The following is a 144,179-nucleotide window of genomic DNA, read 5'->3' as shown; positions in this document are numbered from 1 at the left end:
TTAAACCTTACTGAAATTAACTAACAAAGCTCGCATCTGCCCTTACAAATTCTACCTGGATAGAGGATGCTTCCCTAGAAAAAATCGCTTTGGCTTGCCATGATGTATTTACTTTTCTTTCTAAATGAAAGCTATTTTCCACGTAGAATATATATATTTTTATGGCATTATAAATTTAAAATAATATATTAGCGTCATAAAATAACACTGGACATCAATTAGAGCTCTGATCAAGGGCATCAATAGCATGTGTTATAATCATATGTACTTAATTACAGGTTATTTGAATTTTGAAGTTCAACCCCCTAATTACCTGTGGTGAGATATTTAATTCAATAATCTAGCCCTCTAATCGAGTCAACCTCACTGTATCTGAGTTGACAATTTATAAAAACCATGATGGCAACTTAGTCGAGGTAATTTAGTCGAGGTAATAATCAAATCATTTTCTAACCTTTTTTATTGAAAGCTATTAGCTTATTAACTAACTTCTATATAGCACCGCGCGTAAAAATTATGTCCGAGACTAAATTATGCTTCTTCTTTTTTTGAAAAAATAAATTAAGCTATTTTGACATATGCATTTTATAACCATTACATCATTCAGTAACTTATATTATAATAGAGCAAATTGTATATTTCAAAAGTTGAGAGTATTATGCACAGAAGTTAAAGCTAAAATAAATCATATATAAACTCTAACCAAATATTAGAAAATAATCAAATATAATATTTAACACTTCTCGCTTCACATGGTAGACTCTAGACATTCAAGGTTCGTTTAGCGTGTATTTAGATTAATTTGTTGCTTATAATCGAAATATTTTAGACAGTTTTTTCTTGATATATTTTTTAATGCAACAAAAAAAGCCAATTCAAACATATATTTAACTTTTATGACTAGTTAACCCAATAAAATTTATTTTTTTTAAAAAAACTTAGCCTTTGATTATTTTACTTTGACACGGGGTTATTTACAAGAATGCGAATGTTAAAGAACTTGCCGCTTCAAATGAACTTAATCTTCCAAAATTAAGAAACATCTGATCTTGCTGTGTATCACATCTAGATTTGTTTTTGGCTGGACTAAGCAGTTGGCCAAGTAATTAGAAAGTGTATTTCTTATATTAATTATTCGGATCTTAACGTTGAACCATTATCTAGAGAAATAATTCATTTAAGAGTTATATTTATATCCTTTAACATGAGATAACCCATCTTCCTACACATACATAACAACGATGGGTCCCACCTCTATTTTTTTTTCTCTCCAATCATTTGTGGGTTCCTCTTATAATTTTATTTCACGAACATAATATAACTCATCTCCAACAACATAAGAAAAAGATTTTCCATCATTTAAATATGAGATTGTTCATTGTCATGGGAAAAAAGAATCTTGCAATCGGTCCACATTGTTTTTAAAAAGAAGAAGAAGAAGGCACATTTATGAATGATCAGCAGGAAACTTGTTTTCCTGTCTAGTAACATAATGTTTATATATTTTTTAAATATATTATCAGAAAAATACTTTTGCAGTTATTGTTCTGCATTTAGTCGTTTTGGGATTGAAAGATTAAAAAAATTATAATTATAATTATAAAGACTATAATAACTCTGAAATAAATCAAAATTACAAAAATACTATGATTTTCTCCCAAAATGGTGTCGTATTGGACTTACTGCAGACAACTTATCTGCAGTGACTGCAGAAAAAACGAATCCATATACTATATATATCATCGTGGTCTCTCTCTATATATGTGTGTGTGGTATGTTATTTATTTATAAAATCTTACAAACTATATTATGTATTTGTTGAAACACATTCCTATCGGATTTATTTCCAGAAATAATAGTTAAGTTTGTAAATAAAAAATTTATAAATAAAAAATTTATAAATATAATCTGACTTAATATTGATTAGTGATTACGCGAAAATTGACCGAAATATATATCATTTTAAATAAAATTCAAACTACTCATAAATTAGAGTTTTAACTTTTATGACAAAACTTACAAGTTTTTGTAATTGTAAATCGCAAAATAGTTCCTTATTCTATAGAAAAAAAATATGATTTGTATATAAAGTAAATATTATAAGAATTTATTAAATATTGATGATCTCGGGAGACTTTGAAGAACAACCAGTCTCATTATTCCCCCACCTCCCCGGCCCCTTGTTTTTTTTTTTTTTTTTTTAAAGAATGCTGAAATACATGGAATGAGGACTATCATGAATAACGTTATATCTCACTAAAATATTGTTTTAATATTAAATAATAAATATAAAAATAAACATATTATAAATATAGCATTTTCAATATAGTTAAGAAGAAGTTTATTATGATTGGTTACGATAACGTATAATTGTAAAGGCTAGAATAGCATTTACAAAGAGAGAAGAAGGTGGTGGTTACCAGTGGCCATGTGGGGACGCAGCACATGACGATAACTGAATCGTCACCATCCTAAAGAAGATAATCATAGTGTTCTGAATGGAAGCAGCGTTTTTGCACTACTCTCTCAACTCTGTAAAGAGAGAGAGGAAGAGAAGAAAACACCACAGCTATATATATATATATGTACAAGAATTAATAAAACTTCATAACAAAACAAAACAGCCCAGGCAGTTGCCGCATATATATATATATACTTGAATTAATGCAGATGGTTTCTCTTCTCACATAGTAATCAATATATACCTCATTTTCCATGTTAGGATTTCATATAAGGTTTCTCTTCCCACGAAAAAGATTCTTCACTGTTTTTTTCCCTAACCAACTCCAACCCTTCTCTCTCTCTCTCTCTCTCTCTCTCTCTTTCTTTCTCTTTGGACTCAACTCAAGCAAGCAACAAGTACAATGTACAAATATCACATTATACAATTACCCCATTGCTTCATGATGATTACGATGATGAACTTGTTACATTATATAATGATATTTTCTGGCACACACAATAAACAACAAAACCAAACCCAAATAAAACCCAAACTACCAAAAAAAATCAAACCCCAAACAACAACAACAAAAGAGAAAAAGAGAGAGAGAAGAAAATAGAAAATAATATAAACCAAATAATAAATGTCACTGCTTATAATAATAATAATAATATTCATAAAGACCTTTGTTCAAGGATATTGTTGATATTAGTCCTTTGGCGTTTAACATTCCCAGAAGCTGTTGAATCCTCACCACCACTCTTCTCCATCACTGCCTTCAGTGCTTCTTGTATTGAACTTATACAACACTGTTCTCCGCTACTGCTACTTGAATCCTCATCCCCAGTGATGAAAAGCACGTTCTTAACACGCCCAGCAAGCGTTGTGATCTCAGCTTTGAGGGTTCTTAACCTTAACGCTTTCAAGGTTTTGATGAGGTCAGTTAAGAGATCTGACCTATCTTCACAGCACAATGAGGCTTTTATCACAAACTTTCCGTCCTCATCAGCTGCATCCACCGTTAGTTCATCGGCCTCAGTAGGCACTGCACTCGTTTCCGCTATCAACGATGTTTGATGCTTCAGTTCCTTCACATGCTGAATCACTTCTGCCAGCAATGAAGCTTTATCTGTCTACAAAATCACAAAAAAAATAACATAAAAAATCATATAATTAGTAATAAAAAAGCTCGGAAATTGTGCATGGTGTGAAAAGAAAATGATGGGGTTCTGTGTATGTTATGAAGTAGATAGGTTATAGCTTGATGATTATGGAATGGAACTAGATAGAATGAATCCTATTTTTGTGTCTATCTCTCTCTTCATTAATAATAATTGAGTCTCACCTATTTAATACATGTAAACACAAAAAAATAGACACATATGTCATGTGAAATTTTATCATTAGAAGATCCACTCCAAAAACTAAGATGGTTTTTTTGAACAGTGGAAGTAGCATGCAGCATCTATAGCTGAGTTGAGATAGGTGTGTATATATATATATATATATATATATATATATAGGGGTAGGATATTCTTACACTGGTGTAAGAGTTAGAAGTCTTACACTCAATCTTGACCATTGATTCACTTGTATCCAATGGCTTACATTACTAAACAATTTGAGCCCTTAGATATAAATGGGATCAGTGGACAATATTAAGAGTGTAACTTACACTGGTGTAAAATGATCCTAACCCATATATATATATATATATATATATATATATATAGATGAGTGTGCGTGACTGCAAAGGATGCTTCTTTGTCTCTCTGACTATTCAATATTATCCGGCAAGAAATTTCCATGTGTAACTTTTCAACTGTTCTTTGGTTCCTCTTTATCGTATCAATACCCTTTTCTTTCATCTTTATTTGCTTTTTCTACCAATAACCTCCTCGGAACTACCACACATAGAGGAAGACTAGTAAAAAAAAAAGAAAAAAGAAAGGTTTGCACCTCATTTTCTTAAGGTTATAAGATTTTGGTTGTGGTTATATCAGACCAATGTAATGTGTAGAATCTTAGCAAGATTTACAAGTACTCGATGAAGAAATGAAAAAAAAAAAAAAAAATGTATACAACAACACATGTTTTAGGCGTGATCATATACTAGATTTTAATTTTTTTTTTCTTACGTTAGCATGACATGATTAATTTTAATATTATAATTTAAATTTGGAATTTGAGTGCTGGGGAAGAATTTAATTAATTTAATTAAACTTACTTTGGTTGTGTTGGGCAACAAGCTACGGAGCTTTGCAAGATGGTTGTTGATTCTCTCTCTGCGTCTTCTTTCAGCTTCACTGTGACTCTTGGAAGCTGCAAGAGCCTTAGCTTCCATGATTTCTTGAGCAGTCATCTTACCCAACTCGGCTTGGAGTCCAAAGGGAGCTGAACCGGGTTGAACCATGGGTCCAAGGGTATCTGATATGATCCTTAGATGTTCAGAAGATGGACCCTCGTACGCAAATTGAAGTGATGGAACCCTTCTGTTGAAATAGCTTGCGTAGGGTGAAGGTTGGGGAGGGACAAGAAACGGGTCATGGTCTCGGACCGGGTTGAAGGAGTGAACCGGAGGCATGGACCATGGTTGCAAGATTGGAGAAACTTCAGGGAACAATAACCCTCTTCCACCTCCAAAGATATTATCACCGTTTTGTTGTTGTTGTTGGTGTTGTTGCATCTGTTGTTGCTGAAGGAATAGCTGCTCTTGATAGCTCTGAATGTTGTTATTGATCTCTTGAGAAGAACACTGCCCTTGAGTTTCTTCCTTTTTCATCTCCCTCTCTCTCTTGTTTTATATGAACTCTGGAGAATTAATCCAAACTCCAAAGCTTTATATTTATATATATGAATATATCTTGAAGTGAAAAGAGAAGGAATTTTGAGGTTCAAATGTCAGAAAGTTGAGGTAGGTTTTCAACCTTTTTTTTTGTCTGATATGACTTAGAAAAAGAACTGAAAAGAAAAATAAAAAAGGTATTGAGAAGAAGTTTGATTTACACTTGCGCAAGGAATAAGAATTGAAATGGACATTAAAGGACCACGTTGTTGAAAAAAGGAAAAAGAAAAAAGACAAAAACCTTCCTTTGATGTGTGAAGCCTGATTATGGTCTTCTAATTCTGTCTTGTATTTCTCTTATGCTAGCTGAGGATCAATCAGTTACTTTCTTTGTTTCTTTCTGTTGGGTGTTGAAAGAAAAGGCCAAGGCCTTGGATCTCTCTCTCTCTCTCTCTCACTCACTGTGCCTCAATCTCAAATCTCTTGGTAGGTTTATTTCTGCCACAACCTTTGTTGAGGGTAAGGCAATGACCCTTTTTATCCTTTGCCTTCAATAGAGCTTTCCTTTTCCTTTATGCTTTGTTGGTCTCTTTTTGGTTTTTTATTTTATTTTTCTCTTTGATCTCTTTTTTCTCTATGCACTCTGAAGCCTTCACCCTCTAAAATATATAGAGCCTGTTTGAGTACTGCTAGTCCCCTTTCCTTTCTTCTTACGGGATTAACTTTATCTACATCATTCCATGTAGCTTTCAGGGTGTCTGTGTGTGGTATCTTCTTTGTACAACAATCTTACATTGAATAATGTTTTTATAAACATCAAATATATAGTATAACCTCATAAAGTAAAATTTGTTTTTGGTTGCTTGTGAATGGTTCAAAGTGAATAATTACATTACACTAGTTGTGTGTTAGAGAGAGATGGGGATGGGAAACAGAAGCAAAGACAGAGTGAACACAACACACAGATTGTCGACCGACCAAGGACCCAAAAAGGCTGATAGTATCATCATGATAAAAAGCTTAGCTTAACTTTTTCTTTCTTTCTTTATATTTTGTTTTTTTTAATAAACTCGTGGTGTCCTTAAGGAATTGATCCTCTCATATGAAAAAGTGATAATGTGGTTATGTTATTTGATCACAATTATTTATTTAAAAATTATATATTTCTCTCTCTCTTATCTTATCATCAATAAGTGGTTGTGATCAAATAACACGACTATATCATCACTTTTACACATGAGAGAATCTATTCTCATATCTTTACCAGGATGAGACTAATTTTTTTGTGATTAGGATAACAATTCTTACCACTGACCCTGAAATGCTTATAGTAAAAATCGACGACATGACTTCATCAAAAGACTCGACCCTTTAGCTACAGTCCACTTACTAACTGAGCTACACCTTGGAGTTATATTTTTAAATTTTTAGTTAGTTCATTTTGTTATTTTTTTTTATATATTTTAAGTTTTTATTTAATCCCTTATTTTGGGTATTATTTTTTGCCTTTGCCATTTCCCTTTTGGCGTTTCCTTTTCCTTCATTCCTCGGTCAAGCCCCCACGTTCTTCCATACTCTTGGCTATGTGACAATGTCCACGCCACCCTTTCTGCTTCCCCAAGACCATGTAATCATTGTGTCTTGGAACACACTCCACCCCCTCTGCACTCCCCTTCATTCTCTCTCCTTGTTTCTCCTCATTAGTCAGAAGTGTCTTGGTTTCAGTTGAAACTAGGGTGTGTGTTTGTGTCTGTGTATGTGTATATACGTATATTCGTGGCTCTTGTTACGCTATCCTTTTGAAGGGTATATAGGAACTACTTATGCATATCTATATTTGACCTATATTTTTCCAGTAGTGGAGGTGGTCCACGGGTAAAGGACAACAGGAACAAAAAAGAAGGTTTAGCTAATGCTTGATTTTTTTCACTTTTGATGTGGAACAATGCAATAGGAGAGAGAGTAGTGGATCAGCATTACCTTCAATATTAATTTTACGTGGACATGCAGTAATGCCTGTCTTTGAAGATAACCCAAGCTTCAAGTTTAATCCAAATTGAGTTTAGGATCAGTGCTTGTCTCTTGCCATTATAATTATAGCAAGTCATCATTTTGCACATAAACTAAGATAGAATGTGGAAGCTTGTTCAATTGGTAAAAAGTTTGTTACTTTTGATCAAGAGTATTGAGTTCGAGTCCTAAAAAAAAAAAGTATTGGGAGAATCATCACTCATAAGTCAAACAAAGCTCAAAATGAATTAAACCGGCTAAAATATCAAAAATGGACTTTTCTGTATTATTTCATTGATTTGATTTACATCCTTGACCCTTCTATTTTCCCAATTTGATAATCATCAATTCACAAACCATTTACCAGAGTGTATATATCACTACTAATAAATTTTCTTTCAAAAGAAAACAAAGAAAGAAAGTTACTAAGATGGGTTTTATAATTCTCATGTTGAAGGAGAATTGAAATCTCATGTTGTAGAGATAAAAAATATGTGGGACCCATGTGTTAGAAAAAATTATATGTAAGACCTATGTCAGCACAGAAATCGAAAGGTGCGTAGGAAAATTATAATTCTCATGTTAAATGAGAATTATAAAACCCTAGTAAGATATATGGAAAATTGACGCATAAGTTTCTATTTGTTGTTATGTGCAAAAAGTAGAAGTAGGATGGATACCTTATGCAAAATGCATATTCTCATAGAATAGACATAAAAAAATGCAGGTCCATAACCATATGACTTTCTTGGCAACTTCCTGTCTGTGTATTTTAATTTATCTGTGTTTACCACATTGACCAAGATGACTTAAAGTTAGGAGATAGCAAGGATAGCAAATAATGAGGTTTTATAATTACGGATGACAATTTTATTTTATTTATTAGAAGAAACAAAAAGATAATCTAAAATTCTGATGAAAGGAATATTAAAGCAAATGTCACTTTGAGATGGTTGGTAAGATATTTTTCCACTAGAATATTAGAACTTGAAAAGGCCTCACAAACACCAGGGAATAATACATGTTTCCAATTACTTTGGACAAGTGGCACGGTTTTCCAATCTCCTCTATCTATCTAGCTATTATAGCATTCTTTGTAGCTCCACCACCTCCTTATCCTTCTCAATGATCCTATTCAGTACTCACTGTTTGCCTTATCTTGTACCAGTACGTAGCTGTTGTTTGCTGCTTCCTGGTTGGTCCAGAAGAGGTTCACGTAGTTGGTTTTGGTTCTAATCTTTTATGACTTGTACATGGTAAAAAAACAAGCAGGGTAATTTAGTAGCTCTGGTTAAAAGTCAAGTCTTAGAGCTCTTCACCGGCAAAGTCTGCAAGCTAAATTACACGGTTCCACAAGCAACTTGGTCATCACAAGTAAAAGCAAATCATTAAAGCCTAGACATATTACATTTCCCTATTCAACATCATAGAGTAGTTATGTCTACAGATAGAGATGAAAAGAGAATGTATTAATTTAATTTATTCTCATTTTTAAGAAGAGAAATTATTCTATTTTGTCAATCGAGTAATTAAGTGTTTTTACGAAAAATTGATATATATTTGAGTTACATATATGACAAAACAAAATAAAGAGACTGTTTGTTATATTGACAATTTTTTTGGAGCCACATGAAAGTATTTGTTTACATTCTTTTGAAATCGCAACAACCGTAATTGTAATGCGACAACAATGGTATTTTAAAACTTTAATTCTTGCTAACCAAAGAAACAATGTTTATAGTAGGATCAAGAAATTCAGAAAAGAAATGTGGCTAAACTTTTAAAAATTAATAACACAAATTTGCATAATTACACATTATTTCTAACCACAAATTTTAGAAAGAAACTTGTATAGACCTTTTTTATTAAAGTTTAGTAAATTGAATCACTCGACAATTGACATATATAGCCTCACTTTTGATATGAAATAATTTTGTTAGATAAGATAGTTATCCATTTTACCCGCAAACAATAAAAAAAAAGTATTTTTGACATATTCTTATTTATAAAATTGAATTTAGACGAACTTTGATATAAAAAAAAATTCGATGGAATGATAAGAAAAAAATTAGGGATAAGTGACTTTAATATAAATAACCGAAGAGATATTTTAACTTTGTACTTACGAATATATATATATATATATATATATGTATATATATATATATATATGTGTGTGTGTGTATATGTGTGTGTGAAAGAAAATTCTTTCGCCCCTTTTTAAAAAGAGAGTTTCTTTGTAAATTACTTTTAAAAACAGAAAACACTTCTACAAATTTTATTCTTAAAAAATCTCTCAACCGTTATACAAGCCAGGATAAAACTTTGGTCTCCTCTAATTTTTTGAATAATCCAAATAAATCTAACTGGATCGATAAAGAGATTGTGAAGATTAAATATTCAGAAATATCATTATTTAAAGTTTCAATTATCACTTTCACTTTTTCTTAGGTCAACTTATCATTTTCACACCAGTTTTATTTCAAACTTTTCAACTATCAACCTACATATTTGGTTCCATATTAAAATCACCTTATTTATTCCTTTGTACACAAATTAATAATTAAATTTTTAAAAATACTAATGCATAAGCTCGATTAACTTATTTATTAGAACCGCAAATTAATGGGTGAGTTCTCTACATTTCTCACTATATTTTATGCCGACGTTTATTTGGGTATTTTTCTTTTTAAAGTTTTTTTTTTTTTTTTGGCTTTTTACTTTATTCAACACTTCAATGTTCAATCGAGTTTGTTTTGGGAAATGGGAAGAACATTACTTCATAAGTAACGTGACGTGGATGAAATTTAACATTTAATTGCAAGTACTTACATGCTCATTACAGTGTCTCCTCTGAGGCATCCTTTCACTGTTTCTTTTGGTACGGAGGGTTATCTTTTTCCTTATTAAGTTCAGTCACTATTACTATATAAGCACTGTTTTGTTCTCTTCCTGCAATGTAACTATTAATATGTTTCAGCATGGAACCGCCTTTAAGTTTATTTCTCAATTATATAATAATTTTTTTGTGGGACAAGGAAGCTTAGAAAGAAAGGGGGTTGTTTTATAGGGCGCATTTGTGGTCACACGCATGTCTGCTTTGGTCCCATTCTTGGCTTTTTATTTTCAATCTTGTATATTATTCCTTCTATAGATATATTTTTTTATTAGTGTTTAGATTTTAATTTTGGAAGAACCCTATTCAAACATTTGATGATAGCTGCACCACCACTACTACCAATATCTTAACCCACGAGAAAGACCCTTTTAGTGGAGTTCATGATGACATCGATCTCACCTTATCATGACGTGTGCTCTCTTCAATCTTAGTGTCCATGGCTTTTCTTCACTTATTTTGCTCTAACATTCACAACCAACTTTTGGAAACATTGGCTTTCCATCAATAAGTGGTCTTTGATCAATTCATTCTCCATTTGCTACCCACACAAGTTTCATGCATTTTTATTTTCGTCTCAAAACAATTCAGAGGCAAGATAAAACAATTTTTGTGTTTTATTTACGCGTTTCAGTATTTGTGGCGTATATTTGTTTATGCTGATTAATCTACAAAGGAAATGATAATTAGATCTTTGGGACTATATAAAGAGATTTAAATCCTCTTATTGTTCTCTATCATGATAACACTTGATTTGATTTTACATATTGAGTATATATGATTATTTGCCTTGCTATACTGTGTGCTAAAAATATTATTATAATATAACTAATTAAAAAAATATTCCATCCATATATATAGTTAATTATATGAAAAGTTTGAACATTCTCTTTGTATTTGATCGAGTTTGATAGCAAAAGAAAAAAAAAATGTTTAAGCACGACCTAAATTTAGGTATTGTACGTAGATAACATTAATTAGTGGACGTTTTATGTTAAGCTAGTCATTCGTTGTAAGAGTGCGTTAGCTCTTCCGTACGACAATTGGGATGTACTCTTTGGTAGTGAAAGGAAAGGATGAATATCTCACATAGCATTCTCTGTCTTGTTTTGTATTTTATATTGCGGACGCAGATACATGAGGATCAATGAAAGATATGTAGCCCTATAAGCCAATATTGGCTTGTTAGATTAATCTTCTGCCTTTTAGTTTTAATATTATCTGTCACTACCCAACATGAAAGAGAAAGATGGAGAATCAAGGCTACCCACCCGAGATACTTAAGCCCTAATAATGTGACAAAAAAAATAAATTAAAATATGCTTGTACCATAATTATAAGCTTAAACAAAATATCACTCACGTTTTTAATTAGTTGAAATATGGAGAAAAAGGGAAATAAAAAAATGAAAGAAATCCTCAAAGGGATGGTGGGTTCGTCCCACATTTCGCATTTCTATAAGTTTTAATATTTTATCAGATTTGATGTGTTTCTAAGTCAATTTTATTTGAGAGGACAATTATATATTTTAATCTTCTTCTTCTTCTTCTTCTTCTCTCTCTATTTGTGATATTTGAATTAAGTGGAATGAGTTACAACTTATAATTATTTGAATTGAAAGAAATAATTAAGTAAAATGGTAATGATATCCTAAAGTGGAGGTTCTAATCCATGTTTGTTTCACCTAGTGGCGCATGTGTGTTATACTCATAGCTTAGAGCATGCCAAATGCAGTTTGTCCCCTACAACACTTAAGATCAATCGATGGGAGCTAGCTATATAAGCATGCTTACTTAATCTCATTTTCTCATCATCAGACGCTTTAGATTTTTACTACTCAAGATAACTTATTGTAGTTATAATCAATATGAAGTCTCCAGTACTCTCCACTTAGCATTGAAAATTGAACTGATCGGTAGATAGGAAAATTGCTGCTTGCTCCTTATACCTCATTTGGCACTGGTTTCCAGACATATATAGTAAACAAGCATGATCTTCTATATGTCGGTTTGGGAGACATCGAAACTATAGAATTCTTCATGATAAGTTGAAGTGTTATGAAATTTCTTTAAATTCTCATTATTAAACTCCGAATTAATTCATAAAATGATATATGATATATGTGAATAATGAATACGTTTACATATTAAATAAATGTTCCAAACACACAAAAGTTATTAACCAAGCCATTAAAGATTCCTCAGGAGTTGTTCCATTTACTAAGCGAATAATCACATTTTCACTCCTTTACTTAAAATCTTAACATATTACATACACGTACTAATCTCTGAATCCAAATGCTAATATTATTCCATTAGCTTTTGAATTTGAATTGCTTTCTTTCATGGTTATCATGTATGATCAGCTTTTGTCATGGATGTATAGAGTTTCCAATAGAATTTAAATAACTAACTTACCGGTGCTTGTGCAAGTGTGGGACCATAGCTTGCAGTAGATTTTTTTTTTATCAAGATGACATGTAAAATTTGAATCAATAAATTCTCTAATAATAAACCCCGATCGTTCATATCATAATGCAATACTTAGGTTCATTTAATATATCTTAGATTCTCTTAACAACATATTTCATTACTATTTATTAGTACCCACTAACCATCTTAACTACTTGAGGAATATCCAGTTTCATACAAACTATTACCTACATAAGGTTTTGTTATTAAGTGAAAAAAATTATAACTTCTCTCTATAGATGCAAGAAATTAACAATTAGACCCTCCCTTGGAGTGAGATAGTAAGGGTATGCATTGATAACATTTTCGGAATCAATTTTTTTTTTTTTAATTTTTGTTCCTGGGAACAAAAATAGATAGAAAACTCGTTTGGTAAAATCGGTTTATTTTTTTGTTCTCGGGATGAACCGGTTTATTTTTTGTGCTGGGAACAGAAAAAAGAATAAAAAAATTTCTGTTTTTTTTATTCTGGGCACAGAATAAGAAACATTTATCTCTCTCAATTACTCTCTAGCACTACCATCATCACCACCGCCACCACCATCCCGACACGACCACCGCTACCATCGTCGTACCACCACCACCACCACCACCACCGTCATTACCACCACCACCACCACTATTACCATTACTGTCACCACCATTATCACCACCACCGCCACCACTACCATTATCATGTCACTGCCACCGCCACAGCCACCATCATGTCATCATCATCACCATCGTCGCAGACATTGCCGTCACCACCACCACCACTATCGCCACCACCACCATGTCGTCACAATCACCACCACCATCGCCACCATTATCATCACCATCGTTGCGGCCATTGCTGTCACCACCTCCATCTCTACGTCACCGCCACCATCTCCACCACCACTACCATCACTGTCACCACCATCGTCGTAGCTACTACCGTCACCACCATCACCACCACCATCGCTGTAGCTACTAGCATCACCACCACCACACCACTACCACCACCATTACCATCGCCGCCGCTGTCACCATTACCACCGTCACCGCTGCTACTACCATGCCATCACCACTATTGCCATCGCCACCACCACCATGTCATCACCTCCATCACCACCACCATGACACCACCGCTACCGCCACCACCACAACAACGCCACTATTACAACCATTGTCGCCGCCGCTGCCACCACCACCACACTATATGAAAAAGAAAGTGATGATCCGAATTTTTTTATGCTTAATAGGAATGATTTTTTATTCTATTATTTGTTGTGTTATCAAACGCAGTTCTCATTCTCGGAATGTAAATAAAACCTGTTATCAAACACATTTTTTTTCTCAGAAATTGTTCAAAAGTACAGAAATAAAAAGAATTGTTTCTTTTCAGAAACAGTGCTAAGAAACAGAATGGTTGTCATGCACACTCTAAATCTTTTTCTATTCAAAATAGGAGAGACGTTATATGAATTTTTTTTGGGTGACATATATGAATTTTATCTCTTCGAATGGATGGATCGGAGGAGGATTGTATTATGTGCGATATCATGAAAACAATTTTTTTAAAAGTAAAAATTGAACAACCATTTTTACTTTATTATCTCTCTCAAAATAAAAAATAACTTTACTTTTTTTTTCTTCCTTCGATTTCTTTTAATTTGTTATCTCCCTCAAAGTTAAAAAAAAAAAAAAAAAAAAATGACATTTTTTTTTCATTCATTTTCTTTCCTTTTTCGCACTATACATTACACACTAGAATTCCAACGCAATGTACGAGAAATTAAAATATCAGGACAGCTACAGCATTCTGAATTTCGTCGAGTTTCACTATAGAGCTATAAAGTATCTTCCATCAAAGATGCACGTGGTCCCTTAAAATGGATGTCCACTTATGTAGCAGCCAACATACTATAGTTCGAAGTAATACAGTTTGTCAGTTTGTATACATATTATATGCTTCTTTACATGGAATTTTCTGTCATATCAAAGAATGTTCAACACCACTTTTTTTATATTCAAAACACACACAGATATATATAGAGAGCTTATTGTTTCTCAAGTTGCTTGAGATAATCTTATCTCCGGCTAGTAAATCATAACCGTACAAAGATGAATAAATGGTAATAAAGGAAGAGAGAGAAAAAAGAAATTATAACCATTCAGAGGTGAATCAATTAATATAAAAAATAAATAAATAAAACGACCTAGTTTTAGGGTAACCGGAAATAAACTTATTTCAAGCTGGTTGAGAAATGTTTTTTTTCATATATATATATCAACTTCCAACCAAGCACCTTTTGATGAATAAAATATTTCGTGAAGTCATTTTCACTTTCTGTTCTTCCGTAAGTTCAACCAAAACTAAACCTCTCCACTTAGATCTTATTAAACTGTTTAAGAAGAACCGACTCACATAAAAATTATTAGTTTAAGAGAATAGTATAGCAGTATCAGCAAATCATTTGAGAGCACAAATTAACCCACTACTAAATTCTGATAAGGTTAATTCCACATATTGAATGAAGTGCATATAACTACAATTAAAAAGAAGAACATAGATGCATTGAATCTTTCACGATCCAGGAATATCCAACATCTTTCAATTGATTGAGTTCATCTTTCTTGTCTTTGGATACAGCTGCAAACCACCTCCGTAGAGAAGAATAAAATTAATGATCTCTGGACTCTAGTATCAGTGTGCTAATTAAGGGTCAACTTGACAACTAAAATCTACGCTATTATTTTGTGATTATCCACTACTAAACAAGGTAGTCAAGTTATGCACGTTTTTTCTTGTTAATGCATGATTCATGGCATAAGCGGGTTTCATCTTAAAAAAAAAAAAGTTCACTATTTTGTAGACCTTACTTATGCCACGAGTTACTAATAGGAGAAAAATTTTCTCTTTTAAAAAAAGAAAATGTTTTCTCAATATATATATATATATATATATATATATATATATATATATATATATATATATATATAAGATTTTATTTCTCTTATATCATATGAGACAAATTTTATCTCCTACTCTCACTTCGATTTTCGTGCTATATTTTTTTCTCTTTTGTTTTTTAAAAAATAAAGAGAGTCCCACCATTTGTTGCTAGAGTAGGAAAGAATATTATCTTATGTGACATTAGAAAAATAAAACTCATATAGTCATATATATATATATATATGGGATAAGAACTTCTGTTGTTGCTGCAGAAGTTCTCTCTCTAACAGCAGCCCAAAAAAATAAAGGAATCCATCACTTTAAATCAATGTTATTAAAATCAGCTCAGTTATTGACTCGATCGAGGTACTGAGTCACTGGTTGAATCGCATGAGCCGGTGATTATATGTAAATTTATAATGTATATTAAAAAATTATAAACATACTCAAATAACTAAAACAAAAATATAAATTCTAAAAATTTTAATATAAAAATAATAAATTATACATTATTGTCAAATAAAGGATCAAACAAACATCTATTGATTGTGATATTGGTATTTCAGGTTCAGTAAACGACATCTCTAACTATAAATCAAATCAAAATTTTCACCATAGTGCATAATTGAAATAATATTAGTATTGTAAATACATAACTTATGTAAGTCAATTAGTAATAGATCGCTCAAATATGTCAATTATGATTTTTTTCGGAAACCTTTTTTTTGGAAATATTAAAAAAAAAAAAAACCGGACCGAGTCACTGATTTTCACCAAAACCAGCCGAGTCGCACCAATTAATCGGGTTCTAGGTTTAGCCGGCCGGTACGGTTCAGTTTTTTTGTGTGTGTGCTTAGAGAGAGAACTTCTGCAGCAATAACAGAAGTTCTTTTTCATATATATCCATAACTTTAAATAAAAAAGAAAAAAAAGGAAATGAAATTTTTTTGTGTGTGTGTGCTGTTAGAAAGAACTTCTGCAGCAACACACACACACACACAAACACACACACACACACACAGGGAGGGGTTATATTGACAAGTTTTTTTCTTACAAACTATTCTAAGTTTGACTAATCAGACTTCAATCGAGAGTGTATGACTAGTCAAACTTAGTGTAGTTTGTAAATTTGTAAGAAAAAAAGTTTGTTAATATAACATTCCCCATATATATATATATATATATATATATATATATATATAAGGGTTGGATTCTTTGACACCTCATATGAGAGCCATTAGATCAAAAAAGATCAACGACTCTGATTTATAAGCATGTGACCATATTGATCTTTTTTTAATCTAACGGCTTTCAGATGAGGTGTCAAACTTCAAATTTGACACTTGTGTCAAAGGATCCTATCTCATATATATATAATATTATATATGTATATATATATATATATATATATATATATATATATATATATATATATGAGATAGGATCCTTTGACACAAGTGTCAAATTTTAAGTTTGACACTTCATCTGAGAGCCTTTGGATCAAAAAAGATCAACGACTCTGATTTGAAAGCATGTGACACCGTTGATCTTTTTTGATCCAAAGGATCTCAGATGTGGTGTCAAATTTTAAATTTGACACTGGTGTCAAAGGATCCTATCTATATATATATATATATATATATATATATATATATATATATATATATATATATGGGAGTTATTAATCTCATGTTGCTTGAGATAGTTCTCTTATGTGTGAGATAAATATGTGGGGTCCACACTTTAAAATAAAAGGAAAAAAAATGAAAAAGTTGGCACAAAATTCGATGAGTGTATAAAATGAGATAGTTATCTCCAACGAAATGAGAAAAGTATTTCCCTATGTATATACATACATACATACATACATACATACACACACATATATATATATAGGGGTGAGATCTTTTAATTTCAATGTAAGATTTAGAAGTCTCATTCCTCATCTCAAATGTTGATTTTCGTATGGTTGCCATTTATTTAAAATTAATAATTAATTAATTGGTATATATAACTCAATAATCTAAACCCTTAAATGGAAGGAAATAAACGATTAAGACCGGGAGTAAGACTTCTAAGTCTTACATCGGACTCAAAAGATATCTCCCCATATATATATATATATATATATATATATATATATATATATATATATATATATATATATATATCATGCCAATAATAAAAGTTGTACCTAAAGATGATTAAACAATTCTTTGATTATATTTATATCTAACGATTCTAAATTTTTAAATATATGAACCATTAGATATAGTTGAATTAATAGTCAAAAATGAGTATATAATTTTTTATTGTATACCGGTATAAAAAATAACATGCAAAATATTAAAAGTGATTGAATTCATGAATTTCTAGTTTTTGGTAGTTCATGTATACATCTCCTAGTGAATAATAAGAAATTGAAGAACAGCCATAGTTGAATATTGGTGAAAAATTAAATTGATACAAACAAATTGAAGAACTGTATTGAAAATTTACATCCAGTTAGTGCCCCCCGCCCCCCCAAAAAAAAAAAAAACAATGGCCATGTTTAATTTGGGCCAGATTCTTTGTTCCAGGGATAATGGGTCTCAGAAGTCAGGAACCTTGTAATATAGAAGGTGTCAATATAAGTGGGACATGTTACATTAACCTACCCCGTTACATTCTCCACTTGAGTCACTATCTTGGAACTCACAATCGGCGAGTACATTATAACTAACTGAACTAGAAGAAACCAATTAAGGAACATAGTGATGGCCGGTGGGGAGTGGCTGAGGACCAGCAAAACTTCCTCACTTGTGTCGGAGAGAAGAAAAAAAAAAACGATGACAAATGTGTCAGTGATTACACTTTATATATCTTCAGACAACCACGCATCGGAATCTAATGAAGAACATGAAAAGGAAGAACCCCGATTAAGTTCCTTAACACAATCCACTGCCACCTCCTCCCCAATACTTTTTACATGACGGATTCGTTCCCTTAAGTTGTAAAGGATGAGTTTACTTGTTCTATTTTACGCGAACACGTGTTATAACTTCACTGTTCAACTTTTGGTTTTATTAAAAAGGTTTTATTAATCTCTGTTAAAGGAGATAAGTTATCTCATGTCATAGAGATAAATTTATGGGCTCCACCACCTGAAAAATAAAAGGAAAAGAAAAGAAAAAAGTGACACAGTTATCAAAGGATGTTTAGGAGAAAAAATTATCACATGTAATATATAAGAGTAATTTTTCCCTTATTAAAATTGCATAAACCCCCACGATTAAAAATAATATAAGCTGTATAAAGTATCGACCCTCGATCAAGGAAATTAGCAAGTGAAGCATGTAAGTAGGGAATATTTTACTAAGCAAGATTACAGTTAGAAGGCTTAAGTTCAATCTTCCCCGCCGTTAGCAATTTCTTTTGATAGACCATATCTATAAGTACTATTGTAAGTGTTTTTTTTGTCTTTTTCCCCTTACTATTGGAAGTTATTGTTTAGACTTATAATATGTTTTAGAGAAAAAGAAGTATTCTTTAAAAAAAACCGAAGCTTGTGTCTTTTAAGTGATTTACACAAAGTCTGACCGGTCAGATTCTGTATAAATTTGAAAAATTACTTTTTTTTCTCTCTCCTATCATATCGCTTACGTGTAAAGTAAAAAAAAGAGTAACTTTTCATATTTACACAAAATCTAACCAATCAGACTTTGTGTAAGTCAATAAAAGAACATAACTTGTATCTTTTTAAAGGACATCCACTTAATTAACCCTATGTTTTAATTTGAAAATGATGTAATCTTTTCTCCTTTAAATTTTACTTACTATTGACAATTGATTAACTTGAGAGTTGAAATTTTTATTTTATTTTTTTAACATTTGAGGTGAAAGGACGTAGGAGAATTAACAGAATTAATTTTTTATATTATATCAAAGGCGAAAATACTTTGATGGAGATAGGAATTTTATTAAATTTCCTCTAGGCCTCCTCCTTCTCTTACGGACCTCTTGTTAAGGGATGTCTCCAAGTCTGTTTCGTTGTCTCTAATTGTTTAGTTTTTGTTTTTGGGGTTGTGCCCCTCTTTATTTACAAAAAAAAAAAAAAAACGAAAATACTTAAATGTCTGGTGGTTATAGTAGTCTATTAGAAAATTTAATTTCTAAAGTAAATATCATGAACAACGTGTACATTAAGTTTTGTTATTAGATGAAAGATGAGACTAATATCCCCTTCGAAAAAAAAAATAGCTTTTTAATCCCCAAGATTTTTTAAAAATTTATTTAATATAGTTTAAATTCCTGATTCAAACAAATTATTGAAAACTAAATTGTGAAGTGGGCTACCTTGGGGTTAGTGACTTTACTGTGTCAATGTAGTATATTCGGCTTAATCAGCTATTTATTAGTGGGCCAATCTAAGTTAAAAAAAATTCCACAAATAAGAAGCTGCTTGTGAATCTGTGATTGCAGCACTCAATACTGCTTCAAGTCGTGGACAGCGACAACTATGCTTTTTGTCTCGTTGTAGGTAAAGGTGTTTTCCTTTTGATTTTGGTAGGAATAAGAACAAAACTATTTATATTTGATTGTATAAAATGTTAAAAGAACAACTCACTTTTGCCACAACTATTTTTAAAGTATCCTTCACTTGGCAATTGGGCCATGGCCTTTAATTTCTTCCACTGAATATGTGTCTTTAAATGAGGAAAGCATAAATGGTAATCATTACAAACTTTAATATGTTTTTTGGTACATTCAACTTAAATTTATTGTCCGTATTTGAATTCTTACCCACCCATAAACCTTAAACAATTCATTAAAAACGTTATTAAGTACAACACCAAAATTATATTTGTTAAATAAATGTCTGATCAAGAATGATTCTCGTTATATATTCGGGCTCTTTGACCGGTTAAGAATTTTTCTCGTTTAAATATACCAATTTGATATTTGATTGAAAGAAAATATTGTTTGGGGTCTTTAAGTGATACTGGGGGATCTAGAGACTCTAAATCTCGCCCACACTACCCTGCGGCACTCATTTAAATTTATAAGTTTTTTATTTTTTGCAACCTAATGTGGCCCCCACCCCCAAACGGCTCTCATTTAAAAAAAAAAAATTGGACATGCAAGTGTCACCCCCCCTACGGAACTCGGATGATGTACGTGACACTTCCCCAGCCTTGTGAACCCCATGTCCTTTTCCCTTTATCCTTCTCTTTCACCGAAATTTTGTTTTTCAGTGACTGTAATCCCCTTCTCTCTTCTCTTTCATTGCCGTCTCTCTCAATGATCTTTTTCACCGGACAAAAAAGTAAGAGCGGGTAATTGCAAGGAAGTGTTTTGTTGTTCCAAAATTTGTGTTGTTTAAGTCCAAGGCGTTATTTTGTCCACCGACCAAGAGGAGCATTTTTTAATTTTCTTGTCTTAAGCACAGCAACCAAAGGAGGTGTCTTTTTCTTCCAAATAATTTTTCACCTAGAGAGAGTAAGCAACAACAATATAGTAAAGGCAAGTGTTTATTTATCTTTTAATATGTTTTTGCTATTTATAAACTACACTTGCAATGTCTTTTATTTTTTTATCATATACTTGTTGTTTATAAACTACAATTGCAATCTGTAACTGATAGAAGCATGGTACTAAAGTCTGTTAGAGAAAGTAAAAAAATAAAATAAAAATATGTTGAAGTTCCTGTGATCTAAATTTAAAAAATGCAATGTTGGTGGGTTAGATTCTCCCACCATTGAGTGCAGCGCAGCATATCCTCCTTCAGTTAGAGTTGAATCTGCCACACACAAAAAAAAATTGTAAAGAGCTCCGCACCTGTGGCGCATGCACTATTTTCTTCATATATCACTCCTTTTTGTGCATTCTGTAACTTTTGGAGTGCTTTTCAAATATCATTTCTTTCAAGCTTTCATTACTATAGAAATCTTCTGGCCCTTAACAATGGAACCAACTTATCTTTTGTTTTCCTTTTTAAGGTGTAGTACATGTAATCAACCTCTTTGAGATGGTAGTGATTTAAAAAGTATTATACATCTGAAATTTTTTAAAAGAAATATTAAATAATCATGTAATCATGTATGTAGTGTTGCCAAAAACTTGTTGCGATTACGGCAAGTATACCGATCGTTCCAAGTAATAAAGTGATGAGAAAATATCGTTCCTACGAGGATTAATGCACAAATCATTATTCTAACTAGTCCCCTTAATTTGGAAAATTTGGTTTAATTGAGACATTGGATTTTGAATTAAATTTAAAGACAGTAATAAGCAAAAGTATTCAAGATTAATCAAGAACGTAAGAGAAGGTATGAGTGATTAAGAGAATGTAGCCAGGATGCACTTCACCTCTGATCCTCCTTTATAATTCTTAATTAATTTTTATAATCAATTAATTCGTTAGCTCAGACAATTCATCTTTCCTATATTAAATAGTTGAACCCTAATATCTTAGCGTATTCAACCATTTAACTCAATTAGAATCCTAGTATCCTAGTGATCCCTCTTGAATCAAACATTAAGCGGATGAATTGAAAAGTCTGCAATCTATGTAAGCCTATGTCTAGATCATGCACAGATTGTTATTCTACCATTGTCAGAATTAAAACCCCAATATTCCTATTATGAGCTCTGACCCTCAAAACCCTATAATAGAGTGATCAATTCTAATAAAGATATGGAAAAATTCATTCAGTTAAAATAAAACTAATTGAATTAAACAACTATCAAAACAATTTAGAAAATATAAAGGATTCATATTGGATCCGTGATCCCAACTACAAAAGAAAATTAGCCATACATATCTGACATAAACAATTCTAAATAAAAAAATTCATGACATGCAAAGAAAAGAAGAAGATGAAGAGAAAGAATCAATTGTCTTCAATCTTCAATTTCTTCGGAATCCTGATCTCCAGCGTGAACTTCCAAGAACTCTCTTAATTTCTTGATATCTCACAACTCCCTCAGCCAAAGATTCTCTTCAAAGGGTTTTTACCCCTTTTTTTAACATTCAGGTCAAATCTGCCTTTATCTCCATCAAATCCTCGCTTAGAATCCCTTTAAGGATACAATTTAATTTTTTTAAAAAAACAATTTCGTGCTTCTGGCGCTGGCAGCGTGGCATCCGCGTTAGAAGCACGGTGAAACAGAAGGATTTTAAGGCTTTGGCGCTGGTAGCGTGGTGCCAGCTGTAATACCCCGTATATATCCGATTTGTTATCATGTCATCGTATTAAGCTGCGCTTAATTTAAAATGCGGAATAACTTTTCTTTTCAATTATGACGTCATTATCAATTACCAACTTGATTACTTAATCATTTTCAAAACATCGCCTGTATGTAAATTGCAAATAGACAACTATCTACACTGTATAACCTTATATATGAATAAGTGAGTATCTAAATCACGGATCTACAACACGTAGTCCGGACAATATCCTCATACATTATACAACTCAAAACTAAAACAACAAGGTCAAATCAATGTGGCATGGACAATCCCTATGCTCACCAAATAAGGCAACAATGCCTAAGAGAGTCTCACATCAACTAACATGGTAATAATATAAAGCATGTCAGTACACAACAGCATATCATCATAAACATCATACATCTAACTCAGCTCTGGCCTCCTGCCGCCCGAGGTCTCAACCCCCGAGTTACCTAAACCTGAAAATGGTGCCCCAAACGTGGGGTGAGATCTCTAAAAAGAAATCTCAGTAAGACAAGGGGTCCTCAAGGATCTTCCACCCCAAGCTCACTTACATGTGCAATATAAGTTCTAAAAACAGATAACAGTATAAGTTCCAAAATCAGTGTAATGCAGCAGATAATCATGTCATGTGTGTTATAACTAATCTACTGGCCAGAGAAATACAGGAATACGTCTATTACCCACACAGTACGCGCCCATGCCGTACCTTCCCGCAGGATCGCATCTCGTCTAGGCGAACACCTCATACATATCATAAGGCATTTGCACTTAACAGCTCAATAGCATTTCAATAAAATAATACATGAAAATATATCATGCATATAAACCATCCCCCCATGGGACATGGTGGAACCAACAATGGCTAAACCGAGGACACGAAAGCTTACCTCGCAAGCTAAACCCTCACTCACGACTCAGTGTCCAAAGGGTCACAAGTAATAACAGTGTCCAACAAGGTCAAAGATCTGTTTTCATAACATTCATACTATCAATAAATATATCATAGCTTTTCTGATTTAAAACGAACATTATTTCTTTTTCGTTTAGCTTACTGCAGGCTCTTTCCGAAGCCACAAGCACTAAACTATCTTTACCATTTTTAAGATTGCAATTTCATCTCTTTATGAAATATTCTAAGAATTTACTATGTTAAACTAGACATCTTAAGGTTTCCAACGATATATTTTATGTCTCAATTGGAGTTGTATAACTCCGGTTATATTTTTTGCAAAGTGACTGCGGCAAACTGAATTTCATGCAATCAAGTCGCGACTTCAAACCAACACTACGACCAAAACACTTATAAAATGGCTATTAAATTTTAAATTATTTTATCTCTATATGTTAGCTTTACATAGGTCCAAACCTCACTCAATTTGGAGCTCTGTAGCTTGAGATATCGCGATTTTACTAAACTAGGTCGTTGCTGTCACAAGGAGGAATCGATTCCCAAACATTGGGAATCCATTCCTGCACTTGGAAATCGATTCCCACGTGTGCAGAACAGAATTCTGCATAACCGAGGTGGGAAAGGTTCTTAATGATCCAAGGTCCGATTTTCTCAAAAACAGAAGTTCTGAAGCATTAAACATGCATAAATTAACCACTTTGAACTTGATTAATCAAAGTTCCCTCATTTAGTGACTTAAACAAGCTAAAATCATGGATTTCAAGAGGAATGATCAAGGTATACCTATGGAGGTCTCAAAACAGCAGAAAACTAGGCTCTTAGAGCTCGCTCTCCAATCTGACCCAAAACTCAGGTTCTACAAAGCCACAAAAATGGTGACCAAAGCTTGGTCTTTTCTCCACCAAAATGGCACCTTGAAGCTTCAAATGGCATGGAGATGGCTACCACACTTCACAACCCCAAAGTCAGAAACTTTCTCCCTCACCACAACTCTCACAACTCAGAAATGGCTGAACTTTTGCCCATCTATGACTAGAGCACACTCTAACAAGCAACTTTGGTGAAGGAACTAAGTGGAAAGGTGCTCTCTTGGAGCTTCAATGGGGAGAGAAGGAGGAGGGAGGTGGCTGCCACCCAAAGGTTCAGAAATCTCACGTAGAAGATGAAGAGCTGACCTAGGATCATGTGCCCTTGGGTATTTATAGGCTTAAGTTTAATCGCACAGTATTAGCGTTAATAGCCACGCTTATCATTTTAATCTCAAACTTCATATCTCAACCTAGCCATTTGTCTAAGATTTGTCATATTTTTATATTAATTTTTCGCAACACTTTTCCGGTACGCATTTTCACGCTGACAGTATTAGTTCTAACACCAGTTCTCATTATTTTGATTTCAAACTTGGTATTCCAGTCCTAAATATTATTCTAGGAATATTCATGCACTCATTAATATTTTCCGGGATACTTCATCGGTACGCAGTGCCCTTGGGTATTTATAGGCTTAAGTTTAATCGCACAGTATTAGCGTTAATAGCTACGCTTATCATTTTAATCTCAAACTTCATATCTCAACCTAGCCATTTGTCTAAGATTTTTCATATTTTTATATTAATTTTTCGCAACACTTTTCCGGTACGCATTTTCACGCTGACAGTATTAGTTCTAACACCAGTTCTCATTATTTTGATTTCAAACTTGGTATTCCAGTCCTAAATATTATTCTAGGAATATTCATGCACTCATTAATATTTTCCGGGATACTTCATCGTTACGCACTTATACCGTGGAGTAGAACCGGTATCTACACTTTTCGTCAGAAAAGTGACTTTCAGCATTCTTAATTACTTTCTATAATTATTTAAATAATTATTAGGGTAAATTATGGAATTATCTCATTAATTTCATAATTATTTAATTACATTCACTAATTTCATATTAAGGCTTTGGCGTTGGTAGCGTGGTGCCAGAGCTGGTGGCGCGGTGGGTTCGAGTTTTCCCGGCGCTCTTGGCGCGATATCCGTGATAGTAGCGCGGTGAAACAGAGTCTCTTCTATGGTTTGGCGTTAGCAGCGCAAGAACCACGCTGCTGGCGCGGTGGATTTGGAGTGTCCTTCATCTTGGGCTTACAATTTGTTGTTCTTTCTCTCTTAATTTTCCTGCAAAACACAAGAATTTCAGTGAGAGTGGATCTGAGCATGAATTATCAACTTTTATGCTAATGAAAGCACTTTCTACCTCAATTAGATCAAAGATTTGCTTATTTAAGCCTAAAAAACATTATATGATGGAGGCATATCACGCAGCATATCCTCCTTCGGTTAGAGTCAAATCTGCCACAAAAAAAATTATTTTGTAAATAGCTCCGCATCTGGGGTGCATGCACTATTTTCTTCATATATCACTCCTTTTTGTGCATTCTGTAACTTTTGGAGTGCTTTTCAAATATCATTTGTTTCAAGCTTTCATTACTATAGAAATCTTCTGGCCTTTAACAATAGAACCAACTTATCTTTTGTTTTCCTTTTTAAGGTGTAGTACAAGTAATCAACCTCTTTGAGATGGTACCGATTTAAAAAGTATTATACATCTGAAAATTTTTTAAAAGAAATATTAAATAAACATGTAATCATGTATGTAGTGTTACCTCTTTGTTAATTAGTGAGCATTGCTGCACATATCTTACTCTTTTTAATTTAATAAACTCTCTAGAAATCTTTAAATGTCAAAATTTATCATTCAGTATTATAGTAAATAAATTCCATGCGGTGTTTCACAATCAATTGGACTTATTTCATTTTCTGTGTTATTTTAATTATATAAAGCATGTATATAAGAATGTTAGTTGCAGTGCACAAGTTGTGTGTGTGGTATGCTATTTTACTATTAAAAGTTTATCTTGCATTATTTATTTAAGAGTTAGTTGTGGAATAAAATGGGTATCAGTGTGAAAGGCATCTGTGCTGTGAGGGAGAGTTTCCTCAATTGAACTCACTTCCTTTTAATTAATGTCTGGCAAGATAAGCCCAAAGGGACAAAACAAACCTCCACCCGTACCACATTTATTTTGATAGCCAATGTTGTCAAAATCGAGTTTTTACATCAAAAAAAGAAGGAAATGATAAAGAGGCAAATCGTAGAAACGACACAAAACGTAAAGTTTCTATTTTTTTTGAAGGAGAACAACTTTGTTTGAAGGAGAAACGTAAAGTTTCTATTACTTAAGGTCAAGATACAAAATTATATGTATATGTATGTAAAAAATATGTCACATAAGTCACTACTCAAAATTCAATGAAAAAATTTATATTTAAAAGATATAAATCTCATAACTATATAAGACATAAGTCCAAAAACACAATAAGAGCTTAACAACTTCTATAATGAAATTCCAAAACATCAAAAGAATAAAGTTTAACAACTCATAAATGAAAATACGACATCCTTTTACAAGGTTTTTTCCAGATAGCTGGAAGAAGACACTGTGCATTTGATTTGGGGGAAATGGAAATAGGAATTTTTTTTTGAAAAAATAAAAATAAAATTAGGTCATGGGTTAAATGTTGACCCGGTTCAGTTTTTTTGTTTAAGTAAAAACGTAAAAACTTGTGTTTCTACCTTTTTACATTTTTACACGTAGTTTGTACCAGTTTTTATCGGTGAGAGTTTTTACTTGCGATTTAACTTGTATCACTTTAGTAAAAACGTAAAAACTTAAGTTTTTACGTTTTTACACTAGTTTTTGACAACAATGTTGATAGCTAAGAAAAAACTTACCCATGGACCTTTGACAACAATAGCTGTAGCTCTAAATAAATGGTAACATGGGGTTGTATCATATATGCCTATTTATAATCATTTACTTTTAGGACACAGAAACTCGGCAATCCAGAGATAGAGTACCAGAAATCTAATTCAACCAAGTTTGTCAACTTAGTCCCACAGGGTGTAAAGTATACATACATGAGTTCTCAGTGCTGTTTAAATAAAGAGCAAATAACGACATTTCAACAACAAAAATTTCAGTGGTCGCTTTTGCAAATGTGGAAAAAAAAGTTGTCACTTTATTTCTTTCATTCATTTATATTTTTAATCAGTGATTTATTTTGATAATAATATCTTATTAGTGGTTTAGATATTTAGATAATGAGATAATATTAATATAATTAAATAATAATGTTTATAATATTAGATAATGCGATAATATTTAAATAATTAGATGTTTTATGATTAATACATAGGATTTATTTTAATTAGTGAATAATTGTTATAATTTTTAAATTAATTAATTTTTCTTATCCTGACATTGACATGTGTTGTGTAATTAATTATATGTAGATATTTAACATAACGCATAGTGTTTAATGAGTATTTTTTAATTAGTGATGGCATATGAGGATTCATTTGAGAGACGTCTTCACCCCGACCCTCGCAACAATTTGGCATTATTCATGCAATCTAGACACTGATCAGAGGTTGTCTGGATGGAGGAATGAGATTATAAATCTCTGAATGTCAGAAGTGGACGACTGGCGGGGTTGGATGTTATTTCAGAGCCTATTGTACCTTATTTACGCCATGCCGATTTTTTTGGCGCTGCTCGGATGGGCCGTATGGAGGTATTTTATATGCTACATATATTAAATAACAAAAAAATTATCAAACAAAATAATTTTTTTGTTTTGATTAATATTTATTGGTTTGAAAATTGATAGTGCATTAGTCACTGCTCTAGTTGAGCGATAGAGACCAGAGACCCATACATTTCATATGCTTCCGGGAGAGGTTACTATGACACTGGAGGATATTACAATGATCACAGGTCTTCCTACGGACGGTGAACCTGATACTGGCATGTCTGAAACACGAGAGTGTAGAGCTTTGGTACCACAACTGCTTGGGAGGACCCCGAGTGCATCTAATTTTAAGGGTAGTACTCTTAATACTTCATGGTTGGATGTAAATTTTGCAAATGTTGAGGAATGGATGGAGGATGAAGAGAATCTTCTCTTATTTACGCGAGCATACGTATTACGCCTTATCAGAGGCTTTTTACTTATGGATCACAATGGTGGTAAGGTACGCCTCCGATATCTACATTTTTTTAGTGACTGGGAGGCATGTGGACGATTTAGCTGGGGATCGACAATGTTGGCTTTCCTTTATCGGGAGTTGTGCATAGCCACCTCACCTGATCGAGTTTAAATATCCGGTGCATTGGTAGTTTTGCAGATGTGGGCTTGAGCTAGATTTTTTTACTATCGCTCTAGAGACTATTCCACTTTTCTCAGAGTTTGACGATAGCACACTTGTTGGTCTAAGGTATGTTAATCTGACATGTCAAAAGACAATTTTATTGTAGATATATTATATTATGTAGATGGACTGGTCATAAGACGATTTTTCACGATGTATCTTGGTATCGAGAGAGGTTTGATAAGATGACCAAGCACCAGGTACTTGCAAAATGTTTACCACTTATTTTGCATTAATGATGTCTATTGTTTTATATTTTTATTTGTATTGTAATTTTTTCAACTATTATTTTTGTGCAGATTATATAGACTCCATATGCAAAGATTGATTTGTCAGATCACATTCAGGAATTGAGTGATCGTTGGAGAGCAATCACGTCAATGATTTGTTTTCAGATTATAGAGTACCATCAACCTGACCGTGTTATGAGGCAATTTAGGATGCTTCAGCATATACCTCAACAATATTTACAACCGCAAGAAGTGAACCACCTTACATTGAGGGGAAAGCCTGACGTGCCCTGGCCTCGTCAAATGCAATAGTTCGTACAACGATGGAGTCAGAGAGATGATTCAATTCAGAATTCTCCACCTCATCCACGTGACCACATATTAGGGCCTAACTTAGATTACATGGTGTGGTATAGAGGAATCACTAGACGATGGATCACCAGGAAGACATGTCACTCGGGTTTATTAGTGAGTTGAGAGATGTTGTTTATTAGATTTATTATTGCCTTATAAGAATGATTACAATCGTTATATAATTATTATCCCTTCTTATATGCAGACAGATCGCCTTCAATGTGTTCATTACATGCTGCAAACACATCAGCCAAATGATCAGATTCAAATAATTGTTAAGCATATGCTCAATAAGCAGGCAGAGTATGATCGCGTATCATATCCTGGTGAGCCAGCATCTGCACCTACGTAGTTATTATCACAGCTCATCGATGTTGGTGATCGAATACCTCACACCTGGAAGGAAAGGAAGGGGCTAGCACTTCATAGACCCCAAATTGAGCATGTTATATAGGAGTTTCCCCGTCTTCCTCCTAGGGGTTATGGTATGTTTTACGTTGAAGCTGCGGGACTGTCACTATCTTATTTTTAATCCTGATGATACATATACATCGGATCATGAGCCACCTTCTCATCATGTGTCACCTTCCTGCCCTCAGGATCTTCTAACCATCAGTCACCAGTCCAGCATCATTCGTCAGCACATCATTCTCCAGTCCTGCATTATTCAATAGCAGATCATCATTCACCATCATTATTGTCTTCTACAGATGATTATCGGTTCGGGTTGGCTCCATCATCTGATCATGTGGTCCCATGGCGTGGAATCGTGATGGAACAAGCATCATTGACCTTCCTGTTTGCATCATTTAACGAGTTTAGTGAGTCGGTCATATCGCCAGAAGCACCAGCAGTCACTGACATGTTACAGTCAGGGACATCAAAAAACTTTATTGTGAGTATGCCTATGGATCAGGACAATGTGAGCATGCCTATGGACCAAGAGTATGTAATACGCAGGCAGCCAGATCGGCGTGCGTGTCATCGATGATTCCCATGCTGTAACATCGGATCACAGGGTTCGTGCCCTATACATGATCATAGTGATGAGACTTTGTGATCACAGGTACTTGCAATGTTGATTTGCTAATAATGATCCATCCTATCAACATAGCTAGAGCTGTCAAATTGGGCTCAAGCCCGTGGGACAGCCTGTTTGGCCCTGCATATAACCCTATTAAATTTCAGCCCCATATCTTGGGGGACTTTTTTCAACCCCAGCCCTATATAGCCCCATCATTTATTGGGTAGGGTTGGGCTAACCCGCGGACAACCCTCAATGAGGCATTCGTTGATCAATTCAGGGTCTTAAGCACCAATTAGGGTTTTTGAACATGATATTCCTTAGTGTTAAATGCGATTCATGAATCTTCCAAATACTATATTCCATCATCACCCATCTGACACATGTATCTATCTTTAACCCTTTGACTTTAACTTTAGGCTTTCGCTCTTCATTCCCCTTCACACAATCTTCACCATTAGGGTTTTTCACTCCAACACAATGTCGTTTTCTTTTGTGTTTTTTCTTTTTTATGATTTTCACAAATTGGAGCTGAGATTATTTCTTTATTCTAAATATTCATAAGTTATGGTAAGATTTTCGCAGTCTGTGTAATTTAATTGGGCACAATATAATGTGTGAACATTGAATTGGAATTCTTGGTAATTTAATTTAATTTTTCGCTTACCATTGAACAAGATTTAGGGTGTTAATTATTTTATTTTCTTTTTTGGCAATTGGACATGAAACCAAGATATCGTGTGTTGTTTGTATTAATTAAGTAAATTTTCTTGGAAATTAAGAACTTCAACCTTTGAGAAAATTATGTTTAACACATTTTATAGCATCTGCAATTGGTTTTCTGAGTTCATATTAATTGTTAGGTCTTTGATATTGGATTTTGTATTGATGTTCTGCCCAGTTTTGTTTAGGAAATAAGTGGGGTTAGGATTTTTTTTTTCAAATTATTGTTATTATTATTTTGATTTTTCAGAGAATTAAGAAGTTAATGGGGGCATAGAGGTTCTAAGGAGGTCGATAGTTGTAGGCATAATTCATCTGTGCAGTGTTCAAGTTTCTTTGCTTCTTATTAGGGGTACTTTCTGTTAGATCTCGGTTTATACTGTTAGATCTCATTGCATATGTAACCAAATGGATTTTATTTTTAATTTTAGATCTCAGGTTATACTGTTAGATCTCATTATACACTCCAAAATTTTCAGGGCATGGTGTTGTGGGCAGGAGATCAATGGAAGTCGAGTTGAGGAAGAAAGTAAGTCATGTTGAATAGGTAGATTTGGGTATTCAAACTATGGCTTTGAGATGTAAAGAATGCCAAAAGCTGCATGTTTTGTACATAGTGCAATATATGTTTCTTATTTGTAAAGTTTGTGTTTTTGCTAGCTGACAGAGTGATTAGGAGTATTGCTAATTGAATTTATTTTGTTTGTGAATCAAATATATGTACTAGTTACCAATGGAGGGTAGTGAAAACAAATATTAACTTTTAGCTTAACAGCGATGGAAATTATTTGTCAGTGTCTAATTGAATTACTGATTTGTAATTCATATTTAAGTATTGAACCATCCACCTTGCCAGTTGTTCAGTTCATTTGAGTGGAAGCATATTATACGTTCAACTGCAACCATCAATCAAAACCTCTTCTTCTTGATGTTTCTTGATGGCTCCTTTATGTTAAAAACCCAAAATCTTATTGAAGGTAACGAACCACGTTGGTGACCTTTTACGTGTACTAATGCATCAGTTTCGAAGACACGCATTTGTTTTACTGATTTTAACCCCACTTCGATCGTTTTCAAAATTCAAATTTTTTTTATTTTCCCCTATGGTTTAATAAATTACTATACTCCTTAAGCCTTTTCTTATTCCATGCTAAAGACAAAAAAACTTCATGAAAACGTTACAACAAATTTTCCAGGGCATGGTGTTGTGAGCTTGCTTGTGCATTTATTTTTTAATTAACTTCTCAAGTCTGGTGAAAGATAGACCATTTATTAGCATGGGATAAGGTTTATTAGCATGTTTATAAGATGCCTAAAAAATGAGAAATATTAGACTACAGAGTCTGTAAGAACCCGCACCGTTAATTAAGGAAGTTAATTAATTAATTATGTGAAATTAGGAAATAATTCCATAATTGACCCTAATAATTATTATGAGGCTTAGATAATTCTAATAAGTGAGTAATAATGCTGAAAGTCACTTTTCGGACGGAAAGTGCAGATACCGGTTTTGCTACTCGATATAAATGCGTACCGATGAAGTATCCCGGAAAATTATAATAAGTGTGGAAATATTACTAGAATAATATATAGGACTTGTAAAACAAGTTTCAAGTTAAAATAATGAGAACTGGTGCCAGAACTGATACTGGCTATAGAAAAGCGCGTACCGGAAAGGTCCTGCGAAAAATAAAATAAAAATTTGACAAATCTTAGAAAAATGAGTAGGTTCAGAATCCTAAGTTTGAGATTAAAATGCTAAGCGTAACATTTAGCGCTAATACAGTGCGATTAAGACTTAAGTGAACTATAAATACAACTTATGCACAGAACCCTGGGCCATAATCTGAGTTCTACGTGGGTTTTGGAGTTGTGGTCAGCCTCCCTTATATTCATGATCTCCTCCCTTTGATAAACCACCAAGTTGTCACCTTTTACTTGATTTCTTCCTCATCTACATTGTAAACACTTGAGTGAATGTAGTGTGAGGTTGAGGTCCAGCTCTTGCTGAGTGGAGGGTGCTGTTAGGGAGTATTATGTGGGCTGACTTGTGGGTTTGGGTGTTGTGGAGTCTTGTTCATGCCATTGGAGGCTTCAAGGAGCAACCTTTGTGAAGAGAGAACCATTGTGGTGTGCCATTTTCGTGCACTTTCAAAGTCAGAACCTTTGAGTCAGTTTGGAGAGTTCCAAGAGCCATTGTTGCTCTGTTTTGAGCTTGGGTAAGTGTTACCAACCTTTGATCATGAGTTTTAATGATTAAAAGAGATGTCTTGGCATGTTTAATGAATTAAGCAAGTTACCACCCAGTATATGAACCTAAAGAAGTGTAAAAATGCATGCTTGGACGTTGGAATGGGTTAAAAACCCAACCTTTGGAAGGATATCTCGCGAAATGCAGAACTACATTCTGTCGCGAAATATCCGGATATTGATATCCGGATATGCCCCCGACAAATATCCGGATATTCTGGGTTTTCGTGAACAGTGAAGGTACTGTTCATACAGAATGCTATTTTGGGTTTGTGGTCCCATGATTGGCTACTGTGGACTTCTGTAATGATTAATGTAAGTCAGAATCTAAGTGATTAAGGGCTTGTGACTTTGTGAGAAGCCTATAGACGTAAAACGTAAAGGAAAGACGTTGTCCTTGTGTCTTATACTTGTTGAGTATGATTTTTATATGATTGTTGGTCCAAAACAGATTGTGATTCTGCTGTGTTTGGGCTTTGAGATTGGTTGAACTCTTGGCTTAGATTGTTAGCTTGCAAGGTAAGCTTTCGTGTCCTCGGTTTAGCCATTATTGGTTCCACCATGTCCCATGGGGGTATGGTTATATGCATGATGTTGTTTTCAAGATATATGATTTGTTGAAATGTTGTTGAGTTGTTATATGTGAATGCCTTTATGATATGCATGTGGTGTTCCACCTATACGGTAAGCCTGAGTATGTGGAGACATACAAGATGGTGAGGCTGTGGGTGAGGTGCAAGCGGTGTTCGTTGTACTTATTGTGGGGTTGTAGACGTACGTCCTGCATTTCTCTGGCCAGTAGAATAGTAAAACACACATGTCATGAATATATGTTGCACTGCATAGTTATGGAACTTATACTGTTAAATGCTTTTGAACTTATAATGCTCGTGTAAGTGAGCTTGGGGTGGAAGATCCTTAAGGACCCCTTGTCTTACTGAGATTTCTTTTTAGAGATCCCACCCAACATTTGGGGCACATATTTCAGGTTCAGGTAATGCGGGGGTTGAGACCTCTAGCGGCAGGAGGCCGGAGCTTAGCTGATTATATGATGTTATGCTACTTATGTTGGATGTTGGATATTGACTGTTGCCTCTTATGCTTTTAGCTTCATGATATTATTGTTGAGACTGTTGTGGGGCATTGTTGCCTTATTTGGGTGAGCATGGGGATTGTCTATGCCACTTTGACTTAACTTTATGCTTAGTTGTTTCTAGTTGTAATTAGTAATGTATCAGGATATTGTCCGGACTACGTGTTGTAGATCCGTGACTTAGATACTCACATCTATGTTATGAGGTATTTCAGTTAGTTGTCTTTTGCAATTTACATACAGACGATGTTTTATGAAATGAATTAAGTAATTCAACTTGGCTAATGATAATGACGTCATAATTGAACAGAAAAAGATATTCCACATTTTTAAATTAAGCGTGGCTTAATACGATGATATGATAACAAACCGGATATATAAGGGGTGTTACAGAGTCGGTTTTGTTAGCTGTGTTTTTTCGGGTTAAAGTTATCATTTATCAAGAAGTGTTGAATTAAATTTTGGGATTCTGAATTTTATAATTATTTTTTTCTAAATTAATTTTTGGCCCGCGGGCTGGCCCTAACCCGTGGGGTTATATGATATTTTGGCCCGTGCGAGCTGTTTAATATGCGAGTGTTTTGGCCCTGTGCGCTTTTTGGCCCTGATCCGTGTGGGCTAGGGCCTAACGGGCCGGGCTGGCCCATTTTGACGGCTCTAGACATAGCCTCCTAATATCTAATATAGTTTTGTTATTTTCTATGCTACATTCCAATATATGTTTGGAGTTGAATTAGGGATTTATAGTAGAAGATGGAACATAAATTTAATGCTTATTTTGTTATGGCATGCTAGCATAGGACGTAACATTTGCTGATATTGCAGAACTCAATTTTATAATTGCCCGTGATATTATGCCATATGAGGGTGGGTTATTGAATAAGGAACGCATAGATCAATCATATTACTGTTTTGAAATGTATTATTTTATAAATCAGATTGTGATATTGTGTACTTGACAACTTATAGTAATGTTTTTGCATTTTTGCTTCTCTTACTTAGAAACTTGTTTGATCCTTTTTCTTTTTATTAATCTATTCATCATTCATATTCATTTTGCTGCTTCTATTTACACCAATTCTTAATGGCTAAGTACTTTTGTTTTCATTTGTATCAGCAACTGAGTGGCCTGGTGTTTTTTCTTGGCTGGTGTGTTTCCCATAAGTTGAATATTATGTTTGTAGAAAAGTAACAAAGTTGCATTTGTTTGTGTTGAGTGCACTAAGCTATCTTATATTTATGGTGCTGTTGTCGAAAGATTAATACAAATTTGGTTCAACTGCAATTTCTAGAAATCATCATGCACTACAGATATTGAAGCTAATTCTGTGTGAATGGATTTCAATTTGATGCTTAAGTTCATTGAGATTCGTTAATAGATTCATATAGCTTTAGTATAAGGACTATTCATATAAATTTTTTTTCTGTTGCTAGTCAATAACTCTATGAAAGAATAGAAGATGAAGCAGAAAGTTCTTTGTCTTTTCAGAGAATTTATTTTGAGGAAATTGTAATATAAATGCAGCATTTGTTGTGCTATTTGACCTCATAATCTCATATGCTCTTTGTCTTAGCAAGATGTTTTTTCTCTAACTTTTTATTTTTTCCCAATGGCTTCTTATATTTTATGTTTATGTTAAGTTTCCATTTTATGCAGGAAACTCTTGTTATTGACACCTTGGTTAAAACCATGGTAGAACCTTAGCGTCATTGTTTCACTTTGCCTGTGGTTGATTTAAGGAAAAAAGGTTGTTGGAGGCATTATATATATTAGAGTGAAGTGCTAAATTATGCAAAAGAATTTTAATGATAGGAGGAATATTTATATGATAGGAGAAATATTTTTCCATAATAAGGTAATGGTATTAAAATTTCAATAACTAAAAAATATACAATTTAAGTTACAATTATTTTTAATTTTTTAGCAAAATAATATAAAAATTATAAGTAGCCCAAAATGCAATATCCGCCTGAGAGGAAGACCTATGCAATGAATTTATGTGTAACCATGATGCTGCCAATTACGCAGGGATGATTGTGTACTCATTCATTGGTTCAACATCATCATAAATAAACATTGCAAATAATATAGCTCTTTATAGGCTCACAGTCGAAACTATTGTAAGCAACAAAACACATGTCAGGCTATAACATAAATCCACAAGTGATTCTTACAAAAATCTTATGGCTTAAACTTTTTATAGAAACTCAATTTTTATTGTTGACAACTTTATCAAATGAGAACTCATGATTGTTAACAACATTAGTAGTTCTTAGTTAAAGTGCTTAACCTTACAAGGAAAGCGTTGCAACTATAGGAAAAATAAATAATCTCTCTCACTAGTTGGATGATGACTCCCATGTAGGACATGTACGCCTTGTGTGACCAACTTGCCTACAAATGCACATTTAACATTACGTCTTTGCGACTTTCGCTCATCCATTTCATTCCTTATACGTGTTAATCTTGGTCTACCTTTCGGACGCATTGATGCAGGGTTAAGACATAAAATGCGACCTTCAGATTGTGGAATAAAATCTTCATCCTTAATCGGGTACCATTCAGCAGAATAAGCATTGAAAATGTTTTGAAGTGAGTACACCGGGTCCACATATTTATAAAAATCAAGCTTTCAAAACCTGCACGCTGCAATAACATGAGAGCTTGGATAGTGGAACACGGTAAACCTTCCACATTGACAATTAGGTGTGGTCAAATCAACTGAAACAACACGACCACCTGTCTGTGTAAAATAATTAAAAGCCTCTTCAACCTCAAACCTGTGTCCATTAGGGTCATAATTGCGCACAATGTGTGTAGACGTAGCCTCTTGGTTATTTTGCATCTCCTCAAAAATAACCTTACAATATTTGTTGCCAGCAGCTATTTCCTGACGAGCATGGCTTGCTCTTATAACAAAGTATTCAACACATCTGTTGTAGGTGAATTTCACAATAGTAGTAATCGACAAACTTCATATACCTTTTAGCACTTTGTTCACAGTCTTTGACAAGTTAGTAGTCATATGCCCATAATGCCTACCCCTTTGGTCATATGCAAGAGCCCATTTCTCCTTTGAGATACCCTCAATCCAAGCAACAATCTCTGGTTTACGATCCCGGAATTTCGTCAATAATCGATCAAAATGTTTCCTGGAAGCTATGCACCCTACACATAAATTACAACAAAGTTAAGTTCTACCGCGACACACATTATGGAATAAGTTATGTAATCATACCTAAATACAATAAGTCCTTCTTCAATTGAACATTATGGAATTTGTGGTTGAAATTGCTAGCAATGTGTCTGATACAGTACACGTGATAGGCATGTGGAGCCCCCCCAAAGTTCAGGATTGTTTGCTACTACTTGTTTTATGCTTATATGACGGTCTGATATAAGACATATACCTTGCATATCATTCATATGACGACGTAGCAGTCGTAGAAACCATGACCAATCACTAAGTGTCTCTGATTCTACAATAGCAAAAGCAAGCGGAAGCACTTGACTGTTACCATCTTGCGTAGTTGCAATCAACATTGCCCCCTTATACTTTCCATAGAGATGAGTGCCATCAATTTGTATAACATGTTTACAATATTTGAAGGCATCACTACATTATTTGAATGTCCAAAAAACACGATGAAACATATCACGAGAATCGTCTATCTCACCGTCCATAATGTACGGAAGTTGATCAATCCCGTAAAATGAACCTCTAGCAAACGAAAACATGTACTTTAACCATCTTTCCAGATAAGCATATGAATCTTCCCAATCACCAAACAACTTAACTATGGCTTTTTGTTTGGCCTTCCAGGCTTATCGATAGGACACTTTATAACCATTAAGTCTAGAAATTCTCTCTTAAATAAGTGCAATGCTAATTGACGGATCCACCTGAACCATGCCTGATAAAAATTATGGAATACAATCGTTAAGTACAAGCACATTATACCATCAATATTTTTCTTACACAAACACATATTTTTTGTAGTCATACCTAGAATACATGAACAAATGAAGTCAGAATCGAGTTGTCTGTGATCCTGCAAAAGATAAAGGTTCACACATGTGTGTTTGCCTCCCAATCTAGTAACAATCCATCGATCTTGCCATCTCGGTAACATTGCTCGCACCCTCCAAGGACATCCTTCAACATGATTAACACATTTCATAAGAAGCTTTTTTTTTTTGCTCTCCTCCACAAAAGCAATGTGATAATTTTTCATACAATAACATTTGATTACCTTCTGTACCGTTTCCTTACTTTCAAATTCTTGATTAACATATAATTCATTCCCCATTTTCCAAGAACCATCATTTCCCCCATCAACAATTTGTTCTTGATCTGGTGTTCCCAATTAATGCAAGAATAGTGCGGACTCACATTCCAAAATGGAGTATTAGATTGACCTACACATACTAACACTCTATCACATTCAAGTAACACATGAATATAACATGTAAAATACAATAATCAAAAAGTTAAATAACTAACCAGTCGGGATGACATTTTCGACGTTATTGGTGTCCACATCACAATCAGAGTCACTACGCCCAGGAGGAACTTCTTCATTTACATCTTCATCAGAGTCACTACCCTCAGGAGGAACTTCTTCATATACATCTTCATCAGAGGTACCCAAATCAACATCCACGTGAGCTGCACCGTCTTCCTCCTCTGTAGCTGTATTTTGCCAGCGATGTGATGGAACATCTAAATGTGGCAAATTTAGATCCAATGACGCAACCGACAATGAAGAACTACCTGCACAAGCAATGTTGGCATACAACTCAAGCATCGTCATTGCAGACTATTGTTGAAAAGACTGTTGTAGAAACAGATTGAACATCACATCAACATCTCCATCATCAGCAATTTCTGGCACAATAAATTTTTCTATTGTACGATACTAGCCGGTTAACCGAGACACAGATTGATTGGGACAAAGCTTTAATTTCTCTGCAATCTTTGATTTTAAGTCATGCAATCCCACCCCACATTGTATTTGTATACCTTTTTTTTTTTGTAATATGTATTTGTATACCTTTGGTTTGCCCCTCAAATGTCCATCCTGTAGCACCTTCTTGTATTCTACCATTGTAATATATGATTGCATAAATTAACCCCATATCTAGAACAAAACAAGAAAAACATTATACAATAAGATGTTTTACAAAAATTAGAAAAAGGATAAACCAAATAAATTATTCTAATTTACATTATTAAAATACTAAACACTACTCATCAATGACTAATTATTATGTCAAATATCTAAATATAAATAATTACACAAAAACATAAAAATATATTTTATTATGTAAAATCTCTATATATTAATTAAGCATGCCTATGTTAGGATAACACAAAATAATTAATTTAAAATTATAACAACTATTACTACTTAAATAACACCCCAAATATTAATAAAATATAAATTATTCTAATTTATATTATTAAAATACTAAACACTACGCATCAATGTCTAATTATTATGTCAAATATGTAAATATAATTAATTACATGTGAGCATAAAAAATAATTATTATGTAACATCTCTTTATATTATTAATTATACATGTTTATGTTATTACGATAGCACAAAAGAATTAATTTAAAATTATAACAACTATTATTAATTAAAAGAAACCCTAAATACTAATAAAAAACTAATTATTCTTAATTACATTATTAAAATACTAAACACAACTCGTCAATGACTAATTATTATGTTAAACATGTAAATATAATTAATTACACATGAATATAAAAAATTAATTATTACGTAAAATCTCTATAAATTATTAATTATGCATGCCTATGTTATTAGGATAGCACAATAGAATTAGTTTAAAAAATTATAAAAAACTATTTCTAATTAAAAGAAACCCTAAATATTTATAAATTAATTATTTTAAATACATTATTACAATATTAAACACTACTTATCAATGACTAATTATTATGACAAATATATAAATATAATTAATTGCACATGTTTGTGTTAGTACAAAAATTAGTGTATTCTAAATATTATGTCAAATATCTAAAATAATTACAAAAAATAAATGATTTTAATTAATTACTAAAAAATATATATGTTAACTTGCCTTTTGATAAAGAGAGTTGTTCTGTTTTGGAAGAGCAAAGACTTTGCTGTAACTGTTTGCCTGCAAATGAAAAAAAAAAGGCAAAGGAGAACAAAATGCTGCTGCAAATGGAAAAAAAACAAAGGAGAAAAGAATGTTGCGAATGGAAAAAGACAGAGCTACAATGTCGAAAAAGATCTGAAATCTTACTATAAATATGAATAAAGACGAGAATGAAAGAGAGAAACATGGAGCTAAATACAAACGGTTCATGTGGGGCTTGGACGGCTGGGGTTGTGCCACTTGGCATGCCGTCGAAGTTACCTAAGGGGGACGACACTCTAAAAAAAATTAAAAATTAAAATGAGTGTCGTAGGCAGATGTGGACTTAAAAAATAAATAAATAAAATTTAAATTGAGTGTCGTAAGGGAGAGGTTCCGGCACTTAAGAAAAAAAAACTAATGAGTGCGTGGGGAAAAACAAAATTACATGAGTGCTGCTGGGGTAACTTCGAGTCGTTGAGTCCCCTCACGACACTAAAAGACCCCAAACGGTAATATCTCTCAACCAGATACGAAATTGATATATTTAAATGGGATATATCCCTAATTGGTCAAAGAGCCTATATATCCGTGCTAAATCTTTTTCATCTTTATGATTAACCACATGAACAATACCATTTCATATTAATCACCTAAAAGTAGCTTTATATCAGTTTTAAAAGGAGCATAAATATACTAACAAAAGCACATATAGTAAATAGCTAGATCATTTAAGTATGTTGTCAAGGATTCGATTCCTGGCCATGTGTATAGAAAAGATTTTATTGGGAGAGGTTGTATCCACGATCGCGTGATCTCTCCACCTCAAATATATTAGTCTTTGACTTTCGAATGGAGAATAATCTTGCAACAATTTCCAAAAAAAAAAGAGAGCATAAAATGTGCTTGTTGCACACAAGAACTCTTGGGCCTTTCTTTTCGGGTTGAAAAGGATAATGGGCTATTGCTTCCCGGCACCCACTATTGTCTTGTGAGTTGACATAGTAGACATCAAGGACTTCACTTTCTCTTGATTTATTTGTTCTGATACCAAACCACAAAATCACCTCTCTCTAGTCTCATTAATCTCGATGCTGCAAATACACCAAGATAAATATCCTCTTGTTTTCTTATATACTACTTAATCTATTACTTGTGTTATTTTGATATTTAAAAGTTTTTGTCTATACAAATTGGTCTTTAAAGTTGTCAGCTTAGCATAAGTTGTTTCTCCTACTAAATTTGTCAATTGTTAACAAGTTAATATAACATATTTTTCCTTAACTAGATTATCTTTGTTAAAATTGATAAAAGTTTTCTCATATGAAATGACACCTCTATTCATTGAAGTTTATCAAAAAAAAAATTATTTGTAATGAAAAGGGTACTGTATATTTTTAAGATTATAAGCATCAAAGAATGTTGTGGTAGTTAGAATAATTCTAATGTCGGTGGAACTAATTCCAATTTTGTTTCAAAATCTAGGAGGAAGCAGAAGAGTAATTTAGCTAACATTAATTTTGTTTTGGTTTATTCTTTCTTTTTTCTTTCTTGTTTTTTGTTTTTTGTTTTTTTTGGGGGTGGGTGGGGGAGTGTTGAATAGAGAATCAAGGTGACATGAATTCAAACCTTTCGACCTCCGAAGAACAGAGGAAATGAGAATGTCTTAAGAAGCTAAGTTATAATTACAGGTAAGAGTTGAAGAATAACTTCATTATGTATGGCAAAATTGCACGTCATAGGAGACCCACAATTTGTATAGGCTGATGGTACAAATTGAATAGCATCCTTTGCATCACTGAGTTAGGGAAAGAACGAACATGCAACATATGGTTGAGTGGTACACGGAATTAGGTAAGTCCATTCATTGAAATGTTTGCCTGACCCAAAAGCTATACAACTGTTGCTGGTCCCCTAGCTATTTCCAAACAAAGTAAACATTTACAGCTATACATGATGACGAAGCATTTAGAGGGACAAGCATTTTATTCATCACTTGCTACTTTTTATCAATGAATTGATCAAAAGTTGAAAGGATTAAAGCATATAAAGTACTATAAATGATGCGTTCATTAACCTACTTTTGTGGGAGATATTACATATATATGAGAGAATATTTTTTATTTGTTTTAATATAATAAAATAACTCGACATAAACAACAATTATATAAGAGAAAAAATTATATTGTACCCTATAAAAAAAATTATAAATAAAACTTGTAATATATTCGACTGAAAGCACGTCAAAATGTATTGCCTTAAAAGGTGACACATATTTTTCATTGCGCCCAGTAATATGAAGTTTTTCCTTCGATCCAGATACTTTAGCAACTTGAGCAATTTTGTGAAGGGAAACTAACTTTTTCTGAAGTGTGAATCGATAATCATTTAATTTTAATTGTTTCTCATCGTTCATTTTATGTTTCAACTGGCTTTCTGCATTCTTTTAAGTTGTCGATCCTTAGTACTCAAAATGTTCTGTAACTATCATTGTATTAAATTTATATTAAGCTTAATAATAAGCGTACGTATAGGAATTGTAAAAATGATTATCCGAGTTACAAGTACAAAATATTTGATTTTTCTTATATGAATTTTAATTATATCAAACACCTTTGTTCCATTATACCATTTATTAAAAAAAAAAAAAAAAAAGTTAACAATTCTAATTGGCAATGATTTGTTCATGCAATGAAAATGGGTTTTATATATGTTGTAGGAAAAATGATTGTGTCATGTTATTAAGATTCGTTTTTCGTGCCTTAGATTTTTTAATTTTTTTTTTGCTTCAAGAAATGCGAGCCCCACAAAAATGTTGTGTGTGTAGAAAATTTTACCATGTGATGTTAAAGGACAAACAAAACCCCCAATGAAAATATAGGTTAACTTAGTTTATATATGGAGTGTCTTATGATAGTAAACTAAGTGCTTGTTTGATATGATGTATAAGGTCTACTAGTATAAGTTTATCTTATATGTCATGGCATTTTTAGTTGTTTGGTGTGACTATCTTATTATTATTTATGTTAGAGACTTTCTCAGTGACATATCATAAATAATAAGATACATAAATAATATTACACATGTTTAATATGCTACTTTATGCATTATTCCTACATTTTGATATCCTTCTTTTTAAAAAATTATATATGTCTCGCCTATTTTTATATCAAAACACAAAGTCACTTTAAAAATAATAAATCAAAGAAAGTAAATATAATTTTCTAAGCAAATTTTTTAATTTAAAGAAAATATATAATAAATCATGGTGTCAGTATAATTAACATTAACTTCAATTAGTTATTGTAATTTTCTGTATTTAAAATGTGATGTTGATGATGGAAGTTCCAACTTCTCCTCTCACCAACCTAGGACCACCAATAGAAACAAAAAGAAAAATGTTAATTTAGTTGTTTGTAATCAAAATTACTCCTAATTGCCTAGAAGGACTTTACATCTATGTTTTGGTAAACTCACTCAGATAATCTTTAATAAAACTCATACGAAGCTATACATGCCTCTTGTTTCGCACATTCTGTGGATACAGTATTATGTAATTAATTAGCATCATTTTCTTATTGATTAAAAAGCGAGACACAGGGCATATTTGGTTCACAATATAAGATAAGGTTGGATAGTATAAGACCTGATTAAATTTTCATATGTTTGGAATGGTATTGTATGAGATAATGTATTGTAGATGATAATATCATACAATATTTAGTAATATATAAGATAAATATCTTATTATTTATGATACGTCACTGAGAAAGTCTCTAATATATTATATCTTTTGGTGATCTCTAATATATTATATCTACCATGACATTGGTGTGCTATTCGCAACAACAATTTCATATATTATACACGCAGCAAAAGGGGTGGAACTACATGTTCATTTGGAGGCCTTTTCAATTTTTTAAAAATTATACTTGTACGAAAAAAAAAAATATAGGTAAGTTTTTCAAATTTTAAAACATACCTTATATGATACAATTTTAGCATATATTTGAGCCCATTGAATGTACTTATATTAGTTCTGTCCCTTCATAGCAACATCAGTTAATAGAAATGATATGGTACTTCAATATTATCGTTAAGTGCGTACATGACATGTTTCGAATTACAAAGGACAAATAGAAGTCCATTCAGAAAATAATCTCTTTAATACTCGCTTATAAGATTTTTTTTGAGTGATACATTTTTATTCTAATGTTTTTTCTCTCTTATGCCCTACTATTAACTTATTTTAATATTTTAACATGTCACCTATAATAGGAGAGTATCCATTATCTATAGGAGTAAAAACATTGAACCCATTCTTTTTACTTTTAATTAAAAACGGTGCTTATTTATTCAATTTAAAAAACTTGTCAAAATAAAATTAATTTTGTTCGCATTGAATCAACATGGTGTTGTTGGATGTATGTGAACTCAGTGTTGTGGAGTTGTCGTGTAGTTGTGGGAATGGGAGTTAGAGACAGGGAAGAGAGCGTGGGGACTGAAGAGAGATCACATGTGAGAAGAGTAAGTGCGCGAAAACATTGACAGCTGGATCTGCTATCGAAGTACATAGCTGCTATCACAAACACTCATATTGCAAATTGTCATTTTTCCCTTTTATTAAAACGAAATACTAATACGAGTTAATTATTTTATGTTATTTCACTTTTAAAATCTTATTTATTTATTTTTATTTTTTAATTGTGGGTCTCACAAGACTTTTTTCTCTAATACGAAAAAAATGAGAATAGCATTCGCTTTTATCAAATCTGTCACAATTTGTGTCTTTCAATAAGCAATAACTCCTTCACCTCGGCATGCTGGGACTTTGACTATATTGTCACCTTTTAGGCAAAAAGTTATCGAATTGTCACGTCAGGAGAAAAAATTGTCAAAATGCCACGTCACAATCTCGTTGGTCTGACAAGCGGAAATGGTCTGGACATGTGTCAGCGTCTGAATGGTCAATCATTTTCACTGGGCTGCTCAGCTAGAATGACAGAATGCTGACACATAGCAAAAATACAAGCATTCTCTGGATGTCTGTACTTTGTCACGTGTCAGTATTCTGTCATTCTAGCTGGGCAGTTCAGCGAGAATGGTTGACCATTCAGACGCTGACACGTGTCCAGACCATTCCCGCTTATCAGACCAGCGAGATTGTAACGTGACATTTTGAAAAAAAAAATTCTAACGTGACAATCCAGTAATTTTTTTATTAAAGGGTGGCAACATGGTCAAATGTCTCCGGCATGCTTTGGAGGCCTCTTTTCCTCTCCCACATGTTCAGCTGATTAATGCATCAAGCAGTTTTAGATTGCTGTGACTTGCATGCTGTGTTCCGAAATTATGGTTTTGTTTGAATTTTTATATGAAATTCATTTTGTTAAGTGGTTTCATGGTTTAGGAAACATAGTTTTGTTACGATTTAGTTTATAACTAGTTTATTGGATTTGAATAATAGATAATGCAGAGTCTCACAAGAAATTCCAATATGTTTTAATTTCATACCATATAAAAAATTATCTTAACCTAAAAGCTTAAATTGTTAGATGAATACCACATTAATAATTTTATTATATTTCTCTAACATCACTTGTTATGTATTATATTTTTTCGAATGGATTTTTGAAAAGTCTGAATTATATATATTTGAGATTAATATTTAAAAAACATTTTTAAGTATATAGAAGTATTTTGACTCTTTTTAAAAAGACAAAAATCTTGACTTTATGAAAAAGTATTATTTTATCTTTTATTTTACTTATGTTTTTTGGGATAAGATAGTCTTACTACCAAATAATATTACTACTAATATTACTATCATATCTTGACTGTTGATTTCCGTCAATCAACGGTTATTATTTTCATAAATCAAACTCATTAATTAATTATTAATTCGCAATAAATGATAACTATTTATTGACGAAAATCAACGGTTATTATTTTCATAAATCAAACTCATTAATTAATTATTAATTCGCAATAAATGATAACTATTGATTGACGAAAATCAACGGTTAAGATATGGTAGTAACATTGATAGTTACATTATTTGGTAATAACAATATCCTATCTCATGTTTTTTTTTTAAAGTATCATCCAAAACACACATTAAAAATGAAAAGCATTTTTATTTTGAAAAAAAAAAGCTTCTTAAAGAAAAAAAATACCATTCTAGTTTCTTCTTTTTTACTAACTTATTTTTTTTTTTTAAAAAAAAGTTGCATTCAAACACACACTTAAAATGAAAAGTACTTTTATTTAAAAATAAAAACAAAAACTGTCCAAACACATAGTTTTTTTTATTAGATTTTATTATTCTCTAACACATGGACTCATATGGGCTCTGCATACTTTTTTGTGTGTAAGAAATATATTTATCTCCTATGAAAACATTTAAACTCTCAGTTTAAAAAAAATAGTTGAATTCTTAAATCAATTAATAAATAATTCCATCATTACACCAATTCAAAAAATGTAATCTTTTTTTCTTTTAGTACAAAAAATGTGATCATTTATAACGCAGTTTTGTTAATTCATAATTCATTTTAATTTATATGATTTTTTATTTTACATAGCTGATATTTGGAATGTTACGAGATAAAACGGTCAATCTTACGAGCTAATATGGTCAATGCAATCATGATTGCAACGATTACTAGAATTGAAATGTCAAAGACCTCATGGCGTTACGTGGTCCACAATTAAAAATCCTGACATCAAGGGTTGGTCCTGTCTTGTTTGGTAATGGGATTCATAATTTAAAACCCTAGCATCTATGGTTGGGTCCTATCTGGTTTGGGTCAATCGTGGACCTTAAAACTATGAGTGTTCATTTCATAGTTATGTCTACGCTTTTTGTTGTATGCATCACATGTCTCTAACTTAATGAAGGCCTAGTGGGTTTTACTTTTATTTTTTGTAGTAGATTAGTGGATTTTACTTTAACAGGCCTTTTTACCGCCAATATTATTAACAGCAATAGTACCTTGATACTTCCAATTCATAATCACACACAGCCTTTAAGACAGACATATATATAAAAGATTATTCACATCAAATTAATTGGCTTAATTTATCATAAACGTACAACCCAATGCATTTTGTTCATTGCTTACGGTACAATGTAACATGTACACGTGATCATTTACTGCGAGTGAATGATTGCATTACATGAGACACATAGAAACACTTCAATTATTTACATCATGTCCCAAAAATTTTCGCGGCTGCAAAGCACAAAAATCAGATAAATAAACCAAAGCGAATTCAAAAAAATACAAACCATTTCAACTTCCTTCTAATGAAGTTGTTCACATTTCATGATAGTAATCCAAACAAACTAAAAAGTCTCCAAAAAATATATATATATATATATATCTAGCAATAATAAATCCGTATTATTTTTCAAAAAAAGAAAAAAAAAAAAGGGTTTGGTTTTAGGGTACGGCGCATCCATGACGCGAGAACCCGAGTCGCGACCTGTCAATGTCGAATTCAAACAAGTAACCTTGTTGCATCAGATTCCCTAACACCGAAAACCCGGAACCCGGTTTCACGGGTTGGATTGCCAGGCACATGACCCGATCCGCCGCCTCAATGAAATAGTTTCGCGCCGGCGGCGACATCACCGATTTTCCGACAAGAGCAATGCTCAGCTTTGGCAGCCTCGGCCTGAACACGCCAGAGACATTCACGCACAGGTCGAATCCCAGAGCGAGGTCCTCCGCTGTCGGAAGACTCACGCGCCGCTGGAACGCCGCCAGGACCTGCCTGTAAGCCGGCTCCGCCAGGAACGTCAGCGTCGTGCCGGAGTCCACGACGGTTCCGCCGTTACCTTGCTCGTCAATTGCCCAAACGGAATGACTTATCGGTAAGTTGGCGCCGTCGACGGTGACGCTGTCGATGCCAATGTAGTAAAATGAGGGAGAGAGAGGGTTATTTAGCAAAGGCGTGTAACTGAACTTGCGAGAAACGACGTCGTTAGCGGAACCGCCGATGGTTAGGTAGCTCTTTGGAGGCGGGGATATGGTGTAGTCGAGTAGACAGTAAGAGAATTTGTTCCCGAACTTGCGACCCAATTGGGAATTGAACGATATGGACCCACGACCCAAGCCCATTACTCCTTGTGCTCCGTTGAAGCTCCCACCGGTCACGCTCGGGCCGGAGATCCGAAACGCGCACCCGAATGAGAGTTTTTTTATTTTCGCTTCCCTACCTGAGCTTGTGTTGAACGTCGTCGTTTCTTTCGAGAAGAACCCGCTTGTTACGGACCCGTCCGCGTAGGAATACTCGTAGCGGCACGGGCTGTGGAGCCGGGTACGGTTGCAGGGTCGGGCGGGTTTCGGGTGTGGAACGAGTCGACACGGCGAGTCGTAGCAGTGGTGGGAAGAGAACGTTTTGGAGTGTCGGGCGAGGAATGTGGATTCGGGTCGGTGGTTGGAGCAGTTTTTGCAGGCTGAGCACTTGACCCATACTAGGTCGCTGCCGGTGTCGGCGACGAGGAGGAGGCGCTGCGGCGGCGACCCGATTCGGAGATCCACGAAGTACTGGCCGGATCCGGTGGAAGCGCCGGATATGAGCGGGGACTTTACAATGCTCCGGCGGCCGGAGAGGCGGTGGGTGTCGGCGGCGAGAAGCTGAGCTGGCGATAAGAGTGGGTTCCTCTGCAGCAACGGTAGCTTCAGGTATTCTGCGGAGTTGCAGAAATGGATGAAGGTGAAGACCAAAAAGAAGAAGAGGGAGGGAGAGGGAAGTGACGCCATTTTTGCAGGTGTTGAAGAACGAAGCAGAGAAAGAATGAAGTGAAAGTGTTGAAACTGAAGAAGTGAAAAATGAAAGAGACGATGATTGAAACTAACTGTTTTGGTGTTGTGGAGGATGTACTTTTATACTTTATAAGCATTTGGTTTTTGGGTGTATTTGTATTGTATTTCGTCGAGTAGGTTTATACGGTTATTATGCATACTTTGCTGTTTTTACCTGTGACCATTTTTCGATGCACGATCATTGTTTATAAGCCCGTTTATCATCCAATAGATTTCTACCACGTTACATTTCCAGCTGTTTTTTACTTCTTTTGACACACTTGCTGAATGTTGTCTTTTTGTTTTGTTTACCTTTAATGATATTATTGTCTTATTGATTAACATTATTATCAACCACGAGGCAAATTTTATTTATTTATTCAGCGTTATGGTAAGGACAGAAACGAAAAAGTGAGAGTCAATCTTATTACTCATCCTAATATGTATTTGCACATATTTGCAGGCAGTGCTTATGTTTATTGTTCACGGGTTATTATTATTATTTGGTAAGTGGTGTTTGTATGCTATTCTGGACAATAGTAGTGTTGTTGTTAAACGGAACGACAAAAGGCATTAAAAAAAGAGAGGAAAAGTTTCCAAGATTTTGTAATGCTTTATTTTATGAACCAAATCTAACTGTAGCATTAATTTATGCTCAGATTTTTAATGAATAAGCTTTTGAATATAATTGTGAACTACATCATAGGCATGGGAGCATGTGAGACAAGCATGTATCTGCGGATCAAAGTTGTTCGAATGCCTGGCTTGCAGTTGCGAGGTACCATAATATAAATCTGAATAAAGTTAAACGCATTAATTAATCAACTAATAACTTCACATTCCGACAATAGTAATAAAATGAAAAGACGATAGATTACCAAAAAAAAAATGAAAAGACGATAAAAACACACGGAGAAGTACTTAAATAAATATTTGCATTTAAGTCCATTTTTCTATCTAGGTTTAATAATAAAATTGAATAACATCATTGAAATTTCAATTAAAATATTATAACTTGTACGTTTGTGATTGCAAGCAGCTCTCGGTTACTAATCATCGATAGGAGGGCATGGAGGATCGACCAAGTGCAAGCCGGTGGCACATGCACCAATTAAAAAAGAGCAGTGAAAACAATATTTTATTAAATATTTTTGTAGGCTACAGAGCACCAAACTATTATTTTCTGAAAAATGATGAACTTGATATCTTTAATTTGTCATTGGATACCCGGGTTCACATGTACCGAGGTGATTAGGACACTATTACTTAAATCTTTGTCTTTATAGCTTGACTGCTTGAGAGCTTTGTCCCTTATGTTATTTGAGTAAAGCTTATGACTAGGATTTGCATGGGGGCATCTTTTGCATATTTTTATGTTTGACCAAAGTCATAATTAGAACCCCCCCGACATCTTTGATTAATGATCTTTGGGAATTTTTGTACGATCTGAAAATCTTAGCAGTTTCTTTAACGGAAATTGTTTTCTTATGCTACATAAGAGTGTTCTCTCCTACTCCTCTCACATTGAAAATTGAGCCCCAACTTTTTTTTTTTTATAAAAAAAAAATTGAAAGCCCACTTTGTTTTGTCTCAGCATAAGATAAAATTTATCACATGTTGCATAAGAAAACTAATACCCTTTCTTTAATATGCAATATGTGGTCATGACTCATGAGGATAAATCACTAATAATATCAGTTATAAATTCTCATTTTTAACTTTTTTAAAGAAAGAAGGGTATTCACATGTACAATTAAAAAACAAATTAATCTGTTTATCAAAAAAAAAAAAACAAATTAATCTCGAATTAATCCTTTAGTTAATTGAGCCAACCGAGTTGATTATTGTAGCAATTTTACTTGAATGAGATTTATACGATTGCTAAGACAATGGTTTAGTTTACTCTATAACAGTAACTTAGGAGGGCAGTTAATTAGGAAATTAATATTAGAGGTTAAAGAAGGGCAGCAGAAGTTAGGGACATTCACCATACTACCACAAAAATATATATAATATATCAAAATGTCACACATTTGAAAAATACACCAAAGTGCCACGGCACCATAGTAGTTGATAAGGGTGTTAATGGGTCACGCCGAGCCGAATTTTGGTCTTAAAAGTTAAGCATGTGTTTAAATGTGTCAGCCTGATCAGGCCTATTACATGTTATGAATATAATTATTAGCATGTGGCCTGACTTATTTACAAAAAATGAAAGCCTGATTTAGCCTGTTTAAAAGAAATAAGACAACAAAAATTTATCCAAACAGAATGTACGATCAACAACATTAGTAATTTCATAAATATTCATAAATTCAATGTATATCCAAACAGTATAATATAGAACAAAATCATTCAAAAAGTCTGTTTAACCAATAAAATGAGGTGAAATGGAATGAGGGGAGACAGAGCTATTAAAACTAGTATAAAATATATAAAAAAAATTAATATACTAGGCCAGCCTGAGAGGCTCTAAGGCCAAGTTTTTGAATTGAAGCCTGGGACCTTTTTATTAAACGAGCTTTTATACAAGTCCAAGCTTGATTCCAACAACCAATTCTAGACATGTAAGCTCAGGCCTTCACGAGCCGAGCCAAAGGCCCCTGAAAGGCCCTTGGTTCGTTTATCGCGATCACCCCTAGTCGCTGAGTTATGTAGCGACTATGGAAGACATGTGTTCGTTTTGCAGAAGCGTAAGAAGCCTGCTTTGGCCTGAGTATACCAAAGTCGCTACTCTATGTAGCGATTGTGGTTGAATTAGCAACTTTACCATAGTAGCTACCATTGTTGTAAAAAATTTACGTTTTTACTAGAGTGGTGCGTGTTAAAACGCAAGTAAAAACGGTCCTTGGTAAAAACTGATAAAAATGCCACGTAAAAACGATAAAATCTTACGTTTTTACCGTTTTGACTGTTTTTACTTAAAACAAAAAAATTGAAAAAAAAGATTTGCAAAAAAAAACAAATTTTTGTTTTCCCCAAATTATATGCACGGTATCTTGATATCTTTTTGTTTGGATATATGTCTTTTATAATTATCTCTTATAATGCTGCAATTCTATTATACGTTATGCTATGAGAATCGTTTTGTGTTTTTGGTCATTGTGTGCATTAAAAAAAGTGGAATTATATCTTAACGAGCGATGATCCAAAATCTACAGAGTGTATGAAACAGTTAGAGCAGATTAGTTATCCATTACTTGTTAGTTATCACTGTTTATAATTTTGATACTTGGTTATCAAAAATAATTTTTCTTTTCAGATAGATAAGTGGCTCAACACACATGTTCATTATGTGATATATTTTTTTACAGCATATATATAATTTTGTATCTTGACCTTAAGTAGTAGAAAGTAGAAACTTTACGTTTCGTGTCGTTTCTACCACCCCTTTTCGTTTTCACGTAGAAACTCGAGTTTAATAACATTGGTAGCTACCCTATGTTGCTACTTTGATTTTGCTAGACAATTCTCCCATAAACGATACCTATTTCAACTACTTTGGTCCACTGTCTAAGTTTAATAATCTAAAAATAAGAAAGAGGGATGTCGGTAATAAATTATTGAACCCTCTATTCTAAATATTTTATCTATTCTTAAATAAAAATTTAATATTGACATCACTAATGGATAGTAAACTCATGTTATTTAATTGAAATCAAACATAAAATTTTACAATAAGAATTTTAAAATGAAAATATCAAAAAATAAATTTTTAACGTTTTATATAAGTAATAACATCTCTACGATCATGGTGTACATTAATGAAAAATAAATAAATACTTATTAATGTTTTAATATATAATTTTTTAATTTTTATATATGTTTTATCATTTTTTGTAAAACATTATAGTTTAAAAAATATAATGTTTTAATATATAATTTAAAAATATTTTTTTAAATTTTTATATATGTTTTAACTCATTTTTTATAAAATATTATTAAAAATGTTTTATAATAATATTTTATAAAAAAATTTAATAATTAAATAATTATACATAAGTTTTTTAATTATATATTAAAACATTATAGTTTATGAACTATAATGTTTTACAAAAAATGAATTAAAAGATATATAAAATTAAAAAATTATATATTAAACAATTAATTTTATAAAATATTATTAATCTATTAAAACATTAATAAATATTTATTTATTTTTCATTAATGTATGCCATGATCGTAGATATGTGTTATTACTTATATAAAAATGTTAATAATTTTTTTTTTTGATATTTTCATTTTAACATTCTTATTGTGAAATTTTATATTTGATTTCCATTAAATAACATGAGTTTACTATCCATTAGTGATGTTAATATTAAATTTTTATTTAAGAATAGATAAAATATTTAAAATAAAGGGTCCAATAATTTATTAACGGCATCCCTCTTTCTTATCTATGGATATTAAACTTCATGAGAAGGAGAAAGGCACTTGACCAAAGTAGTTGAAATAGGTAGCGACTATGGTAGAATTATCCAAAAGAAAACGGGAAAAGCTGTCACAAGGCCAAAGTAGCTACGTAGGGTAGCTACTATGGTAAAGTTTGTCAGCTAATATATATGGGAAAGTAATGGACAGATGTCACAATTCCACCAAAGTCGCTACATAGGGTAACAACTTTGGCATACTCAAGCCAAACCAGGCTTCTTACGTATCTGCATGGCTAACACGTGGCCTTCCATAGTCGCTACATAATTAAGCGACTACGATGCTGTGGAAGTTGGTATATTTTTTCAAACGTGTGGCATTATGATATATTATATATATTTTTGTGGTAGTACGATCAATGTCCCGAGAAGTTACATAATAAAGTTCTGTAGTTAAATAGGTATGTAAAAGAGTGGGGTTATGGGAAAAGAACTTATTGGGAAATATGAGAAGTGTCTCAAAGTGCAAGGGAAAGCCCCTATGTATGGTGTGTTTGTGTTGTATTTATTTTGTGTAATAACTGTGTCATCAATAAGAATTGTTCTCTTTTCTTGATAATCCTTACATATTGTGTATTGTTGTTCATATTCTACTATTTAATTGCTGGAAATGCATCAATTGGTCTGACATGTCGGATTATCATCACCATGGAGATATGGAAAATCCAACACTTCAACAATCCACTATTTCTACAAAGGCATTGTCCAAAACTATAGAAGTGGAATTTGCTACATTCGTAATGATTTTTTCAGCTTTACAAACCGAGGATGCCATTGATGAAACAAAGACAACATTGCCTGAAAGCTGTTTGACAACTTGACAATTGATCAAACAATTCCATTGCAACAACTCTTGCAGAAGTGTGCTTCCATTTTTTCCACCCGTAAGCAGCTTCATCCATGTAGATCAGTTGATCATTGCATTCCATTGAAGGAGGGAACAGATCCAATAAACATTCAGCCATATAAGTATGCTCATATATAGAAGAATGAGATTGAAAAATTAGTAAATGAAATGTTATCAGCAGCAATTATACGCCCCAGTAACAATCCCTACTCTAGCCTGGTAATTTTAGTTAAGAAAAAAGATAGAAGTTGGGGATTTTATATCGACTATAAAGCTCTTAACAAGGCTACCATACCAGACAAGTTTCCAATTCTAGTAATTGAAGAATTGTTGGATGAATTACATGAAGCTTTTTTTTTCTTTCAAAAATTGATCTCAAATTTAGTTATCACCAAATTCGAATGGTAGAGTCTGATATCCCAAAGACAACATTTTGGACTCATAAAGAGCATTAGGAGTTTTTAGTCATGTCTTTCAGTCTCACTAATGAACCAATGACTTTTCAATGTGCAATGAATTCCACTCTCCAGCCTTTCCTAAGACGTTATGCATTGGTCTTTCTCGATAACATCTTGATATACAGTAAGTAATGGGAGGAACTTTTGGACCATATAGCACAATTATTAGAAGTTTGTTTCTTTGCTAATAGGTAAAATGCAGTTTTGGCAAGATAGAAGTGGAGTATCTTGCTCATATTATCTCACATAGCGGAGTAGCAATGGATCCCAAAAAAGTGAGTTGCATGATACAATGGCCAATACCTCAAACAATCAAAGCGTTAAAGGGTTTCTTGGACTTAACAGGTTATTATCGACGATTCGTTCAAACTTATGGAAAGATTTCTCTACCTTTTAACTGATTTGCTTAAAAATGGATGTTTTGTTTGGTCTGAGACAACAACCTTGGCATTTGAAAAATTGAAGACAGCCATGACCTTTGTACCGATTTTAGCTTTACCAGACTTTTCTCTAGAATTCATCATCGAATGTAATATTTGGGCAAAGGTCTAGGTGCTATATTTACACAACAAACATCCAATAGCTCTATCTCCAATAGCAATGTCTAAGTCCGTTTATGAGAAAGAACTAATGGCTTTGGTGCTAGCCATTCAACTTTGGAGACCATATTTGTTGGGAAGAAAAGTTATGATTTTTACCGACCAAAAGAGTTTAAAATATCTTTTGGAATAACGAATCACTACTTAAGATCAACAAAACTAGTTGGCTAGATTGTTAGTTATCAATTTAACATTGTGTATAAGGTGGCGGCTAATAATAAGGTGGCGGATGCACTCTCAAGGAAGGAAAAAGATATGCAGCTACAAGTTATCTCACGACCTTTTTGGCTTGATATCTCTAACATTGATGAGGAGATTATTCACGATCCCTATTTATCTAAGATCGTGGCTGATCTAAAGACTAATCCAGATTCCCATCAACATTACACATTAGAGGGTCAACTTTAGGAATTTCATTCCTCTCCCACAAGTGGTCATGCAGTGGTATTCTGCACATTTAACTGGTTAGCCCAATCTTTGTTTCAGATTGGAATGAAGAGTGCAATGACTAATTTTGTAGCTGCTTGTCAAGTATGTCAACGAAGCAAATATCAGACAACTGTCTCAGTAGATTTGTTACAACCACTTATAATTTCTAATGCTATATGGGACGAACTTAGCATGGATTTTTTTGTGGGATTGCCTAAGTTCAAGGGGTTTGACACTTTATTTGAGATTATTATTGTTTTTTTTATGATATGAGATAACCCTATGATGCAGTGTCGTATTTCAGCACTGATGACTAATAGTTTTAATTGATCTATACTGTTAAGAGGAATCAACAAGTTCCTAACTCTCAACGTGATAATCTTTTAGATTTAAATCAGTTGCTGGGGACAACAACATTTAAATCTGAGAATAGGAAACGCGTAGTTCATCAGTGGGTATTGCTAAATGAACCGGAGAAACTGCATGAGTATACACGGAACATCTGGCTAGTACAGGGAACTATCTCAACCTTTTTCTTTTCCTTAATGCAACATTTTTTTTTAGAAATTGGAATTAATTTTTTTTAGAGTTTTAAGTAATAAAAACCCCAATCCATTGTTTTGTGAAAATCTGAAAGTTTTACTCAGTGCTTTTAAATGGAAGATTGGTAGAAAATTTGATCAGTCATTTGATTTAGAGCATGATTATGCACCTTAATTTTTCATAATAAGCATCAATGTAATGATTTTCATGATTCATTGAATATTCTCTTTAGTGATGAATTTTTTTTTAAGATAAAGAATAGGGGAATTACTGTGCATTCATAGTCGTGGGGTTTTGAGCCTATACAGAAAATTTTTATTGAGTGTGTGTCCCACTGTATGAAAGACTATAGAACTTGCTTTGTTTCTTGCTTGAATTGGTATGTGATATATTCTATGGATATGATTGAGGCATGTTCTTTCTTTAAACTAGATGGCCAAATAGCCAACCATTGCTGACATTCCTTAGTTAAACCCTTTTGAGCCTAGGCTTGTTTATTCTTTGAAAACCTATGAAGATGAATAAGCCACTTCCCATATAAATCCCCATTCCTCATCTTATTTGAGATTAAATTTCATATTTGAGTTGAGGAACAGATGTTAATTGTTGATTATATAAATTGTGATGTATGGGAGGACAGGGAAAAAGGGCAAAAGCCAAGGAAGTAAGGTTGGGTAGAACGAAAAAGAAACAAAGAAAAGGAAGATTACTCAGAAAAAGGAAAAAGAAAAGAATTAAAAAGAAAGAAGTGAATTTTTCTGAGAAAAGAGAACGAAAAAGAGAGAGAAAAGTTCAAAGGAAAAGAGAAAAAGAATGAACTGAAAAGAAAAATAAAGTTTTTTACAAATTGTTAAACGATTACACCTATTCCTCTTTAAATCTAAATTTTAATCTTTGAACTCATTCTCTAAAATTTTCCTCCCTTCAACCAGGCCAAGTTATAACCTTAAGCAAGACCTCTTGATCTGTGAGATATGTCACAATAATTGTGGAGAGCGAGAATATAAGCAAGCCTGTGGTTAGGGATGTGCATGGGTCAAACCAAACCGGACGTTTTGAAAAACCGAACCGAATTGGTTTAAATGGTTCGGTTTGGAAGTGGTTCGGTTCTGTTCAAAATTGGTTCGGTTTTGTTCAAAATTGGTTTGGTTCGGTTGAAAACGATTCGGTTCGGTTCAGAACCGGTTCGGATCAACCCACTTTTGAAAAGAAAAAAATTAAAAATTTAAAAAATAAAGTTATAAAAATCAATTTGGTTCGGTTTGAAAACGGTTCGATTCGGAAACGGTTCGGTTCGGTTCAAAATGGTTCGGTTCATGAACTGGTTCTTTAAAAACCGGTTTGGTTCATGAATTAATTTTTAAAAATCGGTTATTTTAAGAGCGTTTCAGTTCGATTCATGGTTCGGTTCAATTTTTTGGTTATTTAGCACACCCCTACCTATGGTAGTGTTGATTCAGTGGGATACGAGTGAAACACCAACCCTCTAAACAGTTGAGTGTGAGTGAATTGAATTCCTAGTGAGGGAGTGTTTCAGGAAATTTTTCTTATTCTTGATCTGAAGAAATTTTGTTGCGGCTTTTAACTTGAGAATTATGAATTTTGTTGATTGATGTATCATTCCTTAGATTCTGCATGTTCTGTAATCATGTCTCTGATTAAGTCCTTCCTGTCAAATTCCATGCAATTGAGGATTCTTACTCCCTATTTCTTTTGTTTTATCCTGATTGATTGCTAAGGACAACAATATTCAAATCTGAGAATGTTTGATAAACCCTTGATTTACCATGTTTTTAGGCTAAATTATACAAGAATTATATGGTAAATTGCATGAAATTCAAGGTGTTATATAATAAAATCATAAAGATTTGATAATTGAGCTAATGTTTTGGTATCTTGCTCATTTTGAAGGTAAATCTACAAGATTTGGTGCTAAGAAGTGATAAAGGAATCATAACAAAGATTTGAAACCCAATCTGCAGGATCTTAAATAAAAAAAGAAATAAATTAAGATTTGATTGGGAATTGATAGAGATTCATGGAAAGATTTGATGAATAATTAAAAGATATGGCTTCAAAGATTGTAAATAGGGAGCTTGGGGACAATGGAATTAACCAATTCACAGACACACCAGGGAATTACACAAAGACCTGAAGGAGAAATCCTGTTGCAGAGCGTTGGAGCACTGGGGAACCAAGTCAACATCACACCATTAGAGGCTTGGGAAACTATTTTCTTTCTTATTGCTTTTCAATTCAGTATGCTAGGCTAGACTTTTATGTAGTTAGGGAGAGATGGAACCCAAATTAATCTTATGCTTTGAATTAAATTGTCTCTGAATTCTTTTCTTTTTATAATTGAATAAATTTATCTGTCTTTAATGCTTTCTATGAGTTTTCTCCTTCTAGACTGTTTTAGGAGAATTGTATGACAATAAGAATGTTGGTGCATGAACCCTGACTTGGTAAATTTATCACAATCCTTGTGATCTAGGGATAGACATAGGGTAATTGTGCAATCTTGAATTCTTGATCTTAATGCATGTTTTCTTTGGGAATAACCGGGAAACTAGGGTTCTTCTGAAATCACATAGATTTAGGGTAACAAGGAATTGAGCCCTAATTAACTTAGGAAGAATTGATTGACAATATTTTAAGAACGGATTCTTGACAGTTTAATTCATAGCATATAGAGGAGATTGAGGGAAGTTGAAACCCTAGCTACGCTTGTTTTAAATCTTTAATCAATCATCTTTTCAATTGCTTTCTAATTTTGAATTTTAATTTGCATGTTATTAATTGTTTTTAATTTCATTTCTCTTCATCTCAATCTTTGTTGTCCAACTAAATCGTTGTTAGTGAATTAGTGCTTGAAAACCAATCCTCGTAGGAACGATATCGTACTCAGTACACTTTTATTACTTTTACGACCGGTGCACTTGTCGAAGTCGCAACACTAGTACTCAGGCACATATGACCCGCAAAGCCAATCTTCATTGCTTACCCACTTCCATTAAGGTCGGAGGTTGAGTCTATTTAAAAATTCACTATCATAAGCAAAGCTCTATGCCTTCTAGATTACACCCGAAGTTGGCTGCTTGATTCTATGAACTATTTTTAATTGTTAGGCATATTGGTGCAGTTGTTTTTCATCTTCAATTGCCCTCCAATGCTCATATACATATGGTTTTCCATGTTTTGCAACTTAAAGAGATCCTTTCAGGAGCATTCTATTCAAGACTTCAAGACCACTTACCTGACGATCGATTGGTTGATGGATTTCGTTTTTATCCATAATAGGCATTTGGATTTTGTACAATCTATTTTCATGGGGATTCATTAGACCGGGTACTCATTCAGTGAAAAGACCTTCCGCCAGAACAGGCTTCATGGAGGAAGTGTATATGATCCGTAACCAATTTCCAGATCTCAACCTTGGGGAGAAGGTCATTTCCACGGAGGAAAGTATTAATATGGTCGGTAACGCAATGGGTTCAGTGAAGGAAAAACCACCTATTTGGAAGGTGAATATTCCCAAGAATAAGCAGACAATATTTAGGAGGGCAATTAAGCAAGAAATTAATATTAGAGGTTAAAGAAGGGTAGAAGAAGTTACAAAATAAAGGTAGGCAATTAAGTAGGCATATATAGGAAGGGAGTTATGAGAAGAAAAAAATAAGGGAAAAATAACTTATTGAAAGATCTAAGAAGTGTCTAAGAGAGAAGAGAAAAACTCTTATGTGTGGTGTGTGTGTGGTGTGTTGTATTCCTTCTATGTAATAACTCTGGCATCAATAAGAATTAATATATGTTCTTAATAATCCTTATATACCATGTATTCTTATTCATATGTTGTTATTTAATTGCCAGAAACGCATTAGGATTTGTTTGGAAGTTGGTTTTTGGAGAAAAAGGAAGGGAAGGGGAGAGTTTTATTAATCCCTTCCCTTGTTTGTGAGTCTAAAAAAATAGGGGAAGGGAATTGGGGATTTTTGCAAAATCCTCCAAAACCCTTCCCACTTTTAAAATTAAAGTTTCTCCAATTTGGGGGGTTTAAGGGGAAAAATATTAAAAATAACTTATCTAACCTCAACATTAAAATGTGAAAATTACATAAATATGAATCATTTTTAAATGTGACATTATTAGAAAAGTCTCAAATACTGACAGAATTTATCGACGCAAAATATTTCGTCGAACATAGTGACAAAATTTTTGACGAAAATCACATTACGTCAAAAATAGAGATGAAACAAGAATTAGCCATAATCACTGACATAAATTTTATTCGAAAAAAAATTCAGCCAAAATTCTTGATATAATCTAAATTCCGTTGAAAATTTCAACGGAAATATTCCCGTCAAACTTTTCAAAAAAAAAAAAAATTCATCAAATTTTTTTTACAGAAAACAATTACGTAAAAATTTTATCGAAAAATATTTCTGTCAAATTTTCTTACGAAAAATATTTCCATCAAAATTTTCAATGGAACACATTTCTAGCGAAAATTTTCGACGAAAAATATTTTTGTAAAAAATTTTGACAGAAAATTTGTTGTGTCAAAATTCTTTTCGGAGTCTAAATTACGTTAAAATATTTGACAAAACATATTAGTCGAAATTTTCAACGAAGAATATTTCCTTCAAAAAATTTCACGAAACTTATATCCATTAAAAATTATCGTAAAAAGTTTCGACGAAAAATATTTCTGTAAAGAAATTTGACGGAAAAAAAATTCGTCAAAATTCTTTAAATAATCTAAATTCCGTCAAAAGTTTTCGACGAAAATATTTTCAATCTACATTTTGACGGAAAAAATTCCCTTGAAATTTTCGACGAAACACATTTTCTTCGAAAATTTTCGGCATAAATATTTCAAGCAAAATTTTCAACAAAAAACATTGCTATCATAATTTTCAAAGGAACACATTTTCTGCCAAAAACTCTCGATGAAAAATATTCCTGAAATTTTTTTTGACAAAAAAATATATTATGTCAAAATTCTTTACGGATCTAAATTTCGTCAAAAGTTTCACAGAAATATTTCCCTCAAAAATTTTGACAAAAAAAATTTCATCGAAATTTTTCGTTGTGACACATTTTCATCAAATTTTTTTGATTTTGACGGAAAACATTCCGTCAAATTTTTTGATGGAATTCTTTTTTTTTTTTTTTTGCAGTTACCCAACCCTAATTATCTCTTTGAGGCGAGTTGGCTCCTTCCGGTATCCCCACAAGCTTCGACTCTTTGAGCCGGCTATGGGACTAATCCGGAGTGCGAGGGTCAGTGATGGCTAAAGGTTCAGCCCCCTCCCCAAGAATGCATTCAGCGGGAATCGAACACATGTCCAACCCCACTAACTCAGCGCCAAAGAACCAACTCAGCCCCCTCCCCAAGAATGCATGCATTTTTTGATGGAATTCTTTTTTTGGTCAAAACTTTTGATGGAACTTTTGTCGTCAAAAATATTAAACAAACCATTTTCATCAAAACTTTTGATGGAAACTAAATTTCGTTGTAAATTTTGACAAATTTAGTTTTGTAAAAAATTTCATCAGATAAAACTTATGTCGCCTTTCGATGAAAAGTATTCCAATGAAAAACTATTTTTTTGACGGAATTTTTATCGTTTGCAACGTAGAATTTTCGTCGAAAATATGATCTTTTTTAGTAGTGTGAAAAATACATAAATAATTTTGTTTAGAAATTTTAAACAATTTTGTTTGTAAAATGTAATAATTATATTAATTTTTAAAAAAGGGTGAAATTTTAAAAATATCTTATTGACCCTCCAATTTTTCCTTTACCATTTTTTTAACTCTCAAACAAGAGAAGAAAATAAACTTCAATTACCTTCCATTCCTTCCCCTCCCTTCCCCTTGGATCTCTTTTCTTTCCTTCCCCTCCAAACTCTCAAACAAAGTCTTAACTAACTTTGAAGCTGCCAAATAATTATAATAAATATATTTATTTTTACTAAAAATCTTCTCTTAACTTTTTACCAACAGTGAGAATCAGTATTATTAAATAAGGATTTCACTCGTTAAAATAGAGATGAACAGAGAAGAATTATAAAAGTATAACCATTGATTTGAAAATTAATAAAAGAAATTCAAACAACTGTATACTTTATCATATATGCACATGCATTTTACTATAAATTTAGCCGTTAATTAATAACTATAACTATACAGTTTTTGTTTAAAGTATATCTATCACTTCAACAGTGTCAAATTTAGTAAATAAAACCAACCAAAATCTGAGTTAGCACGGGTAGATTTAAACTGGATTGGATCTTAAAAAGACTCATTTAAAAACCATTTCAGTCTATCAGATCATTGGGCAAATCTAAAAAATAAAAATAACAAAATTCAACACCTAATATATTTTAAAGTTTATTTAGACTTAGTTATACTGTGTTTACAATTTTTAAACAGTTTACAACGGAACACACAATAACTATCACTGCAAGCAACTTCTATGTACAGCGTCAATGCCAATTGGCAAGGTCTAAGTCAAAATAACCACTGTTGACCAAATTCACAGACATGTTTCAGCTTCCTAACGTCTTACCTTCATTGATGCTCCCTTTTGCCTGCTTGAAGAAAGAGCACCCTGTGACCATGACGAAGGCTTAAATCCACCAGCTAGAAGGTTGGATGCTGCAGTTGCAGAAACTTTTCTTCTTTTAGACTCTAGTTCTAGTCTTCTCTTATCAGAAATGGAAGAACTAGACAATCCAGGGAAGATGGAGGATGCATTGATCAATGCCCGCTTGTCCTTCCTATTCTGGTCAAATTTACTTGAAAACTTGACTTGTTTTGCAGTGGCAACATCTTGTTCTGTAGCTGGAAGTAGTCGTATGCCAAGGCCTCTTTTCCTGGAAGCATTCTCTTCTTCAGCAACTCTTTTCTTTTGACTCTGAGAAAATGGAAAAGCATTAACGATCCTTACAGCAAGATGACAATATTATGTAACAAAAAAAATCCTCGGAGTTAAAAATGGAAATGCAAAAGACAAATAAACTAGGAAAAAAAATATCACTAGCTAAGTAACATACTCTAAGCCGGGCCCGGAGATTCTTATTGAGAGCATAGTCATCTAAATGCCTGGTATCGGATAGCCTTTGGAGACGCACAAGCACTGGTTCAGCTTCCTTCTTTTTTTTCAAATCTTCTTCCTGGTGTTCAAGGCGGTAAAATGGATCTGCAAGCTTCCCCCTCTCTAAAAAAAAAGTTGAAGATAGTTAGCAAACATTAACAATGCAGATCAGTTGCTACACTTGATCAAAGGCAAAAGGTAGAGAAAGGTAAAGCACTAGATTTAAAAGGACAATAAACTCAGTCCATGAAAAACAGCCATTGAACCCTATGGTCTGATAGCATGCTCTCTGTGCTTATACAACAAAATTGACAAGTGCAATACGTAGTACAAACCAGTTGGAGCAAGCCTGGAGATAATTATTACAGAAGAAAAAATAAAAACTGCCAAAATTTCTTCACTAATAAAGAAATTCATACCTTCATCGGCAGGTAATTCAAAAGTTTCTGCATCCTCAACATCAAAATCCTCAGTTTTTTTCTGGGCCCCGCTAATAATGACATATTCACAGTTCTTAGGATCAGTCTGAATGACAATCTCATGTTTACAGCATGCAGACTTCATGGTAAAGCTCCATATCTGAAGGAACCAATAAACATTTGTTAGAAAAAAGTCAACAAATTAAGATACATAGAACAAAATTATTTAAGGAAGTACCAAGACAAAGTAATGTATAAAACTTGCAAAAAACAAGTTATAAGGCATTATACACCCACATACTAGTGGCAAAGAACAAATTAAGTGTTTGTATGCACTTGCAGGGGCTTCTAAGCCTTATTTCAAGTCCACCCATTAAAAGAAAAATAATACAACTAATAACACTGTCACTGTAAAAGTAATTTACATTCAGATGCATTTGCAGTCAACATCAACATACCTTTGTTGAGTAATAATTTCCAACTTGTTTTTTCTCAGCATTGAACCGGACACCCTTGGCAATCATCGAATTGCATCCTCCACACCATATATTAAAAGGCATCTCAAACCTGAAAGCAGTATATTCAGGTAATAGGAAATTAAAGGTTAAAAGAAAAACAATTTGAACATTGTATCCTAGGCAAACCAAGTTTAGTATCTTGGATCTAAAGATAAAAACAACAACCAAAGCCTTTTCCAACTAGGTGGAGTTGTCTACATGAATCAAATGACGCCATTATATTCAGTCAAAAGCCAAATCTTCATTCAGATTTGATCAGATGGGGAATAGCCCCATAATTATAGCTAGAGGAATATCAAGAAAAACTGAGTGAAACCATTAAAAGGGATTTAGTTCTAAATGGCCTCTTTGGAGAAATGGTTTTTAAATTTGATTGAACAAAATGGCATCATTTGATCCATACAGCTAAACCCCAACTAGTGGGAAAATACTTTGGTTGTTGTTTGTTATTGTATATACATCAGCTATTCTGAAAGCAAACACTTTTACAAACAAGCAAACTATAAATCTGCAAGAACAGGTTCCAGCATGTAAGTCTTAAAGAACGTGGATCCATATCAATAAGTCATCATTAGAATATACACATAAATCATAACATCTAACAAGATACTTTCTTTCCGATACTTATATACCTGAAAGTCTCTAGTTCATCCATGTCCAAGATACAAAATAGACATCACTTACTAAAAAAGCCTATCATTCATATTGGTTCCATTTTCCAGACTGTAGAACTTCAAATGAGATAATATAGGACATGACATCGGGGAACTCCCGTTCACAACAGGTATAGTTAACATGACTCAAAGGCTTACTGTAGCTACTGTTAGTTGATTACCTTATAATCAGGATACCCTGATCTAACTTTCTTGCCCTCTCCCGCAAGGCATGTTGGCCATGAAACTTGTTCAGTGAACCCTGAAAACGGGGAGGGGGACAAAGTATGAGTTTCCTGATATTAAACAATTTCCGGCTACAACAGAACTTAATGCCAGTACAGCAAAAATACCTGACTTGGGTCCCATTCCGGGGGATAGTAAAAGTTGTCAGCTCTGGCAGCAGCAAGCGAAGACTGTAAAAATCAAAAACAGAGCAAGCTCAGCAGTCTATTGGGAAATCAACTAACAGATACCAAATACATCACCAGCACCAAAACCCCCTCTTAAGCCAAGGAACAGAAGGAAAAGAAAGAAAACCTTTAGCATAGGAAGCCACAACTAACCAATTACCTACCAACATTAAGTGCTGAATTTCACAGCTTTTCTCGAAAGGAAAACAGTACTATCAAACCTTAATACATAGCTTAATACATATCAGACACAAAACAGTTCTATCAAACCTTCATACATATCTTACCATTATGAATATACTCAGCCTTTTCCCCTTTTACAATATTTCATGAACACGAAGGATTTTCAATAAAGGGTTTGAATTAGTTGCTGATAAAAGGATCTCAACCCAACAAAACGAAAACCCCTTTGTTCCAATCAAAAACAAGAACAACACACGATTCCTACGATCTCCGCGAGTACATAACATCATCAAACAATTCGAAACAAGAAGAATAAAAAACAACCCCTAATCAAAACAGAAAACAGAGAATTGAGTCGGCCAATTAAGAAGCAAGCAATTGAAACGAAAAACCCTAATCATGATCACGCAATCAAAAATAAAAATAAAAAATAAAAAAATTCGCACCATTGTTATCTATCTCTTGAAAAATTGAAAAGGTTTTCCCCACAGCTTCTGATAGTCTTCAATGATTCACAAATTTTCAATCAAAATGAAAACCGTAACCTATAGGCTTCTTTTTCTTTTTTTTATTCTTTTGAAGCTGAAGAGGTTTCGATGAATCTTCCGGGTCGGGCTAACGGACTGGGGCCCTGAAGTCGTTCTGATAGGCCCATATGCATGACCCGATATTGTGTGCCCAACAAATTACCACTTCTCTGTTACAATTATTTCAAGGCGTTTGGTAGAGGATAAATTTTTTTTTTTCCAGGAATTTTGATTTTCAAAAATATAATTTTTATATTCAGTTTATGATAATATCTAAAAATTAAAAATTTAGAAAAATTTAGTTTGCCAGGAATCCCAAAGATTACTGCGAACCAAACGCCCCCAAATTCAATCTTTAATATATTTAAGAGGAGTCTTGAAGAGATCATTTATTACACTTGTATAAATTCAAATTACTCTTATATTATTCAATAAATATTTATTAAAAAAATTTATCTCAAAAATCATGAGATTGAAAGTTCCTATCATATTTATAAAAATATTACAATAATTCAAAATTATTTTTCAAAGTTGAAAAGATAAAAATTACTTGATTATATTCTTATTATTCTTACTCTATACAAGAGTTGACACACACAATTAATGCAATTTGAGTTTTTCCCCATCTATTTGGTTTGGATTTAGATTTTAGGACATGATATACTTACCACCAAAAAAGTTTATCACTTTCACACTTATTAATTAATTATTAATTCTCAATAAGTTATAATCGTTAGATTGATAGAAATCAAATAAGTTATAATCATTAGATTGATAGAAATCAACGGTAATTAAATTAATTGTAAAAGTGGTAAACTTTTTCGATGATAAGTGAATCCATTCTCTAGATTTTAAAATTTTCAATTTGGAAACTTTAATTGTGTTAATTGTTGGCTTCGGATTAGGATATATTAAATATATGTCCTCTTTGAGTGTAGCCCCATGTCACGTGGGATTAATGCCAATACGCTTTTGAGTTTTTCAATCTATATTCGGTCAGGGTTTGGATTTCAATGTTTTAAAATTTCAATTTACATTTGGCTTTCGTGATTCGGGTATGCAGTCAGCTTTAGAGTGTAAATTTTGATCTGTAAATAATTTGACAATATTGTTGTAACATGATCCTCATTAAATTATTTACAATATGATCCTCATTACAATATTTTCCCGTGTTAACCTGTTTAGTCATCAACAGTCTCTGCTCCCTACTAAAGAATAATGCTATAAATCACTGATAAATTTGGAGGGTAAGTTATATTTATTTCTTTCACTATCTATATCCGATGTATATTTTATGCTTTGTAAGTGCGGTTAGATTTTGTTTCGTAATGAATTTTCTTTTCCGTAAAAAAAAAAAAAATGCGTATTATGGATTTGAGGGGTCATGTTACTGTTAGAGAGGGCATTTATCGAGTTTGGTGTAGTGTGTTTATCAAGTATAAGTACTTTTCTTGTCCCTCATTCATCATATCAATGAATAATGCATTATCAACATCAGAAAGCACCACTTTAAAAGAAACTGAAAAGGAAATCTTCTTCGTGCCCTACTCAATCTAATTCCAATTATACCGGCATATATGTATTAAAATATTATATTAGTCAGTTAATTAGATTATCCATTCTGAAGATTTTCTCCATGTTGTAATCATGATTTCATTGTCAACAAGAGCTATCAGAATAGCTTCGTCTTGTTAATTCCTCTATTTTTCGGGATTTCGTGAATGTATCTAATCTCAATTACACTTTTAAAACTGAAATATCACCTCTCATGAATCTCATAATGAGAGCTGCACTAGTGGGTAGCAAGACATAACCCAGCAACTAAATACGACACAATCTCCAAATTGTTGTGAAAATGATGTTGTTGGCAAAATCTTCATACCATCAACCGGTATACTCTCCCCCTTCCTCTGAGAAAAATAAAAGAAATCAGTAGCAGAGAAGAAAAAAATCCCTTTTAATTTTAAAATAATGGTTAATTTAGCCTGTCACTTAAATGTTTTTATTAGTACTTTATAAGCTACTTAATCTATTTTATTGGTATTGATAGAGAAATATAATATACAATTATTAATATAATCTTCTTAAACTTTTGGGTTGAGTTAGGCATTTAATAGCCAAAAAAAAGTTTTTTTACTTGTAATTAGTTTTTTTAATTCATGTCCTTTTAATTCCAAATAAATTTTTTTATAGCCATCATTTCCAAATATTCGGCACACACATGTCAATCAATCATTGGTTCTGATACCTCATGGCAGGGGACCATCATCAATGGGTTAAGATAGACTAATAATATCAAGTGAGTCCGACACATTATTTCAATCCAAAGCTTTAAAGCTTTGAGTTTATAAATCCTTTCACTTATGTATACCATGCTTAACCCATTTCTTTCCAAAGTGAGAGTTTTTTTATTACTCATACTTACATTCCCAATATTTACCAAAAAGAAAAAAAATGATCCATATGTAAATCAATGAATTCAATTTGTAAATTAAGATTTGCATACATCCCTTTTTTTTTAGAAAATTTGCAACGAACACTAACGAACCAATTTAAATATTAAAGGAAATAAATAATTCAAAATTCAAAAACAAAAATGAAAATGAACAACTTTTAGTATTTCACATATACTTGATTTCCATACTAGCAGAAATGTATAATGATGGATTTTATGAATTGGCAAAAGGGATTAAAAAAAGAATGGGTTCTCATTAATAATTGAATTTTATTTTAGGGTCTCATATAAAGATGGGTTTTTATGTGCAGACAGATGCAAAAAAGGATAATAGTATAACGTGTGGCATACCAGCTAATCCTATCTAAATATTTATGTCCTAAGAAAAAGTATCAACACAGTGCATAGTGGGATTTGAAGGAAGAAATTATTAGGGTTGGATTCAAAATGGTGAATAATTTTGTAAGGAACAAAAAGAGAAAAAAAACAAATGCAAAACACATGTTGGTTTAATTTAATTCATTAATAATATTTAATATATAACGGATGAATGTATATATATACATAAAAAAAAAAATAGTCCTATATATGTACGAGAACAACCTGGGCTATGATCGCATAGTAAATTTTAGATAAAATTCTTCAAAGAAAACATTATGGTTTTACACTTACAAAACTCATTAAGATATATCATCATTATGCTCCAACGAAAAATCTTTCCAATTTGCATGTGCCGTGCCGTTTCAGCCACTCATGTTTCTTTAATATCACTCACCAAAAAACCATATTCTTTGAATCATTACATTGACGAAACAAGTAAATCATGGTAATCATAAAAATCAAATTGCACTGAAAACCTGAAAATGTATAGTTGTGTTCACCTTATTCCTAACTCAAAAACTAATGAACTTGATACATGTACAATCTCAAGCTGGCAATGCAATATCATATTATTATACACAATAAAAAGTCAATTAATTCTGATTTCTGGTTTCAATATCATCAAGCAGACCATAAAAAAGGAAAAAGGGAAAATAAAGTTAACAAAATAAAAATAAAAATAAAAAGGATTTAGTAGCATCATCTAGGTTATCAAAGCTTTAACTAACCATTCTTTTTTTATCTCTTAACACTCTTTGGTTCAATTGAGATTCCTTCAATGGTGTAATGGGTTTGGACCTGTTGGCACACGACGCTTCTCAACACCATAACGTGGATCAATCTCTGTCTCTGACGGGTCTGGTTGCACTGCCATCGCCGGTGAGTGTTTATGATGATTATGATGATGCTTTAAGAAAGGAGAAAAGTCAAATTTGCTAGCTAGAACTTTTCTGTTGATCAAAGGGTGATGAGAGGGTAATGAGAAACTAGTTCTTATGACTTGATTCTTGTTGATCTTGGACTTGAGATTGTAGCACTCATGAAATATTAACAAAATCAGGGACAGCCAGAGAAGAATAAGAAGTACTTGAGGGATTTTGAAGGCCATGTTGTAAGAGGAGGAGAAGGCAAAAGGTGAGAAGGAGAAGCATGGAGCAGTGAGATGAGGGGAAAAAAAAAAAAACTCTTTTAGAATGATGGATAGAGAGAGGATTTTAGTGATGGAGTTTTACAAGTTGGACTTGGTGAACTCAAGGCATAAATTAAGATGAGAAATGGTGGGGGAAGGAGTTGAAATGTGTGTGAATTGGTCTTTCATGTGAAACCTAGCTACATTAGAGTATAGAGTTCCTTTTTTAATGAGGAGGGAGATGAATGAGAGGGAGGTACACCCTTTTCCCAATGAAAGTTCCTTAGAAATAAAGGATAAAAAAATTAGGATCATGATGTCAATTGTCAAACCTGGAATTATGTATGATTATGTTAATTATTAATCCCTTGAAAATTCTATATGCTTTAGGGAAATGTCCAAGGTCTCTCTCTCTCTCTCTCTCATATTTCTGAAAATAATAATAGATGATTGGGTGCAAGGAAAGATCCATGCTGGTTTTAAGTGAACTGCAGCTAAATTAAATGGGAGGGGAATGTGCAATCCATATTTTCTATCAGCAAAGCAATGTTAAGAACTATTTGACAAACTGTTATAGAAAGTGAATGACAAAGTAACAGATGAAATCAAAAGTGAATTTGAGAGAGGGAAAATCATTATATCCACTTTTGTTTTAGGGACACATTGGTTATCGTGTTGTAAAAAGTAATTTTATCTCTTATAGATATATAAAAGTGTATGGGGCGGGGCTAATATTTTTTTTTCTTTTTATCTTCTTTACACATGATTTCATATGGGCTCCAGCAGAAGATAAAAAACACTTCATGCACTTGCATCAAGTTTTGTGTCAATTTTTTATTTATTTTTTAAATGATGGCCCCACATTTTTGTTTGAGCAGGAGATAACTTATTCTTTCCTATAAAATGAGAAAAGTTTTCTCTTATTTATATATATATATATATATATATATATATATATATATATATAGGGTTTTATAATTCTCATTTAACATGAGAATTCAAATTTTTCTACACACTCTTCGATTTCCGTGCTGACATGGGTTCTACATATAATTTTTTCTAACACATGGATTCCACATGTTTTTTATCTCTACAACATGAGAATTGAATTCTCATTTAACATGAGAAAATCAAACCCCATATATATATATATATATATATATATATATATATATATATATATATTGTTGGACAAAGAGTATGTATTCTTGGAATACTGAAAATGAACTCGTTAAATAGAAGGAATTAGACAGTCAAAGTAAATTACCTTTATCCCCTAAGGTTACCTTTTTGGTCATATTATAAATTCAACCATTAAAATCCAGTTTATTGATTTGGTTATATGAAATCAATCGGGTACATATTAACCAGGTTGTATGTATTTCTTTGTATTATAGTCAAGGGCTGTTCGAATGAACATTCGTTCACTTCAACTATTTTACCTCCCGATTCGGTCATAGACAACCTATAGAATTCACATTTTTTTTTGTGTGTGACGTGATCTCAAATAACTTGCTTAGTCCAAATTCGAATTAGACATTCTAGCTACTCTAATTTTTAAAGAAAACTTCATAAAATACATCAAACAAGTAAAAAAGATACATAAGTGGAACATTTAATTTGAATGGGTGAAGTAACAATGTAGCGAAATTTAGTATAAACATAATAAAAATATTACTATAAAAACTTAGCTATATAGACCCATACTTGAGTAATATTATATGTATTTGTTTTTCATATTGTACTGGATAAAATTATCTCCTACATGCACATAAAAGTATGTGAGCCCATATAAAGAAAAAAAGAGAGAAAAAGATGGGCACCATACATTTTTATACGTATGTAGGAAATAATTTTATCTTCTACAATACGAGAGATATTAAATTTATTTATATTATTTTATTTTGTTTATACTCAAAAATTTTGGGCTTCACCGTTTGATTTTATTATAATTTTTATGCTACACTGTTCGATCCTCCACAATATCATCTTTAGGAGGGGTTTAAAGTCTTAATACTGGGACCCGCTCCAAATTGGACTAGTCGCGAAGCGATAAACCGATTGAAATATAACAAAAAAAAAAACCTCGCTTGTTTATATTCTTATTATTTGCTCATAAATAATCCATCAAATTATTTATTTTTTATATAAAAATAAACCCTTTGGTTTATTTATTTTTTATATAGAAAGAAGCATAAAATTATTGAAAATTTACATTTTAAGAAGTGAAGTCATATATTGATTAAGAATTGATTAATAAAGATAATATAAATAAATAGATTTTTAAACTCAATGTCTTAAGATTTTACTTTAAGAAATAAGTTCAAGTTTATTTATAGTGATAGATTTAGCTTAGCTCATTAATATTAGTCCCAATGAACTTCCCTTAGCAGCGTAATAAATACATGACAAGAGTCCATAATTGTCAACAAAATTAGTTAATTAGGACTTAGTTAAAAAATTTATATTTTTTTTGGGGATATATTATATTTATAAACATTTTTGTTTATAAATTATATTATGTATTCTACGGAGTACACCCACTTGAGAATGTACTCCTCTTGTAAACAAAAAATTTATAAACATAACTCTTCCCTTATTTTATTTTTTTATTTTTTTTAGGATTTATTACTAAAACCTATCCTTAATTTTGCATTTTCCAGATAATTAGGAATTTTTATGGGACAGTAATTGAGCGTTATGTTTTAACCTTTTAAGACCTTACTTTTGATAAATAATGATTCTATGCAACAACCATTGATAGGGTTAAGGGAAGAGATGTGGCCATGTGGGAGCACAGAATAGATAGAATCCTATCAGATTTTGTTATGAATTACTTGGATTTCTAGTTTATTTTTATTTTTTTTCTACATTGAGTAGTTTATCATGTGCTTAATGTTTTTATGAATTATTAGCCCTTGATTCATTTATTTAAAGGTTATATACGTAGTTGGGAGATTGGTATCCGAGTTGGAAGTACATTGAGCAATTGGAACATGTGATGTGAAGGAGAATCAATTATCACTTGTCAATCTATATATTGATTATAATGCTTTTATTATTAAGTTTATTATACGCTCCTATAGAAGTTCAATTTATTCAAATAATGAATCGATAATTGTTCCGAATTTAATAATATTGATTGAGAGACAATTAAAGGATTATCTCTCTTTTGATATAAAGAATTAAGAATTTAAGACATACATACACATCAATGAAAAAGATAAACTATTAATCATTATGTATTAATTTGTATAAATTTTCGATTGAGTACATTCCAATAAAAGAAAGTTTAATTTATATGAATTATGATGCTTTTAAATTTACAAAATTCATTCATTTAAATATAAAAGTATTAATATGTATTTTATATTTCTTAATTATTTATAATACTAGAAGTTTTTTTCTTATAGATAATTAATTTTGCAAGTATAAAAAAAATTATTTTTTCCTTAGAGAAGATACTGTGTCTCTGGTGTGTGTTATACCTTGAGAAGTGAGAAAATCGTAAACGATGGGCACTGCTTTATCTTTCTCGTTTCCGCTTCTTATTGGAAACCCCATTTCTCGTTCAACACCTCAACCACCTATCGCCGTGGCGGCTTCTTCGCAGGCTGCTCCCGCCACTTCTTCAACAACCAAATTGCTCACTTTTCTCGGCAAAGGTGGCTCTGGCAAAACCGCCGCCGCTATCTTCGCCGCTCAGGTACCGTTTTCATCTTCAATTACAAATGCACCTCTCTCTCTCTCTCTCTCTCTGCACGTCATTGGTTAACTTAAAAAACAATAATACAAATTTATTCGACATTTCCAAATTGTTTTATTTAAATAATAACAATAATAATTTTAGGGGGTGATTGGCTGAGCAGTTGAAAACTCTAAGTATGAAAATTATTATTTTTACAGTGCTTAATTTTTTTTTTTTATTGTCTGAATTTACTTTATTATTATTATTATTATTATCATTATTATTATTGATTTTTGTTTATATGCAAGGATAAAATAAAGTGGTTATTACCAAACAAGAGGGAAGAAAATGATTTTATACCAAGCATATAACAGTGAAAATCATAACATTTTTCATATGTTGCTCCAATCTCAATCGGTTTTCTATTTTTAACACCTTGTCAACCAAGCACATAATTAGCGTTTAATTTATCTAAAAAAGTCGGCATCTTTGAGATTGAAAATTGCAATTTGATTGAATGCTGCATGAATGTGCTTATGTACTTTCATTTATGCAAATTTCTGAGCCCAGAAATTGGAAGAAAAATAAAAAGGATGAATTAGTCTTGGGATTGGGAACTTCTGAATTGTTATAATATGTTAGCGTTGAAATTTGGATCAACTGAGCATGCTAGATGATGAAAAATACAAATTTGGAGAGTAAGGGGAAGTCATGGTAGAATATAGATTGGTATTTCGTAAGGAAAAGGATCAAGGTACAATATTTGCAATGCTGATGATGCCTTTATTATTAAATGTGGACATGGTAGAGTTCTTCCTGTACAATTTATGCTTTTTAATGAATCTGGTATTTTGATTTTCAAATTCTAAAACTGTAGTAAATGTCTGTCTACATTAGGACTTTGCAGTGACAGACCTGTCTGATTGACTCTTTATCTTTTGAAAATAACACTTCTATGCTATATTTGGACCTAAGGATAAGGTCATTAATGAAGATGATTATGGATTCAGAAAATGAGGGAACCTAATTTTTAAGTAACTTTTCCATCCCCTCTTCCTCACATTTTCCCATTTCTTACAGAAGCCACAGAACTTCAGATTCTTTCTTTTGCCACAAATGTTTACTGATAAAATTCATTTTCATCCAAGTTTGACTAGAATAGTAATTAATCTCTCTTTTTTCCCCATGTATGTATGTTATTTTCAGCATTATGCAATGGCTGGATTGAACACATGTTTAGTGATACATGGCCAAGACACTACTGCTGACTTTCTCCTAAACCGTAAGATTGGAACTTCCCATGTCGAATGTAGCAAGAACCTCTCAGCTGTTAGGTTGGAAACAACCAAAGTGCGTGTCGTTTTTTCCATTTCCTCCCTCTATATATGTCAACTTGTTAACTTTTGGTTTCTGTGTATAATGACTTTTGAGTATTCCTCTATGAGTGAAGATGCTTCTTGAACCTCTAAAACTTCTGAAGCAAGCAGATGCCCAGCTTAATATGACACAAGGCACACTTGGAGGGGTGGGTACGTAATATGTTTTCTATATCATATTTTATCTATATTTATGATGGGCATATATTCCCTTGATTACGTTTTTATACTGGGACTCTGTCCTCCTCTTTTCTCTGTCATAATAGATTGTTGGAGAAGAGCTTGGCATCCTGCCTGGGATGGACTCAATCTTTTTGGTACTTGCACTTGAGAGGCTTGTAGGATTTTTGGGGACTGCAGCTTCAAAGAGCCAACAAGATAAATTTGACCTGATAATATATGATGGTATCAGCAGTGAGGAAACCCTGCGAATCATTGGTGGAAACAGTAAAGCAAGGTTTTGGAATTGCCACTCTCTCGAGCACACATACACACCCTTGTCATTATCTTTGATTTAATATTGTGATTTTGTAGATTGTACTTGAAATATCTCCGCAACTTGGCTGAGAAAACTGACCTTGGGAGATTGGCTGCTCCTTCACTCCTGAGACTTGTGGATGAGGCCATGAGAATAAGTAACAGCAGATCTTATTTCAATGGGGGAATGAGTTCAGAAATATGGGACTCTTTGGACCAATTGCTGGAGGTAAGAGTAAATACTGTTTAACATAATCACATCTTGGCAAAAAAATTTAAGGTTCTATATTGATTATGTGTTGCCCAGAGAGGATCTTCTGCCTTCAGCAACCCTCAGAGATTTGGTTGCTTCCTTGCGATGGATCCAAACGATCCAACCTCTGTGAATTCTGCGTTACGATATTGGGGGTGTACAATTCAGGCTGGTGCTCAGGTTTCTGGTGCTTTTGGGATAACCTCTCGGCAACAAAATCTAGAATCATTGGAAAGGGCAAAGAAAAATTTCACACCCTTGCCTTCTGCATTCATTTCAAGTTTGTCAATGAACAGCCCAATAGATTGGAGCAGAGTTCTACTGGACACTCTCAATGAAGATGCTAGGCATCTTCTTACTTCGCTATCAAGTCAATGCAGTAATGTGCCATCATCAGTTAAATTTGATATAAAAAGAAAATCGGTTACTCTCTTCATGCCAGGCTTTGACAAATCAGAGATCAAGCTATACCAAGTATGTAATATTGTTCTGCTCATATATTTTATAATTTTTTTTCAACCATGATCTTGATGGTGCTCCTTTTTAAAGAATTTAAGAGAAATGAGGCGAATATTGTACTCCTGGGCATAAAAATTAAATCAAATATAATAAGGTATCAAGTCATCACTATGCACGCAGTGTTTTTTTTTTTCAAACTTGGACCATGTAGATGATGGGAAGAGTATCTCGTTATTCATATAAGTTTTGGTCAACTTCAAGGTGGATAAATTATGAAACTTGCAAAATAGATGATGGAATTACTTTTTGAACTGTGCACATTTAATTAAGGGATTAATGTTTTTCATGTTGTAAGAGATAATTTTATCTCCTACACATATATAAAAATGTGTTTGGTCCATTTTTTTTCTTTCTTTATTTTTGCTATTTCTGGTTGAACTGGATAGCTTAAATTCTATGTTTGTGTTTGACACTTGTTATATGGAGTTATGTTGTGCTTCACTTTCTATTACAAATTCTGCACTTCTCTTTTTTTTTTTTTTGGAGTTACCCAACCCTAATTATCTCTTTGAGACGAGTTGGCTACCTCCGGTATCCCCACGAGCTTCGACTCTTTGAGCCGGCTCCTGCGTGGTGCAAATTTGGTCATTATGTTAGACTTTAAGTTCTATACAATGTTGGTTTGGTTTGGAGAACTATTGGGAATAAACAAGGTGCTGATTGCTTTTTCTTTCTTTCTTTCTTTTTAATTAAATGCAGTATCGGGGAGGATCTGAGCTGTTGGTAGAAGCTGGAGACCAAAGACGTGTCATTCCTTTGCCTCCAGAAATTCAAGGAAAGGTTGGCGGAGCCAAATTCGAGGACAGAAATCTTGTTATTACGTTGCTATAACCTTGTTATTCTTTTTCCTTTTCATCTTTTATGCCAGAGCCCTGAGCGATGTACCATGCCTGCTGATGATTATTCATGTTACAGCATAGGCGATTCCTTTTAGTCATAATTTTTGCATGTCTTGCTTTCATCAGTGATTAAGCGAAGGAACAAGCATAGTACATTACTACTAGTTAAACTATACCTCGTATATTTGGAGAATCCCTGTTCTTGTTTTTGCTAGTGTAGGGAATATATTTCACTTGTTCATTATCTCCTTTGAAGTTTACATCGGTATCATAGGTCTCCAGTTGTCTGATCAAAATAATCTCATGTAGAGTTCCTTGAGTTGCTACTAAGACGACAAACATTTTATGGAAGTGTTAAATATTGTTCTGTTGGATCTCATTTCTTGCTCAAGGGAAAAACATGCAAGTAGGCAGGGATCATCTTGGAGTTCAAAGTTACAATTACAATATGATTCTTTTACAAGGGTATAGCATCCAGTATGTAAAGGCTATTCAAATTGAAGCAAAATGAAATATACAGCTGAAAGGGCAAACATATATATATATATATATGAGTAGCCATTATTAGGGGGGGAAAAAAATCTTCTGAAGGATATCCTATGTTTCTGGTTTATTGTCTTCACCAGCTTGAGGGGGATGGATGCGGTTCCTTAGGTCTTCAAAAGCCTTCATGCTCTCTGCATCAAAGCCTCCCGCAAACTGAAAAGAGTTCCACACTACCATTAGTATATTATTCTGTTTATTTAAAAAAAAATTCACATTACACCTTTTGTGGAACAGCCATATTAAATAACTTTTTCTGCCATGAATGACAGGCTTTAAAGATGTGCTTGATTTTTCAAGCATAAAATTTGAGTGGGAAACATTGCAGTAGAATGTTTTCTACTTCATCTAGCCGAGTTTACCTATGCAAAATCATGGTGCTTATGACCTTAGTCAAAGGGATGTTAAATAATGATATATATCATCAGCTCAAGCAACTAAAAAAAGTGATCTAAAATTACCTGATGGACACGGAAAGCGAAACGCACGCCTTGCAGAACCAAAAACTCTCTAGTTGGTTCCTTTTCAGGTCCAGATAACATATCAAGTTCAGATGCAACCCGTTTCATATACTTCTTTGCCAGTTGTACAGAAGAAAGCTTTATCTGCAATGATAGGGTTACAACAAAGTGACCATGTGAGCTACATCATCTACATGCACTTGTGAATGTAAATTAAAAATCTATCCACCTTGATATACCCTTAATGTGATGAACACTTTAGGCATTTATTATTTATCACAATTTTTTTTTCTCACATGGGTATAGCATACTGGGGGTTTTTACCCTGATATTTAAAATTGCATGCTCTACAAATTAAAAAATAAACTACAACCAACCTCTTGAGTGAACTACGACACAAACTGGTTCAGTTAGTTTAGAAGCATACCTTGCCCACAACCCCTGAATCTGAGAGCCAATTTACTGGGATTCCAAATTCCTTGTAACGTGAAATAGCCATATCTCTTGTCCTCAAGAGTGCATAGACGCTTTGCTCAACTCTGGAAATAAAAACAGAACATGAATGAAGATATAAGTTTTTAAAAAGAAGTCATGAGGTAGCTATATAAGAAACATATACACAGGCAAAATATTTAAACAAAACGAGTATAGGTGATGTACAACATTTTTGTGACTTGAAAGTTCTGAATCTACAACCTTAAAGTAGATATGAGAAAATGATTTAAATAGCTTTATTTGTAAGGATTATTTTATTAGACTATCAACTAGTTATCTCGTTAATGGTCGACATCCTAAGCTAATATTGTATAAAGAACCAATTCAATCCAAAAGTTTAAGTTGGTAGGTGAAGCTACATTAATGGTTTTATATATCTCTAACACGTCCTCTGATACGTGTTACCTACCTGTAATAAGAAACTTCATAATACTTAATTAATTATTAATTAAACGGGGGGCGGTGAGGATCGAACCAGTAACACCAAGACTCTGATACTATGTAAACAACCAATTCAACCCAAAAACTTAAGCTGGTGGGTGAGGCTACATTAATGGTTTTATATATATCTAACAATGGTAAATAAATCTTAGGAGGAAAAGATGCATACTTTTCAAGCAGTGAATACATTTTCTTCAGAGCAGCTTCACATGATAGTTTGGGATCATCAATGAAGGTGGAGACTTGCTTCTCCAATTTCATCAGATCCTGATATTCAAAAGCTGCCTCCCTTAGTGCATCTGCTTTCCCTTCAGGCCAATCAAAGTGCTTGAGGACAGCTCGTTCATCAACCTTGCATTAGGAATAAAATGAGATAAACAAGTATGCAATGGGCATTGGAATATAAGTTACAAAATGTGGAAAATGAGATCTATTTTTTTTTCTTCCTATCTTGATAAAAATGTGGAAAAATGTGATTCAAAGTGGAGGATAATGTCATAAAAAAATTGGAATGCAATTTTAAGGAAAGGAAAATAATTACTGACTTCCATGATTTCTGACAAAATATACACTTTGCATGAAATAGTTTTAGATGCATGATTTTCTCTGATGAATGAGCAATGACACCTAAAGGCATACCAGGAAGGAAAGTTCCTCATCTAGCCAGTTCACGAAGGCGACAAGATCATCAATATCTGAGAAGGAGGCTGCTCGAACTTCAGTTGCCAAGGACATGACAAAATCACCTTGTGTTTCTACATCAGCTTTCACCTATATGTTTCACAAAAGAGAAATATTTTTCAAAACATGTCTTATGACTTAAGTGCCAAAATAAGAAAATAACAAAATAGATGGAAACTTTAACATACAGCTAAGAGGAATGTTGATCTATTCTCAATTTCCCCAATCATGTTGCTCCTGGCATCAGATGCATTACTTGTTGAAGAAACTAATAATGATGAAGTATCCTTCTTTGCCTCCCTTTTCATCAATGATTGATAAAATTCAACTAGCTGTGGAGCTCTATGAACTTTGTCACCATCCATTGCCCCTCTTGATAGGCTTCCTGGGGGAGGAGGTGGGGGAGGTGGTCCACCCGGCGGTCGTGGTGGAGCACCTGGAGGAGGAGGAGGAATGGGAGGAGAAGATGGTACTCCATTGGAAGGATTTGAAATTGTGCTAACAGCAGCAGCACCAGATGGTTTAGGAGGTGGCCTAGGCACCCTAGTAGGCCTTTTCTCAATTTGGGCAAGCTTCATCTTGCTAATGGTTTGATTATCATCATTCTTTCCATCATCAGTTTGATCATTTGTGCTACCAGAAACAATTGTCTTCTCTTTTATTTGAGTAAGTTTTGGTGGCAAAGATATAGGTCTCTCTCTTTCAGCCTTGGTCATATTCAAATTTGAATTGTCACCAAACTTCAGCACTCTTGCTTTCTCAGCCTTTTCTTTGATATGTTTCTCCCTTGCCAAGGCCAATTTATGGCGATCTTTATATGCAGGATATTTTTCATCAAGAGCCCCATCAACTGACTTAGACATCAAATGGAATGAAGCAGCAACAGAATTTAAGGAGTCACTGGATGGAGCTTTTCTTATGTCAGTAGTAATTGGAGTTTCAGGAGAATCAGTAGGTTCCTGATCCATCTGCCCAAAGGTAGTGATGGCTACACTATCACTAGCATTCCTTATCATTAAGGTTTCAAGTGGACCCCGAGGTTTAACACTCATACTCATCCTTCTTGGAGAACCTCCTGAAAATGATCTAGCTGGTGATGAAAGAGCACTAGAATCATCTTTGCTTTTACCCCATTTCTTCAACTTATGGATTAAGCTAGTTTTTTTGCTTATACTACTATATTTACTAGTAGAGCTATCAATAGAAGCATTATCAAAATCTTCACTTCCTGGTGAAGAAGGATGGGAGAAGTTGCTATCAAGATCTGTGTCCCCTTGCCCACGTTCAGATCCAGCATATTCTAACATCAGCTGCTTAGCCTTCTCTTGTGATTTTGGGCTAAGACTCTTGCTGAGATCACGAGCTGATACTTTTCCTTGGGGTGCCTGGTAATTCCTGAGTTCATACCTCAAACATGCATTGACCCAACGAAGGTATACAAGCTCTTCAACTTCACTGAACCTATTCATCTGAAGTCCTTCCACTTGCTTTAGCAGGTCTTCATTTGTATGCTTCAGGTTACTGACCTCCTCTTTTGCCTTGGAAACCATTTCACTCTGCAGTTCAAGATAAAGCCTCTTGAAAATGAATTACACTCATCGTATGTGCAAATTCACATCTAATCATATTAATTCATCACTACAATGAAACAAGTTAACAACCTTCATAATATTCTGTCAACATAACATTAAACAATGTTTATAAACTGTTATATGCTCATTAAACAACAAACATAACATTGATCAAGAATTCAACATAGTCCAAAGCATTGCAGAAAGAAGATACAAGCAATAACTAGAAAAAGTATAGACACTTCAGAACCAATAAAATTATTACTAGATAAACACGTGTAGGTTGATGTTTAATTTGTCAGTTTATATTTGATAATCTCTGAAGTTTTTCAGGTAAACAAGGACGACTGAAAAATGATGCCAAACCTTTGGTTTAAAATTTTATATTTCTAAGTAATTCAAAACTTCAAAGTCTGAGCTGTTTCACTAATGAGAAATTCTTAAAAATTGGTTTCAAGCATCTGTTCAACTCAAGGATTCTGACCTCTGTCATATTGGAGAGCTCTACTACTCTAGATTCAGCAGCATTGAGTTTAATAGTCAACTCCCGCTTCTCATGTTGAAGTTCTTTGTTTTTTCTCTTGAGCTCTACTACTTCAACCTCTAAGTCATTGGCAGCTTTCAATTTCTTTTCAATTTCAGCATCTTTTCTAGCAGCCTCTTCTTCTTTTTCTTGTATACTAGAAACTTGTTGTTTAAGCAACAGCAACTGGCCTTTCGTTTGGTTAGCCTCAAGCTGTATCTGCCTTTGGAGTTCCTTGATCTTGTTTCTTGCCACCTCAAGTTCTCTCTTGGCTGAAGCTCCATGTGTGAGCTCTTCTTGAAGCTTCTTCCTCTCAGTCTGCAAGGAATTAATGGTAATATTAAGCATATCTATTTCTACTGTCTTAATTTTCAGTTGCCTTTGTAACTCTACAATATCTGATTCCTGCTCCTTCAAACCATAGTACTCAAGCAATTCTCCTTCAAGTTTCACTTCCCTCTCTTCCAGTTCCTTCACTAGCTGGCGCAATCTTTCTAGTTCACTGGCATTGTTTGCCATCTCAATTTCATAAACTTTGTCTTTCTCAGGAGTATCAGTAGGTAATGGAAACTCAATCTCTCCAGATAGAAGATCTTCAAATTCTGGTAGAATATCATCTTCAAAATCATTAGCTCGATTAATTATGCTGCTAATTAACTTAACCTCTTCTTTCTCCTCTTCCTCCTCCCTCTGCAACACATCAAACAACTTTCATTTTCCTAATTGATATGAAGATGACAGAAAGATGCACATACAAATTTGACAAAGAAACCCTCAAAGCCATGAAAAATATTAAAATTTAATAAAATTCAGCATGATGAACTCACATCCTTATTTTTGAGAACGTCAATAAATCTTGTGATCTGCTCTTCTTCTGTGCCCTCATTTTGATGCTCTTTAAGCCTTGCTTCACCATGTTCTGAGCCAAAATTAGGATGAAGTTTAACTTGATAGGATTAGCACATCAATATGGATCATGTAGAATCATTTTTTTGTATCTTGACAAATAAAATGAATTAAAAAGAATGTCAAAAAAAGGCTAGTGAATAAGCATGAGTACCTGATTTTGAGGTTTTAACATTAAGCTGCTTAACTGCATAGGCTGCGATTGAAGCAGCAACTATGAGTCCTAACCTAACTATCATGAAGCTTTAGGTGATAGAAATGTCCTAACTTTGCATTCATTCAAATATGCAACCAATTTCCAGAACCACCCTCCACCCATTTCCCAAAAACCTCCATAACCGATTGCTCAAACCATTAGAGCCTTCAAAAGGGCAACCAGAGTGACTCAGAATCTAACTAGGACAAGATATAGAAAAGAGGAAGACAGGAACAACGGCTAAGCAAAACCCATGTTAGGAAACTTCATTTGTATGCTGATTCTGAGGTATTTCCACACATTTAACTTTATCATCTTATCAGGTTTCTGAAACTTCCTGTGAGAAACAGCAACCACCAATAACTAGAGGCCAACCATTGTTCCAAAGAGATTGACAAATTCACAATTTGTATGGGTGTAAAATATATCAATATATCAAGGGAATATCTACAAGATTGACAAGGACCAGTGACAGTAAAATTGGAACAAAGACATGTTCCCCAGTGGCTTTGTTCCTTCATTGCTTGCTTATTTTAAGGTTAATTGTACTGTCCTAGTCGTTTAAGTGAGATGAAAAAAAGGAAGATGTTGAAAAAAGGGATTGCCTTTTCTTTTCTCTCCATTTAATGTAGCACTTTCCTGTTGGCTTTTCTTTCTCCTCCTAATTAAACATTTATTCAACCAAAATCTTCCAATGTATTTGAACCAACCATAACAGAATTAAGTATGAATGTTAGGAATGAATGACCCATGATAAATGTAAGTAGACATAAGTTATTATTTAGTGAGTATCTAACAAAAAATAGTTGTTATTTAGTAATTAATAGAGAGAGAGAAAAAAGATATATTTATCTCATGTTGCATGAGATAATTATAATAGAGACAAGATAGTAGGATCTATTACTTTTTCAAAAAAAGAAAAAATAGTGGACCTCATTACTTTGTCTTTGTTGCGTAAGATAATTATTTCATATAACATGAAATAATTATTTAAAAAAAAGTAACTTAAGAATAAGAACATAGAAACCTTTTTATTATTCTTGCTCTTGGTAGAGGACCCACAAAGAAAATCTTCTGATCAAGGGGTTTAAATTTGTCTGATTAATGGGGATACAAGTTTTCTGAACAAATGGGTCCGCCTCATTGGCAAGCTATATTTGGGTTTTCGCAAAAATGAAGACAGAAAAGTTAATAAAGATTCTAGAAATGACTAAGTAAAGTAAAGACTGAAGTTTTACTCCGTGGCTTGAAGCATTTGGAAACTATAGGCAAAAAAAAGAAAAAAAAAAAAGAAAAGAAAAGAAAAAAAGGCTAAAGGCAAAAAGTTTATTGCATTATTATGAGTCCTGACCCACATCACTTGTTAGTCTTTTTGGCATTTCTCTAGAACTTCTTATCTTAGTGGGTGCTCGATGGGTTACATTACACAGCACATAATTAGGATTCATATCTTTTTTAAGGAATTTTTTTGCAACAGAACTTCTTGCTGCTTTGCTTTGACTACTGGATTTTCCTCTCCCACGTTTGGCTCTTACTTGTCTATTCATAAAAAATAAAAAAATAAAAAAATAAAAAAATAAAAAAAATGATAATAAGGAAAAAATATTGGCAGGAAAATTTTCCAAATAAACATATGCTAAATATATACAAAAATAAAGTAGATGATATTGTAGATGGAGGATAACATGACAAGTAGAACCATAAACCAAAAGACATGTGGCAGATGGAGTTTATCCTATCACACATATATAAGCCGTTGAACCTAGGCATTTTTTGGTCTGGACCTGTCAATGAAACGAGAGACTAGGAGAACCATATATGAGTGAGGTCATATACATATTAGGATAGATATATAGAATATATTAGGAGAACCGTATACAGAAAATAAAAATAAAATGGGGGGTGGTGGTCATATTCACATTAATTTCGTGGGCTCTACTGACCCAGTAGTGGCCAAAATATCATCCAAAACGGGTGTGGTTCGCGAACATAGGCCACAAGGTTGCATTAGTATTAACAATCCTTCAGTATAAAGATTCTTACGTACACGATACATCGATTATAAAGATTGAAACACCTTAACATTGTAAATTTATCGATCTTGTCATGATTTTATTTGGTCAACTCGCCTTAATACACCGAGAACAAATATTTCCAAAAAAAGAAAACTACACAGAATTGAAAGACATATTTAACATTTGTGAAGTCTATCTCTTAAATCAATTATAATAAAATCTGTTGGAAAGTTTCTATTACTTAGGGTTAAAATTTCCTCCGGCTGCTTACTTGTTCTCAATAATTGGGATTTAATTTATATTATTTTTTAGTTTTTTCTAAGCATGATGATAATCTTTTTAAGTAATTCAGAAATCTTTTTCGTTTGTGTGGTTTGAAAAACTCGTCGAAACCCACATTAGTACTCCCATATTTCCTATCCGCTCTAAGCCATGAATCATATATCCTACTCTTACGACTTCTATTAGGGACCTGCCCAAAATATATTGATAACACCCTATTACTCTTTGAGAGGGTACTTGATTCATTACAAATCCTTATTAATTTATAATTTCTTGAGATTTTATCATTTATCGCTATCATGTTATGCTTGTTTCTTTCTTACCTTACATTTTACCTTACGTTTTTGCTTCATAAATATGCTAATAAGCCACTTTCTCATTCAAGATAGAGAAGAGTCATAATTGATGAGATGATTGCTCCTGAGCATAATAGCACGAGACTTAAAAATTTCAAGTAAATCAACCAAAATTATAAAACAAGTAAAATGTCTGTTTGGATTAAATTATTTTAGAACTAAAAAAGCATTTGACAGCTTTATGAAAGAACTTTAAAAACAAATTTTTATTTTTTTTTGTGGTATAATTAAGCGTTTCTAAACTTGCTAAAGGATATCATTAATCAATAAAATCATCACAGGCTACAGTGTTATTTGAGGACTACTATTCTTACACGTTATCAAAGCACACAACCACTCACATCAAATGCGGCACGCATTTCCTCACATCATAAGTCGCAAAATTATAATGTAGACATACAACAATCGACTAAACCCAACTAAAATCAAACAATATAATTTATGTAAATATAAATTTTGTTTGTTTGTTTGGGATAAAGGTGAAGTTGATGTTGATAAAATTAAGTTTGTATACAATTTATTTCTACCTGGTGAAAGCATTAAGAAAAACAGAGAACAGATTAAACTTCATCTTATTGATCACAATGTAACTATTGTGGGGGGGGGGGGGGGGGGGCAAAAAAAAACCAAGACTGCTTACCAAAAAAAAAAAAAAAATGCAAGACTCTATAGAACTAGGCTTTCCTGAAAAGGGATAAGCCAACTAGGCTTCACAATGTTATCCAGCGTTTGGAATTATTCCACTTACAAAGCGGAATCTGTCACCAGTGATAAGCTAGTATGACATTTTATCTAAAAGGGAATTTCTTAAAGCTTCCAAAACTTAAGATAGTTAAACAGGAACAACGTACAACTTCGAAAAGATAAAGACGAAATTTGCTGCAAGCCCTCTTCCCTCCCTCCTAATCCATCCCACAAGAGAGGGATGGAAAATCTATGGGGCCTACGGAAACTCACCCCCACTCAACTCACCCCTTTGAATTTGTATGCCAAACGACGAATGAGGCTCATTATCTGCCTCAATCCTTTCCTTTCTCCTCCAAAAGACCATACCAAACACAGCATGATAGCCTAAAGAATTTCTGTTTTTTAGTAACTAAAATATAGTACTTTACATTTATAGGACGTGCCCCTCATTCAAGATTGATCATCCCATTTCCACCTTCGCCCTACCTCTTCAAGAACGGCTGCCCGAGCTTGGCTTCTTCTTGCCTCGTCCTCCACCCACGATCTGCAACATTTGCACTCTTCATGATACTCACACCCAACTCAAAATACAATCACAATTTCTAACAGGATCAACCAAGTACCATTTAGAAATGATAACTACAATTTTATTGCCAGAAGAAACCTAACTAATGTCCTTCAAAATTTTCGCACCAGCATCACTCCACAACTTTCATGCTTGGTTATGCATAATGCATCCAAAAACAAGAGGTAACTACAAAAGTAAAAGAAATACTACTAACCTGGAACATGCTTGCCCCAAAAGCAAAAAACTCAAAAGCACAAGAAGAACCAAAGATACTTTCGGAGAAAAAATTAAAAAGCACATCATGTAAATAGTTTTATTGAAAATTTGGCTTTTGACAGAACCCAATGGCATCAATTGACCCATGTAGCAGACAAGTTTCTACAAAAGTGGAATTCCCGAGATAAGATATGGTCTTAAAACACTGATTATACAATTTAGAGAGGTTATAGATGGAGAAAAAGCCTGTAAAAGAGGAGCAGTCACCCAAAATCTGACTACAGAACCATCAACCAATCTCAAAAAATGAGTTGTCCGACAGAAACATATCCTCGTTAAAAGAACTTGAGCAGCGGGACGAAAGAGAGAAGGGAGAGTTCATTTGAGAAGGAGAGATTCTATCATTCTTGTAAACTGTGTCACAGAAGATTATTTATAGAGTTCAAGAGATGACTCAGCAAGTAACTAACTCTACTGACTAACAAACTTGACTAACAAACTCTAACTGCATGGGGAGAGGGATCAAGTGCAGTGTGTGTACATTACAGATGATACAACCGCTAGCTGAGCTGTTATGCTAATAGCCCCCCTCAAACTCAGCTGTGAGGGAGTTGAAGTGTATCCTGAACACTGAGTTTGTCACGTAATTCAGTAAACCGAGGAGCTGGAAGAGGCTTGGTGAGAGTGTCAGCAAGTTGAGCAGAAGCTGGTACATGAGAAACATGAAGTGACTTAGACAATACACGTTCACGAACAAAGAAGATGTCCAACTCCATATGCTTAGTTCTTGAATGCAAAATGGGATTATGAGTTAACGCCACGGTGCTAAGATTGTCACAATAGATGTGAGGAACTGTGATGGGAACATGAAGCTCCTGGAGAAGTGATTGAACCCATAATATTTCAGAGGAAGCAAGAGCCAAGCTGCGATACTCAGCTTCGGTAGTAGACCTGGCAACCAAGTGTTGCTTCTTAGACCACCATGAGATGAGATTTGGACCAAGAAAGAGGCATGCTCCCGAAGTTGAGCACCTATCATCAGGGTCACTTGCCCAATCAGCATCACAAAACGCTACAAGAGGTAAACGCAATGGTGAAGAGGCTGGTTGCAGTAGAAGACCATAGGAGATGGTGCCTTGAAGATATCTCAATATCCGTTTAACCGCACTCCAATGATCAACCAAAGGTTGAGACATAAATTGGCACACCTTATTTACAGCAAAACTAATCTCTGGACGTGTGATCGTGGCATACTGTAAGGCACCAACGATGGACCTGTACTGAAACGGATTGTCATAATAGGTTGAGCCATGTTTTGTTAACTTGCAACTGGTGCTCATGGGAGAAGGCATGCTTTTGGCATCTGACATGTGAGCACGAGCTAAGAGTTCTCTGATGTATTTGGACTGTGAGAGAGAAATGGAACCTGTGGGATGCTTCTTGACTTCAATCCCCAAAAAATAAGACAAGGGTCCAAGATCTTTGAGAGCAAAATTGTCATTCAAGTCAGAAACCAAACGATTAATAAAGGCAGCATCATTCCCTGTAACTATGATATCATCCACATATACAAGCACATAAGTGGAGGTGTGACCACGATGAAGAGTAAACAGAGAAGGATCACACCTACTACTGTGAAAGCCAAGATGAGTGAGAGCAGTTTTTAGCTTGTCAAACCAAGCTCTTGGGGCTTGTTTGAGACCATATAAAGCCTTGTGGAGTTTGCACACCAAGGACCTGTCAGTAACCTCAAAACCTGGTGGTTGAGTCATGTATACATCTTCGACTAAGTCACCATTAAGAAATGCATTGTTGACATCCAATTGCCTCAACTGCCAACCATAGGTAAGGGCCAAGGTGAGCATGATGCGAATTGTCACAGGACGAACCACAGGAGAAAACGTTTCTGTATAGTCGAAGCCCTCTTGTTGGTGAAATCCCTTTGCAACAAGACGAGCTTTGTACCTGTTTATAGTGCCATCAGAATTCTCTTTAACTTTGAAGATCCATTTGCAACCAATGGCTTTCCTGTGAGAAGGAAGGGGAACAAGAGACCAGATGTTGTTAGCCTGAAGTGCACGAAATTCTGTTTGCATGGCATCAAGCCATTGGGGACTAGTCAAGGCTTGTTTAACAGAATAAGGTTCCATGTGGGTGAGTAAAACAAGAGACCGAGCTAAGGCTTTGGACCTGGTAATTATAGAGTGGGAAGAAGGAGGAGAACTAACTGAGACTGAAGGTTGATAGTCAGAGGAGGAAGGAGGAAGTGGTGTAACAGAGGAGAAGGAAGGAGACACAGAAGTGACAGCAGTGGATTGATTTGCTGCGGAGACAAAAGGTACAATAGTCATGACAGGAGTAGAGGGGGAAACTGCAGAAGAATCAATATGACACTCAATGGGAGGAGACTCAGGAACCTGCGAAGATGAAGTAGCAGGAGGAGTGGAAAGCTGCTTCGATTCAAGGGATGAGCTAGTAGTAGTGGCAGCTGATGATGAATGATGCATATTGTATCGAGGCAAGACAGAAAGTGGAAATGAGGGAGGAGTGGAAGAAGGTTGAGGGCTGGTGCTGATGTGCCATAAGGGAAAAGGAAACTTATTCTCATGAAACAAAACATCCTTGGAAATGTATACACGACCATCAGCCCCTTGACATAGGTATCCTTTATGATTTGTAGCATAGCCAAGAAACAAACACTCTTGGGAGCGAAAATCTAATTTGTGCTTGTTAAAAGGTCGAAGAAAGGGAAAACAGGCACAGCCAAACACCTTAAGGAATTTGTAATCAGGTGCAGTGTGATATAGTTGAGTGAAAGGAACAGCAAAGTCTAAGGCAGCAGTGGGCAACCGATTGATCAAGTACACGGCAGAAATAAAGGCATAGTCCCAATATTTTAATGGGAGAGATGCATGAGACAGCATGGTCAATCCTGTTTCAACAATGTGGCGATGCTTTCTCTCAACTACACCATTTTGATGGTGAGTGTGAGGACATGCTACCCTATGGTTGATACCATGTATGAGAAGGAACTGTTTAAATGATCGAAATTCCCCACCCCAATCTGTTTGGATGGACTTTATTGGCATATTAAACTGTGTTTTGATGAGAGAATGAAAATTTTGAAAGGTAGGTAGAGCTTCTGATTTTGATTTTAAGGGGTATATCCATGTGAACCTTGTATGTGCATCAACAAATGATATGTAATAAAGATACCCCATCATAGACTTAACCGGGGCAGGTCCCCACAAATCACTGTATATGAGTTCAAACGGTTGATGATACACAGTGGTAGAAGGTGAAGAAGGTAATCGATGGGCTTTCCCAATACAGCATGCAGAACAGAAATACTCAAGAGCTTTATTATTAACAATAGGTATATTGCATGTATGGAGTACAGACTTTAGTGCATCCTTATGTGGATGACCAAGGCGACAATGCCACATTGACAACATGGAACTACCTATCTCAGGAGACTGAGGAGTATTTGTGTGTACATTATTACAATCAGGTAATGCAGTAGTTGCAGAAATTGTATTGCAAAATGAGATTGCAGGATTTGATGAAACTTGAGAACTGAATGAATGACTGGAACCAATTTGTGAGGCACGAGTGAGGTCTTGATGAAGATGAAAGTCATTAAATTTGTAGAGTCCACTTGAATCAACTTGTCCTTCAAGTAAGACTTGATGAGATTCCTGAGATTTGACAAGACAAAAGGTAGGGTGAAATTCAAAGTACACAGAATTGTCTTGTGCAAATTTACTTACACTGACAAGGTTTTTCATGATCGAAGGCACAACTAACAGATTTTTAAGCTGTAAATGTGTGTTAGTGTGAAAAGGAGAGGGAACTAGTGATGAACCAACAGCTGTTACTGCCAAACCTTGACCATTCCCAATCATGATTTGGTCTGAACCATTGAGTTGCTGACTTTGGATGAGGTTGAGAGGATTGGAGGTCACATGGTGTGTTGCACCAGAATCTGGATACCAATCAAGTGCTGGAACAGTCGTTGGTGTAGGCAAAATTCCAGGTTGAGCAGCAATCATGGCATGAGGTTGATTATTCTGGCCGCGAGTGTAATGAAATACACGATTCTGTTGAGATTGACTGTTCGGATATTGAGAGTACTGTGGTGAAAAATACTGAGCAGTGTTGTTTGAAGGAGCAATAGGTGTGAAGTTCTCATCAAACCGGTGCCAACATGAATGTACATCATGACCAAACTTATAACATAATTGGCATTGAACATTGGTACGCTCTCCACGTCCTCTTCCTCGGTTAAAACGACCTCCATAACGTCCTCTTCCTCTGCTAGGACTATAGAAACGACCTCCATAACTGGCATTGGATATATTGTAACCTGTGATTTGATCCTGATTACGTGCAGTAGGAGCAAATGAGGTGTCACTGGTTCTGTTTTTATCTGTGTCATTCTGTTTTTCTGCTGTGTGGTTCTGAAGTGTGAGATTGACAGTTGCATTCTCTGTGATCAGTGACTCAGTTTGCTTTGCAAGGATTTGTTCATGTGTTAGAAGTTGTATTCCTAGATCTTCGATAGTATACGGATTCTCTCTACCATTAACAGTTGCAATAAAAGCTACATACTCGCCTGGTAATCCTCCAAGGATAATATCAGTTCGTTCCTCATCACTTACTGGATTTCCTATAGCCTTAAGTGAGTCACAAATACCTTTAATACGTGACAGGAACTCCTTCACCGTCTTTGAGCCTTTTTTGATTGAATGAAGTTCTGACCGAAGTAACCTCGCTTTTGACTTCATCATACCTTGAAAGAGCCTGTGAATCTTGCTCCATGCTTCGTATGAATACTTCACACCAAGAATTTCATTAACCACTGATTCAGAAATTGTTGACAGAAGCCAAGAGAGGAGCATCGAATCTTGAGTTATCCAATCTACATATGCTGGATTCTGGATTCCATTCATCAGATCTTCTTCTGACAGAAACTGAAGAGGTATTTTAGGATTTACCAGGAAGCGATGCATTTGATGAGAGGTGATAATCGGTTCTACAATTTGATTCCAGAAAAGATAATTCTCCTCTGTTAACTTCACTGTGATCTGCTGATTGAATAATTGTGGAGCTTTGATCTCTGTTGCACGATTCTCCATATTTGTGTTTTGGCTTGCTTCTGAAGGCGATTTCTGATTTGTTTGTGGTGATTCAGTATGAGTTGCGGAAGACATGATGAGGTTCTATATGGATCAGGCCTTCAAGGAGAAGGCTCTGATACCATAAAAGAACTTGAGCAGCGGGACGAAAGAGAGAAGGGAGAGTTCATTTGAGAAGGAGAGATTCTATCATTCTTGTAAACTGTGTTACAGAAGATTATTTATAGAGTTCAAGAGATGACTCAGCAAGTAACTAACTCTACTGACTAACAAACTTGACTAACAAACTCTAACTGCATGGGGAGAGGGATCAAGTGCAGTGTGTGTACATTACAGATGATACAACCGCTAGCTGAGCTGTTATGCTAATACTCGTGAAATAAATTTCCAAAGACTCACATGAGTAGCAGCAATTGCTAGTTTTTGGCATCCCACCATTTCGGTTCTACAAATACACCTTACTAACTTCAAAGTTCAAACTACTTGGTGCCGTAGTGCATTGACCTTTGGAAGAGAGAACCATAATCATTTAGCCTCCATACTAATGTGTTTGAACACCAAACTACCAACACCCAAAACCTCCCCTCCTTAGGTTTTACTAGTCTAATAGTTTTGAAATTGTAATTTGGAAAGCCATAAATCAAATAAGTAACCAAATAGATACCTGACTTGACACTAAATCAAGGAGCATAAAAGATAATTAGAGTAAATATGCCAAGAGGGGGATGAGGAAGTGTAAGTCATAAATTACCTAAGAATCTGAAGAGCTTCTTTCTCAGCTTCCAGTGTGGATTTGGTGTCAAGCATTTCTTCGTGCTTGGACTCCAGATCTCTGAGCAACTTCTGTACAATATACTTTTCATCTACAAATATGACTCTCTCTGATGCAAGCTTTTCTGATATCTCATCAACTTCTTTCTTTAAACTAAGCAGAAGCTGCTTCTGACAATCCATTGCTGCCTTTTCTTTTAAATACTTAGCATATATCTTATCTTGATTGATCTTCTCTTCTTCCAACTTGCTTACTGCATTGAGATAAATCCTCTGTACATCAAAACCATGACTTTTCTCTTCCCTCAGCTTCTCATCCCAAAACCTCTCTATGTCTCCTTGGCTAAGCAACTCAGACCTGATCTCTTCTGCCTCGGCTTCCCTGGCAGAATTCTCAGCTTCTACTCTTGACAATTCAGCAGATATTGCTTCCTTCATTCTGCCACTTGTCAGAGCCACTGCTGCTTGTGCTTTTGTTGAAGGTTTGTTGGGCTGAAATCGTTTGCTCTGTCCTGTACCAGAAAGATCACAACACATTCCTCATATGGTCATTCTTCATTGGGGCATTCCTAGATACACGGCAATAATCCTCACCTTAAAGATAAAATGTAACAAGCCTCACTATTCATTCATTAATTCAACCTACTTATCACGGAGTAAGCATAAAATGGGTACTGAAAATTCTTCATGAGTTGTTTCTCTCATTTGGTTATGTTTCGATTGTTCTACACTCTTCTACATATGACATCTACAACCTACACCTAATAACCCTATTATTCATTCATTGCTATTGCGAGACAAAATACTACGATAACCTAAACTGGAATTTGAGCTTACTATAAACATTTAATGAAATGAATAATTTCTAACTGTCTATGATGGGTTTCAACTTTAAAAAGTTTTACAACTATTGGAAACAACAAAGATATAGATATACAAACATACTTGCAGTTAGAACAGCGTAACAAAATTTGATATACTTGACAAGTTTGTCAATGTCAGTGACAGAAAACAAAATAAACATCTACGCATAGAGGAAAAGCCTGAGAAGTGATACCAAAAACTTTTCTGAGTATACTCCTATCCCCTGCCAGCATGTCCACATAAACTGCTGGAGAAGTGATCTCTTTCACATCCATATAACCCGCCTTTTTAATTGATATCTGGACTGTAAAAAAGTCAGGTTTTAAGAGCTGACAGAAAAGTGAAGTTTTTCAACATGCATATTCAAAACTATCCATATACTTATCTTCTTAAAACAGCTTACCTGATCAATTACTCCAGAGAAAAATTCATACTCCAGCTGAGCTCTCCAGTCCATTAGATCTTGTCGTGAGATGAATCTACAGTTCATATATCTTCAATTTAGTAAAATGAAATTTGATTGTGAAAGTGAAATGTAAAAGAGGGAAGGGGAATACAAATTTACCTATCAGGAAAAAAATTTATGTTTTCTTGACCATCAGATCCATCGTAATTGGAACTATTCTTCCAACATAATTTGCTGGGGATTACACCAGCTTCTGCTAAGACTTTAACCTCAAATTGAGAAGAAAACATTCAAATTTCTGGATGTAGGAAACAATATTTTTGGGTTGGAGTAAAGTTCCATCTTTTTACCTTGAATGGATCTAAAATCTGGGTCTTCAACAATGATATCATCAAATGCAGTAACTAAAGATCCAGAAAGTGATACTATTGGAGCAATCCTGTGTTTAGGACTCCTAGAAGACAAGGAAATCCATTTTTAATAGAAGCCAGGCAAAGCTATATGTTTTAGCTCTAAATCATTTACTGACTGCAAAGTTACATGCATTTTGCATCTGGAACTAACCTTTCCAAAGAAGAATTTAATTTAACTAGCCATCTAGCAAATTCTCTTCTGGTACACAATTCAGTAGCTTCCGCGTTATCTTCAATTATCTAGACAAATCAACAACAACCACAATGTTCAAGCCTACAACTCTACCCAAGGGTCCAAAATTTAGCATAGTTTCAGTGCTGCATAATGGAACACACAAATGCAAGACAATAAAATACAAGAGCATATTCCACATAAGCAGCACAAATTTAAGTACACCATAGCATAAATGCAACACTAAATCCAGAAAACTAAATCAAATTTTAACATTATCAGTTATAACTAAAACTATATTATCCAAGCATATACTATCAACATAAACACTTCTCTGGCTCTTTCCCTCAGTTCTTGCATGCTTTATCTTTATTATACATCGACTAAAAATTTAAGCAGCATAACCAAACTCATAATAAGTGCATGGAGGAGTGTTTACAAACTGCCAGCATATTGAACAAATAAGGTAGAAATCTAAGCTTTAAATGTCAAAGAAATAATCTAAATATTCAAAAACACATTTTTAATCGATCAAGAGTAGAACAAAATATAATAATAATTGTATACCAACCAAAAAACCATCTGATAATATTTGTGAGATTATTATTTATACAAGGATTTGGAACTATTCCTGGCTAAGATGGTTTTGAAGACATAACTGAACCATAACACTTCCAGGTTTCCCATTAATAGTGGTTCAAAGAATACAAAAATAAAAAGAGAGAGCAATCATGCAGTTGTACAGAACTACAGACCAATAACACAATGTAGGTGGATACTATTAGTCTGTCTGATTCATAAAAACGATGCTTCTAGAAACAAACCTTCAGTGTCTTCAAGACCGACAATGCTTCTTCTTGTGTAGAATCCACAGAAACTGGGATTGTAACATGTTCCGGCTTTTCTATAGCTGTTGATAAGACAAGAAGAGTAAAAAGCTGAGAACATTTCAAGAAACCATCACAGGTGACATCATAAACACAACAGGGCAGACAGTAGATACTCAAGCTTATGCTCAAACACAAAATACCAAACTATGAAAACAACGACAAATATCTCAAGTTATGGACCAATCATAATCTATGTTGCACCGACACCAACACGGGACACAGATACGACACGACACTCCGACACGTTAATATACGACACGACACTCCGACACGTTAATTCTAAAAAATGTTAAATTTTGACACGTTAGGACTAGTTTTGATATTATATTTAGTATTCAATAATTTAACAAAAAAATATAGCAAAACTTATAATACCCATCAATTTTGCAAAGAAACATAAGATATCACAAATGTTTATATTAAAGTCAATAAAATAGTAATCGTAATCCAACGAATCTAATAGTTAGAACTCAAAATGCAACGCAATGTAACCTTTGAACCTTTTTTGAGTCTTTGCAACAAGTATTGGAGTGTCGGGAAGTGTCGGAATGTCGGTGAGAGTCGGGAAGTGTCGGACACAACATGTCAGAGATTTTGAAGTGTAGGTGCTTCGTAGATCATAATCACATCACATTTCATTTAAAAAACAAATGAATAAAACGAGATAGCAAAACACTATTCGAGACCAATGCTTAAAGAGGAATATAATCACAATGAATGCAACACTAACAGGCACACCGCACTTACCAGATGTAACAGTTTCCGTTGTAATTGAAAAAGGTATGGCTTCGTACGTCGACTTGCTCCCATTAGAAGCGTCAAACTCTGCACCAGCCCTGTCTTGATCATCATGAGTTTTAATAGGGTTCCATATTCCTTGCAATGGACTTGTGAATTGAATCTTAAAACCTAAATGCGCATTAGATTCACACCAAAAAGAAGAAGAAGAAGAAGAAGAAGAAGAAGAACACTCTTAATTACAGATTCGGTTAAAAATTAAAATTAAAACATAGAAAAGAAGAATACAAACCATTCCTTGATAGGGAGAAGCTAGCAAAGAGAGCGGCGAGAAGAGCCAGCGAAGTACCAACGCTCACTACAACAAACGAAGGAAATGCTGCACACAAAGTTCACGTTTCATAAAATCCGCATCTGTGAAAGCAACACGTGATTTGAAAACCCCCTAGAAATTGGGGTTTTGGAAAGAAACATAAAGGTACCTTTGTTGGTGGTAGTGGGCCGGGCCGGAGAGTCGAGAAGGGCCCAACCGCCGAAATCATCGGAGGGATTGTGGGCCCAGGAGGTGTGGGAGAGGGAAGCGGAGAGATGGGGGCGAGGAATGAAGAAAGAGGTTGGAGTATGGCTGAAGTTGAAGCGAGGTGAAAGAGAAGGTGTGTTGAGGAAGAAGGAAGAGGAGGAAGTAGAAGAAGACCACATTCTCTTCACAATCGGATGCTGCAATCTACGCCGATTTCTAGAATGTTGTTTGCAGAGTTGGTTTGGGTGAAATGATCGATGGATGCCGAATGCAGTAGCACCAGTACAACTACTCACTATGCCAGCACTGCTAAGTGCTAACCCTATAATAAGGATAAAATAAAAGGGTATCTTTCTTCTTACAAAATCTCTGCAGGCTAAATACTCCATTTTATTTTATTTCGGTAAACAATACTTTATTTTATTTAACAATTATTAAACAATTAGAATGTAAACATTGATTATACTGTGCTCTTTTTGAATATAATATATCTCAATATTACACAGACTTGAATTTTTTTTTCAAACTGTGATGGTATCATATTTATTGAGATGATCAGCTACTATGGGCAGGACACGTGTCATTTCTCCTGCTAAACATACAATCCAAAGTCGCTGAGTTAATCAGCTACTTTGGTTTTCAGTCGCTGGGAAAGTGACACGTGTCTCATTCATAGTAGCTGACTACCTCAACGACTATGGTACCGTGGCAGTTTAAAAAAAAATTTCGACTCCATAGCATTCAAGTATATTATATTCAAAAAAGGTCAGTACAGTCAATGTCCCTTAGAATGGTGGTAAAAAAATTAGTATTTTTTAAGGATACAACTTTGAATTATTTTAAATAAAATGATGAAGTTTATTATCTTTTTCACAATATTTTTTCTTTCCATTTCTTTCTGATTTTATGGAGGAAAAAAAATATAAAGGACCAAAATATATATAATAAAATATGATCATTTTATTTAAAATTTACATAAAATTATATCCTTCAAAATGATAAATATTTTTTTTCCTTAGATTACATATTAAAATGTGTTTTGTTTATATAAGACGCATAATTCCTTGTTATTATTTTTAGATTTAGAGGAAAAATAAATAGAGAGAACCAAATTTTATGAAACCCGTGTATTTTTTCATTTTGAGATTACAACACATAACGTTATTTCCTTTGTGAGAGAAGAAATATTTTCCCTTGTTTTTACGTTCTGGTTAATATTATAGGGATTGTTTATTGATTTTGTTAATTGAAGAGATAGTTGATTTACTACATGCCTTGTGCATTAACACCATTCTATTTATCCCGAACTCAACAAGGAAAAAAGTATTGTAAAATTTATTATGAATAATATAATAAAATTATCGTGAGTTCTTATCATTAAGTGTTTATAAGTTTAACAAGATACATGAAATTGTGCATTATTCATCTTTCAAGTCTATTATATAAAACTATTGATGTAACTTTCCACTAACAGATTAAATTTTTGATTTGAATTAATTCTTTACTGCAAGTTTTACTTACTATAGTGAAGCATCAGCCAGTGTAATAATGCTTTTGATTAAGATGACAAACACCTGGTATCTGAGTACAAAAGTTTGCTTTGAAGGGTTTGATGCTTAGGTGAAACAGCAGCCAAAATAACAAAGCCACTAAGGAGGGCAAGACCCAAACCTAAGCTATTAACCACTATGGACTCGGCGTAGAGTTTGGACACATTTCTCTTTGTTTGTAAGAGTGTCAACTTCTCTAGCAATCCAGTTTCTGCTGTTGCTACTGCCAATGCATAAGTGTATAGGCCAAGAAATACATGCCAAGGTAAGATCCTTATCCTCGCCGCTCGCACCTCTCCTCTGTGCCAAAAGTTAAGGAAGCCTATCAACCACTGCATATGGGTCACAAATAAAAGAGGAAAAAATGAAAGTAATAAGCATTATTTTGTTCAGCCCAGTTGGGGAATGCAATAACTTGCAACTCATAATTGCTCGACAGCGTTGGCCCACATATTTCGAAAACCAAGTGCGTCTGTAATTCCGTGCACTCTTCTTATAAATTGCAACTCTTTTTGAGCTGCGTTACTTTTAAAAAGCATTTTAAGGGTGAAATATATATTTTTTAAAAAAAATTACTCTTTTTGATTCATATAAAAATACTGAATTTTTTTTATTTTACGAGCTTTAATTTTATTTCGAAAACGTTTTATAATCAGTGGCGGAGCCGAGTACATCTTAGGTGTGGCCTCAGCGTGGACTAAATTTTAACAAACTAATTATATAATTAATTATAATTTGCTCCGAATTAAAATCATAATTTGGCTCGGGCTACAATTTGTATTTTGTTCCTATTTCAAACTTAAAATATTTTTGATAAGAGATTTGGGTAAGTTGTATTAGGTTATGTTTTCAATTTCCACTTGTATGAAAAAAATATTCAATAAAATTATAATTCTTCTTGGTACTGTCTACTTAGGTGCTCTATATTTAATATAATTCTAATATGAAGAGTTATGTTTACAAATTTTTGTTTATAAACTCTTACAAACTACACTATGTACCTCCCGAAAGTACACTAAGTAACACTATGTACTTCTGGGAGTATATAATATAATTTGCAGAAAAAAATTTACAAAAGGATTTTTCCCCAATTTAAATATGGGAGTTATTAATCTTATATCAAATGAAATAGTTATCTGATGTGGATGAAACAAAGTTGTGAGCCCATAATTTTAAAAAAAATGGGCACAAAAATTCATGAGTGAGCAACATAAGATAGTTGTCTTGTGTGACGTAAGACAACTATTTCCCTTTAAATATATTAAGATATAAACTAACTAAAATTAAGAAAAATAAATACACATAAATATTTTTGGCTCAAACTCAAATTTGAACCCGACTCCGCCACTGCTTATAATTATCTTAACTTTTTATATTTTTTAATTAAATATATTTTGAAAAACAAAGACGTACCTTTGTCACTAAGTTTATAAATAGAGTTTAATATTTTTATTTTTACTGTAAAAAATATTTATTTACCACATTTACACACAAAGTAAGTAAGTTCTACTAATATTTTTTTTCTCTTTTTTCTTTTTGATAAGACTCATTTACTTTTATATACAGAGAAATATTTTCTGCAATAAAAATAAAAATATTTTTCCATAATAAATATTAGTATATGTTGCTGGCACGTACACCAAATAAAAATGAACGATTATTTATTATTTTAAATTATTATAAATAATAATATTATAATAAGTAAGTACTAGTTCAGGATTCAGATAACAAAAATAAAAAATAAAATAAGAATTAGTAGTAAAAAAAATCATTTATCAACTAATATAATTATTATTATTTAAAGTAATTACATTTTATAAAAAAAAAGTACTCAATTCAAAATGCAGAATAAAGTTAAGATTTCGTGTTTACATTTAAAATTATAATTTTTTTAAAAAAAAAATTATAACAAAAACCTGAACTATGCACTTAAAAAGAAGCATAAAAAGTTTAACAAGATTATTGCATTATGTCGTTTTTTTCTTTTTTCTTTCTTAAAAAAGAGAGGAGGACCACAAGTCCACAACAGCATCATCATTCATCCATTATCCAGCACGTATATAGTGCGCAAGACATAATGATATTATTAAATTACTACGAAAAGAAGGGATAGGATATTGTGACACCCAAGTTATGTTACACCCATGTGATACTCAGTCAATCTCATCGTTAGATCGTTTATGTTGATCCAACGGTTATATTTATTTCCATCTTTGTATGGTCATGATTTCTCAAATTTAATATTTTATATTTATTTCTACCTTTGTATGGTTATGATTTCTCATATTTAATGATTTCACTTTAAATTTGGGAAATCATGACCATACAAAGATGGAAATAAATATAACCGTTGGATCAACATAAGCGATCTAACGGTGAGATTGACTGGGTGTCACATAGGTGTAACATAACTTGGGTGTCACAATATCTTATCCCCGAAAAAAATGCTAAAACATTTAAAAAAAAAATGCTAAAACTATTTCATCAACTCAAAACCCAAAAATTGATACAAAAAGAGTTTGATTTTTCATTCTTTATAATTTATCCAGTTGAATAAGAGCTATTAAGACATAATTGGATAATAATTAAAAAAGAGCATACCAAAATTATTTTAGAAAAAAAGAAAAGAAAACTAAGAAATTAGGCAAGATGAGGAAGTACCTGAACTCCAAATAGGAATATACAAATCAAACCCATCCATGAATGTAGGCTATAGAAATTTGCCACAATCCCATCCTTTCCCTGGAATTTTGTCCAAATCCCAAATATCCCAGAAGCTAGAGCCACCCCTTGAAGGCACAAGTGTACTGATTTCTTCAAGCCCCTTGACCCAGGTAACCATCTATGCACCAAAATTGCTGTAATAATAATAATAAAAAAAAAAAAAGAAAAAAACTCATTTAATTGCAATTAATGTCATATATGCCTTTTAATCTATCCAAACTAGGAATAGGAAAGCTACATTTTTTTCAGCTTTAAAATAATAATAATAATAATAATAATCATCATCAGAAGAAGAAGAAGCTTAGCTACCTTCTCCACTTAACAGAATAAACCCAATAACCATAAACAAGGGATGAAGAACCTGCAGCAAAAACATAGAAGAAAAAGGAAGTTGCTTGAGCTAATTGAAAAGGTAGGTTTTATCTGTTAATGTAGAAAGGAATGCAGAAAGAAGAGAGCATATATATACTGCATAGATGAGGTCTTGTTGGGAAAGAGAGGGAGGGAGAAAGCTAGACTTGAAGGAAACAGCCCAAAAGAGAACAAGCACTGCTACTCCAAGCCCTGAAATTCTTGCAAAGAAGAGAAGGGTTAGTAGTAGTAGTGGTGGCGGTGGGACTCTGGCCATAAGTCTCACTCTCTGTACTCACTAGACTGAAAACAAGTCTTTGTTTGCAAAGTGTTACTGTTGGTATCCTTGGATACTGACCAGACCATCTAGGAATTAATGTTATTTTATATATCAAGTTTTTTTGGGACAATTAAGTGAGTATGAATTTGTACTACTATCATAATTAAATTTTGTCCGGTTGTATGGAGATGCATTGGTACTTGTGTTTGAATCCTTAGAAATAATAATTCTTAAATCAAAGGACTTTTTTCTTTTTACATATATAGTAAGTAGGGGTACGGGTATCACTAGCTTAGCTTTTGTATTAATCGAGATCAAGAGCATGTTTGGGTTTATAAAAAAAATTAATTTTTATCTGTTCTTTATTTTAAAAGTACTTTTTATAAAAGTTAAAGTTATTTATAATTTTATAAAAATATTTAATTTTTATAAAATTATAAATATTTAACTTTTGACTTCTGCTTTTTTTAGAAACTAAAATTTTTAGCTTATTAAAAAAGTAAATTTTTAACTTTTTTTGTGACTTCTGTTTTTTTTAAAAGCAGATATCTAAACGAACTTAGAGTGAGAAGTGCTTTTTTTCTTTAAAAAAAACAGCTTTCGAGGTAAAAAACTTATACAAACGGTTCCTAAGAGTATGTTTGAAAAGTTAATTTTCAGAAAAATGCATACATAAATATATATTAAAGGGATTAGTATTTGTTATTTTAAAAGACATATCATTTTAAGTGAGAAAAAAATGCAAAATGAAAATTGTAGGGGGAGAAAGTGAGAGATTTTTTTTAATTTAAATTTAAATAAAAAATATTAATTTTAACTAAAATAACCATCCTTTAAAAGAATAAATATTTTTCCTATATTAAATTATCTCAAACTATAAAAAAAAAAAAAAAAATTAGAAGAAGCTAGTTTAAACAGATCGTAAATTTAGTATTAAACTGATTTTAAGAGAGCATCCCAATCATGGAGTAGATGTTAAAATTTTGGAGGGTCACCTAAAATTTTTATGTCTATTTTTCTTCCCATTTATATTAATAAATTGTAATTGGACCTCATCCATATCAATTTTCAACATGACTAGCATATACGACATAATCACGATACAAATTTGTATCATATTCATATTGACAAAACTAATACGAAAAATTTCATGTTATGTTGCATGTCAACCCGCAAACAAAAATTGATTCGTACAAATATTCTTACATGTTAATCTTCTTCTAGATGATTCATATCATGTGTTATTATGTCGTGCCAACTTGCATGATAAATGACATATTTTGAGGTTGAAACATAGACAATCGGCTTTGTCCCACCTCCAATTCATTCCAAAACAAGCTAACATGTTTCGCCATACTTCTAAAACTAGGTTGAAAATAGTGTTTTAAAATTCGGACCGGTCATCAACTCGGTCAGTGGTTTAATCAGGTTCAATTGGGTTCAACCGAATTTCAAAATAATATATGATAAATATTAAATTATAAACATTATGTTCAACAAATAAAAGTGGTTTAGTGGTATGTACAAAAAAAAAAGTGGTTTAGTGGTAAGCCTTCTTATCCTCAAACTAAGAGACTCAAGTTCGAATTTCATTGCATGCAAAATGTATATATTTTACACAATTTATCGTAAAATCGACTAAACTCGATTTTGGTCCCGGTCAATCGATTATCGAAACTGATCTGATTTTATGAAGGCATTCAATTACCAAAACTTGGGTCGACCCGATCGATTCGAACCAGAATTTTAAAACACTGGTTGAAAATTTCAATTTGCCCTATTTTATCGGGTGTGAACCCGCCTATATATTAAATTTGACAATATTTTGTTACCTTTTGTTTAGGCCAATTGGATCCCTACTCGACCCAAATCCGAACCAACTACGTGGGTTGCAGATCTAGAAATATTTCAAATCCTTCCTCACTAATCAAAAGCTCAAAGCCCAAAGGAAAATATAATCACACCAAGTCAAACGCGGAGGTAATGTACCCTATAAATGCATAAGAGCACTGATGCGTAAAATCGGCAAGTGCAACGATCGTACCAAGTAATAAAGAGTAAGTATAGTATCGTCTTCACGAGGATTGAGGCACCTAAGTTGTTATAATTATTCCTCTCTTGTTGGATTAATCAAAATAGGTTGAGAGCAATTGTGGTTTATAAAATAAACTAAAACAATTAAAGGAAAAATGTAAATGATTCCAAAAGTGCTTTCAGAATGCAAGAAAAAAAGATTAAGGATGGAGAAAATATTTGAGAAAATATTGTGGTAAAGAGAAACAAACACCTTTCCGATCCCCACCTTGCAACTTGGATTACATTTACATTTACCTATTTAATTGATCGAACAATTCATCATCTTTTATATGAGTAGTTAAACCCTAATCCTTTAGAAAATCCTTTTCGAGTTAACCCTTAGAATTAACGTTCATGGTTCATGTAGCCTATCCCTAGTGCGTACATGAGCAGTTATCTTATTCTTTGTCAGGATTTTAGAATTCCAACATCCCTATTGTAAACCCTAACCCTCGTAATCCTACAAGATTGATCAGTTCCAATAGAATTATAGAATGAAGAGCAAGAAAAGATAAATTCAATTAAAATAGATAAACGTAAATTTCAACCAAGGTACAAGGGGTTCACATCAAGGATTGTGACCCTTACCACAATGATAAAACTAGCCAGACATATTCATGTCTGATAAAATAACAATAAAATAAAGTAGCATTTAAAACCTAAAAGAGAAAGGGAAGATGAAGATCTTTCGTGATCGAATCTTTGAATCTCCAAGAAGCTCCAAGGAATCTCCACTCTCTTTGTTGTTTTTCTCTTCTTGATTATCAAAAAGTTCTTCCTCCCTTTATTTATGATCCTTTTATTAGGTTTTGGGAAAACTTATTTTCACTTGCACTCCAATTGAGCTTTATTTTGGCCGATTCACACTTAAAAATATATCGCCTACAAACGGGGCGCCACGTCTGACGCCCCAAACTTGAGAGAAACAGAAGCTGGATCGAACACTGGCGCCTCAGGCGCAGCCTCCCGCGCACCGTGCGCCGTTTTGGCGCGCCGAGCGCCGATACTCGCGCCTAGTGCGCCGACGAAACAGAAGCTACCCAACGATTTGGCACCTCGTGCGCCAGGTACCGCGCCTCGTGCTCCGGTATCGCACGTCGTGCGCCAACCTCCGCGCGTTGTGCGCCAACGGAAAATTTGGTTTCTCTGATTTTGCTTCTTTTTGCGGCGTTTTCTGATATTTAAACATATAACTTGAGTAAGAACATGATCGAGAAGAAATAATCAATATTTCTTGCATTTAAAGACTATTTTCACACATTTATGATTAATTCCTTGCTTCTTTTAAGTTAGAAAAGATTATATGCTAGACTCAGATCAAGCACCCCCACATGTGTACTTCTAAAACCATAATATCTCATTAATGCACTCGCACATATATCACCTTTTGCTTCAAGCCTCAACATCCTTGCATAATTGCATCAAGAGATACGTCACATGTGATCATCTCCCACATAGTTGATCACTTATATGCACAGATCAAACACCTTTATCTTCCTCTTCATTCTTCTCTCCTTTGCCTTTCTACGATTATTTCTTGGCACCATTTTCAACTTCTTTCAAATTTAAAAGAAAACTTAATTTGAAGCTTTCAACCATTTTATGTTTTATTTTTTTTTTATCTGCAAAGGATATATACATAGAAGAACAAGTTATATAGTGAAATTTTAGAATACGTTTGGTTTCCAGCATAATCCATATCAACAATTTTGTTTTTCATAATTAGTATTAACTCTAATCTCAAATTTTAAAAATCCGTGAAAATATTTAAGTCTATTGTTAAATGATTGAAAAAAAAATCAGAAAACACTTATGTTGTCAAGAGAAAGTAAAAGGTTGAGAATCAAGACCGAAGAGCTATAAAAAGATTAACAACTAATGTTTTATAATAAAAAAATTCTGACAGATCAACTGTCACGTGATGGATTTAATCCATTCTGACACGCACTTACGCAGAAAGAGTTTTAATGAGGTCCCAACTCAACCTCTTCATATATAATGGGTTAAACGAGCCAATCAGACGAATTAAATTAGTTTAGCGAGATATACTCACATGTCTAATTTTCAGATGACATGAATGAATGAAAAAAATTTAAACATGCATTCAATTTATGGGGAAAAAGAAATATCATTTTAAAGAATATAAGTTTGAGTTGTTTTAGATGATTTATATTCGGGTAAATAATTTTTTTATTCAATGGGGATAAGTTATTTTCGGTGAGTCCAAAATAATGTCGTTTTGAGACAAAAATCAAAATATTTTTGTAATTAAAACATATTGCAGAGTTATATTAATATTTATTATTATAATTTTTTAATCTAGTTATCCCAAAACGACGTCGTTTTGAACTTACCAGAGATAACTTTATCTTCGGTGAGAAATACTTTCCCCTTTATATAAAGTATGACAAGTCATATTTTGTGTAAATCAGAAAAGTTATTTTTTTTTTCTCTTCCAAGTCACATCGCTGATATGTAAAGTAATTTTTTTTTCAGATTTACACAAAGTATGACCGGTCATACTTTGTGTAAGTCACTAAAAGTTGTGTCCTTTTAAATGACACACTAAATCCAAATTTATTTAGCCTAATATAAAAGTATAATAAGTGCATCCTCAACCTTCCGAATAATATAAATTATAAAAGTGTCCTCACCTAATATTTTAAGATTTTAAGTTGAAGTAATTCTTTATATAGTATAAGAGCTTTTTTGACAACAAATGTCACAAATTTGATCATTATCGCTCCTCACTTTCTAGTGAAATTAAATAAAAATATAAAAGATAAACCAAAAATTAAACTTATGTAATACTCACGCTTTAAACTCAAAAGGCTTTTAAGTAAGAAATATGTTAAAGAATAATATAAATCGTTACAAAAATTGTGGATTAAAGTAATTCTTTAATGCTAGTCCCGTCAATATGTCCCACAAGTCCTTCCCTTTCACACGCATCTTGAACTGAAATTCCCAAATGAAATAATTCTTCCCATTGAATCAAACAATGGAATTCTCACACACACAAATTAAAAGACAAAGAACTTTAAATTTATTTTTATTTTATTTTAAAAAAAAGGCACGAGAGATAAACTAATCAAGAGAAACTACCATACTGCCACAAATCAAGTACATAAGAAACTGGGTAAAAATCCGATGGCTCCTTGACAAAATGGATGTCCTTGTTCATGAGTCTATGCAGCTGGGTTGAAATTCAAGGGCTAACACAAAGGGGGGTGCTACCTTTTCAGGTTTAATCTGACTAAATAATCTACCGTGACTAATTTACAGTATATGTCTAATCTACTACTAACTAATTTACAGCATATGTCTAGTTTAAAGCTATACAAAGCTGTACAATCAATGAAATATATGCAAGAAATAAATCAGAGAATAATGCTATTTATTGCGTTTTTCTATTGAAATAGAATAAAAATTCATCATAGGTACATTGCCTGCAATCGTCACTAGCATCAAAATAGTAGCTAAAAAATAAAGGTAAGACATTAACTGTTTTTTATAGCTCAGCCCGGAACATGCCATATGTAAATTATAGAAATCTAACTATGGTATAAAGGTGAATCACATGTTCAACTCGAGATGCAATGTTATAATTATAATACTATACAAAGCAAAACTTTTTGCTTACAAAGTTAAACAATGAATCTTAATGCACTAAATTATGAGGCTTCAAGAAAAGGAAGCTGCAAATTGGACTAGCCGTGCCTAATAGTTACTTCTTACATAAGTACTTTTGTCCATAAACGAACTGCAGTGGCTGTCAATCTGTTATGACATTTTGCTTGTATCTGTTCTTTTCTGAATTTAAGAAATGCAACTATAATAAGTTGGATTATTCAGTTGTCTAGTGCTTCTGGCTTTAACTTTCTAACCTGAAGTTAGACTCTTACATATAAGAACAGACACCAATCTCCAAGCAGAATAGACTCGCAAGTTCAAAACGAAGGAAACTTGCTGGTCAGACCCTTATCTTAAGCAGGACAAGTGTACATGAAAGTGAAGTTGTGACTTCATATAAATGGTGGAAGTGGTGACCAATGAAACATTCAAACTAATTACTGTCACATAGCATATTTTATAATGGTGAGAAATTCAACGGTCAAACATAGATGTACTATTTTTTATTATATTATTTGGTTAGGTTAAGCTGTCTGCAGATCAACAAATTAGCTCATCATGTATGATGACTTCTACCCCAAAGCAAATAGGAGTTTGCTTGTACCATAGGTGAAATATAACATCTTGTTGTAGAACAAGAAATTTCATCTAATAATGCATCTAATTAACCTTTGTGCAGTGGCGGAGCCAGGGGTTAACATATTAAATTATTAAAATATTTATCATAATTACACAAATTTATTAGAAAATTTTTTACTATGAGTTATAACACACTTATATAAATACGGAGTAAATTTTTCACATCAGCAGAAATTAAAATGATGTTTCCCATCAGTAGAAACTAATAAAAAGATGAAAAGACCAAGAAGCAACGTAATTAAATTAATAAAAAGATGAACAAAATAGGGAGTAAATTTTTCACATTAGTAGAAATTAAAATGGTGTTTCCTTGTTTGCAGGTGCCAATGTATCAATGTTGTATAGTTATTTGCATAAGGCATAAAAAAAATCAAGTAATAAATACAATTTATGGAAAGAGAGCTGGTGTCAAGGCACCATCTGGCAACAAAGCAGCTCCGCCATTGCCTTCGTGCTTCCAAAATCCAAATAATAATTTTTGAAAGTTCACAGATTCAAATTCAGGAAATAATTTCTTTGTAAATATGAAAGGGTAAAATCACTTGTAAGAATTATCTTCACTTCTATCCTCTATAGTTAGGATTTAATGGGTAGTGATTTTTTTGTTTTTTTATAAATCACACTTATTCTACGTAGGAGACAATCCTGTTCAAGCCGAGAACTTTCACATCATGGTGGGGCTAACTCTTCCAAAAGAATTTCTTTGCATTCATAAGAATTTGAACCCAAAATCATACTTAAGTTGAATCAAACATGTACCACTTAAAACAACTCTTTTAATCTATCGGGAGTGATTTTAATGTTTCTAGATTGAGTCAGTTGGTGACAAACATCTACCCAAACAAAGTATATGACTACGTGGCTTCATCACAACCACATTCTGAGTTTCAAGAAATGTGTAGGGATGATTACTAAGAACTTTGGGGGTTGGGTTTTACAAGAACCTTGGGGGATTTATATATAATTGGTCATATCAAATTTTTTGTCGGGTGCCTTAATTTTGTTATTATCATTCAAATAGTTTATAGACTCCCTTTGGCATTTAAGAGTTTCGTAAACATGCTGCAAACTGTTTTGGCATAGTTGTAATGATTGGAACCAAAATCGAATAAATATAGTTTTATCCCCTTCCCTAAAATCTCTTATAAAAAGACCAATCCAAGTGAATATGCTTTTACAATTTGTAAGAAGTTAGAAATTGACAAACATAAATTCCTTGTAAAACATATGAACGGCAAGATAGCGACAAGAAGCTTCCCTATTGGCCGATGACAAAGCCAGCCTCATGTCATTTTAGCATAGCAATTGTCATCTCCAACTACTACTATATATATATAAAAAGCAAGTAAACCCACATAAGCAAAACTAAGATACAAACATTTGATATCAGAGAGGAAGGAGACAGAAAGATGGAATTTTCTTGCAAGGACTTCAAGGTAGGGAAATGTGAAGGAGAAAAACTAGTAGATGGAGAAACCATGCCTTTGGTGCTACAACCTCCAGAGACCAACAAGAGGGACATGGAATCCTTGCTATTGGCTTTGAAGAACAATAAAGAGTGGTTTGAGCAAATGATAATCAAGAACAGTGCTGTTCTCCTTCGAGGTTTTGGTATCAACAATGCTGAGGACTTCAATGATATCATAGAAACATGTGGATGGGAAGACATTCGTTATGTTGGACCAGCACCTCGCACACAAATTTACAAAAGAATATGGACTGCCAATGAAGGACCCCTCTCAGAGTTCATATACTATCACCATGAAATGGTTTTGGTAAGTCAATTTTTATCATACTCATATTAGCACCATAACATGTCATTTAGCTAGTTTCCTGATATCATAAGCAAAATATTCCAAGTTAATCACTTGGAAATTCCATTTCAAAAAATCCGAGGTCCTGTTTTGGCCGGTAGTCACTTCATCTGCATATGATCAGAAGGATGGATTAAGAAAAAAATAATTTGAGATCAATATGCCTTATAGAGAATTCCATCAGTGAATCTTGGCATCAATCTGTTTGATCCTTTTTGTGAAAACAATCTTATGCACAAACAATTAAAAATTATGTATATAATTTCAAACCACTAATAGACAATGTATGACAAGGTTCTCTCTACATCCTTCAATTCATGATATTAATATATTCAGATTATGTCATATCCTTCGTACCTTTGCACTCACTAATTGGGTTGGGGCAGAAAGTGATGATGTGGTGTGAACAACATCATATTGATTTTTAAAGACAGATATTAGAACTATATATTTTTTAATTCAGCTTCTTACATCATCTTGCAACTTGCATATCTTCCCAAAGCAATCAAAACTACAATTTCAATGAAAAAAATACTAGTAAAATTTGGTCAATTATTTGCATTTGATTTATGGCGCTTAACTTAACTTTCCATGTGCTTATTATGAAATGGGGGATTTAAATAACCAGATTAAGGAATATCCCAAGAAAGTGATACTGTTTTGTGAGATACCACCCCCTGAAGGAGGAGAGACTCCTTTTGTACCAAGCTTCCGAGTGACAGAAAGGATGCTAGAAGAGTTCCCAGAAGAGGTGAAGGAGATTGAAGAAAAGGGGTTGAAGTACTCATTTACAGCTCGCAGTACTCAGAATGATACTTCCTCCATGAGAGGTAGAGGTTGGGAGGATGCATTTGGGACCTCAGATCGCCAAGAAGCTGAGAAAAGGTATTTTTCCTTCAAACACTTGGTCAAATATGCACTAGTTTTGTACATGCATGTTATTGATCGGTCTATGAGACTATTCATTGAACCTTCAATGTTTTTACTAAATTGTTGCAGGGCAAAAGCTCTAGGAATGGAAATAGAATGGCTTCCAAATAATGGGGCGAAGACAATACTTGTACCAAGAAGGTTAACGCAGGTATTTGAAGGAAGGAAAGGAAGAAGAATGTGGTTTAACACAGTAGTAGGCATGTATGGGAAGGAACTTAGCTCGGCCATGATGGCAGATGGAACAGAGATTCCAGAGAAGGTAGTTAAAAGGTGTGAAGAGATCATTGAAGAAGAGAGCATTCAATTCAAGTGGGAGAAAGGAGATGTTGTCTTCCTTGATAACCTTGCTTTGCTTCATGGTAGAAGGCCTTCCCTTCCTCCTAGAAGAGTCCTGGTTGCTACATGCAAGTAGTTTGAGATTATTGTATCAAATATAAATGCTAAGAAAGAAAAGGTAACGAGGATAATAGCTATGAATAAGTGTGTCATTCACCAATATCGATCAGGAAAAAGTAATGTATGATCATTATTATGTACTCCATTTCTCCTTGAATAAAATTGTTCTCTATGCAGCACCTACTAACATGGGAATGACCCAACATTTTGTGACTAATTATATGTGAAATATTAGAGAAGTGGTGCAAAGTTATATAAGAATATATTTACTTGCATGTTTATATATTTGTGGGAAAACAATTCTCATGTTACATGAGATAAATTTTCTTTCTTACACACTCTTCGATAACTGTGCCACATTTTTTTCAGCTGGTGGAACCCAGGAGTTTGTCTTTATGACATGAGATAACTTATTTCCTTTAACATGAGATTAATAAAACCCTATGTTTATATGGGAAAAGTATTTCACCAATTATAATACAATAAATTAGAATTACAAAAATATTTTGATTTTCGCCACAAAACGATGTAGTTTTGGACTTACCAAAGATAATTTATCTCCATTGACTGAAGAAATTCTTTACCCTATTTACATATGGTAAAATGATTTGTTACGTGACTTAGCATAAGGTTTTGTCTGGTCAAAAAATTATAACTATATATTAAGGGTAGTACGTAGTTATAATATTAAAGTTGTTCTTTTTTCTTTCTCTTCAAAATTTTAACTATATACTACGTGTAGTATATAGTTATAATACTAAAGCTATTTTTTCTCTCTCTTATGTCAGTTGACAAGTCTCTGAAAAGTTACTTAGGAGAGAAAAATATAATTTTTATATTATAACTATGTACTTCCCGTAGTACGGATAAATCTTTGGTACCACTGTTGTACCCAAGTAGGTACAACATTTTTCCACTTTTGGAAAAAATTTCAACAGTTTTCAAAAAATAATTCCCGCCACATTGCAGTTTTTTCCAAAAATAGAAAAATGTTGTACCCACTTGGGTATAATAGTGGTACCAAAGATTTATCCCAGTAGTACATAGTTCAATTTTTGAAAAGAGAAAAAAATAATTTTAACATTATAACTACATATTACCCTTAGTATATAGCTATAAATTTCTAACCGGACAAAACCTTACATCAAGTGACATTATATCCGACAAGACATATGATCATTTGACACTGATATCTCATCTGAGAGTTGTTGATCTTGTCTTGATTTAGTGACTCTGATTTGTAAGCATGTGACATCATTGATCTGCCTTAATCTAACGGCTCTTAGATAAGGTGTCAAACTTTTTATTTGATATCGGTGTCAAAATATCTTGTATGCCATAATTATCACTATCTTACGATACGGTACGTGTATCATACGATACAAAAATTAAATCAAAATATGTAATTTTTAATATAAAGAAAAGAAATAAAGATTTGATTTGCGATTTAAATTAAAAAAACCTAAATGGATCTTTTTTAGAAGAGGAAGATGGATTAGTTATGTCACTAATAGACGCTGATAGTAATAGTAGTGATAATATTAGTCTTAATGATTAATGAGTAGAAGAATGACTATTTTTCTCTTTGAGTTTCCTCAAGGTATCCCCAGGCCGACAACCGAAGACTAATCCTTTTGAGGTGTAGAGATCACCGAAGTAGATTTTGCGTATACCAACAAAGTCTTTTTCATACATACGGCTAGAGATCGAACCTCTTACAACATGCTTAAGGGTCCCAGCCATCTATCAACTGTGCTGGGTTTTGTTGGTTGGTTTGCACTTTAATTACTTATGTATTTTGCTTATTGGATCCTTTTTGGAATATGAATTTATATGATATTAATTTTATTATATATTTTTAAATTATTTTTATTATTTTTATGTATGTAATAACCCTGATTTGTAATATGTTTACTGGTATGATATTAACTATTTAATTATATATAATCCAAATTAATTAAGTGAGAGGCCTAATATAAAGAATTGGATTAAATATTTTAATCAAGCACATTGTAGATAAAATAAGTGAGAATACTTAATTCAATCAATGTGGATTGGTAATTGTGATTGAAGATTTAATCGCGTTTAATCAAATTAATTAAGTGATAGGCTTAATATAAAGGTTAGATTAAATATTAATTCTTCACATTGTAGATAAAATAAGTAAGAATGCTTAGTTCAATCAATGTGAGCCTAAGTGAGTGTTTTGGGGTAAAAATGGAAGTAGACAAAATTTCCTGAACTGTAAAAGTAAAGTTAGAAATATGATGGTAAAGATATTTTAGACCAATAGGTAAGGGTTGAAAGAGAATTAAAGTAACTAGATAGACAAGTTTATACCTAGTGAAGTGATACAGCTCATTTAAACTCTTTTCCTTCCTTATTCTCTCTCATTTCCTCGACACAATCTCTCCCCTGCGTCTTCTTCCCTTCGACAGAGAGCAAGAATCCATTGTTGAAGAGCTTGATTTCCAACTTCTCCATTTCTCAACTAAATCACTTGGTTTTTGAATCAAAGTTACTTAGAATCCCCATACAAACATAACCCCTATTTCTTATCCTTGAAAGTGTGTGTGTAGGGACAAAAATGGAAGGAAAAGTGGTGACCCATTGTTGATTGGGTGTCTTGGAGCGGTCCATTGCTTGAAGTGAGGCTTAGAATCTCTTCCTTGGGTGATTCTAGGTGAGTTGGTGTTAAGAAATCCTAGTTTTCTTTGAGTTTTGTGGCAGATTAATTTCTAGGTTTTTCTATGAAAATGGGTCTTTGAATGAGGTAGTTGGAGCTTGATTAAGGCTTAGGCCAAATTAGGAAAAGTGTTTAGATGATGATTTTAATGGCGAAAATGTATTTGGAAGATCATTTTACCTATCTTCATCAAATTTCAAAAATTATGCGTAGATAGTGCAAATTCTTGCATTTCAAGTAATGTGACTTGGATTGTTGGTATTGATTGTGTTCATGGTACTTCTAGGTTGGAGGCAAGTGAATTTATCCTAATTGATCAAGCATTGGAGGAACCAATAGAGCTTGATATTGGCACTTGAGATATTTCAAATGAAGGTGAGTTCATGACCATATGTGGTGTGTGGATTTCCTTGTGTTGTTGATTGTGAATATATATTTATATTCACATAGTTGCAATTGATGATGTGTTGATGTTGATTGCAATTGAATCTTGTCAAGTAGGTGATTATTTGGCAAGTTATTGATTATTGCTTAGAGAGCAAGCTAGCGGTTGTGGAACCTTGGTGCTTGGACCAATCATTGGGTAGGAAACATTATAAGGTAAACTTTCGGACCTTGAGATTTATCTCTTTGTTGTTCCACCAAGTCCCGAGTGGACTGTGGTTTTGTGGTATATGTAAACTGCAAGAATTGTGAGATATAACATTTTGTGTGCCACACAAGACAGTTGTTTCCATGTGCGAGGCATAAGACAGTTGTTTCCTTATGCATGGTATGTTGAAAGACAGTTGCTTCCTTGCGTAATACATACGTTGTAGATCTCAGACCAGTAGATTCATTATTGCACACATTACATTGTTATATATTTATATGCTTTATTATCATAATGCCATGCTTTTATGCCAAGTGAACTTTGGGGTGGAGAAATCCTCCCAGGACCCTTAGTTTATTGAGATATATATGTATATCTCACCCCGTGTTGTGGGAACCCCCTTTCAGGTACAGATGCTGCAGGAGCTTCTAGTGGCAAGCGACCATATTTGAGCTAGATATCATATGTTGATGGCCTGTCATTTTGGATTGCATCTCATCTAGAAGTGTAGATGTATATGTCATTTACATTGCCATATGTATAGATATATTTTGAAGCCACATGATGTATTTTGGAGGACTTAGTGCATGATCATTGTGATGGTGAATGCCTTGTTGTATATGGCTAATAACTTTGTTCATGTCTCTTTTGTAGTTAAGTCCTTTGGCATGTAATTATTGTAACATCCCGAGCGCTGACGAGGACGGGGAGTGATCGCCGGTGCAAAGAGGCACGAATAAGGAGCGGCTCCTGACAAGCTTCCAGCGTGGGGTTACATGCATGAATGAATCGAATCGACACCCGAAAGAGAGGGATTCCAAAGGCTGTGCAGGTATGAGACTGCACAGTTTGAGATAGCTTATAAGAATTAATTGGTACTACCTATACTAACAAGATGCATCTGCTTTTCGGTAGCCCGGAACGGAAGAACTCCATAGTTAAGCATGCTTAACTTGAGGCAATTCTGGGATGGGTGACCTCCTGAGAAGTTTTTTCAGGAAGTGTGCGAGTGAGGAAAAAGCACACTGAAAAGTTTCGTGTTAGTATGTGGGGATAGTCGTTAATTTTTGAAGCGGCTGGGCGTTACAAGTGGTATCAGAGCAGGGCCTCTCTTCCAGTACGGTGTGGTTCGAGGACGAACCAGGCGGAAGCTGGTGGGCATGTAACATCCCGAGCACTGACGAGGGCGGGGAGTGATCGTCGGTGCAAAGAGGCACGGACAAGGAGCGGATCCTGACAAGCTTCCAGCATGGGGTTACATGCATGAATGAATCGAATCGACATCCGAAAGAGAGAGATTCCAAAGGCTGTACAGGTATGAGACTGCACAGTTTGGGATAGCTTATAAGAATTAATTGGTACTACCTATACTAACAAGATGCATCTGCTTTTTGATAGCCCGGAACGGAAGAACTCCATAGTTAACTTGGGGCAATTCTGGGATGGGTGACCTCCTGGGAAGTTTTCTCAGGAAATGTGCGAGTGAGGAAAAAGCACATTGAAAAGTTTCTTGTTAGTATGTGGGGATAGTCGTTAATTCTTGAAGTGGCCAGGCGTTACAATTATCTTGAAGAATATTGTTGTAAATGATTCATTGTAACATTGATGGAATGTGAAACATGTTTTCTCAATTTGAGTTGAATGATAAGTTGGTGAATTACATGTGGGATGTAGAGCCATATGGTGTATGGCCATGATTGGCTATCCATTGTCAATTAGGTACCAAGAAGTTGGAAAATAAAGGGAGGAAAATTCCCTCGAGTGAACCATAAAAAACAGGGGAGATCAAGTCTATCCCAGGTGGAGTGCGCTCAAGCACGCTGCATGCGTGAAATTGAGGAAAAATCTATTCCTTTGGGCGCTCAAGCGCGCTGAAGACTTGAAGATGGCCAAATTTTCTACCTCTGGGCGCTCAAGCGCCCACTAGAGCGCTCCAGCGCGCTTCTCGAAAACAGCACGAACATAGTTTGGTAAAATTGGCATAACTCGAGCTACAGAGCTTCGAATTGAGCGCGGATTGAACCCACGCGAAGCTAACTGAGAGATCTATAACATTGTAGGAGATGAGAACCATAAAAGAAGTAGAGAATTCCGAATTTAATAAATGTGAAGATAGTTTAGTATTGAACTTGAACAAAATAACAATATGAAGTTAAGCTTAGTTTCATTTATTCCGCAATGTCATACGGTTATGGTCACACAATTGGTTATTTTAAATTCGGTGTTGTTCAAAAGGAAAATAAGTAAGTTTTAAAAAGAAAAATTTACCCGAATTTTTAATTGAACCAACATTATTGTAACTGCGCTTAGTATCATAAAGCAATGATAACAAATCGATTCTAGAATAGAGTGTTACACTATCTTACGATTTACGATAGATATACGTTATTAAAATCGCTAAACGATGCTCAATACATATTAAACAACCTTGTTGTATGCATATATAATAAGAATATACTTAAAAGGGATACCTCAAGAAGTAAGCAAATATGGCCTTAACGATTAAGGAACTTCTGTAACGTTAGAAGTGTTGGGAAAAAATCGGTTCCCTCATATCGGCTCAGGGGCCTTTGCGGAAGTCAGTCAATGAGATCCTTGATCTCAGATTTCAGCAATACCTCGGCCTGAATTTCACCAGGTCGGGCAGCGCAGCGGAAAAAATCAAAAACGAAAAAACATGAGAGAGAGAGAGAGAGAGAAAGGGAACACAACCAGTTTTAACGTGAGAAAATCTTCTTCAGTGAAGAAGTAAAAACTCATGGGTCCTAGTCCAGATCAAAAAAATCCACTATGAAAATAATGGTTACAAATAATCAGAATACACCAATGTGGTGGTTAACTCATCCTCTCCAACATTGGTGATAATCAAACTACCCTAGAGATGTTTCACTCAAACTCTCCCTAGAGATCTCTCAAATGCAAAGCATGAAGCTTTGCTCAAACAATCAAATAATTATCTCTCAAATTTTCTCTCTCATTCTCTTCATCTAACCTCCACCCATAACTAATGAATATATAGAGGAGGTGAGATCTAGGGTTAGGGTTTTTAGAAAAACCCCTCAATGGGCTTAGGCTTAGCATTGAAGGATGAAGTCCAACAAATCTCTCCCTCCGACTTCAATGCGTCGGCTTCAGCATCAATTTGGCTCCTTCACAACAGTCTTCAAATTTCCTTGCTGGAACCGGTTTTATCATCATGTCGGACCAATTTTGGTCAGTGTGCACCTTGACGAGTTCGAGCTCTCCACCTTCCACCACATCCCGGATCCAGTGATACCTCACATTAATATGCTTAGTATAGGAGTGATAGGTCGAATTCTTCGCAAGATGGATTGCGCTTTGATTGTCACAACCCAGCTCGTACTTGTCTTGATCATGGCCGAGTTCCATGAGGAACTTCTTCATCCACATCATCTCTTTGCTTGCCTCAGTAGCGACAATGTACTCAGCCTCAGTTGTCGATAGTGCAACATATTTCTGAAGTCTTGATTGCCAAGAGACAGCTCCTCCGGCAAATCTCATCAAATATCCTATAGTCGACTTCCTCGAGTCGGCGTCTCCCCCTAAATCAGAATCTGAGTAGCCTTGCAACTCGGCTTTTCCTTCTCCAAATCGGAGACATAAGTCGGTCGTACCTCAGAGGTACTTGAAGATCCACTTCACTGCTTACCAGTGCTCTTTACCGGGGTTTGACAGATACCGGCTTACCATTCCAACACCATACGCCAAGTCGGGTCTAGTTCAAACCATTGCATACATCAAGCTTCCGACGGCAGATTGGTAAGGAACCTTCATCATCTCATCTTTGTCTTCATCAGATCTCGGACAATGCTTCTGTTCAGCTTTATGTGTCCGGCTAGGGGGGTGCTCACTGTTTTGGCTTTGTCCATGCTGAATCTCTTCAGAATCTTCTCAATATATTTCTCTTGACTCAGCCACAGTAGCTTCTTCTGTCTATCTCGGATAATCTTGATTCCGAGTATCTGCTTTGCAGGGCCGAGGTCCTTCATTGCGAAGGACGAGCTCAACTCTTTTTTCAGGGAGGCTATCCTCGATTTGTCTTTCCCTACAATAAGCATATTGTCAACATATAACAACAAGATCAAAAAATCTCCGGGCTCATACCTCTTCACAAATACGCAGTGGTTAGCATGTGTCTTTTCAAACTTATAATCAGTCATGAATGATTCAAACTTCTTGTACCACTGCTGAGGTGTTTGCTTCAAGCCATAGAGGCTCTTCTTCAACCGACATACCAAGTCTTCTTGATCTGGAGCTCAGAACCCTTTAGGTTGCTCCATATATATTTCTTTTTCTAAATCACCATGAAGAAATGTCGTCTTCACGTCCATTTGTTCTACCTCGAGGTCCATCGAAGCCGCCATGGCTAACACAGTTCGGACCGAGGTCATTTTCACGATAGGAGAAAAAATCTCCTCAAAGTCTACTCCTTTCTTCTGATTGCATCCTTTCACTACAATCCGGTTTTGTATCTCGGCTTTTGCCCGTTCTCTTCATTCTTAATCTTGTAGACCCATTTATTCTTCAGAGCTCGTCTTCTTTTTGGAAACTCAGTCAGCTTATAAGTCTGATTCTCGTGCAGAGACTTCATCTCGTCTTGCATTGCCTTTTCTCATTCTTCTTTCTATGAGCTCGTCACAGCCTCATCATAACTCTGAGGTTCACCGTCTTCAGCAAAAACGGTGTATTCATCAGATGGGTATCTCGTAGAGGCTCTTCTTTCTCGAGTTGGATATCTTGGCTGTTCTTCAGCTTGAGGACCCGGTTCATCATTCTCATCCCGGATCTCATCATAAACTCGGACCTCAGTGTCTTGGTCATCTTCAGCTTGTTGCTGATCATCATTTTCTTCATTTTCTTGATTTTCTCCCCCTGCTTCAGCTCGGACAGGAGGGATGGGTTCTTCTCGTCTGACAGTAACTCAGACTTTGGGCTTCAAGATGTCATGAATGTTCTCATGCTCATGAAAGATCACATCTCGACTTCTCACGATCTTCTTATTGATTGGATCCCAAAGTCGGAACCCGAACTCACATTTCGGCGAACCAAGATAGATGCATTCTTTTGTCTTCGCATCGAGTTTTGCCCTTTCATCTTTAGGGATATGCACGAAAGCTCGGCATCCAAACACCTTCAATTGATTGTAGGCCTCTTTCCGACCTGTCCAGCCTTTTTCTGGAATTTTTCCTTCAAGTGGTCGTGATGGTGAGAGGTTGATCAAGTCAACAGCTATTTTGACGGCTTCTCCCCAGAATGATTTCGGCAATCCGGCATTGGATAACATGCTTCGGACCTTCTCTTCAATAGTTCTGTTCATCCGCTCAGCCAGTCCATTCACCTGAGGTGTCTTGGTGGGCGTTTTCTCAAGTCGAATCCCGACCAATCTGCAGTATGCATCAAATGGGCCGCAATACTCACCACCATTATCAGATCTGACCACCTTCAATTTCTTGCCAGTCTCCCTTTCAACCATCGCATGGAATTCTTTAAAGGATTGAAGTACCTGGTCTTTAGACTTCAACAAATATACTCACACTTTGCGGAAATGGTCATCAATAAATGAAACAAAGTACTGAGCTCCTCCAAGGGATCTTTCCGACATGGAGCAGACATCAGTATGGACGAGGTTAAGAATATACCTGGGTCGTCTTGGTTGATCCGGTCTCACAAAAGAAACCCGGTGCTGCTTTCCAGCTAGGCAATGCGTGCAACTCTCCAACGCTTGGCCTTTGAACCCGGTCAGTAATCCTTTCTTGTTCAGAATTTGAAGTCCTTTCTCGCTCATGTGGCCGAGGCGCTTGTGCCATAGCTCCAAGCTAGGTTCATCTCGGACAGAATTGGCTTCTCCGCCATTGATCTTCCCTTGCATCACGTACAAGGAACCTTCCTTCTTACCTCGGGCCACGACCAAGTTTCCCTTGGCCAGCTTCCATCTAACACTGCCAAAGTAGTTCACTAACCCGGCATCGTCAAGTTTGCCTACTGAGATTAGGTTCAAACGCATGTCAGGTACATGCCTCACATCCTTCAACACAAGTCGGCATCTGACATCCGTGGTCAGAGTTACATCACCGACACCAACAATCTTGCTGGTCATTTGATTTCCCATCTTCACGACTCCAAAATCACCACCTCGATAAGAGGAGAAAAAACCTTTATGTGGAGTAACTGGAAGGAGGCACCAGAGTAGACAATCTAGGTGCATTCATCATATGCAAAATTCAAATAATTATCCTCACCAAGGAGGAATATCTCAGCATCCGAGTTGGCAGCCACCGCAGTGGTGCTCTTGTCTTCCCTCTTCTTGGGAATAATTTGATCCGGCTTCACAGAGCCGTTCTTCTCATCATTCTGCAGGGTCCAGCAGTCAGGCTTCTTATGGCCTGTCTTTCCTCAGTAAAAGCACTTCAACTCATATTTCGGCTTTGACCGACCTCTGGACTTTCCTCTTCTGTCACGATCTCTACACCTGCTTTTGCTTCTACCCCGGGAGTCGGATTTTCCTTTGTTCTCAGCAATGTTGGCCTCAGACGTGCTTGAAATACCTCGTTCTCTTCTCCTGACTTCTTCGCTCAGTAGGCTGTCTGTCACGACATCCATCTTCAACTTTCCTTCTGGAGCTGAATTACTCAAAGTCACCACCAGAGTATCCCAGCTTTCTGGAAACGAGCTCAACAGCAGCAAAGCCTGCATCTCATCATCAATTTTCATCTCAGCTTTTGACAGCTGATTCACAATACCTTTATAGGTATTGAGGTGTTCAATCATGCTAATGCCATCCGTGTATTCAAGCTTCACAAGTCGGCGAACCAGGTATGCTTTATTCTTGGGAGTCTTCTTCTGAATCATGGACTCCAGCTTCGTCCACAACTCATACGCGTTCGTGAACTCGGACACGTGCTCAAAGAGGTTTTTATCAATATATTTCCTGATCGTGGCTACCGCCTTCCGACTCAGGATCTCCCACTCCTTATCAGTTTTGCCTGCCGGTCTCTCATCAAGGATAATGGGCTCATGTAAATCTTTGCAGTAGAGATGATCTTCCATCATCGGTCTCCAATAGGTGAAATTATCTGCGGTACACTTGAACATGTCTCCATCATTGGTTATGCCACTGGTCTCCATCTCGTCTCCCTCAGAACCCGTCGAACTTGGGCTCTGATACCACTGTTGGGAAAAAATCGGTTCCCTCATATCGGCTCAGGGGCCTTTGCGGAAGTCAGTCAATAAGATCCTTGATCTCAGATTTTAGCAATACCTCAACCTGAATTTCACTAGGTCGGGCAGCGTAGCGGAAAAAATCAAAAACGAAAAAATAAGAGAGAGAGAAAGGGAACACAACCAGTTTTAACGTGGGAAAACCTTCTTCAATGAAGAAGTAAAAACCCTCGGGACCTAGTGCAGATCAAAAAAATCCACTATGAAAATAATGGTTACAAATAATCAGAATATACCAATGTGGTGGTTAACTCAACCTCTCCAACAATGGTGATAATCAAACTACCTTAGAGATGTTTCACTAAAACTCTCTCTAGAGATCTCTCAAATGCAAAGCATGAAGCTTTGCTCAAACAATCAAATAATTATCTCTCAAATGTTCTCTCTCATTCTCTTCATCTAACCTCCACCCACAACTAATGAATATATACAGGAGGTGAGATCTAGGGTTAGGGTTGTTAGAAAAACCCCTCAATGGGCTTGGGCTTAGCATTGAAGGAGGAAGCCCAACAAGAAGTTGAAGTCTGGGAAAGTATTTAAGGGATAATAGAAATGGGGAGAAGTGTGTGTTATTTTAAAGGATGTAAAGTTGTGTCATTTTAAGAGAGAGAAAGAGATAGATAAAAGAGGAGATAGAGTTGACAAAAAAATAAAAGTGTTGGTCCCATCTCTTTGTGAGAGTGAATTGATATAAGTTGTGTCATTTAAAAGGATAAACTCTTTTCTCGTAGAAATGATTAGTCTTACACCTAAAAGTGTGAAAAAATATATGATAAAACACAAAAGATGTAATAAGAATTGGGAAATAGATATATCATGTTGTAGGAAATTGGTTGTCATACTATAGACACAATCAATGTGGACCCCACTATTTTTTTTCTTTTTTTTTTAAATTAGTGGGGTCCACATTAGTTGTGTCTATAGCATGACATAATCCATTTCCTACCACATGATACAGTTATTTCCTATAAGAATTTTAAACAATAAATTCAAATAGGTTAGTAGTTTGCACTTTTGCAGATACGACCTTAACGATTGAGGAACTTCTGTAATGTTAAAAATGGTATTGAAGTGGCAAATGGAGACTACTCAATAAACCCTCGTGATCAACACCCGCTATTCAATCAAAATCATTAGTCATGGCAATAATTTTTGTTTTTTAGCAGCAAATTTATTGCACAATTAATATTTTTTAACATTACTCTCCAAAAGACAAGAATCTACGCAAAACAAACAATGAACAACACTTTTAAAACTAACACTATATATAATTTATAATTACTACAATATACCATACCATTAAGAAAATGAAATATGGTTAAACACATACAAAACTAAATCTAAGTAACTCAATGAACAGAACACAAAAATATTTTTATCTTCTTTTCTTTCTAATATATATTTTTTGAATTATTATTACGTTTAAACAAAAAGAACTATTATTTCTAAAAAAAATTCAAAAAATCCTATTAAATTTCATTTTTCATTTTTTAATCATTTCTAATTTTTTAACCAAGCAATTTTAATTAAAGGATCACGAGAACGAACCTGTTTGATTGTGTTATGTTAGGTTTTAGAAACCTAAGGAGCAAAACAGAGAACGAAAGAGGAAAGGAAGAAACATAATTTCTGTATATTGATATTGAATGAAAATGAAGTACAAACGTTTATTACAATTGTTATATACAAACCCAATCGACCCTTCATGTACACGTGTGGTGTAACTAACTAACCACCTAAGATCACATGCATGAGAGTACACGTGTGATATCACTACTTAACCACCCAACATCCACTTCCTGATGCAAGAAGGAAACATTCATCAAGTTACAAAGTCTGTGAGCGCCGAAGAAGGTTTCCTAATCCTACTGGATCTTCGTATCCTAACATTGCCCTCTCCTTCAACAACAACCTTGTCCTCAAGGTTGATAGATGGATAGCATCGCAGCAAGTCTGATTCTTTCTCCCATGAAGCATCCTCAGGTACTGTGTGAGACCACTGTATAAGAAACTCTCGAACACACTGGCCTTGACAAACAACTTGGCGTGCATCCAAAATTGCCACCGGAACTTGAACAGGCTTGTTATCCACAGCCAAGGGGGGAAGTGGATTAGTAACCTCAGGCATATGACCAACACACGGTTTCAGCTGTGACACATGAAACACAGGATGAATTTGACTGCTAGGAGGCAATTTCAATTCGTAAGCAATAGTGCCTAAGACACGAAGGACCTCAAAAGGACCAAAAAATCGTTTAGCCAATTTGTGATTCGATCTCCTTTCCACTGTTACCTGCCGGTAAGGCTGCAAACGAACCCAAACTAAATCTCCCACCTGGAAAGAACGATCCTTGTGGTGTTTATCAAATTGGACTTTCATCCGGTTCTGTGCCCTTTGCAAATGAAGCTTAAGTTGAGTTAAAACTTCATTTCTATGTTGTAACATAGTATCAATAGCTTCCAGCTTAATCAATCCTCTAGGATAAAATGGTATCATCATTGGTGGTCTTCCAAAAACTGCCTGATAAGGAGACATAGCAATTGCTGAGTGAATTGCTGAGTTGTAGTGGAATTGGGCCCAACATAACAAATTACACCAAGCACGTGGTTGATCTCCACAGAAGGAACGCAAATATTGCTCAAGGTACCTATTGGTCACCTCCGTTTGACCATCAGATTGTGGATGGTATGAAGAAGTTATTTTTAAAGTGGTACCACTCAACTTGAAGAGATGGCTCCAAAACTTGCTCAAAAAAATTCGATCCCTATCAGTTAGGATGGAACGAGGAAAGCCACGAATCCTTACTACCAAATCACAAAATAAACTTGCCACAGTAAAAGTAGTATAAGAAGTTGGCAGTGAACCAAAATATGCAAACTTAGACAATCTATCCACAACCACCAAAATAGTTGTAAAACCTTTAGAAGGAGGAAGACCAGTAACAAAATCCATCGAAAGTTCCTCAAAAATGCGTTCAGGAATAGGCAGTGGTTGTAGCAAACCAGCTACCTTGGATGTCTCATATTTCACTTGTTGGCAAATATGACAATTTTGAACAAATAACTTGACATCTTTACTCATAGAAGGCCAATGAAAGGAAGCGGACAAACGCAACAGAGTTCTCAACACTCCAGCATGTCCACTAATTAAAGAAGAATGAGCTTCCTTGACTAATAGAGGAATCAATGATGAAGATGAACTAATGAAATATTTACCTTTGTAGAAAACAATTCCATCACGGACCAAGAAGTCAGGTTCAGTATTTGGATGATCCTTAAGCTTCTGATGCAAATAATTGAGGATCAGTTAAATTCTGATTTTTAATCTCAGATAAAAGATCAAATTCCGGTTCTGATACTGTAACATATAAAGCTGCATCTTCATCAAACACTCGAGATAGAGAATCAGCTACTGTATTGGCATGTCCTGGTTTATATTCAATATGGAATGAGTATCTCATTAATTTGCACAAGTATTTCTGTTGCTCAGCAGTGTGAATAGTCTGAGTGAGAAGCTCCTTGATGCTCCTATGGTCAGTGCGAATGATAAATCTGGTTCCCAACAAATACTTCCTCCAACGTTTGACAGCAGTGGTGATTGCATAGAGTTCTCTAATGTAAGTAGAGGAACTAGCTAATCTGGGGCCTAACTTCTTGCTGAAGTAAGCTATTGGATGCTCACCTTGAAGTAAGACAGCCCCCACACCATAATTCGATGCATCTGTATCAATGACAAACAGCTCCTCAAAGTTAGGCAGCCTCAAAACTGGTGTATGGGACATAGCCTCCTTGAGATTTAAAAAAGCTGATTCAGCTGTTTCTGACCAATTAAAAGTAGGAGATCCTTTCAATAAATTGGTTAAGGGAAGGGCCAAGGAAGCATAACCCTTGACAAATCTTCTATAGTATCCAGTTAACCCCAAGAAACCCCTTAATTGCTTAACAATTTTTGGAACTGGCCATTGAAACATGGCTGAAATATTTTTTGGATCTGCAATGACACCTGCAGCAGTGACTACATGGCCCAAGTACTCGATGGATTGCTGACCAAAGGCACATTTGGTGAGCTTAACTACAAAAGCAAACTGCTGTAAGCATTGGAGAGCTATTTCCAAGTGTTGAACATGCTCCTCAATAGTTTTACTGAAGACTAAGATGTCATCAAAGAAAATTATAATGAATCTTCGAAGATAAGGCTTGAAAAGATGGTTCATGACTGATTGAAAGGTAGCAGGTGCATTTGTCAACCCAAATGGCATGACCAAGAACTCAAAATGTCCATCATGTGTCCTGAATGCCACTTTATGAGTGTCAGCAGGTAGCATCCGAATTTGATGATAACCAGCCCTTAAATCCAACTTGGTGAAGATAGTAGATCCCCCTAGTTCATCCAACAGCTCATCAATAGTAGGAATAGGGAATCGATCTTTAATTGTGACTGCATTAAGAGCCCTATAATCAATACAAAGTCTCCATGAATTATCTTGTTTTCGAACTAGCAAAACTGGAGAGGAGAAAGGACTTTGGGAATGCTGTATGAAACCAGATGCTAATAAGTCAGAAACTTGCTTTTCAATCTCAGATTTTTGGCTATGACCATATCTGTATGGTTTGACATTAATTGGCTTGGTACCTGCTTCTAAATGAATCGAATGATCTAACCCTCTGAATGGTGGCAAACCACTAGGTAATGAGAACACCTGCTGAAATTTCAATAAAATGGACCAGATAAGGGGATGGATTTCAGCTTGCAAGGCTAACAACTCAGGAATAATGTCAGCCTCAAGAGAAGAGACAGTGTCTGCAGGCAGAACATTACAACTTGCCCATTCTTGAGTAAGAAATGTATTCAAACTAGAAGGAACAACCACTGCATTAAGACCTTGCAACAAAATTGATTTTCCATCCCAAACAAATTCCATTGACTTACTGATATAGTCATGAGTAACCTTCCCTAACTGTTCCAACCAAGGCATACCCAAAATGATGTTGATATCAGAAAGATCCAAAACCCAGAGATCACACACAAATTTATGTCCTTGAATCAACAAAGGTACCTTTAGACACCTTTTTTCAGAGTACATAACATCACCATTTCCCAAAAATACACGAATTCTATGGGCATTTGTCATTGGTAAGGACAATTTTACAGCTAGATGGTGTTGTATGAAATTATGGGTACTACCTGAATCAACTAAAATAGAGAAATCCATACCAGCCAATGCAGAAGTAAACATTAAGGCACGATAATGATTATTGTCCCTCAATTTATGAAGAGAAGCATTTGTTGCTTCACCAATAGTCTTTTCAGCTTGCCAAACGATATGTTCCACATCCAAGTCCTGATCAACAACATCCTCCTCTCCCACCAATAGCATCAACTTATATTTGTTTGGACAGATGTGTTTAGAATTCCATTTGTCATCACAGGTATAACAAAGACCCAACTCTCTCATCTTATGTAAATCAGCATTCAGAACCCTCTTCATTGGATTAGGAGCTGGCAAAGACAATCTATGTGTGGTATTACTCACTGGTGGAGGTACATTAGAACTTGGAGATGTACTAGGCAACACAGGACTACTATCTAAAGCAGGAACAGGTTTGGAAAAGAACTTCTTAGATGCACCTTGGAAAGAAGTTTTCAAATCCCCAAAATGATCATCGTAAGCCATGGCCAATTGAATGGCTTGATGTAAGGACAGAGGTTCCCTCAACTGAACAGCACTACGTAATTCAGATTGAAGACCCGAAACAAAAAAGTTCATGAGAAGATCATCATCTAATTCAGGTATTTGGTTAACTAATGCTTCAAACTGTTGAATGTAAAAACGAAGAGAAGATGTTTGAGTCAACTTGGACAAAGCACCTTTCAGATTTGTAAAACCCGAAATGCCAAATCGTTGGCGAAGAGCAGAAGTAAAATCAGGACAAACCCGAGCCTTACCCGTGTTGAAGGTCCATTGAAACTAAGAGGCAGTCATGCCCTCCATTTTCAACCCAGCCAAAGCAACCTTTGTTTCATCCGGAATCAACTGTAAAGTGAAGAAAAGCTCAGCTTTGAAAATCCAATTATTAGGATCAGTCCCATTGAACACTGGAATCTCCATGCGAACACCCTTAAGCAAAGAGCGATGATCCATGGTTTCTGGTCGACAGGAATTGTGCGGAACAGAAGAAGAATTACTATGGGAATTACCCTGCCTCTGCGGTTGATTAGACAGAATAGTTTCCTGTAATTGTTGCATCTGTAAAACCAGTAAGGAAATCTGGTTTCTAGTATCATTAGCTTGCACCGTGGCTTGCATGCGAAGCTCTTCCAGATTTGTGTCCACTCGTTGCTGAAAAGAATGCAACTCCTCCGATAGTTCTTGAACCTTCGTCATGGAAGCAAGAATTGGAGAATGAGATGAAAGCACCAATGTTAGGTTTTAGAAACCTAAGGAGCAAAACAGAGAACGAAAGAGGAAAGGAAGAAACAGAATTTCTGTATATTGATATTGAATGAAAATGAAGTACAAATGTTTATTACAATTGTTATATGCAAACCCAATCGACCCTTCATGTACACGTGTGGTGTAACTAACTAACCACCTAAGATCACATGCATGAGAGTACACGTGTGATATCACTACTTAACCACCCAACATCCACTTCCTGATGCAAGAAGGAAACATTCATCAAGTTACAAAGTCTGTGAGCGCCGAAGAAGGTTTCCTAATCCTACTGGATCTTCGTATCCTAACATATTATGATTTATTTTTCTTAAAATTGTTTTGTATAATAATAAATGAAATATTTTTTTTTAGTGTTTATTTTATTTTGAAAGTTAAAACTCAAAACACAAAACAAAAATAACTGAGTTATATTTTCTAAATTTAATTTTAAAAACTAATTATTTTATTAAAAAAGGTATTATCAAACGGGTTTTTTTTATTTTTTTTGAAAATCAAAAAGTTATTTTTGAGAACTTAATTCAAACAGGCCCGAAGTTAGATTTTTGAGTAAATACTATTTTCGGTTTTCAGTAAATTTTACGATATCCGCTTTAGTACTTAGCAAATAAAAAGGTTATTCATGATCCTTAAGAAATTTAAAGTGGACCCATTTTGTTTTTTTGAGGAACTAATGTGGGTCTTTTTTGAATTTGCGTGAGACCACGATTTCAACTAAATAGGTCTATTTTGAATTTCTTAGGGATGACGAATAACCTTTTTATTTACTGAGGACTAAATCGGACATCGTAAAATTTGTTAAAGCCTAAAAAAGTATTTACTCTAGATTTTTTTTCTCTAAAAATGTTACGTACTGGGCTCAATCTATTATTCGTATAAAGTTAAATTTTCTTAAGACTTCATTGATAACATTAATAATGTTGATAGAGATTTCGTAAACAATATTAATATTGTTGATGTGACAACATTAGTATTATCGAGAGAAATTTACTGGGTATTACAACTTTACAAGTACTTTCTGATGTGTCATCGTCTCTTGTTGAAATTACAAAGTTGGTTTCAAAGCGACGAAATTCCTTGCAGCAGTAACTTTATATGGATCCTTCCTCTTTCCCTTTTCCTTGTATGCAGGGTATGCAAAAAAATTCATTCACTTATCTTGTATTTTATCTGATTTTAATTTGACTCATAAATATTTATTTTTTTAACTAGGTTTAAATACTGATCCACTTTTATTTGGGTCAATTTTAGATCTGACTTGTTTTAATAATAACTCATTGACCCAAAACTTAACCCACACTTATTATGTGAAAAAAGAAAAGGAAAATCACAATTACATTAAAAGAAGAGTTTTAACGTAAAACAATTACGTCGAAATTTTTTACGAAAAAAATTTCCTTCAAAAAAATTTGACGAAAAATATTTTCATCAAAATTTGTGACTAAAAACATTTCTGTAAAAAAATTTGACGGAAATTTTTTTTTGTCAAATTCTTTTACGGAATCTAAATTTCGTCAAAATATTTCACAAAAAAATATATTCATCAAAAAGTTCGACAAACTTTTTGACAAAAAAAAAAAAAAATCGTCGAAATTTTTAGCGAAACAAATTTTCATCGAAAATTTTCGACTAAATATTTTCGTCAAGTTTTTTGATAAAAAAAATTTCCATCAAAATTTTCAACGGAACATATTTCTGTCAAAAATTTTCGTAAAAATTTTTGACAAAAAATATTTCGATAAAAAAATTTGAAAGAAAAAATATTCTGTCAAAATTCTTTAGAGAATCTAAATTTCGTCGAAAGTTTCGAATAAAACATTTTCTTCAAAACAATTTCTGTCAAAATTTTCGTCAGAACATATTCCCATCGAAATTTTGAACGAAAAGCATTTAGTCAAAATTTTTGACGGAATTCTTTTTTCATTTAAAACATTTGATGGAGGAAATCATTTTCGTCAAAACTTTTGACGGAAACTAAATTTCGAAAGAAAATTTATTTTTGTAAAAATTTTCATTAGAGAAAAAATTCTGTCGCTTTTCGACAAAAGGTATTCCGACGAAAAAATAATTTTCTAACGAAATTTTCGTCGTTTGCAATTTAGAAATTTCGACGAAATTTTGTGACGAAACCAAGTCAAAAACGGGTCAGGTCAGATTTGACCCTCTTCAGAAACCAAGTCACGTCAAATCCGACCCGGTTCTGAACTAGTTCAAAAAAATTCAAACTAAGTCAGACCTGACTTGGATCAAATTAAAGCGGATTGGGTCAAAATACCTGACCTATAAAAATCAAATTGGGTCGAGTCAGCACAAAAACCTGACCCGACTTGACCCATGCACACCCTACTTATATGGTATACGATTACGTCTTCATCACAACCACATTCTGAGTTTTTTAAGCAATGTTCAGGGATGATAACTAAGAACTTTGGATGTTAGTTTTTACTATAACCTTTGAGGATTATATATAATTTTGGTCATATCAATTTTTTTAGCGTGTACCTCAATTTTCTCATTACCATTCAAACTGATTATAGATTCCTTGTGGCATTTATCAGTTTCTTAAAGATGCTGCACACTGTTTTGGTATAGTTGTATGTGATTGGAACCAAAATGGAATAAATATAGTTTTATCCCCTTCCCTAAAATGTCTTCTAAAAGGCCAATCCAAGTGAATATGCTTTTACAACTTTTAAGTTAGAAATTGACAAACTTAAGTTCCTAGCAAAACATAAACAGCTAGATAACGACATCAAGAATACCTTAGGTAGATGACAAAGCATTTTAGCATAGTAATTATCAACTCCAACCAGTGCTATATATGTATGTATATATATATATATAAGCCTATTCAAGGTAAAACCCACCTAAGCACAACTATCTAACATACAAACATTTGACATTAGATAGGATGGAATTTTCTTGCAAGGACTTTAAGGTGGGGAAATGTGAAGGAGAAAAACTAGTAGATGGAGAAACCATGCCTTTGGTGCTCCAACCTCCAGAGACCAACAAGAGGGGCATGGAATCCTTATTATTGGCTTTGAAGAACAACAAAGAATGGTTTGAGCAAATGATAATCAAGAACAGTGCTGTTCTCCTTCGAGGTTTTGATATCAACAATGCTGAGGACTTCAATGATATCATAGAAACATGTGGATGGGAAGACATTCGTTATGTTGGACCAGCACCTCGCACACAAATCTACAAGAGAGTATGGACTGCCAATGAAGGACCCCTCTCAGAGTTCATATACTATCACCATGAAATGGTTTTGGTAAGTCAATTTTATCATACTCATATTTGCACCACGACATGTCATTTAGCTAGTTTCCAAATATCATAACCATCATATTCCAAGGATCAAATGATCATTGCATATAAATCTAACATTTTTTTCCACTTTTTTTTTCTTTTCTTGGTAACTTTCAGTTAATCACTTGGAAATTCCATCAGTTAATCAGAGCATCAATCTGTTTGATCCCTTTGTGAAAAAAATCTTATGCACAAACAATTAACCAAATAGAAACGAAGTCAGCACAGAGATGAGCTCGCTAGAACAATTAAAAAATATGATTTTGATTTCAGGCGGCCACTAATAGAAAATGTATGACAGGGATCTCTCTATATCCTTCCATTCATGATATTAATATATTCAGATTATGTCATTTCCTTCGTACGTTTGCAACCACTAATTGGGTTGGGGAAGAAAGTGATTTTCTGATGTGAACAATATCATATTGATTTTTAAGTACAGATATTAGAACTGGTATCCTACAACATATGTCAATATATATTTTTTAATCAGCTTCTTACATCATCTTGCAACTTGCATATCTTTCCTATATGATCAAAACTATAATTTTAATAAAAAAAAATTGAGATAACGCACATATAGGAAATTGGGTGTGAATGGGGAGATAAAGCACATATAGAAAATTGGGTGTGAATGCAACAGATAAGTTTAGAACATCCCAAGAAAATTGAGATAAAGCACACATATATATTACTAGTAAAATTCGGTCAATTATTTGCATTTGCTTTATGGAGCTTAACTTTCCTTGTGCTTATTATGAAATGGGGGATTTAAATAACCAGATTAAGGAATATCCCAAGAAAGTGATACTGTTTTGTGAGATACCACCCCCTGAAGGAGGAGAGACTCCTTTTGTACCAAGCTTCCGAGTGACAGAAAGGATGCTAGAAGAGTTCCCAGAAGTGGTGAAGGAGATTGAAGAGAAGGGGTTGAAGTACTCATTTACAGCTCGCAGTACTCAGAATGATACTTCCTCCATGAGAGGTAGAGGTTGGGAGGATGCATTTGGGACCTCAGATCGCCAAGAAGCTGAGAAAAGGTATTTTTCCTTCAAACACTTGGTCAAATATGCACTAGTTTTGTACATGCATGTTATTGATCGGTCTATGAGACTATTCATTGAACCTTCAATGTTCTTACTAAATTGTTGCAGGGCAAAAGCTCTAGGAATGGAAATAGAATGGCTTCCAAATAATGGGGCGAAGACAATACTTGTACCAAGAAGGTTAACGCAGGTATTTGAAGGAAGGAAAGGAAGAAGAATGTGGTTTAACACAGTAGTAGGCATGTATGGGAAGGAACTTAGCTCGGCCATGATGGCAGATGGAACAGAGATTCCAGAGAAGGTAGTTAAAAGGTGTGAAGAGATCATTGAAGAAGAGAGCATTCAATTCAAGTGGGAGAAAGGAGATGTTGTCTTCCTTGATAACCTTGCTTTGCTTCATGGTAGAAGGCCTTCCCTTCCTCCTAGAAGAGTCCTGGTTGCTACATGCAAGTAGTTTGAGATTGTTGTCTCAAATATATATACTAAGAAAGAAAAGGTAATGAAGATAAAAGCTATGAATAAGTGTGTCATTCACCAATATTTACCAGGAAAAAGTAATGTATGATCATTATTATGTACTCCATTTCTCCTTCAATAAAATTGTTCTCTATGCAGAACCTACTTACACGGGAAGGACCCACCATTTTGAGACTAATTATATGTGAAATCTTGAGAAGTAATGTTGAGGGATATATAAACGAGAGCAGGTTATATTTACAAACTTTTTTGTTTACAAACTATACTAAGTACGACCGGTCATACTTTAATCATGCAGTGTACGACCGGTCGTACTTAGTGTAATTTGCAAAAAAAGTTTGTAAACGGATCCTATCTCATATAAATTAGGACACTTTATACTTCTTCAGCCACTGTAGAAGATTTTTTTTTTTTGCAGCTGTCTCAAGAAAATTGGGTCCCGCCATTTTTAGAAAAAGAAAAAAAGAAAAAAAAAAACAACCTGTTTTTTAATGTGAGAGTAGCATAAGGGAAATATTTATGGTACTACTACTGTTGTACCATTCACTCAGTGCTTCTATCCAATAAAAAATGAGGAATGACTGTCTTCTTGTATGGAAAGGAGAGAAAAATATTTTTTTTATCCAAATGTTACTTATTGAATGACAGATGTACCTGTTACAAATATACATAAGATGATCTCTCAGTAACGAAGAAGCTGTTTAGCCTATAAATTATGTAAGGAAATGCATATTCAGTGTAAGGAAATCCATTGATCAAAAGGGTTAAAACTTTGTATCCCATATAAATACTCCCTCACTACATTTGATCCTTAGCTTCCCCAAGCACATGTACCTCACACAAGTGAGGGCATGCTGCGTCATTTCTAATGGGATGCATAAAGGCAAAACAGTTATGGCTCAATTTTTCATGGGTTTTCATTTTATCCTTTAACATAACACAACAAACTTTTCTACTCTCACAACATTTTGTGGGGCCCACACTTTTTAAAACAAAAAAATAAATAAAAAATTAAGGCACGCAAAACGAATCTCTATAACATTATACAATCACTTTTCCTACAACATAACTCTTATAAAACCCATTTTTTATACCTAAAAATATCATTTCCCTATAAATATCTCTCTTCTCCAATGAAGAGTCACATTTTGCATATTCACCTCACACTTCTCCAATTCTGAGCCTTCAATTGAGACCAATTCATGGTAACTTCATTGTGGAGTTTTGATTTATACCACTGCCTCTTTAAATTACTCTCATGCATCAACGTATTTGATAGCGAGTGAAAAACACACCTAATCTTAACACACAAGCAGTTCAGTGTGTATATTTAGAATGTATTTAAAATTGGTAGCTCAAGTAGGAAGAAAATTTGACATTAATGATCAAGGATCTTATGGAACGTTAGAAGTTCAAACCGGGGAGAAAGTATAGAAAGATACATGATTAAACTGACACCTAAAAGTATGAAAAAAAAATATTAGACAAAAAAAGTGTAATAGGAATTTTAAATAATAAAATTCTCAACAAATTCAAGTGTTAGTACTTTTGCACGTAGAGAAATATGTTTATTATAAAAAGTAAAGATGAATTGGAAATTTAGTAAAAGAAAGAAAACTTCACTTTCACCCCCATTGACATGAACAAAAGCTTTGCAGTTCATATAGCTGTTTCGAATCTGTTTGATTTTAGTGAAGATGGCTTTTGGAAAAGATATCCATCAATGGCATTTCTGCTAAAAGCTGTTTGGCATATGAGAAGAATACAACCCAGAAATTAAAAGTTTTTGGGGAGGAATTTTGCAATTAGGAAATTAAAAGCTTTTATGATAAACTGATCATGCACTTATAAGTCTTGATGGTCATTCATCAACCAAAGACAGTCTATCTCAGCATGATATATTTTCGAAATACCTTTATTTATAAATTCATCCATGAATGTTAAAAAGAAACATTCTCAAGCTAACTTGTTACTAAATAAAAAGTGATTTCCATCCCTACCCAAATCCGAATCCCACCTTAGCAACTTGCATTTACAATGCAAATAATAATGAGTAAAACACCAGAAATTGATGACTAGCTAATTGGAACAATATATACTGCAAACAAACTAGTCTAAACTTCTGCCTTGTTGATATAAAGCTGAAATAAGATGGTGTACAAACATCTTTCCACCAAACCAAAGTGCCTATGGTAGAGGAGTAACAAGAAAAAATGTCCTATACTTATTCTGTGAAACAAACATAATGGAGGAAACACAACAATGAAGCATGGTCTCTAAGATAATTACGGTGCTTTAATTGGAGGCAGCCTTGGCTCTTGTTACCCACCATGACCTAACAAAACACTAACTACCACCTAAGAACTGCGACTGGGCATTCCGCGGCCCCTTCCTCTTCCAGAATAATAGCCATACCCCCTTCCATAATAACCACCTCGAGTACGTCCACCACGTCCAGGACCACGGCCTCCCCGACCACCACGGTGCCTCACAAAATCACCAAATGTCTGCACCACAAATCACCAAATGAATTAAATATAGCTCCCAAATATAATAAGATCTAGAAAAGATAGAAATTACCTCGGTATCAATCTTAATTTGTTCAGAATATCTAGTCCTTCCATTCTGTGAAACATTATCATGCACATTGGAAGAAAGTGAGTCAAAGAAATCATCCTTGTTATAAACAGCCTGCAAAAAACCATGAAAAGCAAAGTTAAAGACAGAAAGACTGACAACAAAAATACATTTACATAATGACACACAAGACAATATTACCTTAACCTCGAAATTTGATAAATCGTCATTGTCTTCGTCCTGACTGTAATCTTCATCAAAGGCATTATCTTCCCCATCTTTCTCTTTTGAATGAGACTTGCTGCTTTTACCAAGATGACCCCAAACTTCATCCTTTTTGAATTTCTCATTCATTGCCATGAAATCAAAATCTTCAGTGAATTTCGTGACAGGGCGCAAACCCTGAGAAGCATTAATTAAAACTTTCATGACCTTAACTGGATATTCCAATTACAAAGATATCAAAATTATAAATTGAAAAATAATGACATTAAATTCTTCTGGCTGGTTTATTTAGCTAATCTTAATTGCTTGACAATTATTCAAAAAAAGGCATACCTTACCAACTAAAGACCACACATCAAGGGATACTTCATTCTTTACATATTTATAATAAGTGAAAAGGCTTGTGAAGTCTGAAATAAAAAAATAAAAAACCCTCCGCCATCCATCACCACCCCACTACCCAGAATAATAAAAAATAAATAAAAAACAAAATAAAAAACTTTAAATCTTCCAACACGTTCTGAATTTCCATGGGTACAAGGCAGTCCAAAATCCCTACATATTAAATGAAGCAGTAAAAAAACATTACCCCAATTCCTCTTCCTCTTCCACGTCCTCTATAATTATAGCCATATCCATGATGAGTTTGGATAGAAGCTCCACCAGGCTTAAAAAGGTGCAACCAAATGTCAAAAGTCCTTCTCAATTAAAAGAATCGATGATAAAAAAGAAAATTTAATATAATAAAATATCCAGACTTGCAGTCTATCTAAGAATGACATGGTGCTAAATTTATTTGATAAAAACAAAAAACAGAAACAAATCGAGAGAGGTTCATCAATCATCATAATTCATGTATGGCAGTTTGCCATTTAAAACCATAGACAAACCAGACCAAATCCTACTTTAAATTCTCTGCAAAAAAACATCAGACAAAGAGATCATAGTCGGGAGGAAAAAAGTGTATGCGGACAATCTAAAATTACAAAGTAAAATTTCTACACATTCCTGATTTGATCAAAGCCTAGCTTACAGGATGGGTATAGAGAGCAGCTGCCCATGGAAGATCAAAGTGAAAGTGCAATATAATAGGGATAGACAATGAGAAGTTATTCCAGTTAATTTACAAGATCCAGTCTCCTCCAGGCTACCATTATAAACAAACATACAAGCACATGTGAAACCAAAATATTTTGTGTGTGTGTGCATGCAATGCATACAATTCATAGATCAAGAGGATACCCTGTGACTGGACTGTGTAGTTACTGGAAATGGCAGTATTGGTGGTTGAGTTTCAGCAGAACCTGGCAGAGATGGCTCAAGAGATGATGTTGATGATACCTGAACCACTTCAACATCCTTATGTGTTGTCTGTGAAGGCTGAGCTGAAGAAACTATAGTTGGTCCAGGCTGCAATAATTGACCTGGGGTTACCAGAGAAGGGGCGGGTGCTTCTGTACGGATAGAATTTGATGATCCAACAATAGCAGGAGACAACTGGGATACAGTTTGATATGGCAAGCTTGAACCAGAAATTGCATTAGGTTTACTGGAGATAGGTGGCACCATAGCATTTATATCTGGACCAGAATTGGAAAATGGAGTCAGTGACGGTAAGTTAGCAGCTAGCATGACTGCTGACGTCGAAACATTTGGTGCCTTGTTTGTTAATGATACTGGCAATATTTCAGAAGCTAGTGTAGCAGAAGGTGCAGGAGGCAAAGCAGAAGGTGCTGGAGGCAAAGCAGATGACAGATTTGATGGAGGTAAAGAAACAGATGTTATACTAGGGGTACTGGTATTCACAGGTAGCAAGCCTGATGGCAATTCTGGCAAATTAGAAGATATAGTTGGTAAAGAGGGACTAAAATTGGGATACTGCATTGACTGCTGCATAGATGAAGGCATTGCTAAACCAGGTGGTGGTCGAAGCAAAGATTGTTGGTGTAAATGAGGAAGCCCGTTTGGGGCACCATAATATCCTTGCCAATACATTGGCATAGCAAGGCCACCATTTGCATTTGGTGCAGGTGGAGAAGCTCCCCATGACCCTATGTTCCCTCCAGGCTGATACAAAGGCAAAGGCCCTTGAAGCCCTTGAAAATTTGACCCAGGAAGTCCAAGCTGTGTTGTATGAGAACTAAGATCACTCAAAGACCCACTCGCAGCAGAAGACAAACTTGTAGATGTGGTAGCTGGGCGAGGATAATGAGACTGCAAATGCAACTCCATATATCAGGAAGGAATTATTTAAATTTGATTCATTATTCAGAACAAAAGTTTATCACCAACCTGAATAATAGCTGGGTCATTGTTGACTTGTGGAGTAGGGAGGACAGGTGGAGAAGATTTGACCTGTAAATCCTGCACACAAAAATTATAACAGATATCACAGCTGATCTGATTCATATAAAATATGGATAACATCTAAACAAAACCTGTCAGGAAACAACAATAACTTATAAATCAGCAAAATAAAATCTGAAGGCCATCTAATGTTTTTCTCCCCATATATGCATAAATGACCCATTATTTCAATGAATCTAGAACCAAATTGTGACAAGTTTAAAAAAAAAACACACAAAGTGACATCCATTGTTTCCAAAGTATGATAAACAAAATCAGGCACCAGTACATCCATTGTATATATTCGTGCATGATACCTTGATGTCAGTCCCGCGGAAAAGTATATACTCATAAATCTTGTCACCTGGAGGAATTTGTGGACCATCCTTTTTCCTTCCCTCTGTTCCAAAAGATCGCACTGCCACACAAAAACAAAGTATCAGTCCACCAACCACCATGCCAGTGATAGTAAACTTATGAATAAGTCTATGGTAATGCATAACTATATAAACAAGAGGGTAAAATTCAAAGCTGCAATAATCCACATGGTTACAAGAAAATCAAGCATGTATGAAAGCTAATGACCAACAGTCCTGAACTCCTGATCATTTAAGACGTAAGCAAACAACAAAGCCTTTATATCTGTAAATAAATATGCTTGGGATGATTTTTTTCTTTTCAATAGTAATGGGGCTTTGACTCTTGAACAATAGCAATGGTGTTTTTCCTTCTGTAAGTGAGTGGAAAGCGCTGAGAATAGAAAATATTTGGACAAAATCTTCTGAACTCTCAATTTTTACCTCCAACGACAAAAGGAAACAAGTTAAAAAATAATTAAAAAAAATCTATATCGGCTCCTTCCTTTTGTGTTTCTGAATATACGTATCCAAATTATTATTTTTATAGAAATACCGAAATGTATGCTAACTATTATTCTCTCACTTAGATTGATCATCCAAACATAGGAGAGAAAAATATGTATCTCGATTCTATAATAAACACAACACTACTTTCTATTCCATTCAGTGTGGTTTCAGTGTTTGGAAGCTTTGTCATTAATCTAACTAGATTGGAGGATCTATTTTAGGGTTGCATGCGATTCTCACTAATTAATGACTTAGGGGATTTTTTAAAGTTTGTTATCAGTTGTCTGCGTTTATTGATTGCACTGTTTTTCATTAATCCAGATCGTAACAGCAGTACAATCAAGGCAAACATAGATAACAAACTTAAAAAAACAAGTAATTGTCAAGTGAGAATGATATGCAACACTGAAAGAAGCACAATTCAGACACTCTAACACAGATATATCAACGACAAAGCTTCCAAAAAACTAAAGCCACATCAATGGGCACCAGATAACATGCTTTTCTAATACAATTCCGGTCCAGGGACCACAAGAAAATAAATAATCAAAACCCTTTACAGCCTTTCAACAGAAGACTCAAAAACAATCACAAGTTCACAACAATTGGCAGGGACTCAGTCCACTTTTCAGAATTAACCAAAGGATTTTTTTTAAAGAAAATAAAAAATAAAAATCAAATCTTGGCACTGAATTCAAAGATCTGAAATCAAGGGAGCCAAATTCAATTCAAAATAAACAAAACCCAGATAGGATTAGAGAAAAATTCTTCAAAAAAAAAAGTGGGTAGCAGAAGAATACCATTTCTGAGGCCAATACTGGACTCTTCTGTGTTGATGTTATACAGAATACCTTCGTATCTGATCTCACTCTTGGAGGTCAAGCTTATCAAGCTCCCAATGTAGGAATCGGCCGCGGAACTCGATCGAGAAGCGCTATCCGACGCCATAATCGCAAGCGCAGCAAGCAAATTAGGGTTTAGGTTTTGGGGCCCTTCGTTTGAAGGCTCTAATTGATTTCAGCAACTGTGACGTGATGATGTAATATATCTACTGGCGTTTACCTTTTTAGGTAATTTTCATCTTACTTTAAAGGAGAACCAATCATAAAATGACACCTCAGTATCTTTGGGCTTTTCAGTCCCTACCCTTTGTCATGGACATTGGGGAGAATCTAGTCCAAAGAGTTGTTTGTTGTGTCTTTGATCCAAACTTGGGTTGTGGTAGTTTTGTACTTAGACACTTCTCTAGAATAGTGACCGCTTAAATTTTATGTGTTTGATGATACAAATTTTTTTTGGTTACGTATTATGTTTTGATTAATTGCATGTGTTATTGTTAAATTAGACTTTTTTTATAAAAAAAAATGGTTCATGAAGTTGTATTTCTTTTAAGAGATTAATATTTTTTATTTTATAGAAAATAAAATTGTATCTCCCATATATATATATATATATATATATATATATATATATATATATATATATATAGTGGTAAGATCATTTGATACTGGTGTCAAATTTAAAGTTTGACACATCACCTTAAGGTCGTTAGATCAAAAAAGATCAACAACTCTGATTTGTAAGCATGTGATATCATTGATCTTTTTTGATCCAATGGCTCTTAAATGAGGTGTCAAACTTTGACACCGGTATCAAAAGATTCTACCTCATATATATGTGTGTGTGCACGCGCGCGTGCGTACGTGTGCGTGCGTGTACGTGTGTGTGGGGGGTCATGAGAGGCTATGTGAAAAGAAGACACACACTTTTATAAGTGTGTAAGAAATAAAGTGTGTGTGTGTGGGAGTTCATGAAAGGCTGTGTGAAAAGAAGACACACACTTTTATATGTGTGTAAGAAATAAAATTTATAATGAGTCGATCAAGCTCGATGACTGAGAGAAGCAAAACGAAATTAGGATTTGGCCGGGCACTCCGACCGAATTAGATCTCAGCGCAACCTTTTTCTTGTCTATCTGAACTACAACGTAAGAAGCATTATTTCCTTCCTTCAATTTAATTTTCCTTTAGAAACTTAAAACAAAACAACAATGAGCAAAATGGGGGATTCAAGTAAATAAAGTATTTTGCGATATGAGCAAACTAAATATATTAAAAGGGGGGGCGAAAGGCAAACTTTCAGACATACACATATTTTTATGGGATCCACAATCTCTGTTAAAAAAAAAAAAGACAAGCTGGAGAATGAAAAGGTGTGCATGAGATGGTTTCCATGTCATGTACATGTTACATGAAAGTTACATTATCCATTTAAATCACAGCTTAACACATTAATAAGTCTTATTCTAATTTCAGACAATTATACTCTTTTCAAGCTCCTTTAGTGCTATAATACTAACTTGAGAATTCCATAATTAATTCATCATATTTAAGTCTTGATGATATTTTTCAGTAGAATTTATTACGATTTTCTATCAGCCTTTAACCCTTCATTAACTCCTCTTAAATAAACTATTTGCTTTTAACCTAATTCACAAGACCTTGCAAACTACTTAGCTAGCTTTATCTCAGGCTGCACTCATGATCGTGTTATGGATGAACTACGATCCTTACTTATGAAATGCGAATCTGGTTAAAAAGAAATAGGTAGGTTTTATATATATTTCTGAATTTCAAAAAATTACAGCACTAATATTCTTGTTTGCATCCATTTTTGGGTGATCTAAATGTTTTTATTCACCATTAATTAAGTTTAGTAAATATTTTAAATTATGTTTGTAGTATTTATGTCATCTTATTGTAAAATCCAAGCATTCGCCAATGCAGCGGATTTGGAACAAAAATAAAGAGAACTCGAGAGAATTGAAACATTCGCAAATGCAGTGAAGAGTTAGTACTCGAATCCAAGCAAGGTTGGAAACTTTCCATGCTTTTCAGATGCTGCAAACATAGCAATTAACTTGGAAGAAAGGAGCGGCATGGGGGAGGTCGAACTCAAAGTTTTGCTTGCGGATCTTTAATCTTTGAACCAATCATTTCCTGATCCATCTTGTCATGGTTCACACTTCACACCATAAGGTCTTCTTTACAATTCTCACTTTACATTATGATTCCTTCTATTGTTAAGTTCTCTTTTTTTAGCTTTAGCTTATAAGTAGCTTCAATTTTAAAAAAAGAAAAGAAAATACAAACAGGCTCTGAGTGGCATTGCAATGGATCTTGAAGAGAAAAGAAGAACTAAAATCAAAGAAATTGTATTCTCATCCACACACTTATAGTTGAAATTGAAAATTAACGTCTGAGCTCTTTCTGGAGAATAATCAATGTTAGATTTCAGCTCTTGCGGATGACAGGGATATCGAAATTGACGATTTCATGATGAAAGGAAAGAGAAATGAACTATATAAGCCCAATGAGTAGAACTAAAGATTGAAGAGAAAAATTAGAATTACCGAAATTTTCATAAAAATTGAAGAAAAGAAAAAAATAAAAATGAAACCATGCTTGAGATGGATGAAACTTAAATCAGATAGAGAGAAGATGAGTTACCTAAATGAAAGGGCATCAATTTGGAAAAGAGAGTTCTAATTAACCGTGAGATCGTAATTCACACAAGTTTAAGAAAATTATGATTTTAAAATGAGGGAAGATATTCTTACTACCAAAATTTTCTACTACCAACTTACTACCTATCTAATCACCATTGAATCAAAGAGTGAGAATGCTAAAAATATTTGAAAAAAGGGAAAATGTTGATCCAATGGTGATTAGATAGGTAGTGAGTTGGTAGTAGAAAATTTTGGTAGTAAGAATATCCCTCCTCAAATAAAATTTATATAAGGATAGTTTTCAAATTTATCAGATTTGAATTAAAATGGTGAATGACGGGTGTAATTAAGATGAGAAACCGGAATAACTAATAAGGTAGTTCTATAGTGGAAGAGAATTGTGGTGGATAGTGGCATTTTCGAATAGCAAAAAACGAAAGAAAAAAATACACATATCTATGGCAATCTAAAATCGCCAACAAATTACTAAAATTGTCAGAAAAATAAAATAAATTGCGGGGCAGTATATTACCAAAAACTATATCATATAGTGGCAATTTTTCTAAAACGCCACTAAATAACCTCAAGTAAAATTCCTTTTTTTTAGTGTTACTCTCCTAGTTCACTTGAGATTCATATTTTTTAATCAAGAAGATCCTCTCATTACTTCCTCTTAGAATCTCCTTAATTTTTGGAAACTATTAAAAGTGACATCATTATTTTCTATTTATGATGATATCTTTTTCATTAGAATTATATGCCATCCAAGTTCTGAACATAGAAAATAAACATACTGGTGCATATGCTATCTATTAGTCCGCTATCTTT

General features: G+C 34.2%; 10 protein-coding genes across 13 annotated transcripts; 3 read left to right on the top strand and 7 right to left on the bottom strand.

Moving 5' to 3' along the window:
• Positions 1 to 3,117: 3,117 nt before the first annotated feature.
• On the bottom strand, positions 3,118 to 5,225 carry LOC133285981 (transcription factor bHLH30-like). The gene is made up of 2 exons (XM_061483309.1): positions 4,671 to 5,225; positions 3,118 to 3,576 (listed from the first exon to the last, which is right to left on the bottom strand). Exons 1-2 carry the CDS (start codon positions 5,223 to 5,225, stop codon positions 3,118 to 3,120), a joined length of 1,014 nt encoding a protein of 337 aa, XP_061339293.1.
• Positions 5,226 to 48,161: 42,936 nt separating this feature from the next.
• On the bottom strand, positions 48,162 to 49,487 carry LOC133285978 (aspartyl protease family protein 2). The gene has a single exon (XM_061483306.1). The coding sequence runs from the start codon at positions 49,485 to 49,487 to the stop codon at positions 48,162 to 48,164; it is 1,326 nt and encodes a 441-aa protein (XP_061339290.1).
• A 13,737-nt stretch (positions 49,488 to 63,224) lies between these two features.
• LOC133285958 (uncharacterized) lies at positions 63,225 to 66,677 on the bottom strand. The gene is made up of 7 exons (XM_061483283.1): positions 66,573 to 66,677; positions 65,884 to 65,946; positions 65,713 to 65,792; positions 64,818 to 64,926; positions 64,360 to 64,519; positions 63,900 to 64,063; positions 63,225 to 63,760 (listed from the first exon to the last, which is right to left on the bottom strand). Exons 1-7 carry the CDS (start codon positions 66,573 to 66,575, stop codon positions 63,401 to 63,403), a joined length of 939 nt encoding a protein of 312 aa, XP_061339267.1. The 5' UTR covers positions 66,576 to 66,677; the 3' UTR covers positions 63,225 to 63,400.
• A 7,443-nt stretch (positions 66,678 to 74,120) lies between these two features.
• LOC133285945 (uncharacterized protein At1g26090, chloroplastic) lies at positions 74,121 to 78,062 on the top strand. The gene is made up of 7 exons (XM_061483267.1): positions 74,121 to 74,324; positions 75,513 to 75,656; positions 75,757 to 75,831; positions 75,949 to 76,139; positions 76,217 to 76,388; positions 76,467 to 76,886; positions 77,631 to 78,062. Exons 1-7 carry the CDS (start codon positions 74,133 to 74,135, stop codon positions 77,760 to 77,762), a joined length of 1,326 nt encoding a protein of 441 aa, XP_061339251.1. The 5' UTR covers positions 74,121 to 74,132; the 3' UTR covers positions 77,763 to 78,062.
• Positions 78,063 to 78,158: 96 nt separating this feature from the next.
• On the bottom strand, positions 78,159 to 85,776 carry LOC133285944 (protein CHUP1, chloroplastic). Of its 4 annotated transcripts, XM_061483266.1 has the most exons (10): positions 85,760 to 85,776; positions 83,546 to 83,619; positions 83,313 to 83,404; positions 82,447 to 83,175; positions 80,580 to 81,947; positions 80,350 to 80,481; positions 79,880 to 80,061; positions 79,202 to 79,313; positions 78,775 to 78,918; positions 78,160 to 78,469 (listed from the first exon to the last, which is right to left on the bottom strand). In XM_061483266.1, exons 1-10 carry the CDS (start codon positions 85,774 to 85,776, stop codon positions 78,368 to 78,370), a joined length of 2,952 nt encoding a protein of 983 aa, XP_061339250.1. In that variant the 3' UTR covers positions 78,160 to 78,367. The 4 variants fall into 4 exon arrangements, with proteins under 4 accessions (XP_061339246.1, XP_061339247.1, XP_061339250.1 ...); XM_061483262.1 differs by lacking the exon at positions 85,760 to 85,776 and having other exon boundaries at positions 78,159 to 78,469; positions 83,313 to 83,415; positions 83,524 to 83,967; XM_061483263.1 differs by lacking the exon at positions 85,760 to 85,776 and having other exon boundaries at positions 78,159 to 78,469; positions 83,313 to 83,431; positions 83,546 to 83,967.
• A 963-nt stretch (positions 85,777 to 86,739) lies between these two features.
• LOC133285977 (uncharacterized) lies at positions 86,740 to 98,012 on the bottom strand. The gene is made up of 11 exons (XM_061483304.1): positions 97,586 to 98,012; positions 97,396 to 97,482; positions 97,113 to 97,274; positions 96,300 to 96,385; positions 95,455 to 95,543; positions 95,241 to 95,344; positions 95,050 to 95,152; positions 94,888 to 94,963; positions 94,678 to 94,783; positions 93,601 to 94,132; positions 86,740 to 87,471 (listed from the first exon to the last, which is right to left on the bottom strand). The coding sequence occupies exons 1-11, from the start codon at positions 98,010 to 98,012 to the stop codon at positions 87,378 to 87,380; spliced, it is 1,866 nt and encodes a 621-aa protein (XP_061339288.1). The 3' UTR covers positions 86,740 to 87,377.
• A 1,169-nt stretch (positions 98,013 to 99,181) lies between these two features.
• On the bottom strand, positions 99,182 to 102,525 carry LOC133285976 (probable transmembrane ascorbate ferrireductase 4). Its single transcript, XM_061483303.1, has 4 exons — positions 102,367 to 102,525; positions 102,207 to 102,258; positions 101,835 to 102,031; positions 99,182 to 99,505 (listed from the first exon to the last, which is right to left on the bottom strand). Exons 1-4 carry the CDS (start codon positions 102,523 to 102,525, stop codon positions 99,182 to 99,184), a joined length of 732 nt encoding a protein of 243 aa, XP_061339287.1.
• A 7,760-nt stretch (positions 102,526 to 110,285) lies between these two features.
• LOC133285986 (clavaminate synthase-like protein At3g21360) lies at positions 110,286 to 112,035 on the top strand. Its single transcript, XM_061483313.1, has 3 exons — positions 110,286 to 110,651; positions 111,319 to 111,575; positions 111,690 to 112,035. The coding sequence occupies exons 1-3, from the start codon at positions 110,286 to 110,288 to the stop codon at positions 112,033 to 112,035; spliced, it is 969 nt and encodes a 322-aa protein (XP_061339297.1).
• Positions 112,036 to 131,902: 19,867 nt separating this feature from the next.
• LOC133285982 (clavaminate synthase-like protein At3g21360) lies at positions 131,903 to 133,933 on the top strand. Its single transcript, XM_061483310.1, has 3 exons — positions 131,903 to 132,268; positions 133,090 to 133,346; positions 133,461 to 133,933. Exons 1-3 carry the CDS (start codon positions 131,903 to 131,905, stop codon positions 133,804 to 133,806), a joined length of 969 nt encoding a protein of 322 aa, XP_061339294.1. The 3' UTR covers positions 133,807 to 133,933.
• Positions 133,934 to 135,897: 1,964 nt separating this feature from the next.
• Positions 135,898 to 140,843, bottom strand: LOC133285946 (protein decapping 5). Its single transcript, XM_061483268.1, has 8 exons — positions 140,644 to 140,843; positions 139,295 to 139,395; positions 138,924 to 138,995; positions 137,874 to 138,845; positions 137,221 to 137,298; positions 136,608 to 136,808; positions 136,410 to 136,520; positions 135,898 to 136,336 (listed from the first exon to the last, which is right to left on the bottom strand). Exons 1-8 carry the CDS (start codon positions 140,789 to 140,791, stop codon positions 136,187 to 136,189), a joined length of 1,833 nt encoding a protein of 610 aa, XP_061339252.1. The 5' UTR covers positions 140,792 to 140,843; the 3' UTR covers positions 135,898 to 136,186.
• Positions 140,844 to 144,179: the final 3,336 nt, after the last annotated feature.

This window comes from Gastrolobium bilobum, unplaced genomic scaffold, assembly GCF_033153095.1.
Source record: "Gastrolobium bilobum isolate Gb01-03AN ecotype WA unplaced genomic scaffold, APGP_CSIRO_Gbil_v1 utg4364, whole genome shotgun sequence".
NCBI lineage: Eukaryota > Viridiplantae > Streptophyta > Magnoliopsida > Fabales > Fabaceae > Gastrolobium > Gastrolobium bilobum.
This window is presented reverse-complemented; position numbering and strand designations above follow the sequence as displayed.

Bases quoted from the DNA above. Each gene is read 5' to 3' on its own strand.
- LOC133285958 (XM_061483283.1), bottom strand. The intron at 64,927-65,712 runs GTAATCAACTAA...TACTGCTTTCAG, and splicing joins CAGGGTATCCTGATTATAAG to GTTTGAGATGCCTTTTAATA. The intron at 63,761-63,899 runs GTATGTTACTTA...CCATTTTCTCAG, and splicing joins ATCTCCGGGCCCGGCTTAGA to AGTCAAAAGAAAAGAGTTGC.
- LOC133285977 (XM_061483304.1), bottom strand. From the start codon at position 98,012: ATGGAGTATTTAGCCTGCAGAGATTTTGTAAGAAGAAAGATACCCTTT. The intron at 95,544-96,299 runs GTTTGTTTCTAG...TGATTTGTCTAG, and splicing joins CGGTCTTGAAGACACTGAAG to ATAATTGAAGATAACGCGGA. The intron at 87,472-93,600 runs GTAATTTATGAC...CAAATGTTGCAG, and splicing joins GAAGCTCTTCAGATTCTTAG to ATCGTGGGTGGAGGACGAGG.
- LOC133285944 (XM_061483262.1), bottom strand. From the start codon at position 83,630: ATGATAGTTAGGTTAGGACTCATAGTTGCTGCTTCAATCGCAGCCTAT. The intron at 78,919-79,201 runs GTATGCTTCTAA...CTATCATTGCAG, and splicing joins ATTCAGGGGTTGTGGGCAAG to ATAAAGCTTTCTTCTGTACA. The intron at 78,470-78,774 runs GTAATTTTAGAT...AACTCTTTTCAG, and splicing joins TCGCTTTCCGTGTCCATCAG to TTTGCGGGAGGCTTTGATGC.
- LOC133285946 (XM_061483268.1), bottom strand. From the start codon at position 140,791: ATGGCGTCGGATAGCGCTTCTCGATCGAGTTCCGCGGCCGATTCCTAC. The intron at 138,846-138,923 runs GTTGGTGATAAA...TTGCATTTGCAG, and splicing joins ATGACCCAGCTATTATTCAG to TCTCATTATCCTCGCCCAGC. The intron at 136,809-137,220 runs GTAATGTTTTTT...AATGCTTCTCAG, and splicing joins GAAGAGGAAGAGGAATTGGG to GGTTTGCGCCCTGTCACGAA.
- LOC133285986 (XM_061483313.1), top strand. From the start codon at position 110,286: ATGGAATTTTCTTGCAAGGACTTCAAGGTAGGGAAATGTGAAGGAGAA. The intron at 110,652-111,318 runs GTAAGTCAATTT...TTAAATAACCAG, and splicing joins ATCACCATGAAATGGTTTTG to ATTAAGGAATATCCCAAGAA. The intron at 111,576-111,689 runs GTATTTTTCCTT...AAATTGTTGCAG, and splicing joins CGCCAAGAAGCTGAGAAAAG to GGCAAAAGCTCTAGGAATGG.
- LOC133285945 (XM_061483267.1), top strand. From the start codon at position 74,133: ATGGGCACTGCTTTATCTTTCTCGTTTCCGCTTCTTATTGGAAACCCC. The intron at 75,832-75,948 runs GTGGGTACGTAA...CTGTCATAATAG, and splicing joins CACAAGGCACACTTGGAGGG to ATTGTTGGAGAAGAGCTTGG. The intron at 76,887-77,630 runs GTATGTAATATT...AATTAAATGCAG, and splicing joins CAGAGATCAAGCTATACCAA to TATCGGGGAGGATCTGAGCT.
- LOC133285981 (XM_061483309.1), bottom strand. From the start codon at position 5,225: ATGAAAAAGGAAGAAACTCAAGGGCAGTGTTCTTCTCAAGAGATCAAT. The intron at 3,577-4,670 runs GTAAGTTTAATT...GTGATTTTGTAG, and splicing joins TGTTGCCCAACACAACCAAA to ACAGATAAAGCTTCATTGCT.
- LOC133285982 (XM_061483310.1), top strand. From the start codon at position 131,903: ATGGAATTTTCTTGCAAGGACTTTAAGGTGGGGAAATGTGAAGGAGAA. The intron at 132,269-133,089 runs GTAAGTCAATTT...TTAAATAACCAG, and splicing joins ATCACCATGAAATGGTTTTG to ATTAAGGAATATCCCAAGAA. The intron at 133,347-133,460 runs GTATTTTTCCTT...AAATTGTTGCAG, and splicing joins CGCCAAGAAGCTGAGAAAAG to GGCAAAAGCTCTAGGAATGG.
- LOC133285976 (XM_061483303.1), bottom strand. From the start codon at position 102,525: ATGGCCAGAGTCCCACCGCCACCACTACTACTACTAACCCTTCTCTTC. The intron at 102,259-102,366 runs GTATATATATGC...TTTTTGCTGCAG, and splicing joins AACAAGACCTCATCTATGCA to GTTCTTCATCCCTTGTTTAT. The intron at 102,032-102,206 runs GTAGCTAAGCTT...TTATTATTACAG, and splicing joins TATTCTGTTAAGTGGAGAAG to CAATTTTGGTGCATAGATGG.
- LOC133285978 (XM_061483306.1), bottom strand. From the start codon at position 49,487: ATGGCGTCACTTCCCTCTCCCTCCCTCTTCTTCTTTTTGGTCTTCACC.